Source organism: Meles meles, chromosome 4 (assembly GCF_922984935.1).
Source record: "Meles meles chromosome 4, mMelMel3.1 paternal haplotype, whole genome shotgun sequence".
NCBI lineage: Eukaryota > Metazoa > Chordata > Mammalia > Carnivora > Mustelidae > Meles > Meles meles.
In genome coordinates this window covers 117,482,750-117,626,771 of record NC_060069.1, presented here as the reverse complement: position 1 = coordinate 117,626,771, position 144,022 = coordinate 117,482,750, and the positions used below count along the sequence as shown (strand labels likewise).

General features: G+C 37.8%; 3 protein-coding genes and 3 pseudogenes across 3 annotated transcripts; 5 read left to right on the top strand and 1 right to left on the bottom strand.

Annotated features, from left to right (window-relative positions):
* The first annotated feature begins 21,018 nt into the window (after positions 1-21,018).
* On the top strand, positions 21,019-21,948 carry LOC123940530 (olfactory receptor 5K1-like). The gene has a single exon (XM_046003409.1). It carries the CDS (start codon positions 21,019-21,021, stop codon positions 21,946-21,948), a length of 930 nt encoding a protein of 309 aa, XP_045859365.1.
* Positions 21,949-41,827: 19,879 nt separating this feature from the next.
* Positions 41,828-119,907, bottom strand: LOC123940763 (annotated as a pseudogene).
* On the top strand, positions 55,666-56,613 carry LOC123940001 (annotated as a pseudogene).
* Positions 84,900-85,829, top strand: LOC123940173 (olfactory receptor 5K1-like). Its single transcript, XM_046002693.1, has one exon. It carries the CDS (start codon positions 84,900-84,902, stop codon positions 85,827-85,829), a length of 930 nt encoding a protein of 309 aa, XP_045858649.1.
* A 5,865-nt stretch (positions 119,908-125,772) lies between the features above and the next one.
* LOC123940762 lies at positions 125,773-134,002 on the top strand (annotated as a pseudogene).
* An 8,855-nt stretch (positions 134,003-142,857) lies between these two features.
* Positions 142,858-143,787, top strand: LOC123940431 (olfactory receptor 5H2-like). Its single transcript, XM_046003257.1, has one exon. The coding sequence runs from the start codon at positions 142,858-142,860 to the stop codon at positions 143,785-143,787; it is 930 nt and encodes a 309-aa protein (XP_045859213.1).
* The last annotated feature ends 235 nt before the right edge of the window (positions 143,788-144,022 follow it).

Genomic DNA, 144,022 nt, shown 5'->3' with positions numbered 1-144,022 from the left:
TAGGTATTAATTCTGCTTTAAATGGCTGGCAGAATACCCCTGAGAAACATTTGGCCCAGTTATTCTGTTTGATTTCTGAGTTTTGACTACTGACTCAATTTCTTAGCTGGTGATGAGTCTATTCAAATTTTATGTTTCTTCTTTCAGTTTTGATAGTTTGTACATTTCTAGGAACTTGTTCATTTCTCACAGGTTGTCCAGTTTTATTTTGTTTTGTTTTGTTTTAAGATTTCATTTATTTGAGAGAGAGAGAGAGAGAGAGAGTGAGAGAACAAGTAGGGGAGGGTCAGAGGGAGAGGGAGAACCAGACTCCCTGCTGAGCGTGGAGCCCAACATGGGGCTCAATCTCAGTACCCTGAGACCATGACCTTAGCCAAATCAGAAGCTTAACCAACTGAGCCACCCAGGTGCCCCCAGGTTGTCCAGTCTGTGGACATATAATTTTTCATAGTATTCTTTTATAGTTGTTTGTATTTCTGTAGTGTTGGTTGTGATCGCTCCTCTTTCATTTGTGATTTTACCCATCTGGGTCCTTCCTCTTTTCTTTTTGATAAGTCTTGCTAGGGGCTTATCAATTTTATTAATTCTTTTGAAGAACCAGCTCTTCATTTTGTTAATCTGTTCTGTTTTGTTTGTTTGTTTCTTTCTATATCATTTATTTCTGCTCTATCTTTATCATTTCCCTTCTGCTGGCTTTAGGCTTTATTTGCTTTTCCTTTTCTAGCCCCTTTAGGTGTAAGGTTAGGTTGTGTATTTGAGACTTTTGTAAGCAGAAAATCAACAAGGAAACAATGTCTTTGATTGATACACTGGACTCAATAGACTTAACAGATATATTCAGAACATACATCAGAAAGCAGCAGAATTCACATTCTTTTGGAGTGCACATGGAACATTCTCCATAATAGACCATATACTGATCAGAAATCAGCCCTAAACAAGTACAAAAGTTTGAGAGCATATCATGCATATTTTCAGACTCTAATTCTATAAAACTTGACATCAACCACATGAAAAAAAAGCCTGGAATCTGAAAAACAACCAGAGGGTTTTGAAGGGGCGGGGGGTGGGGTGGGAGGTTGAGGAGCCAGGTGGTGGGTAATAGGGAGGGCACATACTGCATGGAGCACTGGGTGTGATGCCAAAACAATGAACACTGTTATGCTGTAAATAAACAAATAAACGAATAAAAAAAAAAAGCCTGGAAAGACCAAAAATATAGGGAGGTTAAATAATATCCTACCAAGAAATGAATGGGTTTACAAGGAAATTAAAGAAGAAATAAAAAAATATGTATGGAAACAAGTGAAAAAGAAAACATAACAGTTCAAAACATTTGGGATTCAGCAAATGCAGTCCTAAGAGGAAAATATATTGCAATACAGACATACCTTGAGAAGCAAAAGTCTTAATTTTATATCCTGCAACTTCATATCAGTTCTAACAGTTTTTGTTTTTGTTTTTGTTTTGTAGAGTCTTTAGGGTTTTCTTTTTATTTTATTTTATTTTTATTTGTTTATTTTCAGCATAACAGTGTTCATCGTTTTTGCACCACACCCAGTGCTCCATGCAGTATGTGCCCTCCCTATTACCCACCACCTGGTTTCTCAACCTCCCACACCCCAGCCCCTTCAAAACCCTCTGGTTATTTTTCAGAGTCCATAATCTCTCATGGTTCATCTCCCCTTCCAGTTTCCCTCAACTCCCTCTCCTCTCCATCTCCCCATGTCCACCGTGTTCTTTGTTATGCTCCACAAATAAGTGAGACCGTATGATACTTGACTCTCTCTGCTTGACTTATTTTGCTCAGCATCTATATAGAGTATCATGTCATCTGCAAATAGTAAAAGTTTTACCTCTTCCTCACCAATTTAGATGCCTTTTATTTCTTTTTGTTGTCTGAATGCTGTGGATAGGACTTTCAGTACTATGTTGAGTAAAAGTGATGAATGTGGACATCCTTGTCCTATTCCTGACCATAGAGGAAAAGCTTCAGTTTCTCCTCGTTGAGAATATTAGCTTTGGGCTTTTAATAGTCAGCCTTTACTATTCAGCTGTATGGTCCATATCTCTTCAGTTAGATTCTTCATGTATCTATCAAATATATTCCTTAAAAAATCAACTGTATTAAGTAATCCTTTGTTCTTTTTTATCCTACAGACTTTCCCTGAAGTATTCCATCTTCCTGTTCCAGACTAGATCTATCAAATATATTCCTTAAAAAATCAACTGTATTAAGTAATCCTTTGTTCTTTTTTATCCTACAGACTTTCCCTGAAGTATTCCATCTTCCTGTTCCAGACTAGAGGTGGCTCTCTGGGCCCAATGATCAAGTGCCCTGCTAAGAATTCCCTTTGCTGAATTCCTGTGTTAGATACTCTGTTTCTAAGCTTTCTATTGCTTTCTTCATGGTCCATTCTCTCATTTTGCTAAAAGATCTCATTCTTTGGCAGTCAACATTTGGAGTCCAGACCTATTGCAAATGATCTTTGTTCTTCCCCACGCATAATTAGTAGTGTGTAATTCCCCACACACATTAGTAGTTTAGATCTACAGAATTCTAGGTTTAAAATAATTCTCCTTCTTGAACATTGAAGGCATCCTTGATTTATATTCTAGCAAGCTGTGTTGCTTCTGAAAATGCTTATGTCATCTTATTCACATTCCTTTGTTGTCTTTCCAGAAATTTTAGCAGCTTTATTTGCCACTGGCTTTAAAAATATCAGAATGAATATCTTTGCCATTTTTAAAATTCATTTTCCTACATAGTGGTAGATTACTTTTTACTTTCTTCCTTGACTTCTTGGCTCTCTTTTCCTTTTGCCTTGCCTTCCTTTCTCTTCCTTTCCTTTTATTTCTTCCTTTTTACATCCTACTTTCCTTTGCCTCTCTTCTTCCTGTCTCATCCTCTCTTTCCTTTTTTCACACTTGAATACTCGTAGTTTTACTTCCTCAATGAAGACAACCCGAGAATACATAATAGATACAATTCACATAGAGTAAGCCAAGAAACCTAGTTACCAGTTTTCAAACAAATCAAGGTGTTTTCTCAATATCCTATGAAAACCATTAACATTTTGAAAATTATCATTATGAACTTGTAGATTTGAATATGTTTTATCAGCTTAAATCCATTATAATTATTATTCTTTTGGATGCCAAAATTATCTCATCTTTGGCTAGTAGAAACCAAACACAAAAACTAAAAGATAGTTCTGGAGTCTTTCTCATAAGAGTGCAGTGACCTCTTGCTCTCTTGTACAAGATGTCTAAGCTAAACTTGGGGGCTTCCTATTGCAGCATGGTAGACCTTTTTCCAAAGAAACACAATGAGCAATAATAGTCAATAACTTATGGTTTATATCTCCTCTGTTTCTTTTAAAAAGACAAGAAAACAAATACACAAATATGCAGGCATATCTAAACAATCATTTCTCCTTCTTCCTTACTCAAGTGGTAAGGAATCCATGCGTGCGTGTGTGCACACACTCACATACTGCACTGATTTTTTTTCCCTTTACTTTAAACATGACAGGAAAATCATTCTGTATCAGTATATAGTGATACTCTTCTTTTTCTTTCTTTTTTCTTTTTCAAACAGTAGGACTCTTCTATGTGAATACTGAGCTATTTTTTTAATGGGTTTTTAGCTTGTATTTTTTTATACTTATTTGATACACCTCCACTCATACCGTTACTTGGAACTTTTTGAGTCATCATTTTGTATCTGTTCTAAAAAGTATAGAGCTTTTCCTCCTAGAGCAAATCTGAAAATGTTTTAATTGCAATAAGTGAATTAATTAATTCATATTAACGTCTGCAGCTGGTCCAAACTCTTTCATATTATTTTTTAAAAAATAACATCTTATTACACCATTTTATTGTTTATCTATATGACTTTTTTTATTTTGCTTTTTCTATTTCCCTTTGTATTTGAGATGGCTTGTATTTTCTTTTTTAAATTTTTTTCTTTTTAAGATTATCTATCTATTTATTAATTAATTAATTTATTTATTTTCAGTGTAACAGTATTCATTGTTTTTGCACCACACCCAGGGCTCCATGCAATACGTGCCCTCCTTAATACCCACCACCTGGCTTCCCCAACCTCCCACCCCCCACCCCTTCAAATCCCTCACGTTGTTTTTCAGAGTCCATAGTCTCTCATGGCTCACCTCCCCTTCCTATTTCCCTCAACTCCCTTCTCCTCTCCATCTCCCCATGTCCTCCATGTTATTTGTTATGCTCCGCAAATAAGTGAAATCATATGATAATTGACTCTCTCCGCTTGACTTATTTCACTCAGCATAATCTCTTCCAGTCCTGTCCATGTTAATACAAAAGTTGTGTATTCATCCTTTCTGATGGAGGCATAATACTTCATAGATATATGGACCACATCTTCCTTATCCGTTCAGATGGCCCTTCTTTTCACTACATCTGTATCTTTGGGGTAAGTACCCAGTAGTGGAATTGCAGGGTCATAATGAAGCTCTATTTTTAATTTCTTAAAAAATATCCACACTGTTCTCCAAAGTGGCTGCACCAACTTGCATTCCCACCAACAGTGTAATAGGGTTCCCGTTTCTCCACATCCTCTCCAACACACGTTGTTTCCTGTCTTGTTAATTTTGACCATTCTAACTAGTGTAAGGTGGTATCTATTCTATTTTCTGAAATAGCTTCAGGAGAATAGGTGTTATTTCTTCTTTGAATTTTTGTTGGAATTCCCCAGGGAATCCATCAGGTCCTGGGCTCTTGTATTTTGGGAGGTTTTGATCACTGCTTCAATCTCGTTACTAGATATTGGTCTATTCAAGTTGTTAATTTCCTCCTGGTTCAATATTGGGAGTTTATAGTTTTCCAGGAATGCATCCATTTCATCTATGTTGCCTAGCTTATTGGCATATAACTGTTGATAATAACTTCTTCTTTTTTTTTTTTTTAAAGATTTTATTTATTTGACAGAGATCATAAGTAGGCAGAAAGGCAGGCAGAAAGAGAGGGGGGAAGCAGGCTCCCCACTGAGCAGGAGCCCAATGTGGGGCTTGATCCCAGGACCCTGAGATCATGACCTGAGCCAAAGGCAGAGGCTTTAACCCCCTGAGCCACCCAGGCACCCCGATAATAACTTCTGATGATTGTTTCTACTTCCTTGGTGTTAGTTGTGATATCTCCCTTTTCATTCATAATTTTATTGATTTGAGCTTTCTCTATTTTCTTTTGGATCAGTGTGGCCAATGGTTTATCGATCTTATTGATTCTTTCAAAAAACCAGCTTCTAGTTTCATTGATACGTTCTACTGTATCTCTCGTTTCTACCTCATTGATCTCTCCTCTAATTTTGATTATTTCCCTTCTTGCATGTGGAGTTGGTTTGATTTGTTGTTGATTCTCCAGTATTTTAAGGTGTAGAGACAGCTGGTGTATTTTGGATTTTTCAATTTTTTTTTGAGGTAGGCTTGTATGGCTATGTATTTCCCCCTTAGAACCGCCTTTGCTGTATCCCATAGGTTTTGGACCGAAGTGTCTTCATTCTCATTGGTTTCCATGAATTGTTTAAGTTCATCTTTGATCTCCTGGTTGATCCAAGCATTCTTAAGCAAGGTGGTCTTTAGCTTCCAGGTGTTTGAGTTCCTTCTGAACTTTTCCTTGTGATTGAGTTCCAGTTTCAAAGCATTGTGATCGGAGAATATGCAGGGAATAATGTCAGTCTTTTGGTATCGCTTGAGTCCTGCTTTGTGACCCAGTATGTGGTCTATTCTGGAGAAGGTTCCATGTGCACTTGAGAAGAATGAGTATTCTGTTGATTTAGGGTGGAATGTTCTCTATATATCTATGAGGTCCATCTGGTCCAATATGTCATTCAATGCTCTTGTTTCTTTGTTGATTTTTTCTGCTTGGATGATCTGTCTATTACTGAGAGAGGCATGTTAAGATCTCCTACTATTAATGTATTCATATGTATATGACTCTTTATCTTGATTAACAGTTTTCTTATGTAATTGGCTGCTCCCATATTGGGGGCATAGATATTTCCAATTGTTAGGTCATCTTGGTGGATAGTCCCTTTAAGAATTATGTAGTGTCCTTCTGTATCTCTGACTACAGTCTTTAGTTTAAAATCTAATTTATCTTATATGAGAATTACTATGCCAGCCTTCTTTTGAAGTCCATTGGCTTGAAAGATGCTTCTCCATCCCTTCACTTTCAGTCTGGCTGTATCCTTAGGTTCAAAATGGGTCTCTTGTAGACAACATATGGATGGTTCCTGTTGTTTTATTCAATCTGCAACCCTGTGTGGTTTTAGGGGTGCATTTAGGCCATTCACATTGAGAGTGATTATTGATAGATACGTTTTTATTAACATTGTGTTATCTTTGAAGTCTTTCTGTAAATTGTCTCTATATTTCTGTTCAGTGATATTTTTAGGATTTTTCCTCCCCCCTTAATATTTCCTGTAGTGTTGGCTTGGTGGTCGCATACTCTTTTAAGCCTTGTGGATCTTGGAAACTCTTTATCTCTCCATCCATTTTGAATGTCAGTCTTGTTGGATAAAATTCTTCGCTGCATGTTCTTCTCATTTAGTGTCCTGAATATATCTTGCCAGCCCTTTCTGGCTTGCCAGGTTTCTGTGGACAGGTCTGAAGTTATTCTGATAGGCTTTCCTCTCTATGTAAGGAGCTTCTTTTTCCTAACTGCCTTCAAGAGGGCCTGCCTACAATTATAATTCTTTATTCTTGCTATTAGGTGTCGCAAGGACTTTTGAGAATCTATAATCTTGGGGGGAGACCATTCTGTCTCTAGTACATGAATGCTGATTCCATTCACAAGATTGGGAAAACTTTCATGGAAAACTTCTTCCACTACATCTTCTAGACTTCTTTCTTTCTCCTCCCCTTCAGGGATTTCAATAATTCTGATGTTGGAACATTTCATGGCATCATTTATTTCCCTGATTCTGTTTTTGTGGCTTCTAAGCTGTTTGTTCTAGGCTTCCTCCAGATCCTTTCTATGTGTTTGTCCTCCAGATCACTAATTCTATCTTCTGCCTCAGTTACCCTAGCTTTTAGAGAATTTAGATTAGATTGGAACTCATAGAGAACATTGTGAACATCATCCCTGGTGGCTTTCAGTTCTGCCCTAATCAATTCTGCTTGGTCATCCATGGCTTTCTCCAACCTAGCTATTGCCTGGATAATTGTTAGCCTGAATTCCCTTTCCAATATATTGTCTATGTCGATAGCCATTAGCTCTGTTGCAGAAGGCCCATTCTCTGAATTTTTCTTCTGTTGGGCATTCCTCCTCCTAGTCATTTTTGTGAGAGATGGCTGAATGGATATAGCTGGATGTATCGACTGTGGTGCAGTCAAGGTGTACCCTGGAACGCTTCTGAGCAATAAGGAGTCCCCACCCAAATGAAAGAGAAAAGAAAGAGAGAAAAAAGATAAGAAAAAGAAAAAAAAGAAAGAAAAAAAAAAGAAAAAAGGGAGAGAGAGAGAGAGTGAGACAGGAAAAAAAAAAAGAAAGATTAAAGAAAAGGCTCAGCCCAGATGGGCCCCAAGGTAAGATTTATGAAGTATACAAACAAAAACAGACCAACAAAAAGACTGATAAAAGTATATGAGAAGAGAAAAAAAAATATATATATATAAAAGCAAAAAAAAAAAAAAAAAAAAAGAACCTCGTCAAAAAGAACCCCAAGTATAAGATTTGTATACTATCAGGACAAACACAAATACACAGAAACACTGGTGGAAGAAAAAGTTGGGAGAGTGGTTATAAATTCTCAGTGTGGGTAAGGAAGGTTACTTTGATTCTTCCTGGATATATCTTGATATCTTTGTTTAGGACTCAACTTTTCTAAGATAAAGGGGGATTAAAAATTGGTTTACCTGTAGGGATAGCATTGATTGGGGAAAGGGGATTACCTTTTAGTTTAACTCTATATGCATATTAAAAAATAAACATAAAAAATAGAATAAACTAAACTAAACTAAAATTTTAAAAAATTAAAAAATAGAAAAGCAAAAGGAAAACACGGGTATATGTATCAAAAATTTCATGTTAAAAGGTTATTATGGAATTTGATGTACTGGACATCTCACTGTGATGGTACATAGGTTAAAAAATTATCTATATAAAAAAAATGAACCAGAATAGTTGGAACGAATTAAAAATAAAAGTTTTATCTATGAAGTAGTGGTGGTTGTTCTCTTGTCTTTTTTTCTGCCTTTTTGCTTTTTTTTCTTCCTGGTTGGTTTTCTGGGGGAGGGTCCTGCCACCAGGGTTTTCAGGCAATGTTCCCTGAGTTAAGTCCTCCCAACAGCCTCAAGGGGGTGGGCTCTAAAGAAACCGGTTTTTCAGGCTTTTGTTCTCTTTAAGTTTTTATGTTTGTTTGTTCTTTTGTTTTGTTTTCTCTCGCCTTGATAGCTTTTGAAGGTTTTTGGAGCTTTAGAGGAAAGCAAACTGCACCCTGATCTCCCTGTCAGAGAGAAGCCTCAGTTTGTTCCCTTCTAGGTGCTGTAGAGCACATAAGTTCCCCCATAGTCCCTGGGGAAGCAGGCACTCCTGCTTGTACCCAAAACCACAACAGTGGCGGCTGTCTGGGCAGCTCCGGACCACCAGAGAGGTTCCAACCTGCTGGCCCAGGCTGGGAGTGCCTGGTCTTTCCGGGTTGGAGAGCACCGGTCTTGAGCACCTCTCTTAGGGGAGGTTATGCGTCTTGCCTCTCAAGCTCTGAGAGCACTGCATGGCACACGCATGGAGATGGCATAAAGGCTGTGCCTCTGCCAGCTGGCGAGGCTCCCAGCCCCTCATAGGACCCCACACACTCTCAGGCCTGCTGGCGGCTCAGAGACCAAGACCTGGTTTCTCCACCGCACTCTGACCACTGGCGTCTTCTGCCCCATAGATATCCAGATGTGTATAATTCTGATCTCAGGCTTAATTCATGGGTGATCGGAGTTCTTTGGTGGGTAATCAGCTCACTTCATGGTACAGGTTGAAATGGCGTCTCCTCCTACTTCCCTGCCATCTTGTCTCCCCCCAGAGATGGCTTATGTTTTCATTTTGGTTGTTACCTTTATGTTAATATCTTTATTACATATCCAATCCCTTTTTCTACATTTTGATGCTACTTGTGGTCTGGTAACTGTCAATAATATTACTTCAATATGATTAGTATTTGTGTATTAATGAGCCTAAATTTAGCTATCTACCTTTGCTTATTTAAAAAAATAGGCTTTTATTCTATAAGTATTTTCAGAAGAGTTAGAATGAGAATATAGAGTTCTCTGGTACACTTCACCTAAGTTCTACTAATGTTAACATCTTAAGTAATCATTGCACTTACAATAAAAATAAGATGTTTAATTATGCGTCTCATTTTGGATTTTAACTTTTTTTCCCAGCAATGTCATTTTTCTGCCCCAGGATGCCAGTTTGGAGTTAGTTTCATGTCTCCTTAATATCCTCCAATCTGACAGTTTCTCAGTTTTTTTCCTTGTTTTTTTGTGACCTTGACAATAGTGAAGAGTACTTACTGATCATATTCTGTAGGAGGTCCCTAGATTCTGGTTTGTCTGGTATTTGCTGATGATTGTACTTGTGTTATAGATTTGGGAGAAGACCATCACAGAAGAAAATATTCTTTTTCATTATGTCATATCAGGGATACATGATAACAACAGGGCTTATTACTGATGATGTTAACCTTGACCACTTGATGAAGGTGGAGTCTGCTAACTGTAAAGTTAACTATTTTTCCCTTCTCATACTCCATTCTTTAGAAACCAGTCACTTGGTATAGGCTACACTCAAGAGGAAAGAGTTATGCTCTTTTCTGTGAAAATATATTAACAACACTCCAGTAAGTAATAAATACTTGAGGGGAGATATTTTGAGACTCTACAATACTTTACTTCTTAAAGTTTTGCCTGCCTGTAGACCTTGCCTGTGACAATTATTACTGTGCATTCTCACAGGAATTTTCTACTTCCCTGATTCTTTCTACATGTATTAATTAGAAACTATAGCTAGATGGAAAATCCTTGACTCACACTTTTTCCCCATGAGTTTATTGAAAGTCCTGATTTATGCTTGTCTTGTTTTGTATGTTACTATTGAGATACCAAACTGATTTCCTTTTTTGAAAGTGAGGTATAGACAATTTTAACTTGAAGTCAAATGCTTTACTAAGATATATCTTGGAGTTTACTTTTCTGGGTCAGTTATCATAAATATGGTTAAAATCTTCTGGTTTTCCCCAAATGTCTCTTGGATTATCAATTTAAATACGATTTTTGTTCCATTATTTCTTGTCTTCATCAGGACTCCAATTTTATGTTTGTGTATTATCCTTGCTAATTTTTCATACTCTTATACCTGCTCTAAATCTTTTACTCCTTTATTTGTTTCACTTTCATTCTCTTGGCTATTTCCTTTCCATTCTTCAAAGATCCTTCTACAGATAATACAGTTCTCTTACTCCTTGAGGATCTTATAATTTAATCTTAATATCTAAAATGATTGTGTGTTTTTCTCCATATCTGTTCTACATTTAGTCATTTTTCACCTTGTGCATTTATTTTTCTCCATCTCTATTTTGTTTTTTAATTTTTCATAAAAGGTGCTTTTCTCATATCTAAATGCTTGTTTAAGGATAAGGAGTTCAGGTTGAAAACTATTAGAATTTTTCTCTTTCTATGCTTATTTTTCTGGAAATAAATTTTTTCTGTGTGTGTGTTTTTTTTTTTTTTTTGGTAATTTTATTTATTTTTTTTTCAGTGTTCCAAGATTCATTGTTTATGCACCACACCCACTCCTCCATGGAATACGTGCCCTCCATAATACCCACCACTGAGCTCACCCAACCCCCCTCTAAGACCCTCAGTTTTTTTCTCAGAGTCCACAGTCTCTCCTGTAAGAATTTTCATTAAATGAAATATTTCTATTCATATTTTCAGTTTTCTTTTTATATTGATTTTATGGAGACATAGCCTGTTATTTTTCTTCCTATTTTTATTTTTTTATTTTTATTTTTTTATAAATTTATTTTTTTTTTCAGCGTAACAGTATTCATTGTTTTTGCACAACACCCAGTGCTCCATGCAATATGTGCCCTCCCTGTTACCCACCACCTGGTTCCCCCAACCTCCCACCCCCACCCCTTCAAAACCCTCAGGTTGTTTTTCAGAGTCCATAGTCTCTTATGGTTCGCCTCCCCTTCCATTGTTTTTTTTTTTGACAAAGTACAGCATCTCCCTATTTTTAAATGCTTACTTTTTTCTTTCTGAATCAGTAATGACAAAGGATTCTACTTAGCAGGAGGGAGGCTATACTATGGTTTAAGAAGTTACTACTTTGGGAATAGTCTCTTCTGCTGATATAATGATATACTATTCCTTTAATAGATGGTTTGTCTCTGAAAGATAGGTTTAATTGTGTTGTCTGACCTTGTGATTTTCTTTTGTTTCTGTTGAGAAACAACAGAAACTTGGATGAGAGGTTCAAAGCAACAACGATGCCACCACATGGCTGACTTGAGGCATGTTGTCTTACTGGGAGCTCCAAAATGATCTCTGTTTTGGACAAGTTAGAACCTGGCAAGAGCAGTAGCTGGTTTAGCTTTGAAAAGTTGGGGCCTATGCTATTAGGCACATGCATGCCTTCATCCCAGGCACTATAGAACTTCATTCATGTGCCCATTGTGCCAGCACTGGGGTGGCAGATGAACAAAACTGGGTGGCCTCCATTAGCTATCATTCTGTGTACTCGGTAGTTTAGTATATTTATGATGATAGATGCTCTCTGGTATACCTTTACATGTAATATAAGGAACTCCACACTTCATATCCACTCCAGTACATCCAGCTGTTTGCCTTTTCCTCAGATTTTCTGGTCACTGACCTTTTAATCTGTCTGCCTCTATGCTATTTACCAACATCCAAGCTATTATCTGTACTATGAATCTATACATTCTCACCTTGGACCACTTCTTTCTTTACAGTGAATATAGGTAATCAGGACACTACTTGAAGAGAGGATTTCCCCTTATTTGTTACCTTTTAAGGTCATGCTGGGTGGAGCTAGGCTTTAGCAGCCAAGCATCTTGACTTGTCTCAACATACCGAGGTGACAAACAACAAACTTGGTCTTTGAAGTCAGACATGTGAGATGAGGGCCACAGCAATGGTGAAATGTAACCATCCCTCAGAATAACATACTGCTTAAAATGTAATCTATGAGAAATTATACTAGTTACCAAACATGCTTAGATATAGACTTAAGAAAAGCATGTACTGGCAGTAGACCTCTGGGGGAGAGGACGATATAGGTCCTTGAAGCTGAACAGCTGGGAATGTCTGGCCTGCTCAGGATGGGACACCACCCGCTTCATTTTTCCATTATCTCCCCTTCCCTGGAGCATCAGCAGTTAGTCAGACAATCCTTTCGTTTGGACTTGCTCACTATAGATCATGTAACCAGTCATATTTTGCCTTCCTTCTTACGTATCTACAAGACTCATAATCATTGTGTAATCTACTCCAGCTTCTTTGTTGGCTGTTACTTACTTTCTTTCTTTTTTTTTTTTTTTATTTTACCCTTTTTTTTTTCCCCATTTTATTTATTTTTTCAGCGTAACAGTATTCATTCTTTTTGCACAACACCCAGTGCTCCATGCAAAACGTGCCCTCCCCATTACCCACCACCTGTTCCCCCAACCTCCCACCCCTGACCCTTCAAAACCCTCAGGTTGTTTTTCAGAGTCCATAGTCTCTTATGGTTCGCCTCCCCTCCCCAATGTCCATAGCCCGCTCCCCCTCTCCCAATCCCACCTCCCCCCAGCAACCCCCAGTTTGTTTTGTGAGATTAAGAGTCATTTATGGTTTGTCTCCCTCCCAATCCCATCTTGTTTCATTTATTCTTCTCCTATCCCCCTACCCCCCCCATGTTGCTTCTCCATGTCCTCATATCAGGGAGATCATATGATAGTTGTCTTTCTCCGATTGACTTATTTCACTAAGCATGATACGCTCTAGTTCCATCCACGTCATCGCAAATGGCAAGATTTCATTTCTTTTGATGGCTGCATAGTATTCCATTGCGTATATATACCACATCTTCTTTATCCATTCATCTGTTGATGGACATCTAGGTTCTTCCCATAGTCTGGCTATTGTAGACATTGCTGCTATAAACATTCGGGTACACGTGCCCCTTCGGATCACTATGTTTGTATTTTTAGGGTAAATACCCAGTAGTGCAATTGCTGGGTCATAGGGTAGTTCTATTTTCAACATTTTGAGGAACCTCCATGCTGTTTTCCAGAGTGGTTGCACCAGCTTGCATTCCCACCAACAGTGGAGGAGGGTTCCCCTTTCTCCGCATCCTCGCCAGCATCTGTCATTTCCTGACTTGTTAATTTTAGCCATTCTGACTGGTGTGAGGTGATATCTCATTGTGGTTTTGATTTGTATTTCCCTGATGCCGAGTGACGTGGAGCACTTTTTCATGTGTCTGTTGGCCATCTGGATGTCTTCTTTGCAGAAATGTCTGTTCATGTCCTCTGCCCATTTCTTGATTGGATTGTTTGTTCTTTGGGTGTTGAGTTTGCTAAGTTCCTTATAGATTTTGGATACTAGCCCTTTATCTGATATGTCATTTGCAAATATCTTCTCCCATTCTGTCAGCTGTCTTTTGGTTTTGTGAACTGTTTCCTTTGCTGTGCAAAAGCTTTTGATCTTGATGAAATCCCAATAGTTCATTTTTGCCCTTGCTTCCCTTGCCTTTGCCGTTGTTCCTAGGAAGATGTTGCTGCGGCTGAGGTCGAAGAGGTTGCTGCCTGCATTCTTCTCAAGCATTTTGATGGATTCCTTTCTCACATTGAGGTCCTTCATCCATTTGGAGTCTATTTTCGTGTGTGGTGTAAGGAAGTGGTCCAATTTCATTTTTCTGCATGTGGCTGTCCAATTTTCCCAGCACCATTTATTGAAGAGACTGTCTTTTTTCCATTGGACATTCTTTCCTGCTTTGTCGAAGATTAGTTGGCCATAGAGTTGAGGGTCGATTTCTGGGCTCTCTATTCTGTTCCACTGATCTATGTGTCTGTTTTTGTGCCAGTACCATTATCAAAGCCATCTAGGAAAAACCCACCGCAAATATCATTCTCAATGGAGAAAAACTGAAAGCTTTTCCATTAAGGTCAGGAACACGGCAGGGATGTCCATTATCACCACTGCTATTCAACATAGTATTAGAAGTCCTAGCCTCAGCAATCAGACAACAAAAAGAAATTAAAGGCATCCAAATTGGTAAAGAAGAAGTCAAACTATCACTCTTCGCAGATGATATGATACTATATGTGGAAAACCCAAAAGACTGCACTCCAAAACTGCTAGAACTTGTACAGGAATTCAGTAAAGTGTCAGGATATAAAATCAATGCACAGAAATCAGTTGCATTTCTGTACACCAACAACAAGACTGAAGAAAGAGAAATTAAGGAGTCAATCCCATTCACAATTATTTTACCCTTTTTATTTATTTTTTTTTCAGCGTAACAGTATTCATTCTTTTTGCACAACTCCCAGTGCTCCATGCAAAACGTGCCCTCCCCATCACCCACCACCTGTTCCCCCAACCTCCCACCCCTGACCCTTCAAAACCCTCAGGTTGCTTTTCAGAGTCCACAGTCTCCCATGGTTCGCCTCCCCTCCCCAATGTCCATAGCCCGCTCCCCCTCTCCCAATCCCACCTCCCCCCAGCAACCCCCAGTTTGTTTTGTGAGATTAAGAGTCATTTATGGTTTGTCTCCCTCCCAATCCCATCTTGTTTCATTTATTCTTCTCCTATCCCCCTACCCCCCCATGTTGCTTCTCCATGTCCTCATATCAGGGAGATCATATGATAGTTGTCTTTCTCCGATTGACTTATTTCACTAAGCATGATACGCTCTAGTTCCATCCACGTCGTCGCAAATGGCAAGATTTCATTTCTTTTGATGGCTGCATAGTATTCCATTGTGTATATATACCACATCTTCTTGATCCATTCATCTGTGCACAGAAATCAGTTGCATTTCTGTACACCAACAACAAGACTGAAGAAAGAGAAATTAAGGAGTCAATCCCATTCACAATTGTACCCAAAACTATAAGATACCTAGGAATAAACCTAACCAAAGAGACTAAGAATCTATACACAGAAAATTATAAAGTACTCATGAAAGAAATTGAGGAAGACACAAAAAAATGGAAAAATGTTCCATGCTCCTGGATTGGAAGAATAAATATTGTGAAAATGTCTATGCTACCTAAAGCAATCTACACATTTAATGCAATCCCTATCAAAATACCATCCATTTTTTTCAAAGAAATGGAACAAATAATCCTAAAATTTATATGGAACCAGAAAAGACCTCGAATAGCCAAAGGAATATTGAAGAACAAAGCCAAAGTTGGTGGCATCACAATTCCGGACTTCAAGCTCTATTACAAAGCTGTCATCATCAAGACAGCATGGTACTGGCACAAAAACAGACACATAGACCAGTGGAACAGAATAGAGAGCCCAGAAATCGACCCTCAACTCTATGGTCAACTAATCTTCGACAAAGCAGGAAAGAATGTCCAATGGAAAAAAGACAGCCTCTTCAATAAATGGTGCTGGGGAAATTGGACAGCCACATGCAGAAAAATGAAATTGGACCACTTCCTTACACCACACACGAAAATAGACTCCAAATGGATGAAGGACCTCAATGTGAGAAAGGAATCCATCAAAATCCTTGAGGAGAACGCAGGCAGCAACCTCTTCGACCTCAGCCGCAGCAACATCTTCCTAGGAACAACGGCAAAGGCAAGGGAAGCAAGGGTGAAAATGAACTATTGGGATTTCATCAAGATCAAAAGCTTTTGCACAGCAAAGGAAACAGTTCACAAAACCAAAAGACAGCTGACAGAATGGGAGAAGATATTTGCAAACGACATATCAGATAAAGGGCTAGTATCCAAAATCTATAAGGAACTTAGCAAACTCAACACCCAAAGAACAAACAATCCAATCAAGAAATGGGCAGAGGACATGAACAGACATTTCTGCAAAGAAGACATCCAGATGGCCAACAGACACATGAAAAAGTGCTCCACGTCACTCGGCATCAGGGAAATACAAATCAAAACCACAATGAGATATCACCTCACACCAGTCAGAATGGCTAAAATTAACAAGTCAGGAAATGACAGATGCTGGAGAGGATGTGGAGAAAGGGGAACCCTCCTCCACTGTTGGTGGGAATGCAAGCTGGTCCAACCACTCTGGAAAACAGCATGGAGGTTCCTCAAAATGTTGAAAATAGAACTACCCTATGACCCAGCAATTGCACTACTGGGTATTTACCCTAAAGATACAAACATAGTGATCCGAAGGGGCACGTGTACCCGAATGTTTATAGCAGCAATGTCTACAATAGCCAGACTATGGAAAGAACCTAGATGTCCATCAACAGATGAATGGATCAAGAAGATGTTACTTACTTTCTAATAAATATGAGACTGAGGAGTTGTTTGGATCTATAGTCTTTTCTATTGTCATCCCCTGCTTCCATTCTCTTGCAGCTGACTTGTTTGTACTTCATTTTTCTCCCGTGCGCTGTCAGGAGACATCAGTTAAAGATGACACAAAAGTCTAGGTTACCTGCTTGTCCAGGTAACCTAGCAGAGTTCTCAGACTCTGCTCATGCCAGATCCTTAGGTGTGCTGCTTTCACCTTCCAGTGAATTACTACTGGGACTGCTCAACCTTATATTTGTTAGTCTGACTAATTCCAGCTGGTGAAAGAATTCTGCCTCTTGGCTACATATTGTCCCAAGGTTAGGAGCTCTTCCTATAGCAGAGTTTATAGCAGAGCAGGAAGTTATTTTTTGAATAACGCCTGCAGAGAACAAAAACTTGCTCTAAAACCAGAAGGGTATATATTATGATTTTCCTATTAAAATTTCCCATAAGCTGTAGTATTGGATATTCTATATCCAATTTATTTCCATAAATTCTACTGCCATTGCTACTAGAGTATATGCAAATACAGTATATATCTAGATCTGCATATATGCACTTGTATATGTTTGTGTTCATATGTATGTATAGATTTAATAAATATATATAATATATACTTATATAATATATATGACAGTTGCATATATAATGCACTTAAAGTGAGTTATTTTTGTTCTTGTTGCTAGGATTGGCTTCTGGGATGGACAATGACAAAATAGCGGGGAGAAGCTATTCAATTAGTTTGGTTTAAACATCTATTTGTTTGGGGTGCCTCGATGGCTCAGTGGGTTAAGCCTCTGCCTTTGGCTCAGGTCATTTTCCCAGGGTCCTGGGATCGAGCCCTGCAATGGCTCTCTGCTCAGCGGGGAGCCTGCTTCCTCTTCTCTCTGCCTGTCTCTCTGCCTACTTGTGATCTGTTTGTCAAATAAATACATTAAAAAAATAAACATCTATTTGTTTAAAAGATGTTTAACTATTCAAAAAATTCAACTATTCTATAATCTGGAAGTACACATCACAAGATTAGACCAGATCATCTGCTCCTGAGGGATATCCCCAAGGCCCTAGGAAAGGGAGGAGTGGATCACAGCAAATTCTTTCCCTCCAGAAAATCCATATTATTGCTGTGTCTCAGATATTTCTAATACTATTTGGCTGCTTAGTCACTATGGACCTGCTGAAGAGCGCTTTCTTGTTCTGAGACCCACTCAAAATTTGTATTCTTCTTTCATTTGAACAGGTCTATCTGTGTATAGTATCTTTTCAACTTTGTAGGATTTTAAGATGTTTGGAAACAAATTCAAACAAGTGCTTGAATTGCTCTATCACAGTGTTAAGTGCTCTATCACAGTGTTAAGCTACAATTTAAATAATAAGCCATATATCACATTGTTTTCTGACCGGGATGATTAATTAATAATAGTGGTAGTGGAGAGTAAACAATGTTTTAGTATTATTAATACATGAAATTAAAAATTTTAATACCATTTCTTTAGTCTAATTTGAACTTCTCTTTTCATGTTTTATAATGCATAATATTTCAGTATAGTGGTACACCTATCTAATTTGTAGGTAAGAGTATATATATTTAGGATATACTACCAATGATCTTATTAGTATGAGTGTACACTAAAATGGTTTGAAATATCTCCTCTACTGAAACCATCAGAAGATGAAAGGTAGCTGAAAACACAAGAGTAGATGAGCTAATATGGGGAAAAGTCTAGAATGAAAGAAGAGGGAGGTCAAGGATACAATCAGAAAGACATATCATTTGGGGCAAAGAGGGAAGCATGACCTAATGTAAAACGCTGAGATGCAGCAATCAAGGACAGAAGCAGAGAGGGTTACCATAAGAAACCATAAAGACTTTAACAGAGTGACTCTTAATCTCACAAAACAAACTGAGGGTTTCTGGGGGAGGGGGATTGGGAGATGCGGTTATGGACATTGGGGAGGGTATGTGTTATGGTGAGTGGTGTGAAGTGTGTAAACCTGGTGATTCACAGACCTGTACCCCTGGGGATAAAAATACATTATATGTTTATAAAAAATAATTAATTAAAAAAATAAAATAAATAAAATAAAATAGTACCAAACACTACACTTGGTTAGGAAAATAATTCAATATTCTTTGGGGTTGGCATGTAAAGTTGGTTGTGTCCTTGGAGAGGGTTTTAGTCAACTGGCAGAACAGAGAAAATAAATGGTAAGGAATCAAATAGGACAATCTCCAATCTATTTTCTTTTTTTTATATTACCTATTGGGTCTCCTTGTATCATGTATGAGTAAGCTTTAGCCACTCCAGTTTACTGTCCTTTTTTAAAATTAGGTCTGACTGTTTTCGGAGTCCAGGCTTTTGTACATGTTTCCCTCAAGCTATTGGTTTTCCTCATGTTCTTCTCCAATTATTACCCTGCTTATCTTATAAAGTTATCTGAAATACTTCCACTGGAAAACCTTTCTTTCTTCCTCCAGGTCACCATTCCCTTCCCTTAGTATATTTTATATATATTTTTATGTTTACACTTTTTTTTATATTACAGCCTAAATTGCACACTAATTAGCAATGTAAGTGCCTTTCTTTGTCCCCACTAGATGATGAGCTTCTTGTAGGAGCCATATATAAAAACTAAGAACTTGTCTCCACCATTTTCACATCCTGTGTCACAATCCCCATTGTCTTTTCCAATACCCTGCATACTGAAAGTACTTAATAAAAGTTGAACAGAATGGAAATGTTAGCAGTTAGTGCAGCAGGTATTGAGGATCTAACTCAATTTGTTGATATTTTCTCAAAAAGGTGCATGACATGATTGGTGACAATACATGGAACCAATACAATGCAGAGTGAAGGATTGATGTGAAGGATTTGATGAGCCTAGTTAAACCCCCCACACCTTTGTTCTGCTCTCTAAATGCTAATCATCTTTTATAAACCATATTATCTCTCCAATAACTGTCCAAACTGACCCAAGACTCTCTTTAGCTCATTTTACATTTTATGCACAGGATAATGAACAGAATTCTAAAAATGATGTCAGTTACATAAGAATCAGCAATATGATCATCAAATGACTTAGTGACTTTAGCAAAGATCATTTACTTTAACCTCATTGTCTCACAGGTCATCTTTAATTTATGTCACAGAGTTAATATGTTTTGGGAACTGAATCTCCCCATAGAAATACACTGACATCATCGTAGGGAAGCCCCATAAGCATTTGATGGAGAAGTTCAATTTTGCATTGTAAGGAACATAATTATTGATGCTGACCTCTTAGTAGTCTCCTAGATTTTCATTCTTTTAATCCCAAATGTTTTTGAGACTATAATTTATATCCTGAAATTCTAAAAGATATACAACCATTAAAAAAAAGCAACCTGATGTTGTAAGACTCTTCTCAGAGCACTCAGGTAAAGGAAGTATTCAAATTTATCTTTACCTTTACTATTAGCATCCGTAAGTATTGATTTATCTGAATTAGTTAGCCTATATACATTGTTCTCTGATTTCAACTTCTCACCTTTCTAGCTCTTCTCATAATTGAAGGCTATTAGCATGAGATTTTCATGCTGACCTTTTCTGATTATAAGGTATATCTTCAAAACATACAGGTAAGAATGCAGCTTAATTCAGAAACAATTCAGGATTGTGTTGCATATATAGGATATGCTTGAGAATGCAGGAAGTAAAAATCAGTGTGCTCTAGTGCATTTAGTTAAAACCTTAAGTAACATTATATATAGCCTTTGCTTTACATAAAGAAGAAGAGGACTGAAATATCTGGGAAAAATAGACAGGAATGATGGGATGGACAAAAACAGTTTTTATGGAAATGGATATAATCCCAGAGAAAGTGATGAAAGAGGTGAAAATATACAGATATTTACTTCCTTGGATAGCCAAAGTAATTTTCTTGAAGGATGAAAGTCCTATTCTTAAACCTTTGTGATCGTCATACAATTCCTAAGATATAAATTTAGTATTTGTCGAATGCTATTTTCAGGCATTCACTCCACCAGAAGGGTATATGAAGTATTTTTTCTTAGTTACAAAAAAGTGTACATATAAAAATTGATGGTATATTTATTCTAAGGATCGTTAATACAAAAATTGACACTGAAATTATTTGTCAACAATGAACCAAATATGAGTATGCAAGATTTGTGCACTATTCATACATGAATTCATGAAGACAAATCCTTTCCATTGTAAGAATTCTTGCAATTACAAAAATATTCACAGGAATGTTGATTTTCAGAATTGAAGTTATAAAATGACATGTTAGGGGAATGATTATCCCCTAGAGGTTTGTGTGCCTGTATCCAGAAATACTAAGGGGAGTTTGGAGAAGCTCCTCTTTTTGTTGTAAAAAGAAAAATTTGGAACTAAAGTTATACACATTCTAAATTAGAATCTTATATTTCCAGAATTCCTATCTCAACAGAGAAGGTGGATATGACTGAGGTTAACTACTCCTTGACCACTGAATTTATCCTCATAGGATTTGCAGATCACCCAGAGTCAAAGAACCTCCTGTTTCTGGTGTTTCTCACTATCTATGTGATCACTATGGTGGGGAATCTTGGCCTGGTGGCATTGATTTTTATGGAGGGTCGTCTTCACACACCAATGTACATCTTTCTGGGCAACCTGGCTCTGATGGATTCCTGTTGCTCTTGTGCCATTACCCCCAAAATGTTAGAGAACTTCTTTTCAAAGGACAAAACAATTTCCCTTTATGAATGCATGGCACAATTTTATTTTCTCTGCCTTGCTGAAAGTACAGACTGCTTTCTCCTGGCAGCAATGGCCTATGATCGCTATGTGGCCATATGTAGCCCACTGCAGTACCACACCATGATGTCAAAGAAACTCTGCATTCAGATGACCACAGGGGCCTACATAGCTGGAAACCTGCATTCCATAATTCATGTAGGGCTTCTCTTTAGGTTAACTTTCTGTGGGTCAAGTCAAATTAATCACTTTTTTTGTGATGTTTTTCCATTATACAGACTTTCCTGTGTTGACCCTTATATCAATGAATTGATGATATTTATCTTTGCAGGTGCAGTTTCAGTCTTCTCTGTTATCATAGTCCTAATCTCTTATCTCTGCATCCTTTTCATGATTTTCAAAATGAAATCCAAAGAGGGAAGAGGCAAAGCATTATCTACTTGTGCATCCCACTTTCTCTCTGTCTCAATATTCTATGGTTCTCTTCTCTTTGTTTACATTCGACCACAGTCAGTTAAAGAAGAGGATAAAGATATACCTGGTGCTGTTTTTTATACTCTAGTGATCCCTTTATTAAACCCTTTTATTTATAGTCTAAGAAATAAGGAAGTAATAAATGCTATGAAAAAAATTATAAAGAAAATTTTATAAAATTCTAAAGGAAATATCATCCCCTGTGGAAAATTAATTTAAATTTGAAAAAAAATGTTTTTCAAAATCATGGAATATTTAGAAAGTAGAAAAGGACCACTTTTTCCATAAAATATTCAATTACTAATACATGTAAGTATAGGAATCAAATAAATTAGATCTGCAAGGAGAGATTCTGCTACTGCGCATTCCAAAATCTTAGCTACTAGCCTCCTTTAAGATGGGGAGGGCACGTTTTGCATGGAGCACTGGGTGTTGTGCAAAAAGAATGAATACTGTTACGCTGAAAAAATTAATAAAAAGGGAAAAAAATCATAAAAAAGGAGGATAAAAGACAGCTTTGAGGTAACCTGAAAAAAAAAAAAAAAAAGAATGAATTAAATAATTATTCTTGAGGTCACAAATCGTACCACAAAAAAATGAGCTGAACTATTAATTAATTGTTTCAAAGAGTAATGAGCTATAATTTTCAACAAATACAACAAATATTAGGAATACAAATCAGTATATGTAAAGATCACCTCCATTTAATATTGTTGACAAATTTCTAGAATTCCAAAGCATAATCTTACAAAGTCTGGCACATTCCATGTTCTCAAAAATTCATCCCTTCTTAAACTATACCATCTGTCAGATGTATACTGTATGTATTTGATTCCTAATTTTCTTTGAGTTTTTTTCATGAGACTAGGTCATAATCTCAGGGTCCTGGGATCCAGCCCTGCAACATGTTTTCTACTCAGTAGGGGGCCTGCTTCCTTCTCTCTCTCTGCCTGCCTCTCTGCCTACTTGTGATCTCTCTCTCTCTCTCTGTCAGATAAATAAAATCTTTTAAAAAAAGAATATTTTCACCCTTAAAAGGGGAAATTTTGTTATACATCATTAGCCAAAGTTAAAATTATTAAAGAAAAGGATACTATTAAAGATTTATAATAAAAAAAGACTACTTTGATCTTTAGTGTTAGTCAATTTTACTCCCATGTTTTCTGAAGTAGTGTATCTGTATACTTGTGATTTATCAATCTCTAGATGAAATAGATGGTATTCATACATAAATCCATATAGATTTGGATATTTTCATATAGTTTGATTAGGTGTCCATCAAAAATGAAGTGCAATTTTGAATACATTAAACTTAATGAAGGTGTTTTTCTCTTTGATATTACTTATCATGTTTGTTACTAGGAATTCTACCCACCTGTACTTATTCTAATGTAAATTACTGATACATTAATAGCATTAACAAAAAATAGGAGATGCTGTAAGCAAAAATGAGGCACAAAATAGTAAAAATTCTAAATATCTAAACATAAATTTTTATTGATCATTTACATTTACAAATATAAATGAAAAAGTAATTTACTGAAAACTTGTTTTTTGCTAGGCACACAGCTACACCTTAAATAGATATTACCTACCAACTTATTAGATATAATTTTTCATGAATTTTCTCAATAAAAATCCTCATACTTTGAAACATTGAGTGGTTTGCTCAAGTTCAACCAGGGGATTCAGATTGAGCTTGAATTTGTATCAGTGTTGCTTGGAAGTTTAGGAAATGGAGGGCCTTGTCACATGGGATATTTAGTACTTATGCAGCAACAGAAGTAAGATGTGTCTTAAAAATGATTTTTAGAAAGTGATGTTTGGAGGAAAAAAGGAACGAGTCTGAAACAGTCAATGTTTATGGAAATAAGTGTGACACTGGGAACTGGGATGAAGGAGGTGAACCATGGACAGAGTCAGAAAGCTGACAAAACTATCCTTAAAATGTGTTGTGGAATATGGGAAATAAGGGTGGAAGGGAATCAGGTTACTGAGAATCTTAAATGCCACCCTAAGGAATCTGAATTTATCCCAGAGGCATCAGACCCTGAATTCTTCCTAGAACCAGGTAATATGACTCTATATTTCAGAAAACTACTCTGGCAATTGACTGGAATGAAGCTAGAAGCAATGAGGCTAACTGCAAGAATTTATATATTAGATGGTGAGAGCTGGAACTGGAGGATGAATGGGGAGGAGGACACAGATATAAGCAACATTTTACTTTATTTTTTATTTGTTTATTTATTTATTTATTTATTTATTTATTTATTTATTTAATTCATTTGACAGACAGAGATCACAAGTAGGCAAAAAGGCAGGCAGAGAGAGAGGGGAAGCAAGCTCCCCACTGAGCAGAAAGCCCAATGTGGGGCTCCATCTCAGGACCCTGGGCTCATGACCTTAGCTGAAGGCAGAGGCTTTAACCCACTGAGCCACCCAGGCGCCTCTATAAGCAACATTTTAAAGAAAAATAGTAAACTGTGACTACCGGATAATAAAATGAAGGCCTGTCTTCTTCCTGTGAGTACCAACCTAGTTGTGACTGATTTTTCTATCACTAATACTTGAAAAGGTTAGGGTTCGGCCATTCATTAGCCATTTCTGTTAGTATATATTAATATAATCATTTAGTTTAATATATGACATGTTTGTTATTTTTATTTTTAAAGATGTCAGTGAATATTTTTAATTCTTGGTTTTAATTTCTGATATTGTAAATACTTTTAGCTATAACCCACAAACACAAAGCTCTACAGGGTCTTAAATACAGTTTTTTTAAAGTGTAAAGGAATCCAGATAACCTGAGTTCAATGAATGCTGTTCCTTTCTATCCACTCTATTTTAGAAGATACTTTTGGTTGTCAGATTCACATGCATTGGTCCCTTTCCCTTTCCAAGGGGTACCACAAATTTTGTTTATGTATTTCTGCGCCACCTACTTCCAACCCTTAGCAACACTGAAGCCTAGAGGTCTGTAAAGGGAAGAGTCCATGGCTTACTTGGGCCCAAGAAGTCGAAAGAGGTAATTTTGTGAAAGTTTCTGGGTTATATGTTTCCTTTATTTTAAAAGAGATCCATGGGACACCTGGGTGGCTCAGTTGGTTAAGCGGCTGCCTTTGGCTCAGGTCATGATCCCAGCGTCCTGGGATGGAGTCCCACATTGGGCTCCTTGCTTGGCAAGGGAGCCTGCTTCGCTCTCTGCCTCTGCCTGCAACTCTGTCTGCCTGTGCTTCCTCTCTCTCTCTCTCTCTAATAAATAAATAAAATCTTAAAATAAAATAAAAGAGATCCACAAGAAAAGGTAGTCTTTCTTCCTCTGAATGTCATGCTGTGTGGATATGAAATCTGACACAGTCTACAACCATTTTGCCACCAAAAGAGAAACCAGCCTGGAGATGAAGTGATCACACTAATGAGGGTGTAACTGAGGGAATCACAGAGAAGCAGACCCAGGGTCTCTGGAATTAGCCGTCCCTTCTCATTTCAAAGTCCAGTAGATCTTCTTACCATTAAAGCTGTTTAAAAATGCTTTTATTACAATTGAATAAATATTAACAGATACATTCATGTCTCTTGCCTCACCTGTCATTTTTGCTTTATTTTAAATTAATTCACAGACACCCTTTTAACTTGCAAATAACTTTTCATCAGTATCCATTTAATTACTCAACATATCTATTACATTTTTTACTTTTATTTCTATATTTTAATTTTCTACAATCCCACTGGAAAATAGGGAACAAAGAGGTTTCATAATTTGTCCAAAGAAATATTAAGGTAAGCTCAGGGATCAATTTAGAGATCAAATCCAAAATCTATGTTCTTAACCACAAAGTCGTGTTATACACAACACAGAGAAGTGAAAGCAGGAAAGGAAAAATTACAAGAAACTAAGCTGTTAATTGGATAGAGAAATAGGGCAGAGAATCCAGAAAAATGTGAATTAGTGACATTTTCCTCCAGATTTATTTTGAAAAATTTCAAACCTACAGAAAAGTTGAGAGAATGTCCATGAATTTTTCTAAATCAAGATGATTAATTGTTAAACTTGCACTACCTTTGCCCAATAACACATCTGCAAATGTGTATATATACATATTTAATATACATTTTTTATGTCTATACATATATATAAGATTATGACAATTTATCCATCAATTCTCAAACATACATCTCAAAAGAACAAAGATTTCCTACATTGTCATATCATTTTTTTAAGGATTTTGTTCATTTATTTGGGAGGAAGAGAGAGAGAGAGAGGAAGCTCAAGTGGGAGGGGTAGAAGCAGGAACCCCAGGTGCCTGGGGTTTGATCCCAGGACTCCAGGATCATGACCTGAGCTGAAAGCAGACCTTAACTGACTGAGTCATCCAGGCACTGCATCATATCATTATCATCCCCAAGAAATTTAGCATCATCTAATATGATGTTCATATTAAAATCGTTCCCAATTTTCCCAAAATTGTATTCCTAGCAATTTATTTTTTCATCAAGAATTCAATTAAGGGCCATTATTTGGTTTATTATCATTCTGTAATCTCCTGTAATTTTGAATAAAGTTCTTGTTTTTTTTTCCTTTCATGGCATTTTACAATTTTAAAATATTTGTGTCAGACATCACTTAAGTATCCCACCATCTTTATTTTTGCAATGTACCCTCCTGATTAGATTAAATTAAATAATTCAGCTATCAGGATGTACTGTTTTCTTCTCCCATCATGACGCCTATCACATTAGCTTGTCTTGTTAACTGATGTTGTTCACTGATTACTTCATTTAGGTGGTACCCTCAGCACTATGATAAAGATAACTATTTCCTTGCTATTAAAATCTAATCTTAGGGTGATACGTTGAGGTCATGTGAATTTCTTGTTCCCTAATAATTTTTCATCAACAGTTTTAGTATCTCATGTCTTTAATTTTTTGAATCAATTATTATCACTGGAAGAAGAGAACTGGTGATCGCTTTTTCCCCATGTGTTCTCTGGCTTCATTCTGAGAAACAAAAACTTTACCTCAAAGATTTTCATTCATTTTTTTAAAATTTCTTCAAACAATATTGATTTATAGAAAATAATATAGTGTAGAGAATTCTCATATATGACATGTCCACTTTCCCATGTCATTAATATCCTACATTATAATGGTAATTTTGTTATAATTAATGAGCCAATATTGATACATTGTGATAAAATGAAATTCATACCTGATGCAGATTTCCATAGTTTAATCTAGTGTCCTTGCATCCAGAATCCCATTCAGCATATCACTTTATAGTCATCATGTCCCTTTAGTAATCAGGTGTCTGTGATAGTTTTTCAGACAATCCTTGTTTTATGATGTCCTTGGTATGTTTTGAGAAACACTAATCAGGCATTTTGTAGAATGTCCCTGAACTGGGATTCTTCTGACGTTTTTCTCATGATTAGACTGCAGGGATAGCTTTTTAGGAGAAAAGCCACAGAGGTAAATCACCATTTTCCTTACATCCTACTGGTGGCAAATACTGTCCTCATTACTTGTAACTCTTTTGATGTTGAACTTGACCACCTGGTTGAGGTAGAGTTTGCCAGGTTTCTCCATGGTGGAGCTGCTCTTTCTCCACCTTCTCTTACTGTGTTGTGTAAGGAAGAAGTCACTATCCACAGCCGACACTTACAGAGAAGAGAGAAATGGACCACCTCCGTGGGGCAAACTATGTATATAATCTGGAATTCTTCTGCATGGAAGATTTGTTATTCACCTCACTTATTTATACATTCGATCCTCTATTTACATCAGTATAGAATCATGGATATTTATTTTATACTTGGATAAAATTAAATACTACTCCATTAATTCTGTGCTCAAATCATTCTAGCTTTGGCCACAGGGAACTGTTTCCATGGGCTCTTGTGTCCCTTTGGCATACACCCATCACTGTGTATGCAGGGAAGTTTTGTGTTTGTTTTTTCTTTAGCTTTGATTTTTTTCTTCTTCCCTCCCTCCCTCACTCTCTCTCTCTTTTTTTCCTTTATTTTTCTCTCTCTCTTCTTTCTTTCTCTCTTCTTTCTTTCTTTCTTTCTTTCTTTCTTTCTTCCCTCTTCTTTGTTTTATTTTCTGGCATTACAAGATGTTCCAGGCTCATCCTGCATATTTATTTCCTACCCTGGTCACCACATCAGCTATTTCTCCAAGTAGACTTAATTCCTTTGACTGGAAAATGATATTAAGAACCAAAATCTGGGCCATAGGTATGCTAATTGTTTCTGCAATGTCACTGCTTCTGGGTCCTGTCAGCTGGCAGAGCTAGGGTATGTGTGTGTGCTCCTATCATTCCATATTCTTGCCAGCACCTGGTATCTTTTTTCTATTTTTTAAATTTTAGAGTTCTTTTATGTTATGCCATTATAGTTTTAATTCGTAATTCCCTATGGCAAATAATGTGGAGCAGATTTTCTTTTTTTTTAATATTTTATTTATTTGACAGAGAGAAATCACAACCAGGCAGAGAGAGAGGAGGAAGCAGGCTCCCCACAGAGCAGAGAGCCCGATGTGGGGCTTGATCCCAGGACCCTGGGATCATGACCTGAGCCGAAGGCAGATGCTTTAACCCACTGAGCCACCCAGGCGCCCCTGGAGCAGATTTTCATATGCTTATTTACCATCTGTATTTCTTCTTTGGTGAAATGCTTGTTCAGGCCTTTTGTCCAATTTTTATTGGATTGTTTCTGTGCTTTCCATTCATTGTTTATCAACAAACAACAAACAACTTGGATCTTCTTATACAAGTCTTTTATCAGAAATGTGTTTTCCTGGTACTTCCAAAATCCCATGCTGATGCACTGAGTGCTGGCTTTATTTCTCTGCGGGCTTGTGCATTTCTCCTCATTCTTTTTCTCTTTGGATTGCATAATCTCTGTTGATATAACTTCAAATTCACCAATCTTCCTGCTATCAGCTTAAATCTACAGTTAAGCTTCTGCAGTGATTTTTTAAATTTCAGTTGTACTTTTCAATTACAGAATTTCCACTTGTTTCTTTATACTTTCTCTTCATTCATAGTCTATTTCACATAACATTGCATTCATACCTTCCTTATTTTATTTAATCCTAGTTTCCTTTTGTTCTATGAACACATTTATCATGATTATTTTAAAGATTTTTTTCTGTTAAATCCAATATATTATTACCCTTACAGGCAGTTTGTGCGCTCTGGTAATTTTTCCCTATCTCATGACTTTTTTTGTTGCTGTTGAGAATTTGGCATTTAAGATAATACACTGTAGAACTCTGGATACTCATTCATTCTTGGGTCTTGTTATATCTTTGTTTATTTGTTTAGGAATTGGGTAGATATTGTGTGTGTGTGTGTGTGTGTGTGTGTGTGTGTGTGTGTGTGTGTGTGAAGTCAATTTATCTGCAGTGTAAAGACTCTGATGTTGCCCTTCAGAAGATGCAGTCTTCACACAGTCCCTTGGGATGACCATGGTTTTATCATAGGTCCTCTTCTATCTTTCTCTGACCACAACAAGCTGTTAGGCACCATCAACTCCTAGCAATAGCATGAGCACTCTCTTGCTGTCTCTCAAATGACTTGAGGAATAAGTTGTTCTACATTCATAAGCAATTAAATTTGGGCTCCTTTGAAGCATGGTTTGTGAGGATAATGTTTGAGGGTCTTTCTAAATTGAAGCCAACTCCTCCTATTTTCTCTTGCATTTTTCCAAGCAAACCAGTTGGATGTTTCACCAATGGTTCTACCAATCTCCTTCTAATCATCTTTTGCCAATAAAGTCACTTTCTTTGAGGGACACTTTGGCGGTTGCTATACATGACTAATGAATCATTGAACACTACAACAATAACTTATGATGTGCTATATCCTGGCTAACTGAACATAATAAAAAATTTTAAAAAAGAAATGAATCTTTTCACAAAAGGATATAAAAATATTTATTCACATCATTTAATGAGATTAGGAATCATAAAATTAAGATTTTAAAACATGTTTCTTAAATTACCATAAAACGCATATTTAGAAACATCTGAAAATTATGTTTTAACTTTGGAGGTTGCTATCAAAGATTAGGTGAAAAAAGATTAACAAAATTTGATTTGAAACTGATTTTCTGCTATTAGTTTTAATCAAAAATAGTCAAATATCAGCAATTTCATATGGTTCTACCTAATTAGAAACAAGAGACAGCTGGAAAACTAATTTTCACATCAAATGAAAAACCCAGCCCATGTGTTCTAACAAATAAAGTCTTTGCAAGAGAGGATGACTTCAGCTATTTTGAAATATGCTTGAAATACCAACCACAACATATATTCAACAACAGGACTTATGGTGCCGGCTTTCCATGCTTTGGGATGCTACCAGTAAGGCTGTAACTCACAAGGTCCAATAGTGCCTGACTTTCCACAGTGCCTATTAAAGGCTGATATTGGACTGACATTCACAGACAGCTTTGGGGTGACAAGAGACAGGGTCATTGTCCTAAATATATAACTTCCTAATACAAAAATGCCATGTTAGTCAATAATTTTAAAATCCCATTCCCAAGTGCTTTGTATCTTTGTTTAGGTTTTCTGCCCTCTACGGAAGGTACTGAAAAGCATGATAATTGAAGAGTGAGGAAGAGGTAGAAAAGTGAGTAAGCAGCAACTCCATAGGCAATAATCAGCTGCAGAGTAGTACTAGCTCTGCTGTAAGTCAGAAGCAGATTTGATTATTTCTGTGCAATAGACATAAATACCCACAGCCATTATAAGAATTTTAAAAAATCTAGTCACTTTGGGGCACCTGGGTGGCTCAGTGGATTAAGCCGCTGCCTTCGGCTCAGGTCATGATCTCAGGGTTCTGGGATCGAGTCCCGCATCGGGCTCTCTGCTCTGCAGGGAGCCTGCTTCCTCCTCTCTCTCTGCCTGCCTCTCTGCCTACTTGTGATCTCTCTCTCTGTCAAATAAATAAATAAAATCTTAAAAAAAAATAAAAATCTAGTCACTTTAAATAGGACACACATGGTCACAAAACTCCCCTGAAAACATGTTTTTAAAACTCTGAAACATAATGGATAAAGAGGCTCTCATTTTCTAATGGGGAAAGGAGTTCCCATATTTTTTGGTAGATAAAACTGAGACTCCAGAAACAAGGCATTTTCTGAAGAACCACAGAGATACTCGTTCAGAATCCTGTACTTATTTATCCTTAAATATTGAGCTTTAAATCATCTCAGATGCAATATACAATTGAGTTTCTTATCATTTTTTAATATTATTTTAAAAAGGACAGATTTAGAATATTATAATAAATTGCTAAATTACATATTTTTATCTTATTTTATTTTTCCTGGACTGTTATTTGAGTATAAGAGAAAAATTAAAAAGCAGTGAAGTATTAGTAAAAGATCATGATCCATACAGTTTTATGAATTTCTCCCTCATAGATTCATGGGGTATTTCTCACTGGCACGTTCTCCTTCCTTTTTTTTTTAATATTAATTAATTAATTTATTTTTTTTTCAACATAACAGAATTCATTGTTTTTGCACAACACCTAGTGCTCCATGCAATACGTGCCCTCCCTATTACCCACCACCTGGTTCCCCCAACCTCCCACCCCTGCCCCTTCAAAACCCTAGGTTTGTTTTTCAGAGTCCATAGTCTCTCACGGTTCATCTCCCCTTCCAATTTCCCTCAACTTCCTTCTCCTCTCCATCTCCCAATGTCCTCCGTGTCATTTGTGATGCTCCACAAATAAGTAAAACCATATGATACTTGACTCTCTCTGCTTGACTTATTTCACTCAGCATAATCACTTCCAGTCCCGTCCATGTTGCAACAAAAGTTGGGTATTCATCCTTTCTTTTCTTTCTTTCTTCTTTTTTTTAATATACATATAATATATTTTTATCCCCAGGGGTACAGGTCTGTGAATCACCAGGTTTACAACTTCACAGCACTCACCACAGCACATACCTTCCCCAATGTCCATAACCCCCCTCCCCCTCTCCCAATCCCACCTCCCCCCAGCAACCCCCAGTTTGTTTTGTGAGATTAAGAGTGCTTTATCGTTTGTCTCCCTCACAGCCCCATCTTGTTTAATTTATTCTTCTCCTATCCCCCTAACCCCCCATGTTGCATCTCCACGTCCTCATATCAGGGAGATCATATGATAGTTGTCATTCTCCGATTGACTTATTTCACTAAGCATAATACCCTCTAGTTCCATCCACGTCATCGCAAATGGCAAGATTTCATTTTTTGATGGCTGCATAGTATTCCATTCTATATATATACCACATCTTCTTTATCCATTCATCTGTTGATGGACATCTAGGTTCTTTCCATAGTTTGGCTATTGTAGACATTGCTGCTATAAACATTCAGGTACACGTGCCCCTTTGGATCACTACGTTTGTATCTTTAGGGTAAATACCCAGTAGTGCAATTGCTGGGTCATAGGGTAGTTCTATTTTCAACATTTTGAGGAACCTCCATGCTGTTTTCCAGAGTGGTTGCACCAGCTTGCATTCCCACCAACAGTGTAGGAGGGTTCCCCTTTCTCCACATCCTCACCAGCATCTGTCATATCCTGACTTGTTAATTTTAGCCATTCTGATTGGTGTGAGGTGATATCTCATTGTGGTTTTGATTTGTATTTCCCTGATGCCGAGTTATGTGGAGCACTATCTCATGTATCTGTTGGACATCTGGATGTCTTCTTTACAGAAATGTCTGTTCATGTCCTCTGCCCATTTCTTGATTGGATTGTTTGTTCTTTGGGTGTTGAGTTTGCTAAGTTCCTTATAGATTTTGGAACAAGCCCTTTATCTGATATGTCGTTTGCAAATATCTTCTCCCATTCTGTCAGTTGTCTTTTGGTTTTGTTAACTGTTTCCTTTGCTGTGCAAAAGCTTTTGATCTTGATGAAATCCCAACAGTTCATTTTTGCCCTTGCTTCCCTTGCCTTTGCCGATGTTCCTAGGAAGATGTTGCTGTGGCTGAGGTCGAAGAGGTTACTGCCTACGTTCTCCTCAAGGATTTTGATGGATTCCTTTCTCACATTGAGGTCCTTCATCCATTTTGAATCTATTTTCATGTGTGGTGTAAGGAAGTGGTCCAATTTCATTTTTCTGCATGTGGCTGTCCAATTTTCCCAGCACCATTTATTGAAGAGGCTGTCTTTTTTCCATTGGACATTCTTTCCTGCTTTGTCGAAGATTAGTTGACCATAGAGTTGAGGGTCGATTTCTGGGCTCTCTATTCTGTTCCACTGATCTATGTGTCTGTTTTTGTGCCAGTACCATGCTGTCTTGATGATGACAGCTTTGTAATAGAGCTTGAAGTCCGGAATTGTGATGCCACCAACTTTGGCTTTCTTTTTCAATGTTCCTTTGGATATTCGAGGTCTTTTCTGGTTCCATATAAATTTTAGGATCATTTGTTCATTTCTTTGTAAAAAATGGATGGTATTTTGATAGGGATTGCATTAAATGTGTAGATTGCTTTAGGTAGCATGGACATTTTCACAATATTTATTCTTCCAATCCAGGAGCATGGAACATTTTTCCATTTCTTTGTGTCTTCCTCAATTTCTTTCATGAGTACTTTGTAGTTTTCTGCATATAGATTCTTAGCCTCTTTGGTTAGGTTTATTCCTAGGTATCTTATAGTTTTGGGTGCAATTGTAAATGGGATTGACTCCTTAATTTCTCTTTCTTCTGTCTTGTTGTTGGTGTACAGAAATGCAACTGATTTCTGTGCATTGATTTTATATCCTGACACTTTACTGAATTCCTGGACAGGTTCTAGCAGTTTTGGAGTGGAGTCTTTTGGGTTTTCCACATATAGTATCACATCACCTGCGAAGAGTGAGAGTTTGACTTCTTCTTTGCCAATTTGGATGCCTTTAATTTCTTTTTGTTGTCTGATTGCTGAGGCTAGGACTTCTAGTACCATGTTGAATAGCAGTGGTGATAATGGACATCCCTGCCGTGTTCCTGACCTTAGCGGAAAAGCTTTCAGTTTTTCTCCATTGAGAATGATATTTGTGGTGGGTTTTTCATAGATGGCCTTGATAATATTGAGGTATGTGCCCTCTATCCCTACACTTTGAAGAGTTTTGATCAGGAAAGGATGCTGTACTTTGTCAAATGCTTTTTCAGCATCTATTGAAAGTATCATATGGTTCTTGTTCTTTCTTTTATTAATGTGTTCTATCACACTGATTGATTTGTGGATGTTGAGCCAACCCTGCAGCCCTGGAATAAATCCCACTTGATCGTGGTGAATAATCCTTTTAATTTACTGATGAATCCTATTGGCTAGTATTTTGGTGAGAATTTTTGCATCTGTGTTCATCAAGGATATTGGTCTATAATTCTCTTTTTTGGTGGGATCCTTGTCTGGTTTTGGGATCAAGGTGATGCTGGCCTCATAAAATGAGTTTGGAAGTTTTCCTTCCATTTCTATTTTTTGGAACAGTTTCAGGAGAATAGGAATTAGTTCTTCTTTAAATGTTTGGTAGAGTTCCCCTGGGAAGCCGTCAGGCCCTGGGCTTTTGTTTGGAGATTTTTGATGACTGTTTCAATCTCCTTACTCTTTATGGGCCTGTTCAGGTTTTCTATTTCTTCCTGGTTCCGTTGTGGTAGTTTATATGTCTCTAGAAATGCATCCATTTCTTCCAGATTGTCAAATTTGTTGGCGTAGAGTTGCTCATAGTATGTTCTTATAATTGTCTGTATTTCTTTGGTGTTAGTTGTGATCTCTCCTCTTTCATTCATGATTTTATTTATTTGGGTCCTTTCTCTTTTCTTTTTGATAAGTCTGGCCAGGGGTTTATCAATCTTACTGATTCTTTCTAATAACCAGCTCCTAGTTTCATTGATTTTTTCTATTGCTTTTTTGGTTTCTATTTCATTGATTTCTGCTCTGATCTTTATGATTTCTCTTCTCCTGCTGGGTTTAGGGTTTCTTTCTTGTTCTTTCTCCAGCTCCTTTACGTGTAAGGTTAGGTTGTGTACTTGAGACCTTTCTTGTTTCTTGAGAAAGGCTTGTACCACTATATATTTTCCTCTCAGGACTGCCTTTGCTGTGTCCCACAGATTTTGAACTGTTGTGTTTTCATTATCATTTGTTTCCATGAATTTTTTCAATTCTTCTTTAATTTCCTGTTTGACCCATTCATTCTTTAGAAGGATGCTGTTTAGTCTCCATGTATTTGGGTTCTTTCCAGCTTTCCTCCTGTGATAGAATTCTAGCTTCAGAGCATTGTGGTCTGAAAATATGCAGGGAATGATCCCAATCTTTTGATACCGGTTGAGACCTGATTTGTGACCCAGGATGTAATCTATTCTGGAGAAGGTTCCATGTGCACTAGAGAAGAATGTGTATTCTGTTGCTTTGGGATGAAATGTTCTGAATATATCTGTGATGTCCATCTGGTCCAGTGTGTCATTTAAGGCCTTTATTTCCTTATTGATCTTTTGCTTGGATGATCTGTCCATTTCAGTGAGGGGAGTGCTCAAGTCCCCTACTATTATTGTATTATTATTTATGTGTTTCTTTGATTTTGTTATTAATCGGTTGATATAGTTGGCTGCTCCCATGTTAGGGACATAGATATTTAAAATTGTTAGATCTTCTTGTTGGACAGACCCTTTGAGTATGGTATAGTCTCCTTCCTCATCCCTTATGATAGTCTTTGGCTGAAAATCTAATTGATCTGATATAAGGATTGCCACCCCAGCTTTCTTCTGATGCCCATTAGCATGGCAAATTGTTTTCCACCCCCTCACTTTAAATCTGGAGGTGTCTTCGCGTCTAAAATGAGTTTCTTGTAGGCAACATATCGATGGGTTTTGTTTTTTTATCCATTCTGATACCCTGTGTCTTTTGATTGGGGCATTTAGCCCATTAACATTCAGGGTAACTATTGAGAGATATGAATTTAGTGCCATTATTAGCCTGTAAGGTGACTGTTACTGTATGTTGTTTCTGTACCTTTCTGATTTACTACTTTTAGGCTCTCTCTTTGCTTAGAGGACCCCTTTCAATATTTCCTGTAGAGCTGGTTCGGTGTTTGCAAATTCTTTCAGTTTTTGTTTGTCCTGGAAGCTTTTTATCTCTCTTTCTATTTTCAATGATAGCCTAGCTGGATAGAGTATTCTTGGCTGCATGTTTTTCTCGTTTAGTGCTCTGAATATATCATGTCAGCTCTTTCTGGCCTGCCAGGTCTCTGTGGATAAGTCTGCCGCCAATCAAATATTTTTACCCTAGTATGTTACAGACTTCTTTTCCCGGGCTGCTTTCAGGATTTTCTCTTTGTCACTAAGACTTGTAAATTTTACTATTAGGTGATGGGGTGTGGACCTATTCTTGTTGACTTTGAGGGGGGTTCTCTGCACCTCCTGGATTTTGATGCTTGTTCCCTTTGCCATATTAGGGAAATTCTCTCCAATAGACCTTCTGCTCCCCTCTCTGTTTCTTCTTCTTCTGGAATCCCAATTATTCTAATGTTGTTTCGTCTTATGGTGTCATCTCTCGAATTATCCCCTCATGGTCCAGTAGCTGTTTGTCCCTCTTTTGCTCAGCTTCTTTATTCTCTGTCATTTGGTCTTCTATATCACTAATTCTTTCTTCTGCCTCATTTATCCTAGCAGTGAGAGCCTCCATTTTTGATTGCACCTCATTAATAACTTTTTTGATTTCAACTTGGTTAGATTTTAGTTCTTTAATTTCTCCAGAAAGGGCTTTTATATCTCCAGAGAGAGTTTCTCTAATATCTTCCATGCCTTTTTCGAGCCCAGCTAGAGCGTTCAGAATCATCATTCTGAACTCTTGATCTGAGATATTACCAATGTCTGTGTTGAGTAGGTCCCTAGCCTTCAGTACTGCCTCTTGTTCTTTTGTTGGTGGTGATTTTTTTCTGCCTTGTCATTTTGTCCAGATAAGAGGATATGAAGGATCAAATAAAATATTAAAAGGGTGGCAAAGACCCCAGAAAAATGCGCTGTAATCAAATCAGAAGAGACCCCAAATTATGGGGGGGAGAAAGGGAATAAAAAGAGGTTCAAGAAAAAAAAAACAAAAAAAGAAAAAAAATTAAAAATAAAACAAATAAAGAAAAAAATATAAAAAAGAAAGAAAAAATATATATATTTAGATAAACTAGTCAAAAAAAACGTTAAAAAAGAAAAGGGTAAAAGTTTTAAAAATTTAGCAGAAGAAGAAAAAAGAAAGAAAAATAAATTGAAAAAAAAATTGAATAAACTGCAAGACTAAAGAATCATGGGGAGAAAGCCATGAGTTCTGTGCTTTGCTTTCTCTTCCTCTGGAATTCCGCTGCTGTCTTAGGTATTGAACATGCTTCCATTGATAGATGAACTTCGTCCTGGCTAGATATTTTGTTGATCTTCTGGGGGAGGGGCCTGTTGTAGTGACTCTCAAGTGTCTTTGCCCGAGGCGGTATTGCACCGCCCTTACCGGGGGCCGGACTAAGTAATCCGCTCGGGTTCGCTTTTGGGAGCTTCTCTTCCCTGAACGCTTTCCATAGAGTTCCGGAGGACGGGAATGAAAATGGCAGTCTCCTAGTCTCTGGCCCAGAGGAGCCGAGAGCCTGGGGCCCCACTCCTCAGTGCACTCCCAGAGGACCCAATCACTCCCGTATCTCCAGCCTCCAGCCTCGCTCCGAGCTCACCCAGCCCGCGACCAGTTCAATGTAACGCCGAGCTAAGAGTTCAGTCCTTGGCTCTGTCTCTGTAGCCGGCTTCTCTGTTCTAACACCTGTGAGCTCTGTGACACTCCAATACCCCTGATCCTTCTGTGACCCTGCGGGACCTGGGGCCACGCTGACCCCGCGTGGGCTTCACACCAATTTAGCCTCTGGAGCAAAGTCCCTCAGTGGAACAGACTTTTTAAAAGTCCTGATTTTGTGCTCCGTTGCTCCACTGCTTGCCAGGAGCCGGCCCCTCCCCCCGCGGTCTATCTTCCCGTCGTTTTAGATTCACTTCTCTGCCAGTCCTACCTTTCAGAAAGTGGTTGATTTTCTATTTCTAGAATTGCTGTTCTTCTTCTCTACAATCTCCCGTTGGATTTGTAGGTGTTTGCAATGTTTAAATAAGCTATCGAGCTGATCTCCTGCTACCTGATGTAGTCTCAGCCTGCTACTTCTCCGCCATCTTGACTCCTCCCACCTCCGCACGTTCTCCTTCTAATACTTCTGGGAGCATCTGTGAGGACAAAGCATTTTTACTACAATTGTACTAAAAATTTTAATTAACAGAACATGCATAACCCATATATCAGACGTTTAGTGGACAAATTACAAAAAGCTGCTGATTAATGTGACACAACCTTAGAATCTATTCAATTAATAATTGCTTTCTGCTTAGTTCTTCTGTGTTCAACTTCAGCTTTCCAAGAGCTATAACTGTGAGTGAGTTTAGCATTCGCATTCTTCTCAAGTGCACATGGAACCTTCTCCAGAATAGACCACATACTAGGTCACAAAGCAGGACTCAAGTGATACCAAAAGACTGAAATAATTCCCTGCATATTCTCAGATAACAATGCTTTGAAACTGGAACTCAATCACAAGGAAAATTTCGGAAGGGACTCAAACACCTGAAAGCTAACGACCACCTTGCTTAAGAATGCTTGGATCAACCTTGAGATCAAAGAATAACTTAAACAATTCATGGAAACCAATGAGAATGAAGACACTTTGGTCTGAAACCTATGGAATATAGCAAAGGCGGTTCTAAGGGGGAAATACATAGCCATCCAAGCCTCACTCAAAAAAATTGAAAAATCCAGAATACACCAGCTCTCTCTACACCTTAAAGAACTGGATAATCAACAGCAAATCAAACCAACTCCACATGCAAGAAGGGAAATAATCAAGATTAGAGCAGAGGTAGATACCAGAGATACACTAGAACGTATCAATGAAACTAGAAGCTGTTTTTTTGAAAGAATCAATAAAATCAATAAACTATTGGCCACACTAATCCAAAAGAAAAGAGAGAAAGTCCAAATTTATAAAATCATGAATGAAAAGGGAGAGATCACAACTAACACCAAGGAAATAGAAACAATCATCAGAAATTATTACCAACAGTTATATGCCAATAAACTGAGCAACCTAGATGAAATGGATGCATTCCTGGAAAACGACAAACTCCCAAAATTGAACCAGGAAGAAATTGAAAACCTGAATAGACCGATATCTAGTAACGAGATTGAAGCAGTGATCAAAAACCTCCCAAAAAACAAGAGCCCAGGACCTGACGGATTCCCTGGAGAATTCTACCAAACTTTCAAAGAAGAAATAACACCAAGTCTCCTGAAGCTGTTTCAAAAAATTGAAGCAGAAGGAAAACTTCCAGATTCTTTTTACTAAATTACATTTTAAAAAATCTGTCAAGTCTACAGTAATGGAATAAAAAAATAAAATTTTTAAAAATTCAATGTTTATAGACATATTTATTTAAAAATGTGACTGAATTAGAAGATATTAAATAATGTTGATACACACCAGGAAGGGATTTAGACAAGTAAGGCATGTCATTTCACCACAAAAAATAAAAACCTTAGTTGTAAGTCAATGAGCACTAAAGCTTTAGGTCTTGTGGTAGGCATTCCTGGCTCTAGAGGGTCATTAAGGAGGAAACTTCTTCATGGTACTGAGCTAGAATAAATAAGATAGGAGTTGGAAAATTTTACTCCGTGACCCCAAAGTTGTGTTAGAAAGAAAGCACTCTTAATAAGCCTGATGTGTTAAGAGGCAAGGAGCAAAAATCCAAAATGGTTTGGTTGTACTAAAAATTCTACTGACATTAAGGAAAGCTAAAAAACCCAAAAAATAGCTTTGTAGTAAAGCTTGAAATCGGGTAACGTGATGCCGCCAGTTTTGTTTTTGTTTTTCAACATTTCCTTAGCAATTCAGGGTCTCTTCTGATTCCATACAAATTTTAGGATTATTTGTCCAGCTCTTTGAAAAATACCAGTGGAATTTTGATCGGAATGGCATTAAAAGTATAGATTGCTCTAGGCAGTATAGACATTTTAACAATGTTTATTCTTCCGATCCAAGAGCATGGAATGGTCTTCCATCTTTTTGTGTCTTCTTCAATTTTTTCATGAGTGTTCTGTAGTTCCTCGAGTACAGGTCCTTTACATCTTTGGTTAGGTTTATTCCCAGGTATCTTATGGTTCTTGGTGCTATAGTAAATGGAATTGATTCTCTAATTTCCCTTTCTGTATTTTCATTGTTAGTGTATAAGAAAGCCACTGATTTCTGTACATTGACTTTGTATCCTACGATGTTACTGAATTGCTGTATGAGTTCTAGTAGTTTGGGGGTGGAACAGAGTGGAGAGCCCAGATATGGACCCTCAACTCTATGGTCAAATAATCTTCGACAAAACAGGAAAAAATATTCAATGGAAAAAAGACAGTCTCTTCAATAAATGGTGCTGGGAAAACTGGACAGCGATATGTAGAAGAATGAAACTCGACCATTCTCTTACACCATACACAAAGATAAACTCGAAATGGATAAAAGACCTCAATGTGAGACAGGAATCTATCAGAATCCTAGAGGAGAACATAGGCAGTAACCTCTTCGATATCAGCCACAGCAACTTCTTTCAAGATATGTCTCCAAGGCCAAGGAAACAAAAGCAAAAATGGGACTTCATCAAGATCAAAAGATTTTTTCAAAAGATTTTGGGACTTCATCAAGATCAAAAGCTTCTGCACAGCAAAGGAAACAGTCAACAAAACAAAAACACAACACTCGGAATGGGAGAAGATATTTGCAAATGACAGTACAGACAAAAGGTTGATATCCAGGATCTATAAGGAACTTCTCAAACTCAACACACACAAAACAGATAATCATATCAAAAAATGGGCAGAAGATATGAACAGACACTTCTCCAACGAAGACATACAAAGGGCTATCAGACACATGAAAAAATGTTCATCATCACTAGCCATCAGGGAGATTCAAATTAAAACAACATTGAGATACCACTTGATACCAGTTAGAATGGCCAAAATTAGCAAGACAGGAAACAACGTGTGTTGGAGAGGATGTGGAGAAAGGGGAACCCTCTTACACTGTTGGTGGGAATGCAAGTTAGTGCAGCCACTTTGGAGAACAGTGTGGAGATTCCTGAAGAAATTAAGAATAGAGCTTCCCTATGACCCTGCAATTGCACTGCTGGCTATTTACCCCAAAGATACAGATGTAGTGAAAAGAAGAGCCATCTGTACCCCAATGTTTATTGCAGCAATGGCTACGGTTGCCAAACTGTGGAAAGAACCAAGATGCCCTTCAATGGATGAATGGATAAGGAAGATGTGGTCCATATACACGATGGAGTATTATGCCTCCATCAGAAAGGATGAATACCCAACTTTTGTAGCAACATGGACGGGACTGGAAGAGATTATGCCGAGCGAAATAAGTCAAGCAGAGAGAGTTAAGTATCATATGGTCTCACTTATTTGTGGAGCATAACAAATAACATGGAGGACATGGGGACATGGAGAGGAGAGGGAGTTGAGGGAAACTGGAAGGGGAGATGAACCATGAGAGACTATGGACTCTGAAAAACAACAGGGTTTTGAAGGGGCGGGAGGGTGGGAGGTTGAGGAACCAGGTGGTGGGTAATAGAGAGGGCACGTACTGCATGGAGCACTGGGTGTGATGCCAAAAAAATGAACACTGTTATGCTGTAAATAAACAAAAAAAAACAAACCAAAACAAAAAACCCCCCAAAAAACAAAAAACAAAAAAAGTGAAGTAAAATAAGGTTAATCCTCTTGTCTGGCTGAATTGGAATGCTTACAGTTTACAAAGTTAAAATTTCAAGTAAACACTGTACTTTTCACTTCATTTTCATTTTCATTTCACTTCCATTATTGTAGACAGACACAGTTTGGTTAGACAGCTGCCATACTTCACCTTCAATAAAGCTGTATGCCCATGTTTGGGGAAAAGGATATTAGATAATCTCCTTATTTTATATTGCTTAACTCTTTGAAAAGAGCATTAATGCTCTGGCTGACTGGCTATCTACAATGGCAAAGTGACCATAGGTTCTGACAACAATGAGAGGTTTCTCAGAGACCCTAAGGAATTTCTAGTTCAACAGATAGTTATTTACTGAAAAGTCTAACAGATTTCAGTAGATGTGTTTGCATCAATTTCCCACTATCAGTTTCTTTCACAAACGTGTGGCCAGTGTCTACCCATTTCTTGCTGACTGGACCCTAAACCTAGGTTAGTTTGTTTAAAAGGTGGACTCATTTAGAATAATCCACATACGTTTTAGTGGTATTAAGAAACAAATGTCTGTTAATAAATAGAATGGATTTTAGGGGAAAATGGAATATCCACAAAGAAAAAAAATTAAATTAAAAACAATGGGGGGGAGACAAGATGAAATATTAATATAGATAAATAACAAAAATGGCAATTACAAAGCAGGCAGCTTCCCACCCATGCCACATGATATGCTTTCATTAAGGTTTACTCTTTCCTGTTGGTATGAGCAACCCAGATGAAGAGAGCAGAAGCCATGAACTGTAAAGGAGCTGAGACACAAGCCAGGCAGAAGAACCATCCAAATTCACCAGACAACTTCTCAGGCAGCTCTAGCTTCTGGTGGAGTAGTTCAGTTTCAGCATCATAACAACTCACTGCGCCCAGCGTAAACAGATGTCAGAGGAAAACAAAACATAACTAGGTAAGAGCATAGTGGGAGCTTTTCAGGCTACAGAACAGGGCAACAATATGTAATTGTTTAAGAATTATGACTCCTTGTCTCTATGGAAACAGGAAGAAGATAAAAGTTATGTATAATGACAAGACTCACCTGTGATAGATGGAAAATGCCTGTGGAAATGGTGGGATAAAAACTCCAGCAAATGCAAGCACAAAATCCAATCACAGCCCCAAAACACATCGAATCTAGACTAAAAATGGTGAATGGAAATGGCAATGCCAAAGATCTGATTTTGAAAAAGAGAAAAGAAATATATTACCACTATTTCAGACAGTTTTTCACAATGACAGTTTCATGGACTAATTAGATATTTTCTCAAAAAGTGAGAAAGGAGGGGCCCCTTGATGGTGAAGTCAGTTGAGCATCTCACTCCTGGTTTCTGCTCAGGTGGTGATCTCAGGGTTCTAGGAAAGAGCTCTGTGCTGGGTTCTATGCTCAGTGGGGAGTCTGCTTAAGATTATCTCTCTTTCTCCCTCTGTCCCTCCGTCCCTCCCCCTGCTCATGCTCTCTCTCTCCTTCTCTCTCTCTTTCTAAAATAAGTTTTTTTCCGCTTCTGACCCAAGTTGTTTTTTTCTTTAATTTAATTTCTTTTCAGGGAAACATAATTCATTGTTTATGCACCACACCCAGTGCTTCAGGAAATACATGCACTCCAGGCTCCCCCAACCTCCCACCCCTGCCCCTTCTAATCCCTCAGATTGTTTTGCAGAGTCCATAATCTCTCACGGTTCATCTCTCCCTCCAATTTCCCTCAACTCCCATCTCCTCTCCATCTCCCCATGTCCTCTGTGTTATTTGTTATGCTCCACAAATAAGTGAAACCGTGTGATAAATGACTCTCTCTGCTTGACCTTTTTCACGCAGCATAATCTCTTCCAGTCCCGTCCATGTTGACACAAAAGTTGGGTATTCATCCTTTCTGAGGGAGGCATAATACTCCATAGTGTATATGGACCACATCTTCCTTATCCATTCATCCATTGAAGGGCATCTTGGTTCTTTCAACAGTTTGGCAACTGTGGCCATTGCTGCTATGAACAATGACCCTTCTCTTCACTACATCTGTATCTTTGGGGTAAATACAGAGTAGTGCAATTGCAGGGTCATAGGGAAGCTCTCTTTTTAATTTCTTGAGGAATCTCCACACTGTTCTCCAAATTGACTGCACCAACTTGCATTCCCACCAACAGTGTAAGAGGGTTCCCTTTTCTTGACATCCTCTCCATCACATGTTGTTTCCTGTCTTGCTAATTTTGGCCATTCTAACTGGTGTAAGGTGGTATCTCAGTGTGGTTTCAATTTGAATCTCCCTAATGGCTAGTGATAATGAACATTTTTTCATGTGTCTGATAGCCATTTGTATGTCTTCATTGGAGAAGTGTTGGTTCATGTCTTCTGCCCATTTTTGGACATGATTATCTGTTTTGTGTGTGTTGATTTTTAGAAGTTCTTTATAGATCCTGGATATCAACCCTTTGTCTATACTGTCATTTGCAAATATCTTCTCCCATTCCATGGGTTGCCTTGTTGTTTTGTTGACTCTTTCCTTTACTGTGCATAAGTTTTTGATCTTGATGAAGTTCCAAAAGTTCATTTTTGCTTTTGTTTCCTTGGCCTTTGGAGACATATCTTGAAAGAAGTTACTGTGGCTGATATCGAAGAGGTTACTGCCTATGTTCTTCTCTAGGATTCTGACGCATTCCTGTCTCATGTTGAGTTCTTTTATCCATTATGAGTTTATCCTTGTGTACTGTGTAAGAGAGTGGTCGATTTTCATTCTTCTACATATAGCTGTCCAGGTTTCCCAGCACCATTTACTGAAGAGACTCTCTTTTTTCACCGTATATTTTTTCCTGCTTTGTCAAAGATTATTTGACCATAGAGTTGAGGGTCCATATCTGGGCTCTCTACTCTGTTCCACTGGTCTCTGTGTCTGTTTTTATACCAGTACCATGCTGTCTTGGTGATCACAGCTTTGTAGTAAAGCTTGACATCAGGCGACATGATGCCGCCAGTTTTGTTTTTCTTTTTCAGCATTTCCTTAGCAATTCGGGGTCTCTTCTGATTCCATACAAATTTTAAGATTATTTGCTCCATGTTTTTGAGAAATACCAGTGGAATTTTTACCAGAATGGCATTAAAAGTATAGATTGCTCTAGGCAGTATAGACATTTTAACAATGCTTATTCTTCCAATCCAAGAGCATGGAATGGTCTTCCATTTTTTTGTGTCTTATTCAATTTCTTTCATGAGTGTTCTGCAGTTCCTTGAGTACAGATCCTTTACCTCCTTGGTTGGGTTTATTCCCAGGTATCTTATGGTTCTTGGTGCTATAGTAAATGGAATTGAATCTTTAATTTCCCTTTCTGTGTTTTCATTGTTAGTGTATAAGAAAGCAACTGATTTCTGTATTTTGATTTTGTATCCTGCCACATTACTGAATTGCTGTATGAGTTCTAATAGTTTGGGGGTGGAGTCTTTTGGGTTTTCCATACAAAATATCATGTCATCTGGGAAGAGTGAGAGTTTGACTTCTTCACTGCCAACTTGGATACCTTTTATTTCTCTTTGTTTTCTGATTGCTGTTGCTAGGACTTCTGACACTTTGTTGAACAAGAGTGGTGAGAGTGGGCATCCTTGTCATGTTCCTGATCTCAATGGGAAGGCTGTGAGCTTTTTTCCATTGAGGATGATACTTGCTGTGTGTTTTTCATATATCAATTTTACGAAGTTCAGGAATGTTACCTCTATCCCTATACTTTGAAGCGTTTTAATCAGGAACAGATGATGGATTTTGTCAAATGCTTTTTCTGCATCAATTGAGAGGACCATGTGGTTCTTCTCTCTTCTCTTATTGATTTGTTCTATTCCATCAATTGATTTGCGAATGTTGAACCACCCTCGCTACCCAGGGATGAATCCCACCTGGTCATGGTGGATAATCTTTTTTCTTTTTTTTTTCCCCCATTTTATTTATTTTTTTTCAGCATAACAGTATTCATTGTTTTTGCACAACAACCAGTGCTCCATGCAAAACGTGCCCTCCCTATTACCCACCACCTGTTCCCCCAACCTCCCAACCCTGACCCTTCAAAACCCTCAGGTTGTTTTTCAGAGTCCATAGTCTCTTATGGTTCACCTCCCCTCCCCAATGTCCATAGCCCCCTCCCCCTCTCCCAATCCCACCTCCCCCAGCAACCCCCAGTTTGTTTTGTGAGATTAAGAGTCATTTATGGTTTGTCTCCCTCCCAATCCCATCTTGTTTCATTTATTCTTCTCCTATTCCCCTAACCCCCCATGTTGCTTCTCCATGTCCTCATATCAGGGAGATCATATGATAGTTGTCTTTCTCCAATTGACTTATTTCACTAAGCATGATACACTCTAGTTCCATCCACGTCATCGCAAATGGCAAGATTTCATTTCTTTTGATGGCTGCATAGTATTCCATTGTGTATATATACCACATCTTCTTTATCCATTCATCTGTTGATGGACATCTAGGTTCTTTCCATAGTTTGGCTATTGTAGACATTGCTGCTATAAACATTCGGGTTCACGTGCCCCTTCGGATCACTATGTCTGTATCTTTAGGGTAAATACCCAGTAGTGCAATGGCTGGGTCATAGGGTAGTTCTATTTTCAACAGTTTGAGGAACTTCCATGCTGTTTTCCAGAGTGGTTGCACCAGCTTGCATTCCCCATGGTGGATAATCTTTTTAATGTGTTGTTGGATCCTATTTGCTAGGATCTTGTTGAGAATCTTAGCATCCATATTCATCAGGGATATTGGTCTGAAATTCTCCTTTTTGGTGTGCTCTTTGCCTGGTTTGGGGATCAGCCAGGGTAATGCTGGGTTCATAAAAAGAGTCTGAAAGTTTTCTTTCTGCTTCAATTTTTTGAAACAGCTTCAAGAGAATAGGTGTTATTTCTTCTTTAAAAGTTTGGTAGAATTCCCCAGGGAATCCGTCAGGTCCTAGGCTTTTGTTTTTTTTGGAGGTTTTGGTCACTGCTTCAATCTCATTACTAGATATCAGTGTATTCAGGCTGTCTGTTTCTTCCTGGTTCAATTTTGGGAGTTTACAGTTTTCCAGGAATGCATCCATTTCCTCTAGGTTGTTTAACTTATTGGCATATAACTGTTGATAATAACTTCTGATAATTATTTCTATTTCCTTGGTGTTAGTTGTGATCTCTCCCTTTTTGGGGTAGCAATTCTCATATCAGATAAATTAGATTTTAAACTAAAGACTGTAGTCAGAGATACAGAAGGACACTACATAATTCTTAAAGGGACTATCCACCAAGAAGATCTAATAATCGTAAATATTTATGCCCCCAATATGGGAGCAGCCAATTACATAAGAAAACTGTTAATCAAGATAAATAGTCATATTGACATGATTTCATAGTAGGAGATCTTAACATGCCACTCTCAGTAATAGACAGATCATCCAAGCAGAAAATCAATAAAGAAACAAGTGTTGAATGATACATTGGACCAGATAGACCTCATAGATGTATACAGAACATTCCACCCTAAAACAACAGAATACTCATTCTTCTTGAGTGCACATGGAACCTTCTCCAGAATAGACCACATACTGGATCACGAATCAGGGCTCAACATATACCAAAAGATTGAGATCATTCCCTGAATATTCTAGATCACAATGCTTTGAAGCTGGAGCTCAATCACAAGGAAAAGTTTGGAAGGAACTCAAAGACCTGGAAGCTAAAGACCACCTTACTTAAGAATGCTTGGATCAACGAGAAGATCAAAGAAGAACTTAAACAATACATTAAAACCAATGAGAATGAAAACACTTCAGTCCAAAACCTATGGGATACAGCAAAGGCGGTCCCAAAGGGGAAATACATAGCCATCCAAGCCTCCCTCAAAAAAAAAAAAATAAAATAAAATAAAATTGAAAAATCTAGAATACATCAGCTGTCTCTACACCTTAAGGAACTGGGGAATTAACAACAAATTAAGCAAACTCCACACACAAGAAGGGAAATAAGATTAGAGCAGATTATATCAATGAGATATAAACTAGAAATACAGTAGAACACATCAATGAAACTAGAAGCTGGTTTTTTGAAAGAATCAATAAGATCGATAAACCATTGGCCAAACTAATCCAAAAGAAAAGAGAGAAGGCACAAATTAATAAAATAAATTTAAAATCTTTTTCTAAAAAAAGTGAGAAAGAAATGCTGTAATATTAGGGATTTTTTTTTCAGATTTATATATTTCAGTAATTATTCTCTGAAATAAAAAGTGATATAGAAAGATGTTCCCAGAAGACAACAACCTCTTTGGCCTTGAGTGACACACAGGATCCCCTGATGCTCAATGAATGCCAGTGGTTCTCAGTAGTAGGCTTAAGTCATGGGCACAAGGAAGGAAAGGAAAGTTGGGGCAGTAAAATGAATGAGAATAGATATACAAGAAGACTAGGAAGGTGGAGAAGACAAAGACCTAAATAAATAGGAACTTTGATTTTCTTTGCCAAAGCTACTCCTCAAACCACCCTCTTATGCATTTCAGTTAATGACAAATCCGTTCTTCCAGTTCTAGTTCTTTCTAGTTCCATCCTTCTGGTTTTCAAATGGAGAGTAATTGTCTGTAGTGGTAACATGGCTTAGCTCTAAACCTAGGGGCCTGTGCTGTCATTTGCCTAGAGACCTGCCTAAGTCCCCCCAAAGTGTCCTTATCTCCCACTATGCCTTGAACAACCCTTAGTTTTGGTAGATCATGTGACCCAAGGAGTAGAGCACTTTGTACAGCTGCTTACACCTTTGTAAATCCTTCTCTGGTTCAGAGTCACACTTAAAACTAACAGCTTTCCTGGACACTTGGTAAATGGGTTGGAATAATACACCCAAGTTAAGATGACATTGGCTCCCAAATCCACAGGCTCCCAGTAGGTATTGTACCTTTCTTTTGGTTGTAAGAGGGCCAGATGCAGCAACTTGTCCTTTACCTTAGAAGAGATGTCTCCCCATGACCCACCACTAGACCGCTAGAAATTTCACCTAGATAAATGGGCCTTGAATTTTGTTGAATATATTTCTCAACTTCTGGTACACAAACATCTGCCAATAGGTCTACAGTAGTTGCTGCATAAGGAATAAATTATAACTTATGGCAGGGAAAGAAGATCAAGGTCCTTGAGTAAGTAGTTGTAAGTCATGTATCTGATAAGAGCTTCATAAGCAAAATATAAGAAGAATCTCAAAGCTAAAAAATAAGAAATATGTAACTCAGTTTAAAAAAGAGAAAATATTTGAGTAGACACTTAGTAAACAAGATACCCAGATATCAAATGGAGACACAAAAATATGTTCAATAAAATTTATCATTGGGAAAATGCAAATTACCATAGTGAGATACACTGACCCACCATTTAAAATAACTAAAATTGAGGGGCACCTGAGTGACTCAGTGGATTAAGCATCTGTCTTCTGCTCAGGTCATGATCTCAGGGTCTTGGGATCAAGTCCTGCATCCAGCTCTTGCTCAGTGGGGTGTCTGCCTCTCATGCTTTCTCTGTGCTCTCTCTCTCAAATAAATAAATAAATAAATAAATATCTTTAAGAGAATAACTAAAATTGAGAAGACTACTAATATTGGAAGCAATAATAGAGACTTTTGTACCCATAGATGAACCACAATGTGAGGTGAGAGATAAATACACAAAATTGAAGAGAAGAATTAATTTTAACCCACGTTTGGATTATGTTGAAATTTCCAGTGCACATTCTACTGAGTTTTGACAGGGCTTCTCTTTTATCTATGTAGTTTATTTCCCCCCTTTTCTTTGGCTTTCACAAATAAAGTCTAAGCGACAGAATAACTGATTAATGACTCCACCAAAATATAGGCCCTTTGCTTTCCCCCTAGCTGCCATCAAGTCCCATGTGGAGGTTAAGCACTTTCACTCCTCTTTGATACCAAATCAAAATGTTGCTATTTGTACATTGTACTCAGTTGACATATATAATGTCATTACTTTCTGAGTGAACATTATGTCACTTCTTTCTACATGTTGAAAGGTAAATATGAACACCTTACCACCATGTTCAAAATATCTCACTACATGTCCTTAAAAGTGGCAAAAAGAACAAAGTGCCTGACCTATCCTCCAGACCCCATGTGAGCTCAACCATGTTGGTCTTTCTCATTCCATCTGGCTCCTCTTTCTTTTCTTTGGATGCCAGCTACATTTACCACTTTTCTTGATGTGCTTCTCCAATGATCTGGCTCTGAGATCATCTCGGCCCTCCTAGATGGAAGGATGGAAGGCTCTAAAGGAGGCAAATGTCCAGGTTAGTGAAGACTTCGGACATCCTGCCTGACCTATAAAAAAAGAATGAGCATTTTCAGAAAATTGCTAGGAGACTCACAGGCATTAATGTTTGAGAAGCATGAATATATGCCACCTCCCACCATGGTCCTTTGTATTTGTTTTCCCTTTCATCTTCCCTTGACCTCTGTGAAGATTTCTTACCTGTTTACAAATTAAAGTGCAAAGTTCAGTGTAGTTCTGGAATGTGAGCTGCACTTTGCATGAAAAGGACACCTGTATTTAAGGTTCCCCTGAAGGGAATGCAGAACTTTGGCCTCATTAAAATCATGTACGATTGGCTCAGATGTGATCATACTAATCAAAGCACTCAGAGCATCAACATTTATACATTGAAATTTGAATAAATATGTCAGATGTGTCATTAGTAGTGGAAAATAGTGGCATAAAATATAATATCTATGATGACTTGATGTTTATGATTTCAGAGTCTATAATGCCCTATGAGCTACTGGACTTTTCACACATGTTCAAGTTTACAATGCCCAGAAAAACAATTAAGTTTTGTCCTAAAGGGAAGTCTTAGGTGCTATTGGGAGAATTTTAGTTTTTCATTCCTTCCTGTTCTGGCAAAAAGCCCACGTTGTACAATTGACTGAGTCTTGTGCTTGAAACAAATTGGTATAAACAACATCCTCCTGAGCTTGTTAAAGGAAGCCTCCAAAATGAATCAGTGTGCAAGAAGTTACTACACATGTTATGGTCATTTCAGTTGTACTGTATTTCTTATCTACTTTAGGGGGTGGGAGGTTGAGGAACCAGGTGGTGGGTAATAGGGAGGGCACGTACTGCATGGAGCACTGGGTGTGATGCCAAAACAATGAACACTGTTATGCTGTAAATAAACAAATAAAAAAAATTAAAAAAATAAATAAAATTGATCAAAAATAAATAAATAAAATACAAAAAAAAAAGAAAACCTAACACTTCAAAGAATTTTCTCAATTTCTTAAAGATATGGTAAGAGAAATGATTACTATAAAATTCATTATTCTTTATATATAAATTTGATATACTCTTACATTTATAATAATTTTACATTGGGTTTACAAGAGCCAAAAAGCCAGGTGAATAATGGAAAACAAATACTGAATAATGTACATATTAAATCTTAATGACTCTCGTCTAGTAAGCAAAATAACTGTAAGACTGAATTATTCCCTTTAACAATGTTTTACTATTTCTTAAGATATCACTAAGGAATTTATGAGTATTCATGAACTAGAGTGTTAAACAATTTAAACTGCATTTAAATAGCATTCCATCATGATTCCTATGTAAGTAATCTTTCAGCTCATTCTGATTAAAAGCTCCATTACATTTAACTGATCACATTTTCTGATTCTGACTTTTAAGGTAAGTCAATTGTGTATTAACTCTATCCTATCTCCCACTTCTGACAAGCATTTCATTGACTATTTATACACATGTAGCAGGAAATAGGCAGTAGGTGCTCCTTCACTTCTCTTTCCAGCATTTATAGCTTAATAAGTAACCCACACAAACTGAATTTGAGATTTTTTTCATTATTTAGTGATTTGGAATTGCCTAGAAAGGAGTTTCTTTCCAATAAAAATACCTTTATCATGTGAAATTAGTAGCTTTGTTATTATATCACCTGTATTCCACTCCATTCTGTCTCAATTTTATTCTGTGAAAACACTGGTAGAGAAAAGGTGTTCTCAAGTAAAACCATAAGGATTTCTAGAAAAAGTCAGTCCTAATCACTGTTATAGCAAATGTAAAGCAACTTTTAAATATGAAAAAAACTTTCAGGCAGTTCTAATATATTTATAAGCAAAGTTTGTGAAGTAAAATTTAACCAGAAAATCTTTTACATACACATATTCCATAGAAAAATAAATTTGGAAATTTGAATAAAATAAGGAAAGAAAAGATTCTTATTGTTGACAACTTTAAAAAACACCCAGGAGCAAATAAACTACTAAAAGGGTGGCAAAGACCCCAGAAAAATGCGCTGTAACCAAATCAGAAGAGACCCCTAATTGTGGGGGGGAGAAAGGGGATAAAAACAGGTTCTGGAAAAAAAAAAGAAAAAAAAAAAGAAAAAAATTTAAAAAATAAAACAAATAAAAAAATATAAAAAAGAAAGAAAAAATATATATATTTAGATGAACTAGTCAAAAAACGTTAAAAAAGAAAAGGGTAAAAGTTTTAAAAAATTTAGCAGAAGAAGAAAAAAGAAAAAAGAAAAAAAAATTGAAAAAAGAAAAAAAAAATTGAAGTAGCCGCAGGTGGTGGGTAATGGGGAGGGCACGTTTTGCATGGAGCACTGGGTGTTGTGCAAAAAGAATGAATACTGTTATGCTGAAAAAATAAATAAAATGGAAAAAATAAAAAAAATAAAATAAAATAAGTCTTTAAAAAAACAAAAACAAAAACAAAAACAAAAAAAAAAAAACAAAAACACCCAGGGTTAAAATAAACATTTATCCCTAAACCCTAGGCCTTTGCATTTTTGTTGTCCATAGTCTTTATCTGATACATTCTTGTTTTCTTTTAAAGATTTATTTCTTTATTTTAAGAAGAGAGAGAGAGAGAGTGCAAGTAGGTAAAAGGGCAGAGAGAGAGAGAGAGAATCCTCAAGCAGATGCCCCACTTAGTGCATAGTCCAATATGTGGTTTAATCCCAGGACTCTGAGGCCATGACCCGACTGAAATTAAAAGTCTACCTCTTAACCCATTGAGCCACCTGGTCACCCCTGATATAGTCTTAATCCTTCTTTTTTGCTTGTCTTTCCCACACTTACTAGCCATGTGTTTATTATTCTCTGCCTATTTCTGTTCCTGCATCTTGTGATCTTCAACCACCCAAACTTCTCCTTCTGCTGTCTTCTTTCTTCTTTCTATGACTTTCTCTCCATTTCCCTCTTTTGAAAATTTTTAATAAAACGATATCAAGGAAAAATGTTCTATTTGTCCACCCGCAGTAGATATATAACAACTGTTGTCCAAATTCTTGGAATATTTAATCTTGCTTCCCTTCTCACTGTTGTGCAATTGTTTCCCTCTCACTTCTCATTATGCTCTGTCCTCCACTGCATCACATGACAGAAATTGCTCTCACTAAAGCCATCTCTTAGTTTCCCCACTCAATCACACCTGTTCACTCCTTATCCTACTAGAACATTTATTTTAGTGTTGGTACTATAATTTTCTTTGTCCTTCTTGACTATCTTCCTCTCTTTTTGTTATTGACACTCACCTTGATCATTCTGCTCAGTATCCTTTCCTGGTCTCTCCCTGTCTTTATTTGCTGCCAGTCAGAACTATTAGTTTCAACAAGAAATTATTTTTTGTAATGGAATCTAACATGGAAATGTTGGGCAATTAAAGGACTCTGCTGAGAAAAAATGGGCAGGAACAGAAGCAAGCATGGCCATCTGCCAATAACAAAGATTATATTCCAGCATTGACTCCATGAGGACTGCTGTCACCACTGCTATGTGAGAATGCCACTGTTCTCATGGACAGACAGAGTCACTGGTGTGGGTGCAGGGTGCATTTGCTGGAACCTTCATATTGCGCCTTGGCTGCCTTTACAATTCAAATTATCTTTTGTCCTTGTCCCTTTTCCTCCCTCATTTGAAATTTCAACTCTAGTGTGAATGATGTAGAGTTGCCAAACCTCCATCATTTCTCCTCACCCTAGATTTCAGGGAGATAGGAAAGTTAACTGTAGTTTTTTGGATCCCAGAATGGGTGTTAGAGTTTGCTGGCATCAAAATTATGTGGTAGAAAAGAGGATCAGTTTGGCTATCTAAAGGAGACATATAACTTCACTCCACTTTAATATATGTTGTCAGTTTAGTTATTCACCATTCTCTTCACTTTATGTATTCACCAATAGATAGATCATACATAACTATGCCTTTGGTCTACCCAATGATTTTCAATTCATGATTTGCAGTAGACTCAAACTACAAACTACATATGCACTGGATGTCCACAAAGTGGCCACTGCTTCTGATTTCTCAATCAAATTTTGATGAGAATCTACCCAGTTGCCAAACGGTGATTCCATTCTTCAGTGACTAACCCTGTAATGTGTCAGAGATGCACTGCTTCTATCTTCTGAACACTTTCCTTCTATCTCTTCATCTTCCCACCAATCTCAATGTCATTTCACACACAGATTAGCCATGTCACCTGTGTTTGGGTCAGTTATAGTTCAAATAGAATACAGATTATTAGCCTTAATAATTGACTCACTAAATCAATGTCTACAGTAAAACCTCAAATCTATATTTTGCATAAAACTTTCCCCAGAATGTGTGATCTGGAGGACATTTTATACAAAATATAGATTTGACTTTTTACTATAGGTTCTGATTTGAGAACACTGAATACTAGTAATTTTTTACTAGTATTCCTGACCCTAATCTCAAGTTCTCTGCAGCCTATTTTCTACACTTCCATATATTCATTTTAAAAAGAATCTACCAGTACTACTCTTTTCTCTTAGTTTGAGTGCATGCTTCTTCCCTAATGAATAATGTTCATGATCCTCCACATGCCATTTAACTCATTTTATTACTGAGGCCCTTCAAGATCCTTTTCCATTTAGTCTACACCCACATCCCAAACATAAAATTTCCAAATTATGCAGATCCTGTCCCATAAATTTAGGACGTACTACAATGTCTTTCATTTTTCCCAATTCTGTTCATTGCTGCACATTTTAAAAATTGAAATAATTGCACTCATTTAAAAGCCCTCAAAATAGATTCCATTCAATAGAGAGGCAATACACAAAATTGAGATAGCATCCTTTTTTAAAAATTTTTTTAAAATTTCTTTTCAGTGTAATAGTATTCATTGTTTTTGCACCTCACCCAGTGCTCCATGCACTATGTGCCCTCCCCAATACCCACCCACAACCTGGTTCCCCCAACCTCCCTCCTCCCACCCCTTCAAAACCCTCAGGTTGTTTTTCAGTGTCCATAGTCTCTCATGGTTCACTTCCCCTTCCAATTTTCCTCAACTCCCTTCTCCTTTCCATCTCCCCATGTCCTCCGTGTTATTCCTTATGTTCCACAAGTAAGTGAAACCCTATGATAATTGACTCTCAGTGCTTGACTTATTTCACTGAGCATAATCTGCTCCAGTCCCGTCCATGTTGCTACAAAAGTTGGGTATTCATCCTTTCTGATGGAGGCATAATACTCCATCATGTATATGGACCACATCTTCCTTATCCATTCATCTGTTGAAGGGCATCTTGGTTCTTTCCACAGTTTGGTGACCATCGCCATTGCTGCTATAAACATTGGGGTGCAGATGGCCCTTCTTTTCACTACATCTGTATCTTTGGGGTAAATAGCCAGCAGTGCAATTGCAGGGTCATGGGGAAGCTCTATTCTTAATTTCTTGAGGAATCTCCACACTGTTCTCCAAAATGGCTGCATCAACTGGCATTCCCACCAACAGTGTAAGAGGGTTCCCCTTTCTCCACATCCTCTCCAACACACGTTGTTTCCTGTCTTGCTAATTTTGGCCATACTAACTGGGATAAGGTGGTATCTTAATGCAGCTTTAATTTGAATCTCCCTGATGGCTAGTGATGATGAACATTTTTTCATATGTCTGATGGTATTCTGATGTGCATAATTTTATTTTAACTCTCCTTTCCATATTTTCAAGTTATAAATTGAGTGACTTTTTTCCAATTTACTAAATTTCATTTCAGACAACACTCAGTTGAGGATATGGAAATGGAACATGGAAAAGGACTTGGAAATGCAACATCGCTGACAGATTTGATTCTCACAGGACTGACATATGAACTGTGGTGGCAAATACCCTTTTTCCTAGTGTTCTTGGTTATCTATCTTCTCACCATTGTTGGGAAATTGGCCTAATTGCTCTCATATGGAATGACTCTCAGTTTCACATCCCCATGTACTTATTTCTTGGAAGTTTGGCATTTGTTGATGCTTGGATATCATCCACAGTATCCCCCAAGATGCTGGTCAACATTTTTGCCAAGTCAAAAATTATATCTCTTTCAGAATGCATGAATCAATTTTTTTCCTTTACAGTAAGTATAACAGTGGAATGCTTTCTGCTGGCAACAATGGCATATGATTGCTATGTGGCTGTATGCAAACCATTACATTATCCAATGATTATGTCCAAGACACTGTGCATCCGCTTGTTAGTTTTGTCAATCTTAGGTGGCCTTCCTCATGCCATAATTCATAGTTCTTTCTTGTTAAGATTAACCTTCTGCAATTCCATCATAGTACATCACTTTTACTGTGACATTATACCATTGCTTAAGATTTCTTGCACCGACTCTTCTATCAATTATCTGACAATATTTGTTTTTGCTGGGTCAATACAGATGTTCACCATTCTGATAGTTCTTGTTTCCTACACACTAGTTCTCTCTACAATCTTAAAAAAAGAAGTCTCTCCAAGGCATAAAGAGAGCCTTCTCTACCTGTGGAGCCCATCTCTTATCTGTCTCCTTATACTACATTGCTCTTGTCTTCATGTATGTGTGCCCTGTATCTACACAATCAAAAGACCAAGATATGATGGACTCTCTATTTTACACTATCATAATTCCTTTGTTAAATCCAATTATCTACAGTTTGAGAAATAAGAAAGTCATAGATTCATTGAGGAAAATATTGAAGAGAAATTCTTAGAATTCACATTATTATCTGTTCTCGTTTCCCTAGAATGAAAAACTGTACAGATTACATACATGCTAGGTGTTGATTAGTGTTCAGTTTTTGCAGGAATAATTGTGCTAATGTTTATTTATTTTTTTAAAAGATTTTATTTATTTATTTGACAGACAGAGATCACAAGTAGGCAGAGAGGCAAGCAGAGAGAGAGGAAGAAGCAGGCTCCCTGCTAAGCAGAGAGCCCCATGTGGGGCTCGATCCCAGGACCCTGAGATCATGACCTGAGCTGAAGGCAGAGGCTTTAACCCACTGAGCCACCCAGGCACCCCTATTGTGCTAATGTTTAAATGACTTAAGTTGAGATTACAAAGCACATAAATGTATATGAAGTCAAAAATCGAGGGAATTTTAATCAAGTGTTCGTGACATAAAAATAATTTAAAAGGAAACAAAATATTTCACATGCTTGTATGTTTCAATGTGGCTTCATAAATGCATTAAGCATTGAAATAGGGTAATTTCTTTAAAAAAGAATTTGAATATGATACATCTGACAACCATATAGCTATGCATCCCAAAGACTCACATTACATTCATTCCACATTGGAGTCACGGTTGTATTTGAGTGAACAGAGATGAAAAAGTATAATGAGTGATCAGACTTCAGGTTCACCTCTGCCCTTCCTCTCTCACCACTGATTACCTACACCATTCTACTGTTATAACTGAGGTCTTCACACTAAGACTGCTCATTTCTGCCATTTGCTGTAAGCTTGTTACTTCTACATCCTATTGATATTCTTACTTCCAAAACATTGACTAAATAATGTCCCACTTCAGCAACTTTTTATGAATTGTCATATCTACTGGTTATTATATATGGCATATGCATCTAGAACTGTATATATGCATATGCATATTTTACTCATATATGTATATGTACAAAATGAATGATACACAAAGATACCTACATACATATTATTTAGATTGTATATATCCCTGGCAGATTATATATTTGCTACATGTTGATTAGTATGTTGTTGTTGTTATAAGTAAATTTTAAAGATTTTATTTATTTGAGGAAGAGAGAGCACACAGGAGTGGGGGAGATGAGCAGAGGGAGAAGTGGACTCTCCACTCAGCAGGGAGCCCAATGCAGGGCTATAACCAAGGACTCTGGGATCATGATCAGAGCTGATGGCAGAACCAAATGAGCTTAACCAAATGAGCCACGCAGATGCCACGGTTGTTGTTGCTGTTGTTGTTGTTGTTGTCTTAAAGTAGTCTCCATGCCTAATGTGGGACCCAACACAGGGCCTGATCTAATGACAAGGAGATCAAAACCTCAGCTGAGATCAAGAATCAGAAACCAAACTGACTGAGTCACTTTGACGCTCTTGTGTTGACTAGTTTTAAACAATTTTTTCAGGTATAATTGCCCTAGTGTTAATGACTTCAGTCCTAAAGTCATTTTATTCCCATCCTTAATATCTGTTATGTTTGTGGACATATACACTTGTTCTCCTTGGCATTACTTGAGATTCATCCCCCCAAAACCTTGATTTAACTCTGAAGTCTCCTGAAACACTCCTAATGGAGTTTGTGTTATTCTGAAATGTGTTACTGAAATCCTTCTGGGCTCTTCTTAGGTACACAGTTTTGTTGATACATGTCTTTCTACAAAGAATCCTTTCTCAATTGCACCCACCTTCACTAATAATTGAAATGGGTCCTTTCTTCAAGATCTATCTTAAATGTTACAGCTTCCTTGATGTATTTACAGATGACCTCAAAGAGGTATTGTTTGAGGCATTGTATATTTCCTTTATTCTTTTAGGTCACAAATGCTCTTGTGTAATACTTACTTTTAGCTTATACATTTCTTTAAATTACACTTTAGAAGTCCTAGTACTCTTCCAATCTTTTGCGGTGTTTAGCACAGTGGCTCAAATCCATGAGTTAGTAAATAACTATTTACAAAACATATGTAAATTGAAAATGAAACTGACAGTACAAATATTTCAAATGAAGTGATTCTCATACCGAGAGAATCAAATGAGTGATTCTCACTCATTCTCATACCATAATGAGTCTTGGATAATTACTAAGCCTGGAGTACCTGCAACATGCCAGTTCACCTTAACTTCTTCCAGGACAATCACGAGTATCCACACCTAAAGTGAATCATTCTTATTCTTCTTATCATGAGAATTGGCTCCAGGGACAGAGTGCAGCACAACTTCAGGGAGAAGCTCTTCAATTAGGTGTTTGTTTAAAGATATAAAACAGGAAAGCATTTAAAACAAATATTAATATGTATTTCTGGAGTTTCTGATCACAAGATTAGACCTGGTCAACTGCTATGTGTTTGTTTCTCTGAGTCCAGTGAAAGGGAGTGAATACAGCAGAGTCCAGACAATGTTACTACTTTTCACTAGAGAATCCATTGTTATTGCATAGGTCTGTCGTTTATTTCTTATTGCTATATAACATTCCCATTGTGATGATTTTTTTCCTAAATTATCTACATTTTTGCTTGCTCATGTAAGATGATGACCCAAAGACTATATTGGCAATAAAAACAACTGGTGTGTATTTCTTTTATAACCATAAATATCTGTTTCCCCAACTGGTTTTTTCTTTAAATGAAATAGTTTACATCAGTCTATGAGTATATGAGTGTGGTGTATATACTGACTGGTCTTATATTAGGTTGGGTGTGTGTGGAATAGGATTTGGGGGTCTCAGAAACTCAGACTTCCTGGGTAGACTTCTCTTGTTCATGTCTCATCTACAGATTCCACTACCCTATGTCTCTTTTGTTAAATTTTTGACCAATTTATGCCTTTCAGAAATTCACTAAAATCTTCTGTTCACTGGTGTGTCCCCATTCTTTTTTCTATTACAGAATTTTTCATCTATGTACATCATTTTTGTCAATTCAGTGTCCTGTTGGGAAAGACCTAAAATATATATCTCTGCAAAATGCACACTTTAAACAAGATATTCTTCAAATTTTAAAAAGTAAACTATGAAATTATGTATGTATTTCTTAATAAATATTTACTTGTAGAGGATGACATCACAATGCTAAGTTCATCCAGTTGTATGAACTTATGCTGAAGGTGGATTAACCACCCCTTTAATATAATAATATTATAACATAAACACCCTTTCTTATGAACATACTGATTTTCTTACTTGAAGATTTAAAAGGATTCATAGCTCCTCTTTCAGAATACACATATACATTTTGTCTTCATCCTGTTATACCTATTGAGATGTTGTTGACAACATTATCCTAGACTGTGCTCAAAGAATCACCACACTTAGCACTTAGGTAAAAACAAATACCAGGGGCACCTGGGTGGCTCAGTGGGTTAAAGTCTCTGCCTTCACTCTAGCCATGATCTCAGGATCCTGGGACTGAGCCCCGCATGGGTTCCCTTGAGATATCACCTTTCACCAGTTAGAATGGCCCAAATAGCAAGACAGGAAACAACGTGTGTTGGAGAGGTTGTGGCGAAAGGGTAACCCTCTTACACTCTTGGTGGGAATGCATGTTGGTGCAGCCACTTTGGAGAACAGTGTGGAGATTCCTCAACAAATTAAAAACAGAGCTTCCCCATGACTCTGCAATTCCACTGCTGGGTATTTACCCCAAAGGTACAGATGTAGTGAAAAGAAGAGCCATCTGTACCCTAATGTTTATAGCAGCAATGGCCACGGTCGCCAAACTGTGGAAAGAACCAAGATGCCCTTCAACGGATGAATGGATAAGGAAGATGTGGTACATGTACAGGATGGAGTATTATGCCTCCATCAGAAAGGATGAATACCCAGCTTTGGTAGCAGCATGGACGGGACTGGAAGAGATTATACTAAGCGAAATAAGTCAAGCAGAGAGAGTCAAGTATCATATGGTTTCATTTATTTGTGGAGCATAACAAAATCATGGAGGACATGGGGAGATGGAGAGGAGAAGGGAGTTGAGGGAAATTGGAAAGGGAGATGAACCATGAGAGACTATGGACTCTGAAAAATAACCTGAGGGTTTTGAAGGGGCAGGGGGTGGGAGGTTGGGGAACCAGGTGGTGGGTAATACAAAAGGCACATATTGCATGGAGCACTGGGTGTGGTGCAAAAACAATGAATACTGTTACGCTGAAAAGAAACAAACAAACAAAAAACAGGGAGCTTGCTTCCTCCTCTCTCTCTCTCTCTCTGCCTGCCTCTCTGCCTACTTGTGATCTCTATCTGTCAAATGAATAAATAAATAAAATCTTAAAAAAAAACAAAAAACAAAAAACAGATACCAGCGGTGGGTAGCTAAGATGGTGGAGTAGTAGGAGGACCCTAAGCTTTCTTTGACCATGAAACACAACTAGATTAATAGCAAATCATTGTGAATACCCAAGATATCTATCTGAGGATTGACAGAACAAACTGCACACAACTAGAGGGAGAAAAGAGGGCATTATCCTGCAAGTGGGGGAGCAGAGCTGCAGTTTGGGGGAGAAACAGATCATGGGTGCTGTGGAGGGAAGGGAGCCCTTGTCACAGAGAAAGGTGAGAGAAAGAAAGAAGAGAGAGAGAATGAGATAAGGACAGAGGAGCACACAGGGGGTTGCACAAGGAAAACACTGCCCCAAAGCCATTGATTGGAACAAAGAAAAAGTCTGCTTTCTGTGAATTTTTACAACCAGTGGGGCTCAAAGACTGGAGTTGTAAAGGTCTGTGGTATGGTTGGCGTGGAGCCCTTGGGGCATTGCAATGCTCCTGTGGAGAAAGTGGGCAGATAGCACCGGGGCAAAAGGCAAGAACTGAGAATCCCCTGGGACACTCAGAGAGATGATTTTGATGATGAAATTGCCTCTTCATGGAGAAAAGAGCCTGGGCATCATTTCCTAACCCCACCCTTCAGCACAGGTGAAGAGGTACTTACTGAGGGTCGTTAACCTGGACACTGTTTCTTTGCTGTGCTTTGCTGTGCAAAACCCATGCTCCCGTGCTTTGATGTGATTGCCCCTCTGGGTCAAGTTGCAGTAGGTCCATCAAGACAAGACCCTGTCACAAGGAACAAGTGGGCACCATGCCATGCCAGGTCCTTAAAGTTTGGAGTTTTAAAACTCAGTGGGCCTGCCTGGGATAGAGCACAAGGTGCACTGGACTGCCAGGCAGGCAGATGGCCCAGGCACAAACAATATGAAGACAGTGATTTGAGGGACCCCTGAGACATATAATGGTCAGCTGTATGCTTTTGTGTGAGGGCTTCCTGGACAGAATCAGGTGTGAACTCCCCTCTCTGGTGACAAGGAAAATGGCTGGTACCATTTCCCTCCTACGCTGTTCAGCATAAGCTAACTTCAATAAGTAGTACAGTGCCAACACTGGTGAACTAAACTGCTTACACCAAACAGCACCCCCACCAAGCTCTGCTAGCACTGCTTTTCTTGGGCAAGTGTGCCTGAGAACCAGAGCAGCGGGACCCTCTCCGCAAAGACCAGCACAATCCCCTGCACATACCATATCTACTGACCATAGAGTTCTGTAAAACTTCATCTCTAGTGGAAATAGCATCAGGTCTTTTTTTAACAAGCAAACCAGGGCACACCAAGTAAAAACTCACCATACTCTGGCCAAGGTCGAGACATTCCCCACTACAGGAAAGGAGAAATTGCAGAAGACTGAGCTGTGGGAAAGAGCAGCCAAAACACAGCATCAGAGTATACACAGCAGACACCAGAGACACTTCCTAAAGTGCCAGGCCCTGGACAGCATATGACCTCTTCCTCATAAAACCATTAATTTTAGGAATAGTAAATGTCATAGGCTTTGCAAACATACAGAAGAACCCAGAGACCTAAACAAAATGCCAGGATGGAAGAATTCATCCCAAAAGAAATAACAAGAAAAGGTCAAGGTCAAAAATCCAGGGATCTAATCAAAACAGATATAATATGCCTTATACAGAATTTAAAGCAATCATACTAAGGATACTAGCTGTGCTTGAGAAAAGCTTAGAAGACATCAAGGGGACCTTCACCACTGAAATAAAAGAGCTAGAAACTGATCAGGTCAAAATGAAAAATGGAATACCTGAGGTTTGAATCTGATTGAGTGTAATGACCACAAGGATGGAAGAAGCAGAGGAAGAATGAGTGGTATAGAGTTAAATTATGGAAAATCATGCAACTTTATAGAAGAAGAAAAGAGAAGTCCTGAATCACAAAAGTAAATTTAGAGACTTCAGTGACTCCATAAAACATAATAACATTATATCACAGGAGTTCCAGAAGCAAAAAGAACAAAACAAAGTACATATATTCCCTCATGGAAACCTTTCAGATTTCCAACTAGCAGAACCTGTTTTCTCTTTGGCCACAGAGCCCATTCTGTCCTCCTTCAGGTTAGGTCAGAAGTGACAGGGAACTGACGACACCCCTCCCTACCAAGAGCAGAGCTCAGCCAATAATTATGTAGAACTGCTGTACAGTTCACTCTTGAACAACACAGGTTTGAGCTGCAGAGTCCACTTATATGCGGATTTTTTCAATAACTACATACAGAACTACAAATGCATTTTCCTTTTGATTTTTTTACTTACATAATTTTATTTATTTTATTTTATTTTTTGTGTTCCAAGATTCATTGTTTATGCACCACACCCAGTGCTCCATGCAATACTTGCCTTCCTTAATACCCACCACCTGGCTTAATATCCCCTCAACCATCTCCCCTTCAAAACCCTCAGTTTCTTAGAGTCCACAGTCTTTCATGATTCATCCAAAGATACAGATTTAGTGAGAAGAAGGGCCATATGTACCCCCAATATTCCTTATGATTTTCTTTTTTTTCTCAAGTAGCCTTTTTTTTTTCTTTCTACCCATTTTTTTTTATTTGTTTATTTACAGCATAACAGTGTTCATTGTTTTGGCATCACACCCAGTCAAGTAGCCTTTTTAAAAAATTTCTTTTCAGGGGCGCCTGGGTGGCTCAGTGGGTTAAAGCCTCTGCCTTCGGCTCGGGTCATGATCCCAGTGTCCTGGGATCTAGCCCCGCATCGGGTTCTTTGCTCAGCAGGGAGCCTGCTTCCTCCTCTGTCTCTGCCTGCCTCTCCGCCTACTTGTGATTTCTGTCTTTCAAATAAATAAATAAAATCTTTAAAAAAAAATTCTTTTCAGTGTTCCAAAATTCATTGTTAATACACCACACCCAGTGCTCCATACAATACGTGCCCTCCATAATACCCACCAGCAGGCTCACTCAACCTCCCACTTCCCTCCCATCCCCATGTTATTTGAGCAAATTCTACCTGAAAACTTCTATAATCAAGGGAAGAAAACAGACCTTCAAATCCAGGGGACACATAGAACCCCCACAATATCAACAAAGCAGGCCAACACCAGCACATACCAGTTAAATATTCAAAATATAGAGATAAAGAAAAAAATCCTAAAACAGCAGGACAAAAGAAGTCTCTAACTTATAAGAGAAGAGAAATAAGTTAGCAGCAGATGTCTCCACAGAAACCTGACAAGCCAGAAGAGAGTGGTAGGATGTATTTACTCTACTGAATGGGAAAAATATGGAGGCAAGTATGCACTATCTAGCAAGGCTATCATTCAGAACTGAAAGCGACAAAAATTAAAGGAGCTCATGACCACTAAACCAGCCCTGCATGAAATATTAGAGGGAACTATGAGGGGAAGAGAAAACTAAAAGCAACAAAGGCTAGTAAGGAAAAGAGAAAATCTCCAGAAACAATGACCAAAAAAAAAAAAAAAAAGGAATAAATGGCAGAAAATTTCTATCAATAATTACTCTCAATGTAAATGGGCTAAATGTACCAATCAAAAGATATAAGTTTTTTTCTTAAATTCCACATGAATGAAATCATACTTTGTCTTTCTCTGAGTGATTTATTTTGCTTAGCATAATACACTCTAATTCCAACACAGGGAAAAGGAAGGAAAAATAAAATAAGATAAAAACAGAGAGGGAGACAGACCATAAGAGACTCTTAACTACTGATAACAAATAGAGGTTTTCCTGGGGAAGGGGAGGTTGGTAGGGGGAATGGGGTAAATAGGTGATGGTCATTAAGAAGGGCACTTGATGTAATGAGCCCTGGGCATTATATGCAACTGATGAATCACTAAATTCTACCCCCCAATTAATAATACATTACATGTTAACTAACTTGAATCTGAATAAAAAAAAAGTAGACATAAGGTATCAAAATGGATTTTAAAAGATGCATCTATATGTTGCCTACAGAGACTCAACTTAGACTGAAAGACACCTGCTGATTGACAGTGAGGGGATGCAGAAATATTTAGAACACAAAAGAATGACTAAAGAAAGCTAGAATAGCCATACTTTACCAGAAAAACTAGATTTTAAAACAGACTGTAAAAAGAGATGAAGAAGGTGACTGTATCAAATAAAGGGATCTATCCAACAAGAAGCTCTAACAAATGCAAATATTTATGCCTCAAATTTGGAAGCATCCAAGTGTATAAAACAGTTAATGACAAACATAAAGGAACTCATTGGTACTAAAAATAGTAGGGGGTTTTAACACCCCACTTACAGGAATGGACAGATCATCTAAGTAGAAAATCATCAAGGAAACAATGACATTAAATGACACAGTGGGCAAGATCAACTTACCAGATATATTCATAAAATTTCATTCTGAAACAGCAGAATACACATTCGATCATTTCATTCTAAAACAGCAGAATACACGTTCTTTTTAAGTACACCAGGGGCATTCCCCTTAATAGATTACATACTAGGTCCCATATCAGGCTCAATAAGTACAAAAAGACTGTGATCATACATTGCCTATTGAATGCTGTGAAACTTGATATCAATCTCAAGAAAAAATTTGGACAGGCCACAAATACGTGGAGGATAAAGAACATCCTACTAAAGAATGAAGTGCCAACCAGGAAATAAGAAGAAATTAAAAAATGCTTTGAAGCAATGAAAAATGAAAACACGATGATCCAAAACCTTTGGGAAGCAGAAAAAGAGGTCATAAAAGGGACGTATATAGCAATGCATGCCTACATCGGGAAGCAAGAAAAATCTCAAAGAAACAACCTAACTCTAAACCTAAAGATGCTGGGAAAAGAACCACCAATGAAGCCTAAAGCCAGCGGAAGAAGGAAATAATAAAGATGTGAGCAGAAATAAATGATATAAAAATGAAACAACCTAGTAGAACAGATCAATGAAACCAGGAGCTGGTTCTATGAAAAAATTAATAAAATTGATAATCCTCTAGCCAGACTTACCAAAAAGAAAAGAGAAAGGACCCTAGTAAATAAAATCACTGAGAGATGAAGAATCACAACCAACACCACAGAAATACAAACAATTATAAGAGCATATTATAGAAAATTATATGCCAAGAAATTGGGCAATTTGGAAGACATGGATACATTTCTAGAAACATATAGATACCAAAACTGAAACCGGAAGAAATAGAAAACTGGAACAGGCCAATAACCAGGAAAGAAATTGTATCAGTAAGCAAAAATCTCCCAGCACACAAAAGCCTGAGGAAGATGGCTTTACAGGGGAATTCTACCAAACACTTAAAGAAGAGTTAATACCTATTCTCCTGCTATTCCAGAAAACAGAAATGCAAGGAAAACTTTGGAACTCAATCTATGAGGCCAGCATTACCTTGATCCCAAAACCAAAGACACCACTAAAAAGGAGAATTACAGATCAATATCCCTAGTGAACATGGATGCAAACAATTCTCAACCATATAATAGCAAAAATCAAATCCAACAGTAGATTAAACAGATCATTCACCATGATCAAATGGGATTTATCTCTGGGTTACAAGGGTGGTTCAATATTTATGAATCAGTCAACATGATACACCACATTAATAAAAGAAAGGACAAGAACCATACACTTCTCTCAATAGATGCATAAAAAACTTTTGATAAAGTACAGCATCCTTTCTTAATAGAAACCTTCAGCAAAGTAGGGATGTAGGGAATATGCCTCAATATCATCAAGGCCATATATGAACAACCCAAGCTAATATCATCCTTACTGGGGAAAAACTGAGAACTTTTCCTCTAAGGTCAAGAGCAAGACAGGGATGTCCAGTCTTACCACTATTGTTTAACATGGTATTGGAAGTCCTAGCGTCAATGATTAGACAACAAAAAGAAATAAAAGGCTTCCAAACCAGAAGGGAAGAAGCCAGACACTCACTCTTTGCAGACGACAAGATACTCTGTGTAGAGAACCCATAAGACTCCATCAAAAAATGGTTAGAATCTATATATGAATTCAACAAAGTCACAGAATACAAAATCAACATACAGAAATCTGTTGCATTTCTATAAATTGATAATGGAACAGCAGAAGTGTAAGTGAAGGAATCAATGCCATTTATAACTGCATCAAAACCATAAGATGCCTAAGAGCAAACCTAACCAAAGAGGTACAATGTACTCTGAAAAACCTTAAAACACTTCCGAAAGAAATTGAAGATAACATAAGGAAATGAATAAACATTACATGCTCATGGACTGGATAAACAAATATTGTTAAATTGTCTTTACCACCCAAAACAATGAACTCATTTAATGAAATCCCTATGAAAGTATCAATAGCATTTTTCACAGAACTAAAACTATTAACTAAAATTTCTATGGAACCACAAAAAGACCCCAAATAGTCAAAGTAGTCTTGAAAAAAAAAAAAAAAAAGCAAAGCTGTAGGCATCATGATTCTGGACTTCAAGCTATATTACAGAGCAGTAGTGATCAGTTAGTACGGTACTGTCCCAAGAACAGACACATAGATCAATGAACAGATTAGAGAACCCAGAAATGAATCCCAAACTATATGGTTAACTAATCTTCAACAAAGCAAGAAAGAATATCTAATGGAAACAAGACAGTCTCTTCAACAAAAGTTTTCAGGAAAACTGGACAGCAACCTGCAGAAGAATGAAACTGGACCATTTTCATATAGCATACACAAAAATAAATTGAAAATAGGTAGCAGCCCTAAACGTGAAACAGGAAACCATCAAAATCCTAGAGAAGAACGCAGGCAATGACTTCTTTGACATCAACTGTAGCAACATCTATTTTGTTTTTTTGTTTTTTTATTCCAAAGAAAGAAAGTGAGAGAGAGAGATTGAGTAGGGAGAGGGATTGAGGGAGACAGAGAATCCTCAATCAGACTCCTTGCAGAGTGTAAGCCTGACATGACACTCAATCCCAGGGCTGAGAGATCATGACCTGAGCCAAAATCGAGTTGGCCGCTTGACCATATAGAGTTGAAGGTTCATTTCTGGGGCAGTAAACAACAAGTTTTGGAGAGGATGTGGAGAAAGGGAACCCTCTTACACTCTTGCTGGGAGTGCAAGTTGGTGCAGCCTCTTTGGAAAACAGTGTGGAGATTCCTTGTGAAATTAAAAAGAGACCTTATGACCCTGCAATTGCACTACGGGGTATTTACCCCAAAGATACAGATGCAGTGAAAAGAAGGGTCATCTGTACCCCGATGTTAATAGCAGCAATGGCCACAGTTGCCAAACTGTGGAAAGAACCAAGATGTCCTTCAATGGACGAATGGATAAGGAAGATGTTGTCCACATATCTATGAAGTATTATGCCTCCATCAGAAAGGATGAATACCCAACTTTTGTAGCAACATGGCTGGGACTGGAATAGATTATGCTGAGTGAAATAAGTCAAGCAGAGAGAGTCAATTATCATATGGTTTCACTTACTTGTGGAGCATAAGAAATAACATGAGGACATGGGGAGATGGAGAGGAGAAGTGAGTTGGGAAATATCAGAGGGGGAGACAAAGAATGAGAGTCTGTGGACTCTGAGAAACAAACTGAGAGTTTTGGATGGGGGGTTGTCTGAGCCTGGTGGTGGATATTATGGAGGGCACATATTGCTTGGAGCACTGGGTATGGTGCATAAGTGATGAATTTTGGAACACTGAAAAATTATATTAAATAAAATGTTTAAAAGAATGGGAAATAAGATGCTACAGTGGCTATGATAAAGTGTTAGTAAAATTTTAGGACATATTTTCAAAAACAAAATATGTATGAAATGAGTCACCTGGGCTTTCCATTTTCTGTAGTAACTTCTTACTAGACACTGGAGGCAAGGGAAGAAAAGCAAAAGTGAGGTATTGGGACTGCATCCAGAGAATAGCTTTGTGCACAGCAAAGGAAACAATTGACAAAACTAAAGGCAAGTTTTGGAATGGAAAATGATATTAGCAAGTGACATATCTGATAAAGGGTTAATATCCAAAATCTGTAAAGAACTTATCAAACTCAACAAATAAAAACAAAAGAAACCCAGTTAAGAAATGGGTAGAAAAGAAGAATGGACATTTTTCTAAAGAAGACACATAGATGGCTAACAGACACATGGGAAGATGTTCAACATCACTCAACATCAGGGAAATAAAAATCACCTCACACCTGTCAGAATGGCTAAAATTAACAATAAATGAAACAGAAGATGTTGGCGAGGATGTGGTTGATGGGAATGCAAACTTGTGCAGCCACTCTGGAAAACAATATGGAGGTTTCTAAAAAAGTTAAAAATAGAACTACCCTATGATCCAGCAATTTCACTACAAGACATTTCCCCAAAGGATACCAAAATACCAATTCTAAGGGATATATGACCCCAATATTGACAGCAGCATCATCAATAATACCCAAATTGTGGGAAAAATGCAAAATGATCATTGAATCATTAAATGAAGAACAGAGAAAGAAAAACTGAGATATTTACACACACACTCATTTTATATATATATATATATATGTTTTATATATATATAACACTATCATCATATATCATTATATATATACATATATACATACACACACAGACACACATATATATGTATATACACTCCACACACTCACATGGAATATATATGTGGAATAATATTATTATTGGAATATATTATTATACAGAATATTATTATTCCATTATATATGGAATGTGGAATGGAATTATTATTCCATCATATATACACACACACATATATATATAAAACACGGAATATTACCCAGCTGTAAAAAAGAATGAAATCTTGCCATTTGCAATGATGTAGGTGAACTAGACTAAGTCAGAGAAAGAAAAATACCATATGATTTCACTCATATATGGAATTTAAGAAACAAGACAAAGTAAGATGGGGGGAAACAAAAGAGAGAGGCAAACCATAAAAGAGACTCCTAACTATGAGAACACACTGAGGCTTGCTAGAGGGGAGATGGGCAGGGGATGGCCTAAATGGGTGATGGGTATTAAGGAGGGCACTTGTGATGAGCACTAGGTGTTGTATGTAAGTGATGAATCATTAAATTCTACACCTGAAAATAATATTACACTGTACGTTAACCAGCTGGAATTTAAATCAAAACTTTAAATTATAAAAGAAGAAGGGAAAAAAAAGAAAACAAATCAAGAAAAAAAATCCCAAAATAATAAAATAAGATAAAGGAGCTTATTTTTAAAATTCAAAAAAATAACAATCAAATCCTGAACAATTTTTCACACCCTGTGTTGTAAGCTAGCTAGGATATAATCTTATCAGTATATATATACATTAAATATGTGTGAACACCTCTGTAGTCCAGGCCTTTTGTTATTGCTTTTCTTTTAAAATAATGGTTCTTAAACTTTATTTGACCTCGGAATCGCATGGAGCATTTGTGGAAACAAAGATTGATGGGTTCCATCTCTAGAGTTCCTTCTCCAGTAGTTTATGTTGTTTGGTTGGGACCATACTAGATAAGTACTCTTATAAATAATGTTAGACCTGTTAAAACGCAGTTTCTGCACATTCTCTATTCCTTACTTAAATAGCACTCTGCAAGTATTGTGAAGATTTCCACTGTTGTTTTTTTTTTTTTTTCTGGAGACAGGTTTTTTTTTTTTTTTAATTTTTAATTTTAATTTTTAATTTTTTTTTATTTCTTTTCAGTGTAACAGTATTCATTGTTTTTGCACCACACCCAGTGCTCCATGCAATATGTGCCCTCCCTATTACCTACCACTTGGTTCCCCCAACCTCCCACCCCCCGCCCCTTCAAAACCCTCAGGTTGTTTTTCAGAGTCCATAGTCTCTCATGGTTCATTTCCGCTTCCAATTTCCCTCAACTCCCTTCTCCTCTCTATCTCCCCATGTCCTCCATGTTATTTGTTGTGCTCCACAAATAAGTGAAACCATATGATAATTGACTCTCTCTGCTTGACTTATTTCACTCAGCATAATCTCTTCCAGTCCCATCCATGTTGCTACAAAAGTTGGGTATTCATCCTTTCTGATGGAGGCATAATACTCCATCGTGTATATGGACCACATCTTCCTCATCCATTTGTCCATTGAAGGGCATCTTGGTCCTTTCCACAGTTTGGCGACCGTGTAGAGACAGGTTTTTATTTAAAATTTATTGTAATGGGATCCATGAAAAAAAAAAAAAGAGGGAGGGAAGTGTAGAGAACATTCAGGGGACACAGGAACATGAGGACATGGCTAGGGCCACAGCCTTTGTTATGAAGAACAGGGATAAAAAGAAAAGGCCAGAGCTGGAGCTGGGGTGGAAGAAGGGTGGGGGACATGTGGCTGTATTCCTCATCCCCAGGAAGCATGTCTAATGCCTAGATCTCCCTCTTTTTACCCTGGGACCCTGGAGGTGTATCTCTGGTCCAGCTTCTGAGTCTGGTAGTTCATTCTTTGGCTCCCCTTGTCTTGTTTTCCTCTCATAGGACAACATTTAGGGCCTGACCCCAAACACCACCACCTTATGAATGTACTAGCATTGCCTTCACTGCTTTTGCCCCTTCTCCAATCTCAGCTTTTCCCGTCTCTGGGACAGAATCTTTGATTCTTGCCACTGAAAAAAAAGCACCAGCTCCCCAGGCAGAGGCAGCAGTTAGTAGTGGGACTTGTGCAAGGAAGAGAGCAAGGACCATAAAGGAGAAGTCTCACAGATCCTTAGAAGGGAAGGGCAGGGGTTACAGAGAGGAGAGGGGGTGAAAGCAACTTCTTCTCCTGTCCTCTAGGACTTTTATACTTTTCTCTCTGTTTGGGCAGCTGAATGCAGGTTTCAAGGGAACATATGCTTCAAAAAATGAAGTATTGTGGATGATTCTATAATTTTTTCTTGAAACATGATTAACAGTGGTGATAGTCAATTAAGACCCCACTGTCTCAAAGGTTAATGACAAGGCTATCCATTCATTAGAAAATTTAATGTCATGCTGGGTCAACTTTTGAAACATTTTTTTCAAGTTAATTTTATGTACAAGTTAATATACATGTTGTAACATGTAATGATACCTCTTCATAAAAGTTACTTTCTAAGAATGAGTTCAGTTCAGCTGCTAACAATTGCATCATGTTTCAGTCTCTTTCTCAGATTAATAAGTCACTAATGCACAGGTAAAGTTTGTATAGCTCAGGGTTGTCCAGAATACAGAACCAATAAGGTATACCAATCCATAAGTTAAAGATATATATAAATATATAATATTATATATAAATATGAATATATATATACACATATATATGAGACATATACATTGATTCATGTGAACAGGGGGCCTGAGAAGTCTGATGATCTGTGGTCTGCAATGTTTGAGACCCAAGAAAGATAATGTTGTTCTAAATGTGAGAATAAGAGAGCCAGTGAAAGGCATAAATTCCACCCATCGGATTGAAGAAAGGACTGAGGATCAAGAGCACTGAGGGCAGGAAAGTATCAATGTCACAGATCAACCAGTCAGGCAGAGTTCATTCAAATTCCTCTGGCTTTTTCTTCCATTCAGGCTCTCAATAGATTAGGATGATTCTCACAAGCATCAGGGAAAGCCCTGTGCTTCTCAGTCAACAGACATGATACCAATTTCTTCTGGACACACCCTCACACATACAACAAGAAGTAATATTTAACCAATTATCTAGACATCTTATGCAATAGTCAAGTTGGCATATACAATGAACCATCACAAGTCCACCCACTGTCAGCTTGGCACCCATAGACAATTCCTTAAACCATACTTAAGTGCCAGGTAAGGGCAATAGCAAGGTCATAATTCCACCTAACATGATACAACTATGCTGTGTAAAGCTGAAAATTCACTATACCTTTCCCCAGAAAATGAGTTAAAATCCTTGAGTGATTTTATACCATATACCTGATGAGAGCTTCCTTGATATCTGGTAACTTAAAAACTATGATGTCAGATTAACAATAATTAATTACCATGACATAAGTTCATTACATTTTATTTTACACAATAAGAGAATAGAAGTGGAAGAAAAGAAAAGACATTTGTTATGTGTATACAAACATAAAAATATGGGTATACACACACACACACACACACACACAAATGTATTCTTAACCAAGCTGAGGATTAAACATTTATGGCAATTACAATCCTCATTTCTGAGACTAGTCATGTGGTCATGGCTCTTATTCACATTTACCTCTTTTTCCAGTACCCATTCCACAATCCCTTATTCCATAGTAAACCACTGACTGGTTAGTTTCTCTACCTTCTTGCTCAGAGTTATGACTTAGAAATCCTGCCTGAATTGGTTTGCTGGAGTTTTCTATTGACCTTAACTTCAGGGAATGGTACTACTAAAGGAAAACCCAAGTGATTTGAATTTCTGACATACTTGGCCTCATCCCCATTATAGAGAACTAGTCCAATTTCTCCTTGGTTGTCTCACCAGCTGGGTAACTCCCTTCTTTGCATAATGATATAGAGGAAGGAAGAACACAAAGTGGCCCAGTGCCAGTTGTAACTTCCTGATGAACAGAATCATTGTTGTGTGTGCTGGTGGAAACATTCTTCCTTCTTGTTCTAAGAACTTTAGTCAACAAAGCACAAAGGCAAAAGAAGACTTGAAAAAATTACACTAGTGTGTCATTAATGGGTGGTAATAGTGAGTGGTATCACTCAAATTTTCACTACTTAATTCCTGGGATGGTGAATTTTAGCTATGGAAGAAACTACTCTGTGTATTGGACACTGACTGAGAAAATATACAGGCTTCTGGAGAGCCTTGCTGAGCCATGCCTGATAACGCCAGCTAGAAGGTGCAATAACTGAGTTTTGAAAGATGTTTCTATCATTCTAGCTAACTCCCTGTATCAGGATGGTGGGGAAAATAGTAAGTCAAGATAATTTGTTATCATGGGGCCATTACGAGACTGTATTTACTGTGAAGTAAATTGCTCAATTAGAAACAATGGGCATGGGATACCATGACAGTGGACAAGGAATTCTGTTAGTCCACAGATAAAGTTTTGTCAGGACCATTGCTCACAGTACTGAAAATATGTATCTGGAATACATGTCTATTCTTATAAGGACAAAACATTTCCCTTTCCATACATTGGAATCTGGCCAATATCATCAATCAGCCATGAGGTAGATGGCTGATCACTCCAATGAATGGTGCCATATCAGGGGCCCAGATTCAATCTCTGCTGCTTGCAGACTGGATTTCAAGAGTGGCTGTAGCCAGATTGGCTATGGTGAGTAGAGGTCCATGTTGTGGAGCTCATATATAAACCTCCATTCCTGCTACCATAGCCCCCTGTTTCAGGAGCCCATTTGGTGATTCTTCCTATTTGGTTATTAAAATCCTCCACTGCTGAGGTTTCCTTTGCTGAGCATCACATGGGACACAAATATCTCCATGTTTATTACATCTTCCACAAATTTCCTTGTATCATTTTCCAGTCATAAACCTTCAGATTCCCTGACCATCCAGCCAAACCACTTCTCAAAGCACTTGAATCATTAAATAACCAGACACATGGCTATTCCTCCTTGTAGGCAGGTGAATGACCAGGTGCACTACTCAAAATTCTGACCACTGGAAGGAATTTTTCTCACTGTTGTCCTTCAGGGATGTACCAGGTCATCGCAGTAATGCTGCAATTGTTCACTTTTGAAAGGTGTCTGCATATCTTGCATAATTATCAGTAAGCCAGGCCCAGGTCATCTCTCCCTCTACAGGTCATCTCTACAGAGAACGCTTCAGGAGCCCGTAAGTATGGCTGGAATAGTGAAGCCAGGCTGACAGGCATGGGGAACATGGGCATTTGGACCACTTCTTCATGTAACTTACCGATACCTTCAGGGCCTGCTCAGGCTACATCATGTGTATATCACATCCATTTGATGATGCTGTGGCCATGTACTCTGAAATTTATGTCTCGGTGGGTAGTACAATACACAGTTCATGAAAGGCAGCTCTGGTTTTGTGGGAAATTGCGGGCCCATGGTTGAGCATTCAATCTCTACCAAAGCATAGTGCAGACCAATAGCTCTTTATCAAACAGAATGTAGTTGTCCACAGTGATGGCAGAGCTTAACAAGAAATTTAGGGTCTGTGCTGTGATTTACCCACAGATAGCAGCCCAAGACTCCATACAGCATCCCCCTGTGCTATTGCCAATTGGACCACCACTGTTTTTGGTGGATCAGGTAACCCAAGTGCCAGCACAGCTTGCATGTGGCCCACTCCCTTTTAGAATGACACTCAAAAGTAGCAGTAAAATTATCATACAGTTTCACTAATATGTAGAATATAAGGAATAGCACAGAGCACCCTGGGGGAGGTCACGACAGTAAAAACTTGCATGTCCCCCTGAGGCCACCATCACCTTCAGTGATACCTGGGCCACAAAGCTGGAGCCTGACAGCCTGATCCCCTCCCTCAACTCTGCCCCCAGAATGCTAGCCTCCTTGGGGGCCCTTGGGGAGCCACATGGGCCCTGCGCAAGGTCCCAGATGGTAGCAACATGCACCTAGAGAGAAAGCACTCCAAACACCTGGTGTACACACAGCCCGAATCGCTGAACATCACCGGCCAATTCTCATGAGATTTCTGCCCCAAGTGATATCTTTTGGGGCAGAAAGTTCGTGAGTATTGGCCCGAAATACCTGTTGAACTTGCTTTCGGTGGTGCAGGCCTTTAGGGGAACCGCATGTACCTGGCCCATGGTCCTGAGTGGTTGCGGCCAGAACCCTGTGAGAAAGCACTCTAAACGCCAGGCCCATGCACATCCAACACCTCCCTACTCAACCCCTGGAAAGCCCACCTTAGTGCTGGCAGATCTACCTTGTCATGCACCTAGGCCCTAACCCTAACCCTAGGTTGGGTTTTAGGCTTCCATCCTCAGAGGCCTGGCTCCCAAGCCTTCCAGATTGGGGACCCCTGAGCCATACCCCAGGATTCTTCCTGCCACCCAGGAGGAAACTGTGCCATTTTGGAACTGTGCAAAACCCTCAGAGTGGGAGATGCTTCTGGAGGCCAACCCCATGTTTGGCGACACCCCCAGGGTAGAAATCCAGACTTTGAAGCCCTGTCTTCCCCCTTCCCCCTACTTTGCCCACTGGGAATCTGCCTCAGCACTGGCAGATCAGGCCTGCTATGTCCCTAGGCCCTAACCCTTATCTAAGTTGGGTTTTCAGTTTCCATCCACAGAGCCCTGGCCACAAAGCCATCCAGACTGGGGACTCTTGAGCCACACTCAGAGTAAGAGAAAACTTCATACCCCCTGAGGCCACTCCCACCTTAGGCTGCCACCAGGCCACAAACCCAAAGCCTGTTGCTCAGTCTGATCCCCTTGCTCAAATCTGCCCTGGGAAGCTTGACTCAGTGGGGCCCCTCAGGGGAGCCACATGGCCTGTCCCATGGTCCCTGAGGGTCGCAACAAGCACCTAGGGAGAACGGGCTCCAAACACCAGGTGATAGCAGGGCCCGAATTGCTGAACAACGTGGCCAATTCTCATGAGTTTTCTGCCCAAATTGACAGATATGCTGGTCAGCTTCCTGGCCATGAGTAAGACGATCTCTCTCTGTGAGTACATGATACAGTTTTTTTCCTTTGCATTGGGAGAACCACAGCATGTTTACTCTTGGCAATAATGGCATATGATCTCTATGTATCCATATGCAAACAATTACTTTATCCAGTGATTAAGACCTATAGACTTTGCACCTGGCTGTTAGTCTCATCATCTGTAGGTGGCTTTTTTTATTCTGTAATTCATATAGGTTTCTTATTCAGATTAACCTTTTGTAATTCTAACATATCACTTTTACTGTGACATCATGCCATTGTTTAAGATTTCCTGTACTGACCCTTCACTTAATGTTCTAATGGTTTTTATTTTCTCTGGGTCAATACAGGTATTTACCATTCTGATTGTTCTGGTCTCTTATACAATCTCTCTTTACAATCTGAAGAAAGAAGTCTCTCTGCAAGGCATAAAAAAAGCTTTTTCCACCTATGGAGCCCATCTTTTTTCTGTGTCTTTATAGTATGGCCTTCTTCTCTTCAAGTATGTGTGTCCTGGATCTGAACAATCAGGTGATCAAGATATGATCAAGACTCTCTATTTTGCACTGTCTTAATTCCTTTGTTAAATCCAATGATCTATAGCCTGAGAAATAAAAAAAAGTCATAGAGTCACTAAGAAAAATGTTAAAGAGAAGTGTTTAGATCTCACACTATTACCCTTTCTCTTTTTCATTAAAAGCATCACAAATTATGCAGATTATATGTGTTCTGTTTGGTAAGAGTGCAAAGATTTTCCAATTATAATTGCCATAGGGTTTAATGATTTATTACATGTGTTCACATCATACTAGAATAATTGAAGCATAAAACAAATAAAAGCATTTTATATGCTTACATATTCTTTCTTGCAGTTTTACAAAATCATTCAGTACTATAGCGTGTACTTCCTCTGAACAGGAATTGATTATGATGTCTTTGATCATTTTATAGCCATAGAGCCTGGAGCGAGGGCCACACACATTTAACTCCACAGTGGAGGAAGGTTTATGTTTGAACGAATGGCAACAAATCCCAGGAATTCTGCTAGCCATTGAAAGGTCTCTCATTCCACTTTTCCACTTTAAAGTGGCATTCCACTTTATTCATTTCACATGAAGTGAAATTCACTCTCATAGCACTGAGGGAAACAAAAAGAAATGGGGGAGCGATTAGGAAATATAAGCAGGGAGTTAAAACAGTGAGGGTCAAGCCAAATTGTAAGAGATAGTCTTAGCTCAATGTGTGTGTATGAGAAATGAGATGGAGCAAGGCAGGGGGAAGGGTAAGGTTGCCTCTCATTGTCTATGATGCCTTCCACATGCCTCTTCTGTTGTGTTTGTATGTTGTAGGTTAATCTGTAAAACTTCACTAATTCAGAAAGCTAAGAGAGGAGACTGCAGAATTTTAAGTGGGATGGTCATGGAGAAGAAAAGAGAAGTAGCAGAAGAGGAGGAGAAGAGAAGAGAAGTAGCAGAATAGGAAGGAAATAGTCAGTCTTCCTTTTTTTTAAAAAAAAAAAGAATGATGCTAGTAAGATAAACAGTAACATAACTTTTAAAATGTGTTGATGACATGAGGGCTTTAAAAGTATATTTCCAAAATTCAAATAATGTTAAGGTAATATGATGTCAGAGCACCTAGTGGGTGTTTGGGAAAGACATGAAAATGAGCAAGATTTTGGATGTTCTCTGTCCTAAGAATTCTTAAATGTTTGCTTTCTTCTACCCCATACTCTAAGTATAATGAGTGACCCATCTTCAAGTCCATTCCTGCCCTTCCTTTCAACACTGAAACTCCACACTCATTACTACTGATACTCTTGAAGTCTTGGCCCTGCTTCTGTGTTTTCAACACTTTGGTTACTTATCTTTTACGTACTGATACTATTCCTTCCATAACATAGCCACCTTGTTATTCTTCAGAAACAATTCTGATTAAATCATATCTCTTTTCCATAATTTTTAATGGATTGTGATTGCTACCAGAGTATGTGCAAATCCAGTATATATCTAGATCTTCATATATGCACTTGTATATGTTTGTGTTCATGTGTCTGTCTAGATTTATATATATTTATTACATATTTATAAATAATATTGATAACATAAATATAATAAAAGTAATATATATTTATATAATATATATGACAGTTGCTTATATCATATACTTAAAGTGAATTATTTTTGTTCTTGTTGCTAGGATTGGTTTCTGGGTTGGGCTATGACAAAATAGCAGGAAGACGCTATTCAATTAGTTTAGTTTAAACATCTATTTGTTTAAAAGATGCTTAACTATTCAAACACTTTAACTATTCTATAGGCTGGAAGTACACATCAGAATATTAGAGCAGAACATCTACTTCTGAGGGATATCCCCAAGCCCTAGGAAAGGGAGGAATGATCACAGCAAATGCTTTCCCTCCAGAAAATCCATTTTATTGCTGTGTCTCAGATATTTCTAATACTATTGGCCACTGAGTCAGTATGGACCTGCTGAAGAGCACGTTCTTGTTCTGAGACCCACTCAAAATTTGTATTCTTTTCCCATTTGAGCAGATCTCTATCTGTATATAGTATCTTTTCAACTTTGTAGGATTTTAAGATGTTTGGAAATAAATTCAAGCAAGTGCTTGAATTGCTGTACCACAGTGTTAAGCTACAATTTAAATAATAAGCCATATATGACATTTTTTTCTGACCAGAATGATTAATTAATAATAGTGGTAGTGGAGAATAAACAACATTTTAATATTATTAATACATAAAATTAAAAATTTTAATACCATTTCTTTAGTCTAATTCTTTTTGAATTTTTCTTTTCATGTTTTATAATGCATAATATTTCAGTATAGTGGTACACCTATCTAATTTGTAGGTAAGAATATATATATTTAGAACATACTACCAATGATCTTATTAATATGAATGTACACCAAAATGGTTTGAAATATCTCCTCTACCAAAGCCATCAGAAAATGAAAGGTAGTTGAAAACACAAGAGTAGATGAGCTAATATGGGGGGAAAGTCTAGAATGAAAGAAGACGGAGGTCAAGGATACAATCAGAAAGAAGCATCATTCAGGGCAAAGAGGGAAACTTGACCTAGTATAAAACACTGAGATGCAGCAATCAAGGACAGAAGCAGAGAGGGTTACCCTTAGAAGCCAGAGAAGACTTTAATAGTACCAAACACTACACGTGGTTAGGAAAAGAATTAGATATTCTTTGGGGTTGGCATTTAAAGTTCGTTGTGTCCTTGGAGAGGGTTTCAGTAAACTGGCAGACCCAACAGGTCTGCTAAGGAATCAAATAGGACAATTTCCAATCTATTTTCCTTTTCTTTTTATATTACCTGTTGGGTCTCCATGTATCATGTATGAGTAAACTTCAGCCACTCCAGTTTACTGTCCTTTTTTAAAATTAGGTCTGACTGTTTTCGGAGTCCAGGCTTTTATAATGGTTCCCTCAACCTATTGGTTTTCCTTATGTTCTTCTCCAATTATTACCCTGCTTATCCTATAAAGTTATCTGAAATTATACTTCCACAGGAAAATCGTTCTTTCTTCCTCCAGGTCACCATTCCCTTCCCTCAGTATATTTTTATATAACATGTTTACACTTTTTTAATATTATGCCTAAATTGCACACTAGTTAGCAATATAAGTGCCTTTCTTTGTCCCCACTAGATGATGAGCTTCTTGTAGGAGCCATATATAAAAACTAAGAACTTGTCTCCACCATTTTCACATCCTGTGTCACAATCCCCATTGTCTTTTCCAATACCCTGCATACTGAAAGTACTTAATAAAAGTTGAACAGAATGGAAATGTTAGCAGTTAGTGCAGCAAGTATTGAGGATCCAGCTCAGTCTGTTGATCATTTCTCAAAAAGATGCATGACATGACTGGTGAGTTAATATTTAGTCAAGACTTTTACAATCAGGACATTATGAGTCACACCTGATACAATGGTGAATGCATTATAAATCTGTTAAGTATCATGTACATCAGGAAAAGAAAAAAAATCAAATCTATTTTTAAAAACCTAGAAAAGTTCTCATGGAAGAGATCTGATTTGAGCTCAAGGATGAGTGGTATTGAGATAGAAGGAAAGAGAGAAGGAGTTTTAGATGATCTAAACATTATCAGTGAATTAGCTGAAGCACAGAAGGACAGTGAAGGGATGTACATGGCCAAGTGCCCTGACATAATAGGAAGAAAGGAAAGTGATGGGTAGGACACAGGTTGACTGTGGAGAATCTGGAATACCAAAAGAAGAAAAATCAGGAATATCAAAATAAGAAAAATGGATTTGGGTGTGTCTGGATGGCTCAGTCAGTTAAGCTTCTGCCTTCAACTCAGGTTATGATCCTGGAGTCCTGGGATCAAGCCCCAGGGCCCCATGTCCATCTCTCTGCTCAGCAGGGAGTCAGTTTCTCTCTCTCTTTCTATTTCCTCTTCTCCTTCCCCCTCTCCCATTCTCTCTCTCTCTCTCAAATAAATAAGTAAAATCTAAAACAAAAACAAAAACAAAATCCTTTAAAAATGGATTTGGTTTGAACACTAAAAAGAGAGCATTGCACATTCCTGAGCAGTAGGCTTCATTTTTTAAATCATCCAACAAATATTTTTTATGCACCACAAAGTATCATCTTTCATGGTGTTAGAAATGTAGGAATAAACACAACAGAAATCCCTATAGCTAATTATAGCAGCAGGCAACAAGTGATGGATTAGAGGCAACTCTATGCTGTCTATGTTATATATACTCTATATATAGTATTTATATTAAATTAAATTTTATTAATGATACAGTATATTTATATGATTAGTGGAGTGAAGGGGGAAAGCAGGGTAAGAAGGATAATGTAATTGGGGTGAACTGAAAAGAACAGAGAACAACTCAGTAAATCATATGTGTGGCTAAAGGGTAACAGCAAAGTCTCCATGAGGGTTTTGCAATACATGGAATAAATTCAACTCAGAGTGAAGGAGTTGAAGAGCCTAGCTAAACCTCCCACACCTTTGTTCCCCTCTCTAAATGCTAATCATCTTTTATAAACCATATTAATCTCTCCAATAACTGTCCAAACTGACCCAAGACTCTCTGGCTCATTTTATATTTTATGCACAGGATAATGAACATGATTCTTAAAATGATGTCAGTTACATAAGAATCAGCAAGATGATCATCAAATGACTTAGTGACTTTAGTGAAGGTCATTTACTTTAACCTCATTGTCTCACAGGTCATCTTTAATTTATGTCACAGAGTTAATAAGTTTTGGGAGCTGAATCTCCCCATAGAAATACACTGACATCATCATAGGGAAGTCCCATAAGCATTTGATGGGAAAGTTTAACTTTGCATTTGTAAAGAATGTAATTATTGACACTCACCTCATAGTAGTCTCCTAGATTTTCATTCTTTTAGCCCCAAATGTTTTTGAGACCATAATTTATATCCTGAAATTCTACAAGACATAACACCATTTAAAAAGCAATTTGTGTTGCAAGACTCTTCTCAGAGCACTCAGGTAAAGGAAGTACTCAAATTTATCTTTGCCTTTGCTATTAGTATCCATAAGTATTGATTTATCCGAATTAGTTCTCAGATTTCAACTTCTCAATTTTCTAACTCTTCTCACAACTGAAGGCTATGGCAAATTGGCATGAGATTTAATCTCAGTTCATGCTGACCTTTTCTGATTATAAGGTATATCTTCAAAACATACAGGAGAAGGGAACTGAGAGAAATTGGAAGGGGAGGTGAACCATGAGAGACTATTGACTCCAAAAAACAACCTGAGGGTTTTGAAGGGGCAGGGGGGTGGGAGGTTGGGGGAGCCAGGTGGTGGGTATTAAGGAGGTCACGTATTGCATGGAGCCTGGGTGTGGTGTAAAAACAATGAATACTGTTACACTGAAAAGAAGTAAAAAATAATAATTTACATGGAATAAAAACCAAAAACATACAGGTAGGAGTGCAGCTTAATTCTGTTAAATAATTCAGGTAAGTACATTGAAAGTTAATTCTAACATAGCTGAATAATTAAATGGCTTATCTTTAGTACTTTAAAACAAGAAAATAAAACGTTCCACCTGTGCCTATATTTTTATGTTTTCATTATGGAAAAATAAACCCATTTTGACCAGGGAATTTACATAATTAAACACATTAGTCAAAATATCCAAATGGATCCCTATGTCATGATAGAAAATAGCCTTTGAGGTAAAACAAAATTTGTCTTTGAAAATCATAGTTAATTTTTTTTTAATTTATTCATTTGATAGAGAGAGGCAGACAATGAGATCTCAAGCTGGGGGAGAGGGGAAGGGAGAGGAAGAAGAAGACACCCTGCTGAGCTGGGAGCCAGACATGAGGCTCAACTGGAGGACCTGGAGATCATGACCAGATCCGAAGGGCGACACTTAACCATCTGAGCCACCCAGGAGCCCCATCTCAAAAATCACATTAAGATTTTTTTCTCGGGAGGCACCTGGGTGGCTCAGTGGGTTAAGCCGCTGCCTTCGGCTCAGGTCATGATCTCAGGGTCCTGGGATCGAGTCCTGTATCGGGCTCTCTGCTCAGTGGGGAGCCTGCTTCCCTCTCTCTCTCTCTCTCTGCCTGCCTCTCTGCCTACTTGTGATCTCTCTCTGTCAAATAAATAAATAAAATCTTTAAAAAAAAAAAAAAAGATTTTTTTCTCGAGGCGCCTGGGTGGCTCAGTGGGTTAAAACCTCTGCCTTCGGCTTGGGTCATGATCCCAAGGTCCTGGGATCGAGCCCCCCATTGGGCTCTCTGCTCCGCAGGGAGCCTGCTTCCTCCTCTCTCTCTGCCTGCCTCTCTGCCTAGTTGTGATTTCTCTCCGTCAAATAAATACAATAAAAAAAAAAAAAAGATTTTTTTCTTTTTTTCTAAGTAGTATAAAACTTAAATATAAGGCAAGCTTATTTTAACTAGATTTCAAACTACTGTGATATACATCAGAAAATCTTATATAAGTTTCTTAGGAAGCAGGAAAATAGATGGGTGAATTCAGAAGAATTCAGAAGAATAAGAAAACAATACAAACATTTTTTAATGATAGATTTCCAAGAATTTCCATTGTAGGCTGTTGTTCAAAATTAGCAGTCCCAGTTTGCAGAAACCAAAGAGATCACTAAGGATCAGTGGTAGTATACTGACAAGTTCACCCATCTCAGGTGTTTGAAGCTAGGACTGGAATCAATACTTTTTTCCTCTATAGCATAAACAACTCATAAGTCATAACTAAACTCAAATGTCTACACTTCTTTTTTTTTAAAAAATATTTTATTTATTTATTTGACAGAGAGAGAGGTCACAAGTAGGCAGAGAGGCAGGCAGAGAGAGAGGAGGAAGCAGGCTCCCTGCAGAGCAGAGAGCCCGATGCGGGGCTCGATCCCAGGACCCTGAGACCATGACCTGAGCCGAAGGCAGCGGCTTAATCCACTGAGCCACCCAGGCACCCCTCAAATGTCTACACTTCTAATAAGGAAATTGTGCATACACATAGGAAAAAAGCCATATAGATTATACACAAGCAATTCTGGATTGTGTCGCATATATAAGATATGCTTGAGAATGCAGGAAGTAAAAATCAGTGTGGTCTGGCACATTCAGTTAAAACTTTCTTAAGTAACATTATATGTAAACTTTGCTTTACATAAAGAAAAAGAGGACTGAGATATCTGGGAAAAATCAACAGGAATGATGGGATGGACAAAATCGATTTTAATGGAAATGGATCTAATCCCAGAGAAAGTGATGAAAGAGGTGAAAATATACAGATATTTACTTCCTTGGACAACCAAAGTAATTTTATTTAAGGATGAAAGTCCTATACTTAAACTTTGTGATCTTCATACAATTCCTAAGATATAAATTTAGTATTTGTTGAATGCTATTTTCAGGCATTCACTCCACCAGAGGAATATATGAAATCTTTGTGCTCAGTTACAAAAATGTGTATATATGAAAATTGATGGTAAATTTATTTTAAGAATCTTTAATACAAAAATTGACCCTGAAATTCTTTGTCAACAATATACCAAATATAGGTATGCAAGATTTGTACACTATTCATACATGAATTAATGAAGACAAACCTTTTCCATTGTAAGCATTCTTCTTGCAATTACAAAAATATTCACAGAAATGGTGGTTTTCAGAATTGAGGTTATAAAACTGACGTGTTAGAGGAATGACTATCACCTAGAGGTTTGTGTGCCTGCATCCAGAGATACTAAGAGAAGTTTGAAGGAGCTCCTCTCTTTGTTGTAAAAAGAAAAAGTTGGAAGGAAAGTTATACACACTCTAAATTAGAATCTTATATTTCCAGAATTCCTCTTTCAACAGAGAAGGTGGATATGACTGAGGACAACTACTCCTTGACCACTGAATTTATCCTCATAGGATTTGCAGATCACCCAGAGTTGAAAAGCCTCCTGTTTGTGCTATTTTTCACTATCTACATGATCACTATGGTGGGGAATCTTGGCCTGGTGGCATTGATTTTTATGGAGGGTCGTCTTCACACACCGATGTACATCTTCCTGGGCAACCTGGCTCTGATGGATTCCTGTTGTTCCTGTGCCATTACCCCCAGAATGTTAGAGAACTTCTTTTCAAAGGACAAAACAATTTCCCTTTATGAATGCATGGCACAATTTTATTTTCTCTGCCTTGCTGAAACTACAGACTGCTTTCTCCTGGCAGCAATGGCCTATGATCGCTATGTGGCCATATGTAGCCCACTGCAGTACCACAGCATGATGTCAAAGAAACTCTGCATTCAGATGACCACAGGGGCCTACATAGCTGGAAACCTGCATCCCATGATTCATGTAGGGTTTCTCTTTAGGTTAACTTTCTGTGGGTCAAATCAAATTAATCACTTTTTTTGTGATGTTTTTCCATTATACAGACTTTCTTGTGTTGACCCTTATATCAATGAACTAATGTTATTTATCTTTGCAGGTGCAATTCAAGTCTTCTCTATTATCATAGTCCTAATCTCCTATCTCTGCATCCTTTTCATGATTTTCAAAATGAAATCCAAAGAGGGAAGAGGCAAAGCCTTATCTACTTGTGCATCCCACTTTCTCTCTGTCTCAATATTCTATGGTTCTCTTCTCTTTGTGTACATTCGACCTCATTCGGTTAAAGAGGAGGATAAAGATATACCTGGTGCTGTTTTTTATACTCTAGTGATCCCTTTATTAAACCCTTTTATTTATAGTCTAAGAAATAAGGAAGTAATAAATGCTATGAAAAAAATTATAAAGAAAATTTTATAAAATTCTAAAATATCATCCTCTGTGGAAAATTAATTTAAGTTTGAAAAAAATGTTTTTCAAAATCATGCAATATTGAGAAAGTAAGAAAGGACCACTTTGTTCATAAAATATTCAGTTACTAAAACATGATAGTATAGGAATCAAATAAATAAGTTCTGCAAGGAGAGATTCTGCTACAATGTTTTCCAATATCTTAGCTACTAGCACCCTTCAAGAATGAATTAAATAATTATTCTTGAGATCACAAACTGTGCCATAAAAATTAGCTAAACTATTAACTAATTGTTTCAAAGAGCAATGAGTTACAATTTTCAACAAATACAACAAATACTAGGAATACAAGTCAGTATATGTAAAGATCACCTTCATTTAATATTGTTGACAAATTTCTGAAATTCCAAAGCATAATCTTACAAAGTCTGGCACATTCCAGGTTCTCAAGAATTCATCCCTTCTTAAATAACACCATCTGTCAGATGTACACTGCATGTATTTGATTCCCAATTTTCTTTAAGTTTTTTCAAGAGTCTATATTTGAATATTAATTCACATGGTATATCTATTCTCAAAAAGAAGAATATTTTCATCACCTGGGTGGCTCAGTGAGTTAAGCCTCTGCCTTTGGCCTGGGTCATAATCCTTGGGTCCTGGGATCCAGCCCTGCATCAGGTTCTCTGTTCAACAGGATGTGTGCTTCCCTCTCTCTCTGTCTGCCTCTCTGCCTATTCATGATCTCTCTCTCTCTGTCAGATAAATAAATAAATTCTTCTAATAAAAAAGAATATTTTCACCCTTAAAAGGGGAAATTTTGTTACACATCATTAGCCACAATTAAAATTATTAAAGACAAGAAAAGAATATGATTAAAGATTTATAATTAAAAAAGACTACTTTGATCTTTAGTGTTAGTCAATTTTATTCTCATGTTTTCTGAGTAGTGTATCTGTATACTTGAGATTTATCAATCTGTAGATGAAATAGATGGTATTCATACATAAATCCATACAGATTTGGATATTTTTATATAGTTTGATTAGGTGTCCATCAAAATGAAGTGCAATTTTGAATACATTAAACTTAATGAAGGTGTTTTTCTCTTTGATATTACTTATCATGTTTGTTACTAGGAATTCCACCCACCTGTACTTATTCCAATGTAAATTACTTATACATTAATTGCATTAACAAAATGTTGGAGATGCTGTAAACATAAATGAGGCACAAAATAGTAAAAATTCTAAATATCTAAACATAAATTCTTATTGATCACTTACATTTACAAATATAAATGACAAAGTAATTCGCTGAAAACATGCTTTTTGCTAGGCACAAAGCTACACCTTCAAGAGATATTACCTACCAACTTGTTAGATATAATTTTTCATGAATTTCTCAATAAAAATCCTCATACTTTAAAACATTGAGTGGCTTGCTCAAGTTCAACCAGGTGATTCAGATTGGCCTAGAATTTGTATCAATACTGCTTGGAAGTTTATGAAATGGAGAGCCTTGTCACATGGGATATTTAGTACTTATGCAGGATCAGAAGTAAGATTTGCCTTAAAAATGATTTTTAGAAAATGATGTTTGAAGGAAAAAAGGAATGAGTATGACCAGAGTGTTTATGGAAATAAGTGTGACACTGGGAACTGGGATGAAGGAGGTGAACCATGGACAGAGTCAGAAAGCTGACAAAACTATCCTTAAAAGGTGTTGTGGAATATGGGAAATAAGAGTGGAAGGGAATCAGGTTACTGAGAATCTTAAATGCCACCCTAAGGAATCTGAATTTATCTCAGAGGCATCAGATACTGAATTCTTCCTAGAACCAGATAGTATGACTCTATTTTTCAGAAAATTAATCTGGAAATTGATTAGGATGAAGCTAGAAGCAATGACGCTAACTGTAAGAATTCATATATTAGATGATGAGAGCTGGAACTGGAGGATGAAAGGGGAGGAGGGCACAGATACAAGCAACATTTTGAAGAAAAAATAGTTAACTGTGACTACACGATAATGAAATGAAGGCCTGTCTTCTTCCTGTGAGTACCAACCTAGTTGTGACTGATTTCCTACCACTAACACTTGAAAAGACACCTGACACATTTGGCCATTCATTACCCATTTCCATTAATATATTTTAATATAATCATTTAATTTAATGTATGACATGTTTGTTATTTTTATCTTTAAATAAGTCAGTGAATATTTTTAATTTCTTGGTTTTAATTTCTAATATTGTAAATACTTTTAGCTATAACCCACAAACACAAAGCTCTATAGGATCTTATAAACACATTTTTTAAAAGTGTAAAGGAATCCAGATAACCTGAATTCAATGAATGCTGTTCCTTTGTATCCACTCTCTATTTTAGGAGATATTTTTGGTTGTCAGATTCACATGCATTGGTTCCTTTCCCTTTTCAAGGGGTACCACAGATTCTGTTTATGTATTTCTGCACCACCTACTTCCAACCCTTAGCAACACTGAAGACTAGAGGTCTGTAAAGGGAAGAGTCCATGGCTTACTTGGGCCCAAGAAGTCAAAAGAGGTAATTTTGTGAAAGTTTCTGGGTTATATGTTTCCTTTATTTTAAAAGAGATCCATGGGATGCCTGGGTGGCTCAGTTGGTTAAGCGGCTGCCTTTGGCTCAGGTCATGGTCCCAGCGTCCTGGGATGGAGTCCCACATCGGGCTCCTTGCTTGGCAAGGGAGCCTGCTTCGCCCTCTGCCTCTGCCTGCAAATCTGTCTGCCTGTGCTCTCTCTCTCTCTCTAATAAATAAATAAAATCTTTAAAAAAATAAAAGAGATCCACAAGAAAAGGTAATCTTTCTTCCTCTGAATGTCATGCTGTGTGGATATGAAATCTGGCACAGTCTACAAACATTTTGCCATCAAAAGAGAAACCAGCCTGGAGATGAAGTCAACACACTAATGAGGGCATAACTGAGGGAAACACAGAGAAGCAGACCCAGGTTCTCTGGAATTAACCATCCCTTCTCATTTCAAAATCCAGTAGATCTTCTTACCATTAAACTTGTTTGGAAGTAATGCTTTTATTACAATTGAATAAATATTAGCAGATACATCCATGTCTCTTGCCTCATGTCATTTTTGCTTTATCTTAAATTAATTCACAGACACCCTTTTAACTTGCAAATAACTTTCATCAGTATCCATTTAACTATTCAACATATCTGTTGAATTTTTTATTTTTATTTCTATATTTTAATTTTCTACAAGTGCACTGAAAAAATGGGGGACAAAGAGGTTTCATAATTTGTCCACAGAAATATTAAGGTGAGCTCAGGGATCAAACGTAGAGATCAATTCCAAAATCCATGTTCTTAACCACTAAGTCATGTTATACACAACATAGAGAAGTGAAAGTAGCAGGAGAGGAAAACTTACAAGAAACTAATCTGTAAGGTGGTCAAAGAAATAGGGCAGAGGATCCAGAAAAATGTGAATCAATGACATTTTCCTCTAGATTTATTCTTAAAAATTTCAAACCTACAAAAAAGTTGAGAGAATGTCCATGAATTTTTTTAAATCAAGATGATTAATTGTTAATCTTACACTACGTTTGCCCAATAACACATCTGCAAATGTGTATATATACATATTTAATACATGAATTTATGTCTATATGTATATATATGATTATGACAGTTTATCCATAAATTTCTCAACATAAATCTCAAAAGAACAAAGGCAATTCCTACATTGCCATATCATTTTTTAAATGATTTTCTTTAATTATGTGAGAGAGAGAGAGAGGGAGGGATCATGAGTGGGAGGAGGAGAAGCAGAAGCCCTAGGTGCTTGGGGTTTGATCCCAGGACTCCAGAGGATGATCACTTGAGATGAAGGCAGACACTTAACTAACTCACCTATCCAGGCACCCCATCATGTCATTATCACCCCCAAGAAATTTAGCATCATCTAATATGATGTTCATATTAAAATTATTCCCAATTTTCCCCAAATTGTCCTTCCTAGTAATTTATTTTCTTATCAAGAATTCAACGAAGGGCCATTTTTGCTTTATTATCATTCTTTAATCTCCTGTAATGTAGAATAAACTTCTTGCTTTTTTTTCCTTTCATGATGTTTTAAAATTCTGAAATATTTGTGTCAGACATCATTTAAAGTATCCCACCCTATATTTGTGATGTATCCTCATGATTAGATTGAATTAAATAATTCAGCAATCATGGGTGTACTGTTTTCTTCTCCCATCATGAGGCCTATCACATTAACTTGTCTTGTAACTGATGCTGTTCACTGATTACTTCATTAAGGTGGTACCCTCAACTCTATGATAAAGATGACTTATTTCCTTGCTATTAAAATCAATCTTTAGGTTGATATATTAAGGTCATGTGAATTTCTTGTTCCATAATAATTTTTAATCCACAGTTTTAACATCTGATGACTTTAATTTTTTGAATCAATTATTATCATTGGAAGCAGAAGACTGATGGTTGTTTTTCCCCAAGTGTTCTCTGGGTTCATTCTGAGAAGCAAAAACTTTAACTCAAAGATTTTAATACATTTTTTAAAGGTCTTCAAACAATTTTGATTTTTAGAAAATAATAAAGATAGCATAGAGAATTCCCTTATATGACACATCTATTTTCTCATGTCATTAATATTCATTAGTATGGTGATTTTGTTATAATTAATGAGCCAATATTGACACATTATGATAAAGTGAAATTCATACGACCTGATGCAGATTTCCATAGTTTAATCTAGTGTCCTTGCATCCAGAATCCCATTCAGCATATCACTTTATATTTAGTCATCATGTCCCTTTAGTAATCAGGTGTCTGTGATAGTTTTTCAGACAATCCTTGTTTTTGATGTCCCTGGTAAGTTTTGAGAAGTACTAATAAGGCATTTTGTAGAATGTCCCTGAACTGGGATTCTTCTGCTGTTTTTTCTCATGATTAGACTGCAGGGATAGCTTTTTAGGAGAAAAGCCACAGAAGTAAATCACCATTTTCTTTACATCCTACCGGAGGCAAATACTGTCCTCATCACTTCTAACTCTTTTGATGTTGAACTTGACCACCTGGTTGAGGTAGAGTTTGCCAGGTTTCTCCATGGTGGAGCTGCTCTTTCTCCACCTTCTCTTACTGTGTTGTGTAAGGAAGAAGTCAGTATCCACAGCCCACACTTACAGAGAAGAGAGAAATGGACCACCTCCGTGGGGCAAAGTATCTATATAATCTGGAATTCTTCTGCATAGAAGATTTGTCTATTCACCTCACTTATTTATACATTCAGTCCTCTATTTACATCAGTGTAGAATCATGAATATTTATTTTATACTTGGATAAAATTAAATACTACTCCATTAATTCTGGTGCTCAAATCATTCTAGCTTTGGCCACAGGGAGCTGTTTCCATGGGCTCCTGTGTCCCTTTGGCATACATCCATCACTGTGTATGCAGGGAAGTTTTCTGTTTGTTTGTTCTTTAGTTTTGATTTTTTTCTTCTTCCCTCCCTCCTTCCCTCTCTCTTTCCTCTTTCTTTCTTTCTTTACTCTTCTCTCTCTCTTTTCCCTTTCTTTCTTTCCTTCTTTCTTCTTTTTTCTATTTTCTGGCATTACAAGATATTCCAGGCTCATCCTGCATATTGATTTCCACCCTACCCTACCCTACCCTAGTCACCACATCAGCTATTTCTCCAAGTAGACTTAATTCCTTTGACTGCAAAATGGTATTAAGAACCAAAATCTGGGCCATAGGTATGCTAATTGTTTCTATAATGTCATTGCTTCTGGGTCCTGTCAACTGGCAGAGTGAAGGCTTGTGTGTGTGCTCCTATCATTCCATATTCTTGCCAACAACTGGTACTTTAAAATTTTTTTTAGATTTCTTTTATGTTATGCCATTATTGTTTTAATTTGTAATTCCCTATAGCAAATAATGTGGAGCAGATTTTCATATGCTTATTTGCCATCTGTATTTCTTCTTTGGTAAAATGCTTGTTCAGGCCTTTTGTCCAATTTTTATTGGATTGTTTCTGTGCTTTCTGTTCATTGTTTATCAACAAACAAACAACTTGGATCTTCTTATACAAGCCTATTATCAGAAATGTGTTTTTCTGGTACTCTCAAAAGCATATGTTGATGTACTTAGTGCTGGCTTTATCTCTCCATGGGTCTGTGAATTTCTCCTCATTCTTTTTCTCCTTCATCCTTTGGATTGCATAATCTCTGTTGATATAACTTCAAATTCATCAATCTTCATGCTATCAGTTTAAATCTACAGTTGAGCTTCCGCAGTGATTTTTTAAATTTTATTTGTACTTTTCAATTACAGAAATTCCACTTCATTGTTTCTTTATAGTTTCTCTACATTGATAGTCTATTTCACATAACATTACATTCATACCTTCCTTTTTTTAAATTTAATCCTGGTTTCCTTGAGTTATATGAACACATTTATCATGATTATTTAAAAAAAAGTTTTTTTTTTCTGTTAAATCCAATATATTATTACCCTTACAGGAAGTTTGTGTTCTCTGTTAATTTTATGGTGTATAGGAAACACTTTTCCCCTATCTCACAACTTTTTGTTGTTGTTGAGAATTTGGCATTTAAGATAATATATTGTAGAACTCTGGATACTCATTCATCCTTGGGTCTTGTTATATCTTTGTTTATTTGTTTAGGAATTGGGTGGATATTGTGTGTGTGTGTGTGTGTGTGTGTGTGTGTGTGTGTGAGTGTGTGTGTATGTGTGTGTATGAGAGAGAGAAAGAAGAGAGAGAGAAGTCCATTTCTTTGCAGTGTAAAGACTCTGATGTTGTTCTTCAGAGGATGAAGTATGCACACAGTCCCTTGGGATGACCATGGTCCTCTTCTTTCTTTGAGCACAACAAGCTATTAGGCCCCATTAACTCCTAGCAATAGCATGAGCACTCTATCATTCTCTCTCAAATGCCTTGGGGAATAAGTTATTCTACTTTCATAAGCATTTAAATTTGCGCCCCTTTGAAGCATGGTTTTTGAGGATAATGTTTGAGAGTCTTTCCAACTTGAGGCAAGTTCCTCCCTATTTTCTCCTGCATTTTTTGAGGAATACCAGCAGGATGCTTCACCAATGGTTCCACCAATCCCCTCCTAATCATCTTTTGCCAATAAAGTCCCTTTCTTTGGGGAACACTTTGGCAGTTGCTATACAGGACTAATGAATCATTGAACACTACAACAATAACTTATGATGTACTACATGCTGGCTAACTGAATATAATAAAATAATTAAAAAAATGAATCTTCTCCTAAAAGGATATAAAAATATTTATTCACATTATTTAATAAGATTAGAAACCATAAAATTAAGATTTTAAAACATGTTTCTTAAATTATCATAAAACTCATACTTAGAAAAATCTGAAAATTATGTTTTAACTTTGGAGGTTGCTATCAAAGATTAGGTGAAAAAAGATTAACAAAACTTGATTTGAAACTGATTTTCTACTATTAGTTTTAATCAAAAATAGTCAAATATCAGCAATTTCATATGGTTCTACCTAATTAGAAACAAGAGACAGCTGGAAAACTAATTTTCACATCAAATGAAACAAGCCAGCCCATGTGTTCTAACAAATAAAGTCTTTGCAAGAGAGGATGACTTCAGCTATTTTGAAATGGGCTTGAAATACCAACCACAACATATATTCAACACCAGGACTTATGGTGCTGGCATTCCATGCTTCAGGATGCTATAAGTAAGGCTGTAACTCACAAGGTCCAATAGTGCCTGATTTCCACAGTGCATATTAAAGGCTGACAGCTTTGGGGTGACAAGAGGCAGGGACATTGTCCTAAATAAATAAATTCCTAATACAAAAATGTCATGTTAGTCAATAATTTTAAAACCACATGCCCAAGTGCTTTGCATCTTTGTTTAGGTTTTCTGCCTTCTATGGAAAGTGCTGAAAGGCATAATACTTGAAGAGTGAGGAAGAGGTAGAAAAGTGAATAAGCAGCAACTTCATAAGCAATAATCAGCTGCAGAGTAGTACTGGCTCTGCTGTAAGTCAGAAGCAGACTTGATTATTTCTGTGCTATAGAACACAAATACCCACAGCCTTTATATGCCTTTTTAAAAATCTAGCCACATTAAATAGGACACACAGGGTCACAAAACTATTCTGAAAACATGTTTTTAAAACTCTGAAACATAATGGATAAAGAAGCTCTTATTTTCTAATGGGGCAAGGAGTTCCCATATTTTTTGGAAGATAAAACAGAGACACCAGAAACAAGGCATTTTTTTTTTCTCATTTTATTTATTTTTTCAGCGTAACAGTATTCATTCTTTTTGCACAACACCCAGTGCTCCATGCAAAACGTGCCCTCCCCATTACCCACCACCTGTTCCCCCAACCTCCCACCCCTGACCCTTCAAAACCCTCAGGTTGCCCCAACCTCCCACCCCTGACCCTTCAAAACCCTCAGGTTGTTTTTCAGAGTCCATAGTCTCTTATGGTTCGCTTCACCTCCCCAATGTCCATAGCCCGCTCCCCCTCCCCCAATCCCACCTCCCCGCAGCAACCCCCAGTTTGTTTTGTGAGATTAAGAGTCATTTATGGTTTGTCTCCCTCCCAATCCCATCTTGTTTCATTTATTCTTCTCCTATCTCCTACCCCCCCATGTTGCTTCTCCATGTCCTCATATCAGGGAGATCATATGATAGTTGTCTTTCTCCGATTGACTTATTTCACTAAGCATGATACGCTCTAGTTCCATCCACGTCGTCGCAAATGGCAAGATTTCATTTCTTTTGATGGCTGCATAGTATTCCATTGTGTATATATACCACATCTTCTTGATCCATTCATCTGTTGATGGACATCTAGGTTCTTTCCATAGTCTGGCTATTGTAGACATTGCTGCTATAAACATTCGGGTACACGTGCCCCTTCGGATCACTATGTTTGTATCTTTAGGGTAAATACCCAGTAGTGCAATTGCTGGGTCATAGGGTAGTTCTATTTTCAACATTTTGAGGAACCTCCATGCTGTTTTCCAGAGTGGTTGCACCAGCTTGCATTCCCACCAACAGTGGAGGAGGGTTCCCCTTTCTCCACATCCTCTCCAGCATCTGTCATTTCCTGACTTGTTCATTTTAGCCATTCTGACTGGTGTGAGGTGATATCTCATTGTGGTTTTGATTTGTATTTCCCTGATGGCGAGTGACGTGGAGCACTTTTTCATGTGTCTGTTGGCCATCTGGATGTCTTCTTTGCAGAAATGTCTGTTCATGTCCTCTGCCCATTTCTTGATTGGATTGTTTGTTCTTTGGGTGTTGAGTTTGCTAAGTTCCTTATAGATTTTGGATACTAGCCCTTTATCTGATATGTTGTTTGCAAATATCTTCAAATAATCCTAAAATTTATATGGAACCAGAAAAGACCTCGAATAGCCAAAGGAATATTGAAGAACAAAGCCAAAGTTGGTGGCATTACAATTCCGGACTTCAAGCTCTATTACAAAGCTGTCATCATCAAGACAGCATGGTACTGGCACAAAAACAGACACATAGATCAGTGGAACAGAATAGAGAGCCCAGAAATCGACCCTCAACTCTATGGTCAACTAATCTTCGACAAAGCAGGAAAGAATGTCCAATGGAAAAAAGACAGCCTCTTCAATAAATGGTGCTGGGAAAATTGGACAGCCACATGCAGAAAAATGAAATTGGACCACTTCCTTACACCACACACGAAAATAGACTCCAAATGGATGAAGGACCTCAATGTGAGAAAGGAATCCATCAAAATCCTTGAGGAGAATGCAGGCAGCAACCTCTTCGACCTCAGCCGTAGCAACATCTTCCTAGGAACAACGGCAAAGGCAAGGGAAGCAAGGGCAAAAATGAACTGTTGGGATTTCATCAAGATCAAAAGCTTTTGCACAGCAAAGGAAACAGTTAACAAAACCAAAAGACAGCTGACAGAATGGGAGAAGATATTTGCAAACAACATATCAGATAAAGGCATTTTCTGAAGAACCACAGAAATACTCATTCAGAATCCTGTACTTCTTTATCCTAAAATATTGACATTTAAATCAACTCAGACGCAACACACAATTGAGTTTCTTCTCATTTTTTTTTACTTTATTTTAGAAAGGACAGATTTAGGATATTATAATAAATTACGAGGTTATATTTTAAAATCTGTCAAGTCTACAGTAATGGAATAAATAAATAAGATTTTTAAACTTCAATATTTAGACACATATTTATTGAAAAATTACTGAATTAGAAAATGTTAAATAATGTTGATACACACCAGGAAGGGATTTAGACAAGGAAGGCATGTCATTTCACTACAAGAAATAAAAACCTTGGTTGTAAATCAATGAGCACCCAAAGCTTTATGTCTTCTGGTAGGTTTTCCTACCTCCAGAGGTCATTATGGAGGAAACCTCTTCATGGTACTGAGCTAGAATAAATAAGATAGGAGTTGGAAAATTTTACTCTGTGACCCCAAAATAGTGTTTTGGGGTCTCTTTTTTTTCATTTTTAAAAACATTTTTAATAAAAAATTTAAACCATGACATTTTGATAGCACATTTTATGTAAATCATAGAAAATATTATTAGAAACACACTATAATTAATTTAGCATTATTAACGGGTTATCACCTTGTACTTATCTTTTTCTTTTTTTTTCACTTTTATAAATTTCTTTTCAGCATAACAGTATTCATTGTTTTTGCACCACACCCAGTGCTCCATGCAATATGTGCCCTCCCTATTACTCACCACCGGGATCCCCAACTTCCCACCCCTGCCCCTTCAAAACCCTCAGGTTGTTTTTCAGAGTCCATAGTCTCTCATGGTTCATCTCCCCTTCCAATTTCCCTCAGCTCCCTCTCCTCTCCATCTCCCCATGTCCTCCATGTTCTTTGTTATGCCCCACGAATAAGTGAAACCATATAATAATTGACTCTCTCTGCTTGACTTATTTCACTCAGCATAATCTTTTCCAGTCTCGTCCATGTTGCAACAAAAGTTGGGTATTCATCCTTTCTGATGGAGGCATAATATTCCATTGTGTATATGGACTACATCTTCCTTATCCATTCGTCCATTAAAGGACATCTTGGTTCTTTCCACAGTTTGGTGACCATGGCCATTGCTGCTATAAACATTGGGATACAGATGGCTCTTCTTTTCACTATATCTGTATCTTAGGGGTAAATACCCAGTAGTGCAATTTTAGGGTCACAGGGAAGTTCTATTTTTAATTTCTTGAGGAATCTCCACACTGTTCTCCAAAGTGGCTGCACCAACTTGCATTCCCACCAACAGTGTGAGAGGGTTCCCCTTTCTCCACATCCTCTCCAACACACGTTGTTTCCTGTCTTGCTAATTTTGGCCAGTCTAACTAGTGTAAGGTGATATTTCAATGTGGTTTTAATTTGAATTTCCCTGATGGCTAGTGAGGATGAACATTTTTTCATGTGTCTGATAGCCATTTCTTTGTCTTCATTGGAGAAGTGTCTATTCATATCTTCTGCTCATTTTTTGATATGATTATCTGTTTTGTGTGTGTTGAATTTGAGGAGTTCTTTAAGATCCTGGATAACAACCTTTTGTCTGTACTGTCATTTGCAAATATCTTCTCCCATTCCGTGGGTTGCCTCTTTGTTTTGTTGACTGTTTCCTTTGCTGTGCAGAAGGTTTTTATCTTGATGAAGTCCCAAAAGTTCATTTTTTTTATATTTATTTTTATTTGTTTATTTACAGCATAACAGTGTTCATTGTTTTGGCATCACACCCAGTGCTCCATGCAGTACGTGCCCTCCCTATTACCCACCACCTGCTTCCTCAACCTCCCACCCCCCCCCCCCACCTCCCTGCCGCCCCTTCATAACCCTCTGGTTGTTTTTCAGAGTCCATAGTCTCTCATGGTTCATCTCCCCTTCCAGTTTCCCTCAACTCCCTCTCCTCTCCATCTCCCCATGTCCTCCATGTCATTTGTTATGCTCCACAAATAAGTGAGACCATATGATACTTGACTCTCTCTGCTTGACTTATTTCGCTCAGCATAATTTCTTCCAGTCCCGTCCATGTTGCTACAAAAGTTGGGTATTCGTCCTTTCTGATGGAGGCATAATACTCCATTGTGTATATGGACCACATCTTCCTTATCCATTCATCCGTTGAAGGGCATCTTGGTTCTTTCCACAGTTTGGCGACCGTAGCCATTGCTGCAATAAACATTGGGGTACAAATGGCCCTTCTTTTCACTACATCTGTATCTTTGGGGTAAATACCCAGCAGTGCAATTGCAGGGTCATAGGGAAGCTCTATTTTTAATTTCTTCAGGAATCTCCACACTGTTCTGCAAAGTGGCTGCACTAACTTGCATTCCCACCAACAATGTAAGAGGGTTCCCCTTTCTCCACATCCTCGCCAGCACACGTTGTTTCCTGTCTTGCTAATTTTGGCCATTCTAACTGGTGTTAGGTGGTATCTCAAAGTTGTTTTAATTTGAATCTCCCTGATGGCTAGTGATGATGAACATTTTTTCATGTGTCTGATAGCCCTTTGTATGTCTTCATTGGAGAAGTGTCTGTTCATATCTTCTGCCCATTTTTTGATATGATTATCTGTTTTGTGTGTGTTGAGTTTGAGAAGTCCTTTATAGATCTTGGATATCAACCTTTTGTCTGTACTGTCATTTGCAAATATCTTCTCCCATTCCGTGGGTTGCCTCTTTGTTTTGTTGACTGTTTCCTTTGCTGTGCCGAAGCTTTTGATCTTGATGAAGTCCCAAAAGTTCATTTTTGCTTTTGTTTCCTTGGTCTTTGGAGACATATCTTGAAAGAAGTTGCTGTGGCTGATAGCGAAGAGGTTACTGCCTATGTTCTCCTCTAGGATTCTGATGGATTCCTGTCTCACGTTGAGGTTCAACATTCCCAAATCAATCAATGTGATAGAACAAATCAATAAGAGAAGAGAGAAGAACCACATGGTCCTCTCAATTGATGCAGAAAAAGCATTTGACAAAATCCAGCATCTGTTCCTGATTAAAACACTTCAAAGTATAGGGATAGAGGGAACATTTCTGAACTTCATAAAATCTACCTGTGAAAGACCCACAGCAAATATCATCTGCAATGGGAAAAAGCCCACAGCATTCCCGTTCAGATCAGGAACCCGACATGGATGCCCACTCTCACCACTCTTGTTCAACATAGTAGTAGAAGTCCTAGCAACAGCTATCAGACAACAAAGAGAAATAAATATCTGAATTGGCAATGAAGAAGTCAAAATCTCTCTCTTTGCAGATGATGTGATTCTTTATATGGAAAACCCAAAAGACTCCACCCCCAAACTACTAGAACTCATACAGCAATTCAGGAACGTGGCAGGATACAAAGTCAATGTACAGAAATCAGTGGCTTTCTTATACACTACCAATGAAAATACAGAAAGGGAAATTAGAGAATCGATTCCATTTACTATAGCACCAAGAACCATAAGATAACTGGGAATAAACCTAACCAAAGAGGTGAAGGATCTGGAACTCGAGGAACTACAGAACACTCATGAAAGAAATTGGAGAAGACACAAAAAGATGGAAGACCATTCCATCCTCTTGGATTGCCCATTTTTGTTAAAATATCTATACTGCCTAGAGCAATATATACTTTTAATGCCATCCCAATCAAAATTCCACTGGTATTTTTCAAAGAGCTGGAGCAAATAATCCTAAAATTTGTATGGAATCAGAAGAGACCCCGAATTGCTAAGGAAATGTTGAAAAGCAAAAACAAAACTGGTGACATCATGTTACCTGATTTCAAGCTTTACTACAAAGCTGTGATCACCAAGACAGCGTGGACTGACATAAAAACAGACACATAGACCAGTGGAACAGAGTAGAGAGATCAGGTATGGACCCTCAACTCTATGGTCAAATAATCTTTGACAAAACAGGAAAAAATATACAGTGGGAAAAAGAGTCTCTTCAATAAATGGTGCAGGGAAAACTGGACAGCTATATGTAGAAGAATGAAACTTGATCATTCTCTTACACCGTACACAAAGATAAACTCGAAATGGATAAAAGGCCTCAATGTGAGAAAGAAAGCACTCTTAATAGGCCTGATGTGTGAGGAGGCAAGGAGCAAAAATCCAAAATGGTTTGGTTGTACTGAGAATCCTACTGACATTAAGGAAAGCTTTAAAAAAAAGTGAAGTAAAATAAGTTTAATCCTCTTGTCTGGCTGAATTGGAATGCTTACAGTTTACAAAGTTAAAATTTCAAGTAAACACTGTACTTTTCACTTCCATTATTGTAGACAGACACAGTTTGGTTAGACAGCTCCCATACTTCACCTTCAATAAAGCTGTATGCCCATGTTTGGGGAAAAGGATATTAGATAATCTCCTTATTTTATATTGCTTAACTCTTTGAAAAGAGCATTAATGCTCTAGCTGACTGGCTATCTACAATGGCAAAGTGACCATAGGTTCTGACAACAATGAGAGGTTTCTCAGAGACACTAAGGAATTTCTAGTTCAACAGATAGTTATTTACTGAAAAGTCTAACAGATTTCAGTAGATGTGTTTGCATCAATTTCCCACTATCAGTTTTCTTTCACAAATGTGTGTCAAGTGTCTACCCATTTCTTGCTGACTGGACTCTAAACCTAGGTTAGTTTGTTTAAAAGGTGGACTCATTCAGAATAATCCACATATGTTTTAGTGGTATTAAGAAACAAGTGTCTGTTAATAAATAGAATGGATTTTAGGGGAAAATGGAATATCCACAAAGAAAAAAATTAAATTAAAAACAATGGGGGTGAGACAAGGGGAAATATTAATATTGAGAAATAATAAAAATGGCAATTGCAAAGCAGGCAGCATCCCACCCATACCACATGATATGCTTTCATTAAGGTTTACTCTTTCGTGTTGGTTTGAGCAACCCAGATGAAGAGAGCAGAAGCCATGAACTATAAGGGAGCTGAGACACAAGCCAGGCAGAAGAACCATCTGGATTCTCCAGAAACTTTCTCAGGTGCTCTAGCTTCTGGTGGAGTAGCTCAGTTCTAGCAACATAAAAACTCCCTGAGCCCAGTGTACACAGACCTTGGAGGAAAACAAAACATAACTAGTTAAGAGGATAGTAAGAGATTTCAGGCAATATGACAGGGCAACAATATGTGATTGTTTAAGAATAACTCTTTGTCTCTACGGAAACAGGAAGAAGATAAAAGGTACTTGTAATGACAAGACTCACCTGCAAGGAGATGGAGAATGCCTGTGGCAATGGTTGTATAAAAACTCTGGCAAATGCAAGCACAAAATCCAATCACAGCTCCAAAGCACATCAAATCTAGACAAAAAAGGTGAAAGGAACTGGCAAGGCCGAAGATCTGATTTTGAAAAGGGCCAAAAGTCTGATTTTGAAAAACAGGGAAAAAAAAAAGATATACTACCACAATTTCAGACAGTTTTTTTTCACGTTGACAGTTTCATGGACTAATTAGATCTTTTCTCAAAAAGGGAGAAAGGAAGGGCCCCTTGGTTGTGCAGCTGGTTGAGCATCTCACTCTTGGTTTCTGCTCAGGTGGTGATCTCAGGTTCCTGAGAAAGAGTCCTGTGCTGGGTTCCATGCTCAGTAGGGAGCCTGCTTAAGGTTCTCTCTCTTAATCAATGTGATACAATACATTAATAAAAGAAGGAACATGGACGCCTGGGTGACTCAGTGTGTTAAAGCCTCTGCCTTTGGCTTGGGTCGTGATCCCAGAGTCCAGGGATCGAGCCTCGTGTTGGGCTCTCTGTTCAGCAGGGAGCCTGCTTTCTCCTCTCTATCTGTCTGCTTCTCTGCCTACTTGTGATCACCATCTGTCAAATAAATAAATAAAATCTTTAAAAAAATAAATAAAGGAAAGAACAAGAACCATATGATACTCTCAATAGATGCTGAAAAAGCATTTGACAAAGTACAGCATCCCTTCCTGATCAAAACTCTTTAAAGTATAGGGATAGAGGGCACATACCTCAATATTATCAAAGCCATCTATGAAAAACCCACCACGAATATCATTCTCAATGGAGAAAAACTGAAAGCTTTTCTGCTAAGGTCAGGAACATGGCAGGGATGTCCATTATCACCACTGCTATTCAACATAGTACTAGAAGTACTAGCCTCAGCAATCAGACAACAAAAAGAAATAAAAGGCATCCAAGTCAGCCAAGAAAAAGTCAAACTGTCACTCTTTGCAGATGATATGATACTTTATGTGGAAAACCCAAAAGACTCCACTCCAAAACTGCTAGAACTCATACAGGAATTTAGTAAAGTGTCAGGGTATAACATCAATGCACAGAAATCAGCTTCATTTCCATACACCAACAGCAAGACAGAAGAAAGAGAAATTAAGGAGTCAATCCCATTTAAAATTGCACCCAAAACCATAAGATAACTAGGAATAAACCTAACCAAAGAGGCAAAGAATCTATACTCAGAAGACTATAAAGTACTCATGAAATTAATTCACAGAGACACAAAGAAATGGAAAAATGTTCCATGCTCCTGGATTGGAAGAACAAATATTTTGAAAATGTTTATGCTACTTAAAGCAATCTACACATATAATGCAATCCCTATCAAAATCCCATTCATTTTTTTCAAAGAAATGGAACAAATAATCCTAAAATTTATATGGAACCAGAAAAGACCTCTAATACACAAAGGAATATAGAAAAAGAAAGCCAAAATTGATGGCATCACAATTCTGGACTTCAAGCTTTATTACAAAGCTGTCATCATCACAACAGCATGGTACTGGCTTACACTACACAAAAAACAGACACATAGATCAATGGAATATAATAGAGAGCCCAGAAGTAGACCATCAGCTCTATGGTCAACTAATCTTCAACAAAGCAGGAAAGAATGTTCAATGGAAAAAAGACAGCCTCTTCAACAAATGGTGTTGGGAAAATTCAACATCCACATGCAGGAAAATGAGATTGGACCATTTCCTTACACTACACACAAAAATAGGCTCAAAGTGGATGAAGGACCTCATTGTGAGAAAGGAATCCATCAAAATCCTTGAGGAGAACACAGGCAGCAACCTCTTTGACCTCAGCCAGAGCAACTCCTTCCTAGGAACATCTCCAAAGGCAAGGGAAGCAAGGGCAAAAATGAACTATTGGGATTTCATCAAGATCAAAAGGTTTTGCAAAGCAAAGGAAATAGTTAACAAAACCAAAAGACAACTGACAGAATGGGAGAAGATATTTGCAAATTACATATCAGATAAAGGGCTAGTATCCAAAATCTATAAAGCACTTAGCAAACTCAACATCCAAAGAACAAATAATCCAATCAAGAAATGGGCAGAGAACATGAACGAACATTTCTGCAAAGAAGACATTCAGATGGTCAACAGACACATGAAAAAATGCTCCACATCACTCGGCATCAGGGAAATACAAATCAAAACCACAATGAGATATCACCTCACACCAGACAGAATGGCTAAAATTAACAAGCCAGGAAATGACAGATGCTGGAGAGGATGCAGAGAAAGGGGAACCCTCCTACACTGTTGGTGGGAATGCAAGCTGGTACAACCACTCTGGAAAACAGCATGGAGGTTCCTCAAAAAGTTGAAAATAGGGCTACCCTATGACCCAGCAATTGCATTACTGAGTATTTACCCTAAAAGTACAAACATAGTGATCCAAAGGGTCACATGCACCCGAATGTTTATAGGAGCACTACCCACAATAGGCAAACGATGGAAAGAACTTAGATGTCCATCAACAGATGAATGGATAAAGAAGAGGTGGAATACTATGCTGCCATCAAAAGAAATGAAATCTTGCCATTTGCGACAACATGGATGGAACTAGAGGGTATTATGCTTAGCGAAATAAGTCAATCAGAGAAAGACAACTATCATATGGTCTCCCTCCTATGAGGAAGTGGAGATGTAATGTGGGGGGCTTGGGTGGTAGGAAAAGAATAAATGAAACAAGATGGGATTGGGAGGGAGACAAACCATAAGAGACAATCTCAGAAAACAAACTGAGGGTTGCTGGAGAGAGGGGAGTTGGGAGAGGGTGGTGGGGTTATGGACATTGGAGAGGTGATGTGTTATGGGGAGTGCTGTGAAGTGTGTAAACCTGGTGATTCATGGACCTGTACCCCTGGGGCTAAAAATACATTATATGTTTATAAAAAAAGATTTTAAAAATTAATTAAAAAAAAGGATTCTCTCTCTTTTTCCTTGTGCTCCTCCCCCTGTTTATGCTATCTCTCTCCTTCTCTCTCTCTCTCTAAAATAATTTTTATAATCTTTTTTAAAAAATAGTGAGAAAAGAATACTTTAGTATTGGGGATTCTTCTTTAAAGCACTTTGTTCAAACAGATGCTACCTGATAAAAGTAAAAGGACACTAACAGTTAATAATTACCGAGGCTCACTCTGTCAGGTACTGTTCTGCACATGGTCTGTGTATTAATCCTACCTAAAGTCCTATGAAGGATTTACAAATTTTATAAGTGAGGTAACTGAGGCAAGAAGTACAAATAACTTGTACAAGGTAACACAGTAAGTGGTAGGTCCAGCATTTGAAGCAAAACCTTCTGGCTCCACATACAAGTAAATCTATATCCTTATAGGATCTCAAGACAGGAATAAGAAGCAAATAACTGGTGATTGTGAAAGACTTATTGAAAGAATGTACATAAAGCATAAAACAGAAGGTCTCAGCACTCAATAAATGGCAGCTTTTATTACCATAAATTTCTCAACAACATGGGATGATAGCTGATGACTTTACAAAACAACCCCTCCCATTTTTACATTATTTTAATTATTAGAAATGTCTTAATATCAACTCTAAACCAAATTCAACTTTCTAGGCCTCATTTTACTTTTTGGTACTACGTAAGTCTTTTCTCCAGTTTCCTTTTAAACTCTTTCAGTAATAAACTTCTTCCTATATATTTGCAATATAAAATTGAATACCTTGAATAACATGGTTTAAGTGTACAGGCTGACATACATGCAGATTTTTAATAGAACAGTACTGTAAATGTATATTCTATTACTTATTATTTTCATAGTAACATTCTTTTTTCTCTAACTTACTTTATGTAAGAATACAGCATATAATACTTACACAAAATATGTCTCAATTGACAATTTTATGTTATTGGTAAGGCTTCTAATCAACAGTGGGCTATTAGTAGATATGCTTTGGGGGAGTCAAAAGCTACACATTGATTTTTGACTAAGTGAAAGGGACAGTGCTCCTAACCCTTACATTATTCAAGGGTCAACTCTATTTGCCATATTTATTCAATACTTCTTCTCATGACATGGTCATTCTACGCATAAGCTCCAGAAAGTCTCTATGGCCTGTATATCAGGTCCAAATATGAAAACAATATTTCCTAGGTAGTCTGACCATCAAAGAAAAGAATGCTGCTAATAAATATATTCATTATTTTGATACCTATACTTTTGTTACTACTGCATAAGACTGGATTAACATTTTTTGTAGCCCTGAACTTTGATTCATATAGAGCTTGAAATCAAATTCTTTCAGATATCCCTATCTGAACTCAGGTAACTGAAATGTTTATCTCAAATATAGGAATTTATTATTTATCTAAATTTACTGTTTGAGTAAAGATTCTTTGCCTCTTTAGTTAAGTTTATTCCTAGGGATCCTATAGCTTTGGGTGCAATTGTAAATGGGATTGACTCCTTAATTTATCTTTCTTCTGCCTTGCTATTGGTGTATAGAAATGCAACTGATTTATATCCTGACACTTTGCTGAATTCCTGTACAAGTTCTAGCAGTTTTGGAGTGGAGTCTTTTGGGTTTTCCACATGAAGTATCACATCATCTGCAAAGAGTGAGAGTTCAACTTCTTCTTTGATGACTCAGATGCCTTTTATTTCTTTTTGTTGTCTGATTGCTGAGGCTAGGACTTCTAGTACTATTGGGAGTAGCAGTGGTGATAGTGGACAGCCTTTCTGTGTTCCTGACCTTAGGGGAAAAACTCTCAGTTTTACCCCATTGAGAATGATATTTGCTGTGGGTTTTCATAGATGGCTTTGATGAAATTGAGGTATGCACCTCATATTCCTGCATTGTGAAGAGTTTGATCAAGAAAGAATGCTGTACTTTGTCAAATGCTTTTTCAGCATCTATTAAGAGTACCATATGGTTATTGTTCTTTCTTTTATTAATGTATTATATCACACTGATTTGTGGATGTTGAACCAAACTTGCAGCCCTGGGATAAATCCCACTGAGTTGTCGTGAATAATTCTTTAAATGTGCCGTTGGATCCTATTGGATAGAGTTTTAGTGAGAATTTTCACATCTCTGTTCCTCAAGGATATTGGTCTGTAATTCTCCTCTTTGGTGGGGTCTTTGTCTGGTTTTGGGATCAAGGTAATACTGGCCTCATAAAATGAGTTTGGAAGTTTCCCTTCCATTTCTGTTGTTTGGAACAGATTCAGGATAATAGCTATTAATTATTCTTTAAATTTTGGTAGAATTCCCTTGGGAAGCCATCTGGCCCTGGTCTCTTGTTTGTTGGGAGATTTTTGTTGACTGCTTCCATCTCCTTCCTGGTTATGGGTCTGTTCAGGTTTTCTATTTCTTTCTGGTTCAGTTTGGCAGTTTATATCCTCTAGGTATGCATCCATTTCTTCCAGATTGTCAAATTTTCTGGTGTATAGTTTCTCATAATATGCTCTTATATTTGTTTATATTTCTTTGGTGTTGGTTGTGCTCTCCCCTCTTTCATTCATGACTTTATTTATTTGGATCCTTTCTCTTTTCTTTCTGATAAGTCTGGCCAGGGGTTTATCAATCTTATTAATTCCTTCAAAGAACCAGCTCCTAGTGTTGTTGATTTGTTCTATTGTTCTTTTGATTTCTATTTCATTGATTTCGATTCTGATCTTAATTACTTCTGGTTTAGCTTGAGACTTTCTTTGCTGTTCTTTCTCCAGCTCCTTCAGGATTTGGGCTTTCTTTGCTGTTCATTCTCCAGCTCCTTCAGGTGTAGGTTAAGTTGTGTACTTGAGACCTTTCTTATTCTATAAATTACTCATGAAAGAAATTGAGTGAGACAAAAAGAAATGGAAAAACATTCCATGCTCATGGATTGCAAGAACAAATATTGTGAAAACGTCCATGGTACCTAAAGCAATCTATACATGTAATGCAATCCCTATCAAAATACCACTTTTTACCCCCAAAGAAATGGAACAAATAATCCTACAATTTACATGGAACCAGAAAAGACCCCGAACATCCAGAGGAATGTTGAAAAAGAAAGCCAACGTTGATGGTATCACAATTCATACTTCACACTCTATTACAAAGCTGTATTCATCAAGACAGTATGTTACTGGCATAAAAACAGACACATAGATCAATGGAACAGAATAGAGAGCCCAGAACTGGACCCTCAACTCTATGGTCAACTATTCTTTGACAAAGCCAGAAGGAATATCCAATGGGAAAAAAGGCAGCCTCTGCAATAAATGGTCTTGGGAAAATTGGATGGCCACATGTAGAATTATGAAACTGGACCATTTCCTTATACCACACACAAAAATAGACTAAAAAATGGATGAACTACTCAATGTGAGACAGGAATCCATCAAAATCCTTGAGGAGAACACAGGCAGCAACCTCTTCGACCTCCGCTGCAGCAACTTCTTCCTAGAAACATTGCCAAAGGCACGGGAAGAAAAGGCAAAAATGAACTACTGGGACCTCATCAAGATCAAAAGCTTTTGCACAGCAAAGGAAACAGTCAACAAAACCAAAGGACAACTGGCAGAATGGGGGAAGATATTTGAAAATGATATATCAGACAAAAGGCTAGTATCCAAAATCTATAAAGGACTTATCAAATTCAATAGCCAAAGAACAAATAATCCAATTAAGAAATGGGCAGAAAACATGAACACCGTAAACAAAGATAAACTCGAAATGGATAAAAGACCTCAACGTGAGACAGGAATCTATCAGAATCCTAGAGGAAAACATAGGCAGTAACCTCTTCAATATCAGCCACAGCAACTTCTTTCAAGATATGTCTCCAAAGACCAAGGAAACAAAAGCAAAAATGAACTTTTGGGACTTCATCAAGATCAAAAGCTTCGGCACAGCAAAGGAAACAGTCAACAAAACAAAAAGGCAACCCACGGAATGGGAGAAGATATTTGCAAATGACAGTACAGACAAAAGGTTGATATCCAGGATCTATACAGAACTTCTCAAACTCAATTCACACAAAACAGATAATCATATCAAAAAATGGGCAGATAATATGAACAGACACTTCTCCAATGAAGACTTACAAATGGCTATCAGACACATGAAAAAATGTTCATCATCACTAGCCATCAGGGAGATTCAAATTAAAACTACAATGAGATACCACCTGACACCAGTTAGAATGGCCAAAATTAGCAAGACAGGAAACAACGTGTGTTGGAGAGGATGTGGAAAAATAGGAACCCTCTTATACTGTTGTGAGAATGCAAGTTGGTGCAGCCACTTTGGAGAACAGTGTGGAGATTCCTGAAGAAATTAAGAATAGAGCTTGCCTATGACCCTGCAATTGCACTGCTGGGTATTTACCCCAAAGATACAGATGTAGTGAAAAGAAGGGCCATCTGTACCCCAATGTTTATTGCAGCAATGGCCACGGTCGCCAAACTGTGGAAAGAACCAAGATGCCCTTCAACGGATGAATGGATAAGGAAGATGTGGTCCATATACACGATGGAGTATTATGCCTCCATCAGAAAGGATGAATACCCAACTTTTGTAGCAACATGGATGAGACTGGAAGAGATTATGCTGAGCAAAATAAGTCAAGCAGAGAGAGTCAACTATCATATGGTCTCACTTATTTGTGAAGCATAACAAAGAACATGGAGGACATGGGGAGATGGAGAGGAGAGGGAGTTGAGGGAAACTGGAAGGGGATATGAACCATGAGAGACTATGGACTCTGAAAAACAACCAGGGGGTTTTGAAGGGGCGGGGGTGTGGGAGGTTGAGGAACCAGGTGGTGAGTAATAGGGAGGGCATGTACTTCATGGAGCACTGGGTGTTTTGCAAAAACAATGAACACTGTTACGCTGAAAATAAACAAATAAAAAAATGAAAAAAAAAAGAAGACATGAACAGACATTTCGGCAAAGAAGATATCCAAAATGGCCAAGAGACACATGAAAATGTGCTCAACAGCGGTCAGCATCAGAGAAATACAAATCAAAACCACAGTGAGATACCACCTCACACCAGTCAGAATGCATAAAATTAACAAGTCAAGAAATGACAGATGTTGGCAAGGATGCAGGGAAAGGAGAACCTTCCTCCACTGTTTTTGGCAATGCAAGCTGATGCTGCCATTCTGGAAAACAGTGTGAAGATTCCTGAAAAAGTTGAAAATAGAGATACCCCACTGCCCAGCAATCACATTACTGGCTGTTTACCCTAAAGATTGAAATATAGTGAACTGAAGGGGCACATGCGCAGGAAATGTTTATAGCAGCAATGTCCACAATAGCCAAACTATGGAAAGAACCTAGATGTCGATCAACACATGAATACATAAAGCTGTGGGGTTTGTGTGTGTGTGTGTGTGGAATAATATGCAGTCATTAAACCCCCCTACAAAATCTTGCGTTTTGCAACGTTCTGGGTGGAACTAGAGGGTATTATGCTAAGCCAAATAAGTCAATCAGAGAAAGACAATTATCATATGATCTTTTTGATGTACAGAATTTGAGAGGCAAGGTAGGGGGTCTTGGGGGAAGAGGGGGAAAAATGAAATAACATGTGACTGGGGAGGGAGGAAAATCACGAGACTCTTAATCTCAGGAAACAAAGTGAGGATTTCTGGGGATGGTGGTGGGAGAGGGATAGGGTGACTGGGTTATGGATATTGGGGATGGTATGTGCTATGGTGAGTGCTGTGATTCATGTAAGCCTGTTGATTCACAGACCTGTACCCCTGAAGCAAATAATGCATTATATGTTAATTTTTTAAAAAAGCTATTAGTTTCATCACCTAAATCTCTTTACCTTAGAGAAGCTGGAAAGATCTTAATAATTCATGGGCAAAAACTTCAATTGACTATTTTTCCTGGATGCCACTGAGGGATGGGAGGAGGGGGAAAAAACCTTATTACAAGGTGCACTGTTCTATTGGTGGGGGGAGGATATGAAGAGAAGATTCAGGGGTTGCTGATCATGATGCATTTACTTGTTATCAAGAAAAGAAACTAAAATTTCTTTGTACATTAAAAATAAAATAAAATAAAAATTTACCCTTTAAAATGGCCCAGTAATGACATATTTTGGGGATCTCTATATTCTTCATCCAATATCTTTGCTGCTTTTCTCAACTTCATATTTCCAATTTGGTAAGTATGTATCTAACTTTAAAGTATATTATCGACAGAACCGAGTTTACTGTGATAACACTTATTCCAAGCTGAGGAAATGTACTGACTCATCTGGGTCAATAACAGAGATCAACAACCAGCAAATGTGTTTCCTTTTTCCCCCAACTGTACTGCTGAGATCAATGTACTCATAGGTCTGTAGCAGATCAATCCCTCTATTATGGTTTCTAAGATCACCAAATTTCTCCATGAACTGCTCATTTAGTGTGAAACTTATGCATTTTGTGACTACATCAAATGACTCTGCAACACAAATAACAATGACTGCTTGTTGTTTGAATTGTAAACCTTTAACAAAAGTCCCTTTCAGTAACTTTTCTCTAAAATAAAAAGTGGTATAGAAAGATGTTCCCAGAGGACATCTCTTTGGCCTTGCGTGACACACAGGATTCACTGATGCTCAATGAATGTCAGTAGTTCTCAGCAGTAGGCTTTAAAGTCATGGGCAGTAGGCTTTAAAGTCTCGGGCAGAAGGAAGGAAAAGAAAAGCTGAAACAGTAAAATGAATGAGAATAGATATGCAAGAAGACTAGGAAGGTGGAGAAGACAAAGACCTAAATAAATAGGAACTTTGATTTTCTTTGCCAAAGCTACTCCTCAAACCACCCTCTTACCCATTTCAGTTAAAGATAAATCCATCCGTCCAGTTCTATTTCCTTCTAGTCCCATCCTTCTGGTTTTCAAATGGAGAGTAATTGTCTGTAGTGATAGAATGGCTTAGCTCTAAACCTAAGGGCCTGTGCTGTGATTTGCCAACAGAGATCTACCCATGTCCCCAAAAAGTGTCCTTATCTCCCACTATGCCTTCAACTACCATTAGTTTTGGTAGATCATGTGACCCAAGGAGTAGAGCACCTTGTACAGCTGTTTACACCTTTGTAAATCCTTCTCCTGTTCAGAGTCACACTTAAAACTGATAGCTTTCCTGTACACTTGGTAAGTGGGTTGGAATGATACATCCAAATGAAGATGACATTGGCTCCAAATCTATAGGCTCCCAATAGGTGTTTAACCTTTCTTTTGGTTGTAAGAGGGCCAGATGCAGCAAATTCCTTAGAAGAGATGTCTCCCTAAGACCCATTGCTGGATCGCTAGAAATTTCACCTACTTAAATGGGCCTTGAATTCCGTTGAATATATTTCTCAATTTCTGGTACACAAATGTTTACCAATAGGTCTACAGTAGCTGTTTCACAAGAAATAAATCTGATAACTTATCGCAGGGAAAGAAGATCAAGGTCCTTGAGTAAATATTTGCAAATCATGTATCTCATAGGAGCCTCATAAGCAGAATATAAGAAAAATCTCAGGACAGACAAGATGGCGGGGAAGTAGGAGGAGGCACCGTTTCAACCTGTACCCTAAAGTGAGCTGATTACATACCAAAGAATTTTGATCACCCATGAAATCAGTCTGAGATTAGAATTATACATGTCTGGATCTCTACCGGGGCAGAAGATGCCAGTGGGCAGGTAAAGCAGAGTGGGAATGTTGGACTGATATCAGAAGATAAACAAAAGGGGAAGGGAGCCAACAGAAGCAACCCACTGGAAAGTGATACCCCAATACGAAAATGCCCAGCGACTGGGGACCAGCATTAACTTGGAGTCTGGTTGAAAGCACTCAAAAAGAGCATAGGATTGGGGTGGGGAGTGGAAATTGTGGGAATCAGGGCTGTTAGGGATGGGGGCTTAAGTCCCTGGACCAAGGACAGCCAACCCTGGCGCTGAGCCAGGGAGGGTGCGGTGAAGAAACCAGGTCTTGGTCTCTGAGCCACAAGTGCCTCTGAGAACGCATGGGTTGCGGGTCCCCTGAGGGGCGGGGAGCCTGGCCAGCTGGCAGAACCACAGCCCTGTGCACTCCCTACATGCGCTCTGCACTGCGCTATCAGAGCCTGAGTGCTGTCCCACACCTCTCCCTGAGAGAGGCGTGTGCAGGTGCCAGCCTGGTGCTCTCGGACTGGGAAAGTCCAGGCACTCCCAGCCCAGGCAAGCGGGAAAATCTCAGTGTGCTGTCCCTGCTTGGGACCTCTCTGGAGCTGCCCAGACAGCTGCTGCTGTCCTGGTTTTGGGTACAAGCAGGAGTACCTCTGTCCCCAGGGACCATGACTCAGAACGTGCTCTGCCTGCAGCCGAGGGGGAATTTATGTGTTCTGGAGCACCCAGAGGTGAACAGACTGAAGCTTCTCTCTGAAGGGAGGTCTGGGTGCAGTTTGCTTTCCTCTAAACCTCCAAAAACCATCAAAAGCTGTCAAGGCAAGAGAAAACAAAGGAACAAACAAACATAAAAACCTCCAGAAAACAAAAGCCTGAAAAACCTGTTTCCACAGAGCCCACCCCCTTGAGGGGGGAGGGAGGACTTAACTCAGGGAACACTGCCTGAAAACCCACATGGCAGGCCCCTCCCCCAGAATGCCAACTGGGGGGAAAAAAAAGGTGACAAGAGAACAGCCACCACTACTTCATAGATACAACATTTATTTTTAATTTGTTCTGACTATTCTGGTTCATTTTTTAATTTTTTATGTAGATAATTTTTAACCCATTTACCATCAGAGTGAGATGTCCAGTACATCAAATTCCATAATAACCTTCTAACCTAAACTTTTTGATACATATACCAGTGTTTTTCTTTTGCTTTTCTATTTTGTTAATTTTTTTAAATTTTAGTTTAGTTTAGTTTATTCTTTTTTTATTTTTATTTTTTAATATTCATATAGAGTTAAACTTCAAGGTAATCCCCTTTCCCCAATCAATGCTACCGCTATAGGTAAACCAATTTTTAATCCCCCTTTATCCTAGGAAAGTTGAGTCCTTTAACAAAGTTATCAAGATACATCCAGGAAGAATCAAAATAACATTCCTCACCCATGCTGATAATTTATAAACCTCTTCCATCTTTTTCTTCCGCCAGTGTTTCTGTGTGTTTGTGTTTGTCCTGATAGTATATAAATCTTATACTTGATGTTCTTTTTGATGAGGTTCTTCCTTTTTTTGCTTTTATATATATATATATATTTCTCTTGTCATATACATTTTTTTAAATTTTTCCCCCATTTTATTTATTTTTTTCAGCGTAACAGTATTCATTGTTTTTGCACAACACCCAGTGCTCCATGTAAAACGTGCCCTCCCTATTACCCACCATCTGTTCCCCCAACCTCCCACCCCTGACCCTTCAAAACCCTCAGGTTGTTTTTCAGAGTCCATAGTCTCTTATGGTTCACCTCTCCTCCCCAATGTCCATAGCCCCCTCCACCTCTCCCAATCCCACCTCCCCCCAGCAACCCCCAGTTTGTTTTGTGGGATTAAGAGTCATTTATGGTTTGTCTCCCTCCCAATCCCATCTTGTTTCATTTATTCTTCTCCTATCCCCCTAGCCCCCCATGTTGCTTCTCCATGTCCTCATATCAGGGAGATCATATGATAGTTGTCTTTCTCCGATTGACTTATTTCACTAAGCATGATATGCTCTAGTTCCATCCACGTCGTCGCAAATGGCAAGATTTCATTTCTTTTGATGGCTGCATAGTATTCCATTGTGTATATATACCACCTCTTCTTGATCCATTCATCTGTTGATGGACATCTAGGTTCTTTCCAGAGTTTGGCTATTGTAGACATTGCTGCTATAAACATTCGGGTACACGTGCCCCTTCGGATCACTATGTCTGTATCTTTAGGGTAAATACCCAGTAGTGCAATGGCTGGGTCATAGGGTAGTTCTATTTTCAACATTTTGAGGAACCTCCATGCTTGTTTTCCAGAGTGGTTGCACCAGCTTGCATTCCCACCAACAGTGGAGGAGGGTTCCCCTTTCTCCGCATCCTCGCCAGCATCTGTCATTTCCTGACTTGTTAATTTTAGCCATTCTGACTGGTGTGAGGTGGTATCTCATTGTGGATTTGATTTGTATTTCCCTGATGCCGAGTGACGTGGAGCACTTTTTCATGTGTCTGTTGGCCATCTGGATGTCTTCTTTGCAGAAATATCTGTTCATGTCCTCTGCCCATTTCTTGATTGGATTGTTTGTTCTTTGGGTGTTGAGTTTGCTAAGGTCCTTATAGATTTTGAATACTAGCCCTTTATCTGATATGTCGTTTGCAAATATCTTCTCCCATTCTGTCAGTTGTCTTTTGGTTTTGTTAACTGTTTCCTTTGCTGTGCAAAAGCTTTTGATCTTGATGAAATCCCAATAGCTCATTTTTGCCCTTGCTTCCCTTGCCTTTGCCGTTGTTCCTAGGAAGATGTTGCAACGGCTGAGGTCGAAGAGGTTGCTGCCTGCATTCTCCTCAAGGATTTTGATGGATTCCTTTCTCACATTGAGGTCCTTCATCCATTTTGAGTCTATTTTCGTGTGTGGTGTAAGGAAGTGGTCCAATTTCATTTTTCTGCATGTGGCTGTCCAATTTCCCCAGCACCATTTATTGAAGAGGCTGTCTTTTTTCCATTGGACATTCTTTCCTGCTTTGTCGAAGATTAGTTGACCATAGAGTTGAGGGTCCATTTCTGGGCTCTCTATTCTGTTCCACTGATCTATGTGTCTGTTTTTGTGCCAGTACCATGCTGTTGTGATGATGACAGCTTTGTAATAGAGCTTGAAGTCCGGAATTGTGATGCCACCCACTTTGGCTTTCTTTTTCAGTGTTCCTTTGTGTATTAGAGGTCTTTTCTGGTTCCATATAAATTTTAGGATTATTTGTTCCATTTCTTTGAAAAAAATGGATGGTATTTTGATAGGGATTGCATTAAATGTGTAGATTGCTGTAGGTAGCATGGACATTTTCACAATATTTATTCTTCCAATCCAGGAGCATGGAACATTTTTCCATTTCTTTGTGTCTTCCTCAATTTCTTTCATGAGTACTTTATAATTTTCTGTGTATAGATTCTTAGCCTCTTTGGTTAGGTTTATTCCTAGGTATCTTATAGTTTTGGGTGCAATTGTAAATGGGATTGACTCCTTAATTTCTCTTTCTTCTGTCTTGTTGTTGGTGTACAGAAATGCAACTGATTTCTGTGCATTGATTTTATATCCTGACACTTTACTGAATTCCTGGACAAGTTCTAGCAGTTTTGGGGTGGAGTCTTTTGGGTTTTCCACATATAGTATCATATCATCTGCGAAGAGTGATAGTTTGACTTCTTCTTTGCCAATTTGGATGCCTTTAATTTCTTTTTGTTGTCTGATTGCTGAGGCTAGGACTTCTAGTACTATGTTGAATAGCAGTGGTGATAATGGACATCCCTGCCGTGTTCCTGACCTTAGCGGAAAAGCTTTCAGTTTTTCTCCATTGAGAATGATATTTGCGGTGGGTTTTTCATAGATGGCTTGGATAATATTGAGGTATGTGCCCTCTATCCCTACACTTTGAAGAGTTTTGATCAGGAAAGGATGCTGTACTTTGTCAAATGCTTTTTCAGCATCTATTGAGAGTATCATATGGTTCTTGTTCTTTCTTTTATTAATGTGTTGTATCACATTGATTGATTTGCGGATGTTGAACCAACCCTGCAGCCCTGGAATAAATCCCACTTGATCGTGGTGAATAATCCTTTTAATGTACTGTTGAATCCTATTGGCTAGTATTTTGGCGAGAATTTTTGCGTCTGTGTTCATCAAGGATATTGGTCTGTAGTTCTCTTTTTTGGTGGGATCCTTGTCTGGTTTGGGGATCAAGGTGATGCTGGCCTCATAAAATGAGTTTGGAAGTTTTCCTTCCATTTCTATTTTTTGGAACATTTTCAGGAGAATAGGAATTAGTTCTTCTTTAAATGTTTGGTAGAATTCCCCTGGGAAGCCATCTGGCCCTGGGCTTTTGTTTGTTTGGAGATTTTTGATGACTGTTTCAATCTCCTTACTGGTTATGGGCCTGTTCATGTTTTCTATTCCTTCCTGGTTCACTTGTGGTAGTTTATATGTCTCTAGGAATGCATCCATTTCTTCCAGATTGTCCAATTTGTTGGCGTAGAGTTGCTCATAGTATGTTCTTATAATTGTCTGTATTTCTTTGGTGTTAGTTGTGATCTCTCCTCTTTCATTCATGATTTTATTTATTTAGTTCCTTTCTCTTTTCTTTTTGATGAGTCTGGCCAGGGGTTTATCAATCTTATTGATTCTTTCAGAGAACCAGCTCCTAGTTTCATTGATTTTTTCTATTGTTTTTTTGGTTTCTATTTCATTGATTTCTGCTCTGATCTTTATGATTTCTCTTCTCCTGCTGGGTTTTGGGTTTCTTTCTTGTTCTTTCTCCAGCTCCTTTAGGTGTAGGGTTAGGTTGTGTACTTGAGACATTTCTTGTTTCTTGAGAAAGGCTTGTACCACTATATATTTTCCTCTCAGGACTGCCTTTGCTGTGTCCCACAGATTTTGAACTGTTGTGTTTTCATTATCATTTGTTTCCATGAATTTTTTCAATTCTTCTTTAATTTCCTGGTTGACCCATTCATTCTTTAGAAGGATGCTGTTTAGTCTCCATGTATTTGGGTTCTTTCCAGCTTTCCTCTTGTGATTGAGTTCTAGCTTCAGAGCATTGTGGTCTGAAAATATGCAGGGAATGATCCCAATCTTTTGATACCGGTTGAGACCTGATTTGTGACCCAGGATGTGATCTATTCTGGAGAAGGTTCCATGTGCACAAGAGAAGAATGTGTATTCTGTTGCTTTGGGATGAAACGTTCTGAATATATCTGTGATGTCCATCTGGTCCAGTGTGTCATTTAAGGCCTTTATTTCCTTGTTGATCTTTTGCTTGGATGATCTATCCATTTCAGTGAGGGGAGTGCTCAAGTCCCCTACTATTATTGTATTATTATTGATGTGTTTCTTTGATTTTGTTATTAATTGGTTGATATGGTTGTCTGCTCCCACGTTAGGGGCATAGATATTTAAAATTGTTAGATCTTCTTGTTGGACAGACACTTTGAGTAGGATATAGTGTCCTTCCTCATCTCTTATAGTCTTTGGCTTAAAATCTAATTGATCTGATATAAGGATTGACACCCCAGCTTTCTTCTGATGCCCATTAGCATGGTAAATTGTTTTCCACCCCCTCACTTTAAATCTGGAGGTGTCTTCGCGTCTAAAATGAGTTTCTTGTAGGCAACATATGGATGGGTTTTGTTTTTTTATCCATTCTGATACCCTGTGTCTTTTGGTTGGGGCATTTAGCCCATTAACATTCAGGGTAACTATTGAGAGATATGAATTTAGTGCCATTATTAGTCTGTAAGGTGACTGTTACTGTATATTGTCTCTGTTCCTTTCTGGTCTACTACTTTTAGGCTCTCTCTCTGCTTAGAGGACCCCTTTCAAGATTTCCTGTAGAGCTGGTTCGGTGTTTGCAAATTCTTTCAGTTTTTGTTTGTCCTGGAAGCTTTTTATCTCTCCTTCTATTTTCAATGATAGCCTAGCTGGATAGAGTATTCTTGGCTGCATGTTTTTCTCGTTTAGTGCTCTGAATATATCATGCCAGCTCTTCTTCGCCTGCCAGGTCTCTGTGGATAAGTCTGCTGCCCATCTAATATTTTTACTATTGTATGTTACAGACTTCTTTTCCCGGTCTGCTTTCAGGATTTTCTCTTTGTCACTAAGACTTGTAAATTTTACTATTAGGTGACGGGGTGTGGACTTATTCTTGTTGACTTTGAGGGGGGTTCTCTGCACCTCCTGGATTTTGATGCTTGTTCCCTTTGCCATATTAGGGAAATTCTCTCCAATAGACCTTCTGCTCCCCTCTCTGTTTCTTCTTCTTCTAGAATCCCAATTATTCTAATGTTGTTTCGTCTTATGGTGTCACTTATCTCTCGAATTATCCCCTCGTGGTCCAGTAGCTGTTTGTCCCTCTTTTGCTCGGCTTCTTTATTCTCTGTCATTTGGTCTTCTATATCACTAATTCTTTCTTCTGCCTCATTTATCCTAGCAGTGAGAGCCTCCATTTTTGTTTGCACCTCATTAATAGCTTTTTTGATTTCAACTTGGTTAGATTTTACTTCTTTAATTTCTCCAGAAAGGGCTTTAATATCTCCAGAGAGGGTTTCTGTAATATCTTCCATGCCTTTTTCGAGCCCGGCTAGAATGTTCAGAATCGTCATTCTGAACTCTTGATCTGACATATTACCAATGTCTGTGTTGATTAGGTCCCTAGCCTTCAGTACTGTCTCTTGTTCTTTTGTTTGTGGTGATTTTTTCCGCCTTGTCATTTTGTCCAGATAAGGGAATATGAAGGAGCAAATAAAATACTAAAAGGGTGGCAAAGACCCCAGAAAAATGCACTGTAACCAAATGAGAAGAGACCCTAAATTTTGGGGGGGAGAAAAGGGATAAAAAGAGGTTCAGAAAAAAAAAAGAAAAAAATTTAAAAAATAAAACAAAGAAAAAATATAAAAAAGAAAGAAACTATATATATATTTAGATAAACCAGTCAAAAAATGTTAAAAAAGAAAAGGCTAAAAGTTTTTAAAAATTTAGCAGAAGAAGAAAAAAGAAAAAAAAAATTGAAAAAAGAGAAAAAAAAATTTGAAGTAGCCGCAAGACTAAAGAATCATGGGGAGAAAGCCATGAGTTCCGTGCTTTGCTTTCTCCTCCTCTGGAATTGCGCTGCTGTCTTAGGAATTGAACCTACTTTCCTTGATAGATGAACTTCGTCCTGGCTGGATATTTTGTTGATCTTCTGGGGGAGGGGCCTGTTGTAGTGACTCTCAAGTGTCTTTGCCTGAGGCGGGATTGCACCGCCCTTACCAGCGGCCAGACTAAGTAATGGCTCGGGTTCGCTTTTGGGAGCTTCTGTTCCCTGAATGCTTTCCGTAGAGTTCCAGAGGACGGGAATGAAAATGGCGGCCTCCTAGTCTCTGGCCCGGAGGAACCTAGAGCCTGGGGCTCCACTCCTCAGTGCGCCCCCAGAGGACAGCACCCAATCACTCCCGTATCCTCAGCCTTCAGCTGCGCTCTGAGCTCACCCAGCCCGCGACCAGTTCAAGGTAACCCCGAGCTGAGAGTTCAGTCCTCGGCTCTGTCTCTGCAGCCGGCTTCTCCGTTCTAATACCTGCGAGCTCTGAGACACTCCGACACCCCCGATCCTTCTGTGACTCTGCGGGACCTGGGGCCACGCTGACCCTGCGCGGGCTTCACCCTGGTTTAGCCTCTGGAGCAATGTCCCTCAGTGGAACAGACTTTTAAAAGTCCTGATTTTGTGCTCCGTTCCTCCGCTGCTTGCCGGGAGCCGGCCCCTCCCCCCCGCGGTCTATCTTCACGTCGTTTTAGATTCACTTCTCCACCAGTCCTACCTTTCAGAAAGTGGTTGATTTTCTGTTTCTAGAGTTGCTGTTCTTCTTCTCTTCGATCTCACTTGCAACTGGAAGACGCCTAAGATGCGTGGAAATGGAGAGGATGAGAAGATCTCCTGAGGGTACAGATCCGCCAGCCAAGTGAGCAATCACCTCCAAAAATCACAGGCGGGGAGGTGGCTGCAGATCGTCCCCTGCTCCGGTCCCCACCACTGCCGCCGCCGCCGCCGCCGCTGCTACCTGTAGACACGCGCACACACATGCACACCCTTGTCATATACATTTATCAGTCTTTTTGTTTCTTTTTGTTTGTATACTTCATAAATCTTACCTTGGGGCACATGTGGATTGGTGTTCTCTTTTTTTTTTTTAAAGATTTTATTTATTGATTTGACAGACGGAGATCACAAGTAGGCAGAGAAGCAGGCAGAGAGAGAGAGGAGGAAGCAGGCTCTCTACTGAGCAGAGAGCCTGATGTGGGGCTCGATCCCAGAACCCTGGGATCATGACCTGAGGTAAAGGCAGAGGCTTTAACCCACTGAGCCACTCGGGCATCCCGAGTCTTCTCTTTTATCTTTCTTTTTTTCCCTGTCTCTCTTTTTTCCCTTTTTTCTCTCTTTCTTTTTTCTTTGGTTTGGGTGGGGACTCTTGATTGCTCAGAAGCATACCAGGGTGCACCTTAACTGCACCACAGTTGATACATCCAGGTACATCTGTTCAGCCATCTCTCACCAAAATGACTAGGAATAGGAACGCCCAACAGAAGAAAAATTCAGAGGATGGGCCTTCTGCAACAGAGCTAATGGCTATCGACATAGATAATATGTCAGAAAGGGAATAAAAACTAACAATTTTCCAGGCAATAGCTAGGTTGGAGAAAGCCATGGATGACCAAAAGGAATTGATTAGGGCAGAACTGAAAGCCACCAGGAATTATGTTCACAAAGTTAGGGAAGAACTGAAATCCACCAGGGTTGATGTTCACAATGTTCTCAGTGAGTTTCAATCTAATCTGAATTCTCTAAAAGCTAGGGTAACTGAGACAGAAGGTAGAATTAGTGATCTGGAGGACAAATAGATAGAGAGAAAGGATCAGGAGGAAGCCTGTAACAAACAGCTTAGAAGCCATGAAAGCAGAATCAGGGAAATAAATGATGCCATGAAACGTTCCAACATCAGAATTATTGAAATCCCTGAAGGTAAGGAGAAAGAAAGAAGTCTAGATGATATAGTGGAACAAGTTGTCCATGAAAATTTTCCAAATCTCGTGAATGGAACCAGCGTTCATGCACTAGAGGCAAAACGGCTTCCCCCCAAGATTATAGATTCTTGAAAGTCCTCAAGACACCTGAGAGTAAGAATGAGGAATTATAATTGTCGACAGGCTCTCTTGAAGGCAGCTAGGACAAAGAAACTCCTTACATACAGAGGAAAGCCCATTAAAATAACGTCAGACCTGCCACAGAAACCTGGCAAGCCAGAAAGGGCTGGCAAGATATATTCAGGGCACTAAATGAGAAGAACATGCAGCCAAGAATCTATCTAGTAATACTGACATTCAAAATGGATGGATAGATAAAGAGTTTCCAAGACCTGCAAGGCTTAAAAGAGTATGTGACCACCAAGCTGACACTGCAGGATATATTAAGGGGGGTTTTATAAAAGAGGGAAAATCCTAAGGATATCATTTAATAGAAATATAGAGACAATCTACAGAAAGAAAGACTTCAAAGGTAACACGATGTCAATAAAAACGTATCTATCAATAATCACTCTCAAAGTGAATGGCCTAAATGCGTCCATAAAACAACACAGGGTTGCAGACTGGATAAAATCACAGGACTCATCCATACGTTGTCTATAAGAGACTCATTTCAACCTAATGATATACCCAGACTGAAAATGAAGGGATGGAGAAGCATCTTTCATGCCAATGAGCCTCAAAAGAAGGCCGGGGTAGCAATTCTCATATCATATCTAAAAAAATCAACAAAGATTCTCATATCTAAAAATTATACTTTAAACTAAAGACTGTAGTCAGAGATACAGAAGGACACTACATAATTCTTAAAGAAACTATCCACCAAGATGAAGTAACAATTGTAAATATCTGTGCCTCCAATATGGAAGCAGCCAATTACATAAGAAAACTATTAATCAAGATAAAGAATCATATTGATATGAATACACTAATAGTAGATCTTAACATGCCTCTCTCAGTAATACACAGATCATCCAAGCAGAAAATCAATAAAGAAACAAGCACTGAATGACACATTGGGCCAGATGGACCTCATAGATATATAGAGAACATTCCACCCTAAAACAACAGAATACTCATTCTTCTCAAGTGCACATAGAACCTTCTCCAGAATAGACCACATACTGGGTGACAAATCAGGACTCAACCTATACCAAAAGACTGAGGTTATTCCCCACATATTCTCAGATCACAAAGCTTTGAAACTGGAGCTCAATCACAGGGAAAAGTTCAGAACGAACTCAAACACCTGGAAGCTAAAGACCACCTTGTTTAAGAATGCTTGGATCAACCAGGAGATCAAAGAAGAACTTAATCAATTCACGGAAACCAATGAGAATGAAGACACTTCAGTCCAAATCCTATGGGATACAGCAAAGGCAGTTCTAAGGGGGAAATACATAGCCATTCAAGCCTCTCTCAAAAAAATTGAAAAATCCAGAATACACCAGCTCTCTCTACACCTTAAAGAACTGGAGGGCCAACAACAAACTAAACCAACCCCACATACAAGAAGGGAAATAATCAAGATTAGAGCAGAGATCAATGAGGTAGAAACTACAGATGCAGTAGAAAGTATCAATGAAACTAGAAGCTGGTTTTTTGAAAGAATCAATAAGATCGATAAACAAATGGCCACACTGATCCAAAAGAAAAGAGAGAAAGCTCAAATTAATAAAATTATGAATGAAAAGGGAGAGATCACAGCTAACAACAAGGGAATAGAAACAATCATCAGAAGTTATTATCAGCAGTTATATGCCAATAAGTTAAGCAACCTAGAGGAAATGGATGCATTTCTGGAAAACTATAAACTCCCAAAATTGAACCAGGAAGAAACTGACAACCTGAATAGAATGATATCTAGTAATGAGATTGAAGTAGTGATCAAAAACCTCCCAAAAACCAAGAGCCCAGGACCTGACGGATTCCCTGGGGCATTCCACCAAACTTTCAAAGAAGAAATAACCCCAATTCTCCTGAAGCTGTTTCAGAAAATAGAAACAGAAGGAAAACTTCCAGACTCTTTATGAAGCCAGCATTAATTACCCTGATCCGCAAACCAGGCAAAGACCACACGAAAAAGGAGAATTTCAGACCAATATCACTGATGAATTTGGATGCTAAGATTCTCAACAAGGTCCTAGCAAATAGGATCCAACAACACATTAAAAAGATTATCCACCATGACCAGGTGGGATTCATCCCTGGGTTACATACAAGGGTAGTTCAACATTCTCAAATCAACCAATGTGATAGAACAAATCAATAAGAGAAGAGAGAAGAAGCACATGGTCCTCTCAATTGATGCAGAAAAAGCATTTGAGAAAATCCAGCATCCGTTCCTGATTAAAACACTTCAAACTATAGGGATAGAGGGAACATTCCTGAACTTCTTAAATTGATATATGAAAAACACACAGCAAATATCATCCTCAGTGGGAAAAAGCTCACAGTCTTCCCATTGAGATCAGGAACACGACAAGGATGCCCACTCTCACCACTCTTGTTCAACATAGTATTAGAAGTCCTAGCAACAGCAATCTGACAACAAAGAGAAATAAAAGGTATCCAAATTGGCAATGAAGAAGTCAAATTCTCTCTCTTTGCAGATGACATGATTCTTTATATGGAAAACCCAAAAGACTCCACCCCCAAACTACTAGAACTCATACAGAAATTCAGGAACATGGCAGGATACAAAGTCAATGTACAGAAATCAGTGGCTTTCTTATACACCACCAATGAAAATACAGAAAGGGAAATTAGAGAATCAATTCCATTTACTATAGCACCAAGAACCATATGATACCTGGCAATAAACCTAACCAAAGAGGTAAAAGATCTGTACTTGTGGAACTACAGAACACTCATGAAAGAAATTGAAGAAGACACAAAAAGATGGAACAACATTCCAAGTTCTTGGGTCGGAAGAATAAACATTGTTCAAATGTCTATACAGCCTAGAGCAATCTATACTTTTAATGCCATTCTGATCAAAATTCCATGGGTATTTTTCAAAGAGCTGCAGCAAATAATCCTAAAATTTGTATGGAATCAGAAGATACCCTGAATCGCTAAGGAAATGTTGAAAAACAAAAATAAAACTGGTGGCATCACGTTACCTGAATTCAAGCTTTACTACAAGGCTGTGATCACCAAGACAGCATGATGTTGGCATAAAACCAGATACATAGACCAGTGGAACAGAGTAGAGAGCCCAGATATGGACCCTCAACTCTATGGTCAAATAATCTTAGACAAAATGGGAAAAAAAATACAGTGCAAAAAGTCTCTTCAATAAATGGTGCTGGGAAAATTGGACAGCTATATGTAGAAGAATGAGACTCGAACATTGTCTGTATACAAAGATAAACTTGAAATGGATAAAAGACTTCCATGATAGACAGGAATGCATCAGAATCCTAGTGGAGAACATAGGCAACAAATCAAAAAGGCAACACTCGGAATGGGAGAAGATATTTGCAAATGACAGTATGGACAAAAATTTGATATCCAGGATCTATACAGAACTTCTCAAACTCAATGCACACAAAACAGATAATCATATCAAAAAATGGGCAGATAATACGAACAGACACTTCTCCAGTGAAGACATACAAATGGCTATCAGACACATGAAAAAAATGTTCATCATCACTAACCATCAGGAAGATTCAAGTTAAAACCACATTGAGATACCATCTTACACTAGTTATAATGGCCAAAATTAGCAAGACAGGAAACAACGTGTGCTGGAGAGGATGTGGAGAAAGGGGAACCCTCTTACACTGTGGGTGGGAATGCAACTTGGTGCAGCCACTTTGGAGATTCCTCAAGAAATTAAAAATAGAGCTCCCTATCATGCTGCAATTGCACTGCTGGGTATTTACCCCAAAGATACAGATGTAGTGAAAAAAGGGCCATCTGTACCCCAATGTTTATTGCAGCAAAGGCCATGGTCGCCAAACTGTGGAAAGAACCAAGATGCCCTTCAACGGACCAATGGATAAGGAAGATGTGGTCCATATACATGATGGAGTATTATGCCTCCATCAGAAACGATGAATACCCAACTTTTGTAGCAACATGGCTGGGACTGGAAGAGATTATGCTGAGTGAAATAAGTCAAGCAGAGAGAGCCAATTATCATATGGTTTCACTTATTTGTGGAGCATAACAAATGACATGGAGAACATGGGGAGATGGAGAGAAGGGAGTTGAGGGAAATTGGAAGGGGAGATGAACCATGAGAGACTATGGACTCTGAAAAACAACCTGAAGGTTTTGAAGGGGCAGGGTTGGGAGATTGGGGGAGCCAGGTGGTGGGTATTTTGGAGGGCACATGTTGCACGGAGCACGGGGTGTAGTGCAAAAACCATGAATTCTGTTATGCTGAAAGAAATAAATAAAATAAAGTTGAATCTCAAAGCTAAAAAATAAGATATATATAACTGAATATAGAAATAGAAAATATTTCAGTAGACATTTTAGTAAACAAGATATGCAGATATCATTTAGAGACACAAAAATATGTTCAAAAAATTCATCATTGGGAAAATGCAAATGACTATAGTGAGATACACTGGCCCACCATTTAAAATAACTAAAATTGAGGGGCACCTGGGTGACTCAGTTGGTTAAGCATCTCCCTTCTGCTCAGGTCATGATCTCAGGATCCTGGGATCAAGTCCTGCATCCAGCTCTTGCTCAGTGGGGTGTCTGCTTCTCTCTCTCATGCTTCCTCTGTGCTCTCTCTCTCTCTCTCAAATAAATAAATAAATAAATAAATAAATATCTTTAAGAGAATAGCTAAAATTGAAAAGACTACTATTATTAGAAGCAACAATACAGACTTTTGTACCCATGAATGGGCCACAATATGAGGTGAGAGATAAATACACAAAATTGAAGAGAAGAATTAGTTTTAATTCACGTTTGAAATTTCCAGTTGCACATATTGTTTACACACCCTCCTACTGAGTTTTGACAGAGCTTCTCTTTTATCTATGTAGTTTATTTCCCCCCTTTTCTTTTGCTTTCACAAACAAAGTCTAAGCACACAGAATAACTGATTAATGACTCCACCAAAATATAGGCCCTTTGCTTTCCCCCTAGCTGCCATCAAGTCCCATGTGGAGGTTAAGCACTTTTACTCCTCTTTGATACCAAATCAAAATGTTGCTATTTGTACATTGTACTCTTTTGACATATATAATGTCATTATTTTCTGAGTGAACATTATGTCACTTCTCTCTTAGTGTTTAAAGGTAAATATGAACACCTTACCACTGTGTTCAAAATATCTCACTACTTGTCCTTAAAAGTGGGATAAAGAACAAAGTGCCTGACCTAGTCTCCAGACCCTATGCGAGCCAAACCATGTTGGTCTTTCTCATCCCATCTGGCTCCTCTTGCTTCTCTTTGGGTGCCAGCTACATTTACCACTTTTCTTGATGTGCTTCTCCAATGATCTGGCTCTGAGATCATCTAGGCCCTCTTATATGGAAGGATGCAAGGCCCTAAATGTGGCAAATGTCCAGGTCACCACATTGTTAATGAAGACTCTCAGACATCCTCCCTTATCAAAAGAGAATCTGCATTTTAGGAAAATTGCTAGGAGATTCACAGGCATTAATATTTGAGAAGCATTGATATATGCCACCTCCCACTATGGTCCTTTGTTTTGTTTCCCCTTTCATCTTCCCTTGACCTCTGTGAAGTGAGATTTCTCATCAGTTTACAAATTAAAGTGCGAAGTTCAGTGTAGTTCTGAAATATGAGCTGCACTTTACATGAGAAGGACACCTGTATTTGAGGTTCCCCTGAAGGGAATGCAGAACTTTGGCCTCATTAAAATCATGTACGAGTGGCTCAGATGTGATCATACTAATCAAATCACTCAGAGCATCAACATTTATACATTAAAATTTACATAAATATGTCAGAGGTGTAATTAATATTCAAAAATAGGGGCATAAAATATAATATCTATGATGACTCGATGTTTATGATTTCAGAGTCTATAATGCCCTATGATCTACTGGACTTTTCACACATGTTCAACTTTACAATGCACAAAAGAACAATTTTAGTTTTGGTTTTCTTTTTATTTTTTAAAATTCTTTTCAGCATAACAGTATTCATTGTTTTTGTACCACACCAGTGCTCCATGCAATATGTGCCCTCCCCAATACCCACCACCTGGTTACCCCGCTTCCCACCCCCTGCCCCTTCAAAACCCTCCGGTTGTTTTTCAGTGTTCATAGTCTCTCATGGTTCACCTCCCCTTCAAATTTCCGTCAACTCCCTTCTCCTCTCCATCTCCCCATGTCCTCCATGTTATTTGTTATGCTCCACAAATAAATGAAACCATATGATAACTGGCTCTCTCTGCTTGACTTATTTCACTCAGCATAATCTCTTCCAGTCCAGTCCCTGGTGATACAAATGTTGGGTATTCATCCTTTCTGATGGATAATTCTGATGCATAATACTCCATAGTGTACATGGACCACATCTTCCTTATCCATTCATCTGTTGAAGGGCATCTTGGTTCTTTGCACAGTTTGGTGACCATGGCTCTTGCTGCTATAAACATCAAGAATACACAAAGAACTTCTCAAACAACACACACAGAACTGATAATCATAGCAAAAAATGGGCAGAAGATATGAACAGACACTTCTCCAATGAAGACATACAAATGGCTATCAGACACATGAAAAAATGCTCATCATCACTAGCCATCAGGGAAATTCAAATTAAAACCACATTGAGATACCACCTGACACCAGTTAGAATGGCCAAAATTAGCAAGACAGGAAACAACGTGTGTTGGAGAGGATGTTGGGGAGACCAGTGGAACAGAATGGATAGCCCAGATATGGACCCTCAACTCTATGGTGAAATAATCTTCGACAAAACAGGAAAAAATATTCAATGGAAAAAAGGCAGTCTCTTCAATAAATGGTGCTGGGAAAACTGGACAGCGATATGTAGAAGAATGAAACTCGACCATTCTCTTACACCGTTCACAAAGATAAACTCGAAATGGATAAAAGACCTCAACGTGAGACAGGAATCTATCAGAATCCTAGAGGAGAACATAGGCAGTAACCTCTTCGATATCAGCCACAGCAACTTCTTTCAAGATATGTCTCCAAAGGCCAAGGAAACAAAAGCAAAAATGAACTTTTGGGACTTCATCAAGATCAAAAGCTTCTGCACAACAAAGGAAACAGTCAACAAAACAAAGAGGCAACCCACGGAATGGGAGAAGATATTTGCAAATGACAGTACAGACCAAAGGTTGATATCCAGGATCTAAAAAGAACTTCTCAAACTCAACACACACAAAACAGATAATCATATCAAAAAATGGGCAGAAGATATGAACAGACACTTCTCCAACGAAGACATACAAGGGGCTATCAGACACATGAAAAAATGTTCATCATCACTAGCCATCAGGGAGATTCAAATTAAAACAACTTTGAGATACCACCTAACACCAGTTAGAATGGCCAAAATTAGCAAGACAGGAAACAACGTGTGCTGGAGAGGATGTGGAGAAAGGGGAACCCTCTTACACTGTTGGTGGGAATGCAAGTTAGTGCAGCCACTTTGGAGAACAGTGTGGAGATTCCTGAAGAAATTAAAAATAGAGCTTCCCTATGACCCTGCAATTGCACTGCTGGGTATTTACCCCAAAGATACAGATGTAGTGAAAAGAAGGGCCATTTGTACCCCAATGTTTATTGCAGCAATGGCTACGGTTGCCAAACTGTGGAAAGAACCAAGATGCCCTTCAACGGATGAATGGATAAGGAAGATGTGGTCCATATACACAATGGAGTATTATGCCTCCATCAGAAAGGACGAATACCCAACTTTTGTAGCAACATGGACGGGACTGGAAGAAATTATGCTGAGCGAAATAAGTCAAGCAGAGAGAGTCAAGTATCATATGGTCTCACTTATTTGTGGAGCATAACAAATAACATGGAGGACATGGGGAGATGGAGAGGAGAGGGAGTTGAGGGAAACTGGAAGGGGAGATGAACCATAAGAGACTATGGACTCTGAAAAACAACCAGAGGGTTATGAAGGGGCGGCAGGGGGGTGGGGGGGGGGGTGGGAGGTTGAGGAACCAGGTGGTGGGTAATAGGGAGGGCATGTACTGCATGGAGCACTGGGTGTGATGTCAAAACAATGAACACTGTTATGCTGTAAATAAACAAATAAAAAATTATAAAAAAGATATGGGTAAGAGAGAAATGATTACTATAAAATTCATTATTCTTTATATATAAATTTGATATACTCTTACATTTATAATAATTTTACATTGGGTTTACAAGAGCCAAAAAGCCAGGTGAGTAATGGAAAACAAATACTGAATAATGTACATAATAAATCTTAATGACTCTCCTCTAGTAAGCAAAATAGCTGTAAGACTGAATTACTCCCTTTAACAATGTTTTATTATTTCTTAACATATCTGTAATGAATTTATGAGTATTCATGAACTAGAGTGTTAAACAATTTAAACTGCATTTAAATAGAATTCCATCATGGTTCCTACATCAGTAATCTTTCTGCTCATTCTGATTAAAAGCTCCTTTACTTTTAACTGATCACATTTTCTAATTCACACTTTTAAGGTAGGTCAGTTGTGTATTAACTCTATCCTATCTCTCACTTCTGAAAAGCATTTCATTGACTATTTATACACATGTAGCAGGAAATAGGCAGTAGGTCCTCCTTCACTTCTCTTTCCAGCATTTATAGCTTAATAAAATGAACACAAACTGAATTTGAGATTTTTTCATTATTTAGTGATTTGGACTTGCCTAGAAAGGAGTTTTTTTCCAATAAAAATACCTTTATCATGTGATATTAGTAGCTTTGTTATTTATATCACCTATATTCCACTCCATTCTGCCTCAATTTTATTCTGTGAAAACACTGGTAGAGAAAAGGTGTTCTCAAGTGAAATCATAAAGATTTCTAGAAAAAGTCAGTCCTAATCACTATTATAGCAAATGTAAGGCAACTTTTAAATATGAAAAACCTTTCAGACAGTGATAATATATTTATGAGCAAAGTTTGTGAAGTAAAATTTAACCAGAAAATCTTTTACATACACCTATTCCATAGAATAATAATTTGGAAATTTGAATAAAATAAGGAAAGAAAAGATTCCTATTGTTGACAACTTTAAAATAAAGGGTTAAAATAAACATTTATCCTTAAACCCTGGGCCTTTGCCTTTTTGTTGTCCATAGTCTTTCTCTGATACATTCTTGTTTTCTTTTAAAGATTTATTTCTTTGTTTTAGGAAGGGAGAGAGAGAGTGTGTGCAAGTAGGTAAAAGGGCAGAGTGAGAGAGAGAGAGAGAGGTCCTCAAGCAGATGCCCCACTGAGTGCATAATCCAATGTGTGGCTTAATCCCAGGACTCTGAGATTATGACTTGACTGAAATCGAAAATCTGCCTCTTAACCCACTGAGCCACCCAGTTACCCCTGATATATTCTTAATCCTTCTCTTTGGCTTGTCTTTCCCACACTTACTAGTCATGTGTCTATTATTCTCTGCCTATTTCTGTTCCTGCATCTTGTGATCTTAACCCACCCAAACTTCTCCTTCTGCTGTATTCTTTCTTCTTTCTATGACTTTCTCTTCATTTCCCTCTTTTGAAAATTTTTAATAAAGCGATATCAAGGAAAAATGTTCTATTTGTCCACCTGCAGTAGACATATAACAACTGTTGTCCAAATTCTTGGAATATTTAATCTTGCTTCCCTTCTCACTGTTGTGCAGTTGTTTCCCACTCACTGCTCATTATGCTCTGGTCTTCACTGCATCACAAGACAGAAATTGCTCTCACTAAAGCCATCTCTTAGAGTCCATGCTTAATCACACCTGTTCACTCCTTATCCTGCTAGAGCATTTATTTTAGTGATTGGTACCATAATTTTCTTTGATCTTGACTATCTTCCTCTCTTTTTGTTATTGACACTCATCTTGATCATTCTGCTCAGTATCCTTTCCTTGTCTCTCCCTATCTTTATTCGCTGCCAGTCAGAACTATCAGTTTCACCAAGAAATTATTTTTTGGAATGGAATGGAATGGAATCTCATATTCTAAAGGAATCTTCTGAGAAAAAATGGGTAGGAACAGAAGCAAGCATGGCCATCTGTCAATAGCAAAAATTATATTCCAGCATTGATTCCATGAGGGCTATTGTCACCACTGCTATCTGAGAATGCCACTGTTCTCATGGAGAGAGTCACTGGTGTGGGTGCAGGGTGCATTTGCTGGAACCTTCATATTGTGCCTTGGCTGCCTTTGCAATTCAAATTATCTTTTGTCCTTGTCTGTTTTCCTCCCTCATTCCAAATTTCAACCTTAGTGTGAGTGATGTAGAGTTGCGAAACCTACATCATGTCACCTCACCCTAGATATCAGGGAGATAGGAAAGTCAACCATAGTACTTTTGGGTCCCAGAATGAGTGTTAGAGTTTGCTGGCATCAAAAGTATGTGGTAGAAAAGAGGATCAGTTTGGCTATCTAAAGGGGATATATAACTTCACTCCACTTTAATATATGTTGTTAGTTTAGTTATTCACCATTCTCTTCACTTTATGTATTCTCCAATAGTTAGATCATACATAACTATGCCTTCAGTCTACCCAATGATTTTCAATTCATGATTTGCCATAGACTCAAACTACAAAGTACACATGCGCTGGATGTCCACAAAGTGGCCACTGCTTCTGAGTTTTAATCAAATTTTTATGAGACTCTACCCAGTTGCCAAGCGGTGATTCCATTCTTCACTGACGAACCCTGTAATGTGTCAGAGAAGCACTGCATCTATCTTCTGAACACTTTCTTCTGTCTCTTCATCTTCCCACCAATCTCAATGTCATTTCACACACAGATTAGCCATGTCACCTGTGTTTGGGTCAGTTATAGTTCAAATAGAATACAGATTATTAGCCTTAATAATTGACTCACTAAATCAATGTCTACAGTAAAACCTCAAATCTATATTTTGCATAAAACTTTCCCCAGAATGTGTGATCTGGAGGACATTTTATACAAAATATAGATTTGACTTTTTACTATAGGTTCTGGTTTGAGAACACTGAATACTAGTAATTTTTTACTAGTATTCCTGACCCTAATCTCAAACTCTCTGCAGCCTATTTTCTACACCTCCATATATTCATTTTAAAAAGAATCTACCAGTACTACTCTTTTCTCTTAGTTTCAATGCATGTTGATTCCCTAATGAATAATGTTCATGATCCTCCACATGCCATTTAACTCATTTTATTACTGAGGCCCTTCAAGATCCTTTTCCCTTTAGCCTACACCCACATCCCAAACATAAAATTTCCAAATTATGCAGATCCTGTCCCATAAATTTAGGACGTACTACATTGTCTTTCATTTTTTCCAATTCTGTTCATTGCTGCACATTTAAAAAATTGAAATAATTCCACCTATTTCGAAGCCCTTAAAATAGATTCCAATCAATAGAGAGGCAATACACAAAATTGAGATGGTATTATGATGTGCATTATTTTATTTCAACTCTCCTTTCTATATTTTCTTGTTATAAATTGAATGACTTTTTCCGACATACTAAATTTCATTTCAGGCAACACTCAGTGAGGATATGGAAAAGGAACATAGAAAAGGACTTGAAAATGCAACATTGCTGAATGATCTGATTCTCACAGGACTCACATATGAACCGCTGTGGCAAATACCCTTGTTCCTAATGTTTTGGCCTAATTGCTCTCATATGGAATGACTCTCAGCTTCATATCCCCATGTACTTAATCTAAAAGATTGGCATTTGTGGATGCTTAGATATCATCCACAGTATCCCCCAAGATGCTGGTCAATTTTTTTTTTGCCAAAACCAAAATGACATCTCTTTCAGAATGCATGATACATTTTTTTCCTTTGCAATAAGTAAAACAGTGGAATGTCTTCTGCTGGCAACAATGGCATATGATCGCTATGAGGCTGTATGCAAACCATTACATTATCCAGTGATTATGTCCAAGACACTGCATCCGCTTGTTAGTTTTGTCACTTTTAGGTGGCCTTCTTCATGCCATAATTCATAGTTCTTTCTTGTTTTTTTTGTTGTTTATTTGTTTATTTATAGCATAACAGTGTTCATTGTTTTGGCATCACACCCAGTGCTCCATGCAGTACGTGCCCTCCCTATTACCCACCACCTGATTCCTCAACCTCCCACCCCCCCCTCCTGCCGCCCCTTCAAAACCCTCTGGTTGTTTTTCAGAGTCCATAGTCTCTCATGGTTCATCTCCCCTTCCAGTTTCCCTCAACTCCCTCTCCTCTCCATCTCCCCATGTCCTCCATGTTATTTGTTATGCTCCACAAATAAGTGAGACCATATGATACTTAACTCTCTCTGCTTGACTTATTTCGCTCAGCATAATCTCTTCCAGTCCCATCCATGTTGCTACAAAAGTTGGGTATTCATCCTTTCTGATGGAGGCATAATACTCCATTGTGTATATGGACCACATCTTCCTTATCCATTCATCCGTTGAAGGGCATCTTGGTTCTTTCCACAGTTTGGCGACCATAGTTCTTTCTTGTTAAGATTAACCTTCTGCAATTCCATCACAGTACATCACTTTTACCATGACATTATACCATTACTTAAGATTTCTTGCACCGACTCTTCTATCAATTATCTGACAATATTTGTTTTTGCTGGGTCAATACAGATGTTCACCATTCTGATAGTTCTTGTTTCCTACACACAAGTTCTGTCTACAATCTTAAAAAAGAAGCCCCTACAAGTCATAAGGAAAGCCTTCTCTACCTGTGGAGCCCATCTCTTATCTGTCTCCTTATACTGCATTGCTCTTGTCTTCATATATGTGCGCCCCATATCTACACAATCAAAAGACCAAGATATGACGGACTCTCTATTTTACACTATCATAATTCCTTTGTTAAATCCAATTATCTACAGTTTGAGAAATAAGAAAGTCATAGATTCATTGAGGAAAATATTGAAGAGAAATTCTTAGAATTCACATTATTATCTGTTCTCGTTTCACTAGAATGACAAACTGTATAGATTACATACATGCTAGGTGTTGATTAGGGTTCAGTTTTTGCAGTAATAATTGTGCTAATGTTTAAATGACAAGGTGAGATTGCAAAAAAATATATGTATATGAAGTAAAAAGTTGAGGGAATTTTAATCAAGTGTTCATGACAAAATAATTTAAAAGGAAAAATATTTCACATGCTTGCATGTTTCAATGTGGCTTCATAAATGCATTAAGCATTGAAATAGGGTAATTTCTTTAAAAAAGAATTCGAATGTGATATATCTGACAATCATACAGCTATGCACCCCAAAGACTCACATTACATTCATTCCACTTTGGAGTCAAGGTTGTATTTGAGTGAACAGAGACGAAAAATTATAATGAGTGATCAGACTTCAGGTTCACCTCTGCCCTTCCTCTCTCACCACTGATTACCTACACCATTCTACTGTTATAACTGAGGTCTTCACACTAAGACTGCTCATTTCTGCCATTTGCTGTAAGCTTGTTACTTCTACATCCTATTGATATTCTTACTTCCAAAACATTGACTAAATAATATCCCACTTCTGCAACTTTTTATGAATTGTCATATCTACCAGGTTATTATATATGGCATATGTATCTAGAACTGTATATATGCATATGCATATTTGATCCATATATGTATATGTACAAAATGAATGATACACAAAGATACCTACATACATATTATTTAGATTGTATATATCCCTGGCAGATTATATATTTGCTACATGTTGATTAGTATGTTGTTGTTGTTATAAGTAAATTTTAAAGATTTAATTTATTTGAGGAAGAAAGAGCACACAGGAATGGGGGAGATGAGCAGAGGGAGAAGTGGACTCTCCACTCAGCAGGGAGCCCAATGCAGGGCTATAACCCAGGACTCTGGGATCATGATCGGAGCTGATGGCAGAACCAAATGAGCTAACAAAATGAGCCACCCAGATGCCACTGTTGTTGTTGCTGTTGTTGTTGACTTAAAGTAGTCTCCACGCCTAGTGTGTGACCCAACACAGGGCCTGATCTAATGACAATGAGATCAAAACCTCAGCTGAGATTGAATCAGAAACCCAACTGACTGAGTCAACTTGACGTTCTTGTGCTGACTAGCTTTTAGCAGTTTTTGCAGGTATAATTGCCCTAGTGTTAATGACTTCAGTCCTAAAGTCATTTTATTCCCATCCTTAATAACTGTGTATCTTTGTGGACATATATACTTGTTCTCCCTGGCATTACTTGAGATTCATCCCCCCAAAACCTTGATGTAACTTTGAAGTCTCCTAAAACACTCCTAATGGATTCTGTGTTATGCTGAAATGAGTTACTGAAATCCTTCTGGACTCTTTTTTCTTAAGTACACAGTTTTGTTGATATATGTCTTTCTATAAAGAATCCTTTCTCAATTGCACCCACCTTCACTTATACTTGAAATTGGTTCTTTCTTCAAGATCTATCATAAATGTTACAGCTTCCTTGATGTATTTCCAGATGACCTCAAAAAGGTATTGTTTGAGGCATTGTATATTTCCTTTATTCTTTTAGGTCACAAATGCTCTTGTGTAATACTTACTTTTAGCTTATACACTTCTTCATATTACACTTTAGAAGTCCTAGTACTCTTCCAATCTTTTGCGGTGTTTAGCACAGTGGCTTAAACCCATGAGTTAGTAAATAACTATTTACAAAATGTATGTAAATTGAAAATGAAACTGACAGTACAAATATTTCAAATGAAGTGAGAATGCATCACTCATTCTCATACTGTAATAAGTCTTGGGTGATTACTAGGCCTGGAGTGCCTGTGACACGCCAGTTCAACTTCTTGAACTTCTTCCAGCATAATCACGAGTATCATACACCTAAGTGAATCCTTCTTGTTCTTCTTATCATGAGAATTAACCCCATGGACAGAGTGCAACACAACTTCAGGGAGAAGCTCCTCAATTAGGTGTTTGTTTAAAGATACAAAACAAGAAAGCATTTAAAATAAATATTAATATGTATTTCTGGAGTTTCTGATCACAAGATTAGACCAGGTCAACTACTATGTGTTTGTTTCTCTGAGCGATACCTTCAAGTCCAGGGAAAGGGAGTGAATACAGCAGAGTCCAGACATTGTTACTACTTTTCATGAGAGAATCCATTGTTATTGCATAGGTCTGTGGTTTAACTGTTATTGCTATATAACATTCCCATTGTGATGATTTTTTTCTTAAATTATCTACATTTTTGCTTGCTCATGTAACATGATGATCCAAAGACTGTATTGGCAATAAAAACAACTGGTGTGTATTTCTTTTATAACAATAAATATCTGTTTCCCCAACTGTTTTTTTCTTTAAATGTAACAGTTTACATCAGTCCATGAGTATATGAGTGTGGTATATATACTGACTGGTCCTACATTAGGTTGGGTGTGTGTGGAATAGGATTTGGGGGTCTTGGAAACTCAGACTTCCTGTGTAGCCTTCTCTTGTTCTTGTCCCATCTACAGATTCTACTACCCTAGGTCTCTTTTGTTAAATTTTTGACTAATTTATGCCTTTCAAAAATTCACTAAAATCTTCTGTTCACTGGTGTGTCCCCATTCTTTTTTCTATTACAGAATTTTTCATCTATGTACATCATTTTTGTCAATTCAGTGTCCTGTTGGGAAAGACCTAAAATATATATCTCTGCAAAAAGCACACTTTAAAAAAGATATTCTTCAAATTTTAAAAAGTAAACTATTAAATTATGTATGTATTTCTTAATGAATATTTACTTGTAGAGCATGACATCACAATGCTAAGTTCATCCAGTTGTCTGGACTTAGGCTGAAGGTGAATTAACCATCCCTTTAATATAATAATATTATAACATAAACACCCTTTCTTATGAACATACTGATTTTCTTACTTGGAGATTTAAAAGAATTCATAGCTCCTCTTTCAGAATACATATATACATTTTGTCTTCATCCTGTTATACCCATTGAGATGTTGATGACAACATTATCCTAGACTGTGCTCAAAGAATCACCACACTTAGCACTTAGGTAAAAACAAATACCAGAGGCACCTGGGTGGCTCAGTGGGTTAAATCCTCTGCCTTCATGTCTGGCCATGATCTCAGGATCCTGGGATCAAGCCCCCCATGGGCTTCCTGCTTAGAAGGGAGCCTGCTTCCTCCTCTCTCTCTCTCTCTGCCTGCCTCTCTGCCTACTTGTGATCTCTGTCTGTCAGATAAATAATTAAAATCTTAAAAAAAAGAAGGTATATCTCTACAGACATATCCACTGGACCTCAAGAAATGTCACTGACATAAATAGGCCCTGAATTTTGATGGATTTATTTCTGAACCTCTAGTATGAAAATGTCTACCAGAAAGTATACAGTAATTATTACTTCTTACTCATTAGGTCCAATCAGCATAAGAAACTGGTGTCTTATGGGAAGGAAAGAAGATCAAGATCCTTGAGAAAATATTTGCCAATCATATACCTGATGAGAACTTTGTACCCAGACTATATGAAGAATTCTCAAAACTGAATAATATGTATATAATTGAATTTTAAAAAGGGAAATACTTGAACAGGTACTTCGGGAAACAATACATATAGATGTAAAATAGGGCACAAAAATATTTTCAATATAATTGATCAATGGGGATATGCACTGAAGACCATAGTGAAATATCATGACCTACCTATAAAAATGACAAAAAATGAGACTACTACTCATACTGGAAGCAGCATTAATCTACCCTTCTGTTCAGTTTTCACAATAATTTTTCTTTTATCTGTGTTTTTTATTTCTTCTCTTTTTGGTTTTCATGAACAAAGTCTAATGACACAAGCTAAATGATTAATGAGTACCAACATATAGACGCTTTGATTTTCCCCAGCTTTCTTTCAAGTCACATTTGGAGGTTAAGCAATTTTCCTACTATTCACATATGAAATGAAAATGTTACTATTTCTACATAGTAATACTTTGACATTAATAATGTCATTATTTCCTGTATGAACATTCATTGCCACTTCTCTCTTATTGATGAAAGACAAAGATGAACACCTTACCACCATGTTCAAAATATCTCAGTAATTGTTCTTAAAATTTGGAAAACAGTGCAGAGACTCCTTAAGAAATTAAAAAGAGAGCTACCTTATGACCCTGCAATTGCACTACTGGGTATTAATACCAAAGATACAGATGTAGTGAAAAGAAGGGACATCTGTACCCCAATGTTCATAGCAGCAATGGCCACAGTTGCCAAACTGTGGAAAGATCGACAATGCCCTTCAACAGATGAATGGATAAGGAAGATGTGGTTCATATATAGTATGGAGTATTATGCCTCCATCAGAAAGGATGAGTACCCAACATTTGTATCAGCATGGACCATTGGGTGTGGTGGATAAACAATGAATTCTGGAACACTGAAAAGAAATTAAAAAAATAAATAAAATAAAAAAATGAAATTGGGGTAAAGAACGAAGTACCCCATGTGATCCCACCTATGCTGGTCTTTCTTGTCCCATCTGACTCCTCTTGCTTCCGTTTTGCATGTCAGCTACATTTACCTTTTTTGTTGTTGTTGTTGTTGATGTTTTTGCAGTTTTTTGTCTCTGAGATTATCTGGACCCTCTAATGATGGAAGGCTCTAGGCTGACAAATTTTCATAGACATCACCTTGTTAGACACAAAGTCTCTCAGCCTCACTCTAGACCTATTGAAGTGGAATCTGCATTTTCAAAAAACAACAACAACAACAGAGTATTCACCTATATTATAGTTTGAGAAGCACTCATATATGCTACCTCCCCTGGTCCTTTGTATTATTTTCCTTTTCTTCTCCTCTGCCCTATGCCTAACAAAGTTTTTCATGTGTTTTCATAGTAAAGTGGAAAGTTCATTGTAGGTCTGGAATGTGACCTGCAGTTTGTATGAGGGTTGACAACTGCATTTAAATTTAGATCATGAAGAGAATCAATGACTTTGGTCTCATTTAATTGGTGTATGTTTGATTAGCTCAGAAGATCATACTAATCAAAGTAACCAGAACATCAAAATTGTTAGATAAATTGAAATTTGCACAAATCTGTCAGACGTGTCATCTGTGCTGGAAAATAGCATAAAGTAGTTTCAGCTGTTAGCATTAGAACTGTATATAGTGACAGAATCCATAATGCCCAATGGGACACCTGGACTTGTCACAATGTTCAGATCTACAATGCCCAGAGGAACAGCTTGGTTTTGTCCTAAAGGGAACCCCTGGGAGCTATTAGGGGATTTTTAGCTCTTCGTGCCTCCCTCTTCTGGCAAAAGCACACAGTTGTTCAATTGGTTGACTCTTGTGTTTGAATCAAACTGATATAAACAACACTTTCCTGAACTTGGTAAACGAAGCATCCAAAATGAATAAGTGTTGTTACTTGTGTTTTGTCATTCCAGTGTTACTATATTTTTTCTACTTTAGAAAGTGTAACTCTCAAAAGAATCTCCACATTTTGTTATAAGATATGGGTAAAAGAGAAATAGTATCTACAACATTCACTCTTTGTATAAAAATTCAAAATACTGTATAATTTGTAAGAACTTTAGATCAATTTACTAGATGCCGAAAATGGCATGCAAAAAACGTAAAACTCTTAATTATCTGTCTATCTTATTTTCAGGACTAAATCTGGATAAGCAAAATACTTGTAAATCTGAAATTTTCACCTTAACATAATTTATTATTTTTCTATGATAACTATAATGACTTTATAAATTTTAGTGAACTAGAATGTTAAACTATTTAAGCTGAATTTTAATATCAGGTCATGTATCCTACATAATAAATATTTTGGACTCTGCTGACTAGATGATCTATTCTTTTTAATTAATCATATTCTGTGATTTAAGATTTAAGGTAAGTCATATGCATATTAACTCCTCTAGCCTTTCTCCCACTTCTGGCAACAATTTCATTGAGTATTTTTAAAACATATTAGCAAGAAATTTATAGAAAAACATGCCTCCAATACTCTTTACACCATATGGCTTAATACATACATCACAGAAATTAAATCTGAGAATTTTAAATTGAGATTTTGAACTGCATTTAAGAGGATCCATTCCAAATAAAAATACAATTAACCACTGGAATTTTGGTAGTGGTTATTTTTGTCACCTGTACTAAGTTCCAGAGTTTGACTCAATTTTATTCTGCTGAAAAAACTGGTGGAGAAATACTACTAATAGTAAAACCAGCAGGATTTCTAGAGAAAGCAGCAGGTGACTGACTGCTTAAACCTACATCAAGTCCTGTCACACTAGATATGATGGGGATGGGAAACTAAGTTTCTGGCTCTTTTGACTTCTAGAGTTGTAGACTTTGGCTGAAACCAAGACTTGTGTGGCAAAGGGAAGCAGTTCCCAGCTATCCAAAAAAGAAAAGTATCTATTGTCCAACCTTGTTAATGTCTTTTCTCAAGTTTCTTTCCATGTCCTTCTTCTTTTTACCTGAGCTACTCTCCAGTGGATAGATCATCTGTAAGTAAGCCTTCAGCTACCAAAATGACTCCCAAGTCATTGTTTCTATTAAGCTTCAGTAGACTCATACTACTAAGATCTCTCACCTAGATGTTCAGAGGGCTCTTTCTCCAAAAAAGGCATCTGATTTCTCAGTCTCAACTTCTCAGTCTCAATCTCAACTTCTCAATCTCAACATCTACCCAGTCTCCATGTGTCTCTTCTCTCCTTCACATCTAGCATGATGACTACCTTCTGATTTTTTTTATCTCTTTGTTCTCCTCATCCTTTTCAATATTACATTACATGTAAACTAAGAACTTTACATACACTTGAATCAATTAGAAGGGATTTGTACAATGCAGATTAGTAGACTTCATTCTTTACCTTCTGAGTCAATGTCTAGAGTAATACCTCACAATCTATATTTTGTACAAGAAGTTCCCCCAAAATTCTGTTGCATAATCTGGTTTGAGAATCACTGAACCATATTAAAAACTCATTAAGTAGTACTCCTGACTCTAGTTTCCCCTCCCTGCAGCATATTCTCCTCACTACAAGATATTTAATTTAAAAATTATTGTGGGGCACCTAAATGGCTCAGTCAGTGTCTGACTCTTGGTTTCTGCTCAGTTCATGATCTTAGAGATGAGAGATCAAACCCCATGTACAACTGTGTGCCCAACACAAAGTCTGCTTGAGATTCTTCCCCTCTCCTTTTGTCTCTCCCCCTCCTCACATGGGCTTTATCTCTCTCTCTCTCTTTTTCTCAAAATAAATAAAATGTTTTTTAAAAATTATGGTGAAGGGTCAGGGGTGGGAGGTTGGGGCAACCTGAGGGTTTTGAAGGGTCAAGGGTGGGAGGTTGGGGGAACAGGTGGTGGGTAATGGGGAGGGCACGTTTTGCATGGAGCACTGGGTGTTGTGCAAAAAGAATGAATACTGTTACGCTGAAAAAATAAATAAAATGGAAAAAAAATTATGGTGCTACTGCTTATCTTAAAAGTTTTTGGTGTATGCCTATTGCCTGAGGAATAAATTTCAAGGTCCTTCCTATGTCATTCAGTTCATTTTGTCACAATTCACAAAATTCTTTTCCCCTCAACTATGTGTCAGAATTATCTACGACACTCAGGTTTCCCCATAAATTCTCTGACACATGCAGGTATCCCCATAAATTTGGTAATTTAATAAAAATATTTGAAATGTCTTTCCTTTTTTTCTGAATCTGTTAATTACTGTACATTTTTTTTAGTTCTTTTTTTTTTCCCTTTTTATTAATTTTTTCAGTGTAACAGTATTCATTCTTTTTGCACAACACCCAGTGCTCCATGCAAAACGTGCCCCCCCATCACCCACCACCTGTTCCCCCAACCTCCCACCCCTGACCCTTCAAAACCCTCAGGTTGTTTTTCAGAGTCCATAGTCTCTTATGGTTCGCGTCCCCTCCCCAATGTCCATAGCCCGCTCCCCCTCTCCCAATCCCACCTCCCCCCAGCAACCCCCAGTTTGTTTTGTGAGATTAAGAGTCATTTATGGTTTGTCTCCCTCCCAATCCCATCTTGTTTCATTTATTCTTCTCCTATCCCCCTACCCCCCCATGTTGCTTCTCCATGTCCTCATATCAGGGAGATCATATGATAGTTGTCTTTCTCCGATTGACTTATTTCACTAAGCATGATACGCTCTAGTTCCATCCACGTCGTCGCAAATGGCAAGATTTCATTTCTTTTGATGGCTGCATAGTATTCCATTGTGTATATATACCACATCTTCTTGATCCATTCATCTGTTGATGGACATCTAGGTTCTTTCCATAGTCTGGCTATTGTAGACATTGCTGCTATAAACATTCGGGTACACGTGCCCCTTCGGATCACTATGTTTGTATCTTTAGGGTAAATACCCAGTAGTGCAATTTCTGGGTCATAGGGTAGCAGTCAGAATGGCTAAAATTAACAAGTCAGGAAATGACAGATGCTGGCGAGGATGTGGAGAAAGGGGAACCCTCCTCCACTGTTGGTGGGAATGCAAGCTGGTCCAACCACTCTGGAAAACAGCATGGAGGTTCCTCAAAATGTTGAAAATAGAACTGTACATTTTTGAACTGAAATAATTTCATTTTATATTACCTCAGTTCCCCAAATAATTTTCATATTTTATAGTAGCAGTAAATAAAATAAGAACATTCTGATTAGTCTATGGATTTATTTCAACTATTTTCTTCCCCTTTTCTTTCTATATAATCCTAGTGAATGCTTTTTTTATACTTACTGCATTTCATTTCAGGGGTCATCCTGTAATAAGATGGATCCTGAAAATGGAACATTGATGACAAAGTTTATTCTCACAGGATTCACATATCAACTACAGTGGCAAATCCCCCTATTCCTGGTGTTCTTGGTGATATACCTCATCACCATTGTTGGAAACCTTGGACTAACTGCTCTCATATGCAATGACCCTCACCTTCACATCCCCATGTACTTACTCCTTGGGAGTTTAGCTTTTGTGGATGCTTGGATATCATCTACAGTGACTCCAAAAATGCTGGTCAACTTCCTAGCTAAGAGTAAGATGATCTCTCTCTCTGAATGCATGATACAGTTTTTTTCCTTTGCATTTGGTGGAACAACAGAATGTTTTCTCTTGGCAACAATGGCATATGATCGCTATGTAGCCATATGCAAACCGTTACTATATCCAGTGATTATGACCTATAGACTTTGCACCTGGCTGTTATTCTCATCATTTGTAGGTGGCTTTGTTCATTCTTTAATTCATATAGGTTTCTTATTCAGATTAACCTTTTGTAATTCTAACATAATATACCACTTTTACTGTGACATCATGCCATTGTTTAAGATTTCCTGTACGGACCCTTCACTTAATGTTCTGATGGTTTTTATTTTCTCTGGGTCAATACAGGTATTTACCATTCTGATTGTTCTAGTCTCTTACGCACTTATTCTCTTTACAATCTTAAGAAAGAAGTCTCTGAAAGGCATTAAAAAAGTCTTTTCCACCTGTGGAGCTCATCTTTTATCTGTGTCTTTATATTATGGCCCTCTTCTCTTCAGATATGTGTGTCCTGGATCTGCACAATCGGATGATCAAGATATGATGGACTCTCTATTTTATACTGTCATAATTCCTTTGTTAAATCCAATGATATATAGCCTGAGAAATAAAAAAGTCATAGATTCACTGAGAAAAATGTTAAAGAGAAATGTTTAGATCTCACACTTTTATCTGTTCTCTTTTATATTAAAAGCATCACAAATTATGCAGATTATATGTGTTCTGTTTGGTAAGTGTGCAAAGACTTTCCAATTATAATTGCCCTAGGGTTCAATGATTTATTAAATGTGTTCATATCATACTAGAATAATTGAAGCAGAAAACAAATAAAAATATTTTATATGCTTACATATTCTTCATTATAGTTTTATAAAATCATTCAGTACTATAG

Bases quoted from the DNA above. Each gene is read 5' to 3' on its own strand.
- LOC123940530 (XM_046003409.1), top strand. From the start codon at position 21,019: ATGACTGAGGTTAACTACTCCTTGACCACTGAATTTATCCTCATAGGA.
- LOC123940173 (XM_046002693.1), top strand. From the start codon at position 84,900: ATGACTGAGGACAACTACTCCTTGACCACTGAATTTATCCTCATAGGA.
- LOC123940431 (XM_046003257.1), top strand. From the start codon at position 142,858: ATGGATCCTGAAAATGGAACATTGATGACAAAGTTTATTCTCACAGGA.